Below are 121,896 nucleotides of genomic sequence, written 5' to 3'. Positions count from 1 at the left end.
GCGCACTGCTTACACCCTAAGCATCAGCGCTACCGTTTTGAACCATGTTCTGACATTTATCTGATTTAGATCACATACTGACATTTATTCATAAAACGAGAAAGAAAATCGCGTGAAACTAAAAAATACCCAGTAAGGAAGACAGCATCTGTGGAAGGGTCATTGTCCGGAAATGTTCACTTTTGTCTCTGTTTCCACAGACGCAAACCGACCTGCGGAATATTTCCAGCAGTTTTTTTTCCAATTAATTTTAATTTTATCTACTTGGAAGATTTCCGTGCAGCGTTGAGTTCAACATTACTGGACTCCTGAGTTCTATCCGAGCCTATCCACATCTCACTGCTATATCACACAGTGAAGTCCCTTCAGTAAGTGGCACCCCTTTAAAGCCACTCCATCCTTCTGAAAATTCTAAGCTCCATTACATTGCCATTCGAAATGTGACATTTACAAGTTATGCAAATATTCCCCATATGATGAAAACGATTGCTCATTTTATAAGTTTCTTTAAAATTTCTCTTTTTGAGGGGAAAATACTGTTGCATGCTTCGTAAATAATTGCATTTGTTGCACTACCAATTAACTTTTTCCTTTTATTTTACTGCTGAAGTTCATTGTTACAATCCAGATCAGCTTTTTGTTATTCCAATCATATTGCTTTGATGTGCTTCCAAGACGCATTAGTTTTGCAACATATTCTCTATGCTTCCCATGAATCCTGACATTTATCTTCACTATTTTCCATGTGTTTATCAATTGTTTACTCCAGTACAGCAGTAGCAACTCTCGCTACTGTTCCCAGAATAGTTATGCAGCTTTCTTTATATCTTCCTCTGCCTGCTCAGCTTAATCCTGCCTGAAATAACCGTAAAGCCATACAGCGTGGAAACAGACTCCTTGGTCCAACCTTGCCCACGTCAACCAACATGTCCCATCGACACTAATCACTCCTGCCTGCGTGTGGTCTATATCCTTCTAAACCTATCCTATCCTATCCAGGTGCCTGTCCAAATGTCTCTTAAATGTTGTGATAGCATCTGCCTCAACTACCTCCTCTGGTAGCTCGTTCCATTCACCCACCACTCTGTGTGAAAAAAGTTGCCCCTCCGTTTCCTATTAAATCTTTCCCATTCACCTTAAATCTATGTCCTCTAGTTCTTGATTTCCTTACTCTGGGTAAAAGTCTATGTACATTTATCCTATCTAATCCCCTCATGAACCCATACACCACTATGAGGTCCTTTGATTTCACAGATTGGTTTGGTTGAGCCCAGTAATATGGTAGTTTCCAATCCGTTCTAAAGCACATTGAAACAGATGCCGCCGTACATTTCTATGGCAACTGGCAGTGTGGTTGATGGAGAAATCTTGCCTGCTGTTGAAATATACTTGATTTGTGTTTGGGAGAACTGTGATGACCTTAAATGTTTTGATAATTTGCTTGTTTATCACATACATGGGTTTAATTCCCAAATGCAAACATAATTTTGTGACTTCATCGCAAAATGTTAATGGACTAAAAAAGAGTGATTGGCTTCTTCCAAGGGTCTTGTTGGCCCTGGTGGGGTTGGGCAGTTTCAAGGATATTTATGAAACCAAGGTAATGATGGTTTCCATCTTAAGCAGGTGACATAACCAAACAATTAGTATTAATGAAGATAGACACAAAATGCTGGAGTAACTCTGCGGGTCAAGCTGCATCTCTGGAGAAAATATATAGAGGACATTTTGTGTCGGGACCCTTCTGTTTAATATTAATACCATGGATCCTGCAGAAAGGCAGGAGAGAGGTTTAAGATTTGTGTTTGATGGCACCCTGGTGAGCCTTTTATTAATGTACAGAGAGTCAAACAGTAATAGAGTTGTACAGCACAGAAGCCAGCCCTTCAGCCCAGAGTCCTTGCCGACCATCAAACACTCATGCGCACTAACCGTACTCTAATTTCACTTTATTCTCCCCGCATTCCCATCAAATCTACTGCTCGCCTACACATTAGCAGTAATTTGCAGCGGCCAAGTAATTTTACAGTCCATGTGTCTTTGGGATGCGGGATATACCCAGAGCACCCAGGGGAAATCCACATGGTCTCAGGGAGAAAGTGCAAACCCCACACAGCTAAGCCAGAGGTCAGTTAGAACCTGGGCCGTTGCACTGTGAGGTAATGGCTCTACCACTGTGCTGCCCTTTCCTCACCTGTGGATGAGCTGGCTTCAATGGCTATGACGGCCGAACAATAGAAGAGTTTCTCTTGCAGAGAGATTGGCTACCCATGGGAACAATATGAATATGTCTGCCTTGCATGTGTAAAGCTAGTGCTAACGAGCTTTAGAATTACCATTGCGTAAAGTGAGTGCAATCTGGGTACAGTGGTGCACTTTATTCTTTACAGCACAAGTGGGCAGGTATAATTCTCCAGAAGACTGACAGTTCTTCACTCATTTGGGGCACAAAGGTTAGCCAGTTCATTTACAATCAGGCTGGGCTCCTTTTGAGAGTGTATATTTTTGGCACAGTCAAGCTTACAGCGTCTATTATGGCTCTTAATGTTATGGCCTTTGGCTCAGACCATTAATTAACAAAATCAGACAGAAGAGGTGATCTCTGGATCACACAGAGTGACTAGTTACATTGAACCATTTAATAACATTTAATAAGGGTTCCACAGTTGATGCCTCTTGCAGTATTGTCCAACCATCTCCAAGACTTCAATAGACACTCTTGCCCTGCTCTTCCAATTACTACTAAGTGGTACGTTGCAGATTTTCCATGCATCAGTGATGCCCTCTGTGGAAGATCATGTTAATTCTTTTAGGTTGACTGATTCAGTGAAGTCATTCTGGCACCCCTGGAGCTGTGAGATGTTGTTAGTTCCGATGTCCACCTACTACCACTGTCCTCAACTCCCACATTTGACCAGAGAGGCCTTCCCATCAGTCTCAATTTAGAGACACTTCAGCCCTTTGTTAACCAGCACCAACTTTCATGTTGAGTCAGAATAATTCAGTTCAGAAACTGGCCCTTCAGCCCAACTTATCCATGCTGACCAAGATGCCCATTTACGCATGTTCAATTTGATAGAGAAAACTGACCGATTTATATAGCACTTAAGCATTAATAATGAAGGCAGCACAGTGGCACAGCGGTAGTGTTGCTGCCTTACAGTGCTTGCAGCGCCGGAGATCCTGGTTCGATCCCGATTATGGGAGCTGCCTGTACGGAGTTTGTACGTTCTCCCCATGACCGCATGGGTTTTCTCTGAGATCTTCGGTTTCCTCCCACACTCCAAAGACGTACAGGTATGTAGGTAAACGGACTTGGTAAATGTAAAAAAAATGTCGCTAATGTGTGTAGGATAGTGTTAATATGCGGGGATCGCTGGAGGGCCGAAGGGTCTGTTTGTGCGCTGTATCTCGAAACTAAACTAAACTTCTCATGCCTCTTCAAAGTCAGACAAAATCAAACGGCCACATAAAGAGACTTTGGGTCAGGTGATCACATATTTGGTTTGAAGGTAGTTTTTAAGCATGGTTTAAAAGCGGAGGTAGGATGGAATCGGGCTACATCTTTGTGTTAAGTGTGGTGTTTGTGCCAGAGTGATTGTTAAGCACAGTAGGATTACAGTGCGTGCAGAACATTGTTCTGCAATAACATAGTGTGCAGGCACCAAAGACACGTTTTCAATTTGAATGTAGGTGAACCTGTTAACACAATCTCTTTTGATAACTGGCTTAATCAAAAGGCGAGAACATTGCCCAGGGCAAATATCACAACTGTTGAACCAACATATGGTCTGTTCAAAACTTGCAGCTACTTAAGAAAGCTATCCCTTTGCCAATTAAAGGTGAGAATTCTGGTTCTGAAAAATCAGTAGGCATTTTTAATTTTAAGAAACAGTTACAACATTCAGAATATTGCACAGGGTTAGCCCTCTGTAATGTTGAATAGACAATCCATGCCATTTTGGACTGAAAGTGAAGCTTCCTTGTGATGGTTTGGAGCCAACTATTCCATGCATGCAGTGAGTGTTTCAGCCGGAGTCATAATTGTACAGCACAGAAACAGGCTCTTTAGCCCACCATGTCTATGCTGACCATCATGCCTAACCATACTAATTCTATTTGTCTGCATTTAATCAAACTCTTCCATGCTCTGCTCATTCAAGTATCTGTTCAGATGCCTCTTAAATGTATTACTATTCCTGCATCCACAACCTCTGGCAGTTCATCCCAGACACCAACTTTGTGTGAAACCTTTACCCGTCAAATTCCTTCAGCCTCTGTCTTGCCTCAGATCACTCCCTGTTTATTGGCATGTTAGGATTAGTTACCTCTGCATTTATTGCTTTGCAATCGTGTGCAGTTTCATTTTAGAACTTTACGTGCTTGTTCCAAAAGAATCAAAAAGGTTCACTTATCCTATTTCATTTCCACAATGTGCGCCAGATGCAAAAGGCAAAAAAAAAATCAATATCCAGTGCAGATGAAAGTTCCACGGAGAGAACTGAGATATACTTTCTACAGCTTGAAGTGAAGAGAAGCTTACCTGCCACACTGTGTCCTGCCTCTTACATGTTCAGCTTTCTTCTCCCCCAACCCACTACAGTATGAAGAAGGGTCTCGACACGAAATGTAACCTATCCATGTTCTCCAGAGTTGCAACCAGATCTGCTGGGTTAGTCCAGCACTTTGAGTCCTTTAGAAGTTTAGTAAAGGTACTGTTGTAAGGGGTATTGTTAGAGCAAATAAAGAGATGTCTTTGTCCGGTGCCATCACACATTTAAACTAACTAGCAAATGTGGAGGTTGTGTTTTAGTGCAGCAATTCTGAAAGTATGGTGAAAGTGGATGGAATATCTGGAGTCATATCCTGTTAACAGGCCCTTCAGCCCAACTTGTCCATGCCATCTGTAGATTGGTTATTGCATGTGAACCAATCATAGTAGAAATAGCATCACTATCATCACCTTACTGTTGCTTTATACAAACACCCACTTCCTACACTAGGCAGTCTTGGAAGCGGTAACGATGAACTAACAACATGCTGTACCACTATACTATGTGTACAGATTAAAGATGACTTTGAACTCCAGACTGTGAAATTTGCATATCTACATGGTGTCGGAAAGCTTGTAGTAACCCACTGTGTCTGTATATTGGGTTTTATTTCTGTTTATCAGTTTTATTTGCATCACCATGGCTCAATCATGCAGAAAACCTGCGCAGCTTATCTTCGATTCTGACATCGGGGAACGATGGAGACTCTTTGAAATCGACTACGAACACTCTATCAACATTGTCCACCAAAATTAACCAGATGCTGTCAAGGCTTCCCTCCTACTTAACCTGGCGGGACCCAAAGCCATGATGAGAGTGCGGACCTTTGAATATGCACCAGCCGTTCACGATGCCAATGATCAGGTAGTTACACCTGCTGAGTCTATGCGTAACCCCACTGTTTTACTGCGTAAATTTCGTGAACTATGCGACCTACCCTCAAACCGTATTTTAGAAAGAACTAAATTCTTCGAGAGACACCAGCTTCCCGATGAGCCTGTAGAAAGATTTATTTGTGACTTGAAATATATGGCTCAGCGATGCCGCTTTCAGGTCATGACGAACAAATTAATCAGGGACAAGCTTGTTAGTGGTATGACCGATCTAAAGCTAAGGACTGAATTACTGCGGAATGCTGATTTAACCCTTGAACAAGCAATACATGCCTGTCGAATGTCTGAAATTGGTGCTCCACTAAGCAACCAGCTTGACACTCAGAAGAAGACCATAAACCTGACAGGTTTCAACAGACAACAAACGCCAACCGATAAAAGAAGATTTATGAATGAACCCCCTCAACTGACTAACCGGGGATTCGCCAATGAGCCCCCTCAGAGGTGCCCTAATTGTAACTACTTCCACAACAAGGGGCGATCGTCTTGTCCAGCGTACAGAAAGCCTTGCATTTACTGCAAAAAATAATAATAATTTTGCCGTCGTTTGCAGGTCCCGTGGAAACAGATCCTCTAGCTCAGCATCTAATCTGCACCTGTTGCAACAAACTCAAACAATTCCAGACTCACAGGACCAACTCGACTCTGCCCACGAGGTTGATCCAATTAGCACATATGAGGAGTCGACTGTGCATTCACTCATTCACACAGCTGGTAAGATTCTGGATCCTTCCATTTCTATGACAATTAATAACAAGCCTGTGAAGGCCAAACTCAACACCGGGGCCTGTGTGAATGTAATGTTTGTGCACGTCTACAACAAGATAAGAAATAATGAGGCCTTGACTAGAGACAGTTCCACCTTACATGCTCATGGGGGGGGGGAGGTTTTGTATCCGCTGGGAAGAACTACTTTCATATGTGTGCAAAAAACACCACAAGAAATCTAACTTTCTATATCTTAAAATCTGACTCTACTGGGCATCCATGTCAAGAGTCAAGAGTCAAGAGTCAATTTAATTGTCATTTGGACCCCTGGAGGTCCAAACAAAATGCCGTTTTTGCAACCACACAAAACAAAAAAAAAGAACCCCGACACAACATAATTACATTTAACATAAAAATCCCACCCATTTCTGTGATGGAAAGCCAAAAAAACTTTTCCCCCCCCCCCCCCCCCCCCCCCCCCCCCCCCCCGATGTCAGAGTCAAAGTCAAAGCCCCCGGATGGCGATTGTCCCGCGGCCATTAAAGCCACGCCGGGTGATGCGAGGTCGCGCACCGGGTCTTGGTGTTGGAGCCCCCGGTGTGCGCTCGCAGAGTCCGCGGCCATTCCAGCCGCGCGGGGCAGTGATGTAGGCCCCGCTCCAGGAGCTCTTCAACCCCGCAACTCGGACCGGACCGGATGGTGCCAAGACTTAGGGTTAGTCTCCTTTGACTGGTCCGTTCACAAGTTACAAATATCTGAGGACCCGAAAAAAGGATACCCTGATCTATTCGATGGCAAGCTGGGCAAGCTGCCTGTGATCTACAAGATAGCCATTGACCCCAACGTCGACCCAGTCATCCGTGCCCCCCCCACCATGTGCCACATGCCAAGAAAGACAGAATTGAGACTGAACTAAAAAACATGGTCTCCATGGGCGTACTAGCCGAAATCAGCGAGCCCACTGACCGGGTCTCCACCATGGTTGTCACCTTCAAGAAAGACAAAGACGAGCTCTGTGTGTGCATCAATCCAAAAGATTTGAACACTGCCATCAAGCGCCCACATTATCCGATGAGAACTGTCGAGGACTTCGCTGCACAGATCGGGCGCGCAACAGTATTTTCCGTCCTTGACGCAAAAAGCTTGTTTTGGCAGATACCACTAGATGACGAGTCATCAAACCTGACCACGTTTGCCACACAGTTCGGCAGATTTAAATTTCTCAGGATGCCATTCGGCATTAACTCGGCCAGTGAAGTCTTTCAAAGAAACATGGAACAGCTGTTTGAAGGACTCCCGTGTGCCATCATCGCAGATGATATCCTGGTATAGGGCAGAGACACAGCGGAGCATAACAACCTAAAGCGTATTATGGACCAGGCACGTGAGATCAACCTGAAATTCAACCCTAATAAATGCAAGTTCAGGGTTCCAGAGGTCACATATGTTGGACATGTTTTCACTCCTGACGGTCTTAAGCCCAACCCGAAAAAAACTGCTGCCATCACAGAAATGCCAGCCCCCACCGACGTGTTAAGCCTACAACACTTCCTGGGTATGGTGAACTATCTGGGAATTAACAAGCATTTGACTCTTTAAAGTCCAAGCTGGCCAGCGCTCCAACCTTGACATTCTTCGACCTGAGGCGTCCTGTCACGGTAACCTGCGATGCCTCACGATATGGGCTGGGCTCAGCCTGCCTACAAACGTCTGCCGATGGGACTGCCAATGGAGCTCAGGGCCTGGCAGACATTGACGCAGAGACAACAACCTGGCTGCTCAACACCCAGCTTGAGATCTAACTATTCCTTTGGTTTATGTTTCATTCGCAAGAAGAAGATTTTATTGCTTTAGTGAGGAAGGGTGGTTCACCGAGATACATTGACCCATTCGCCGGCTTCATGTGCTATGTGATGTTCGGGACAGTAGTGCAATTCTAAATTACATAAAGTCCCAGCCGAGTCTATATGATTACCTTAGCATTCACTACTCCAAAATCATTTGTGGCTGGAGTTTTGCAATGGGAGTGTTGGTGTGTAGAGATAATCCATTTTGGCCACATCAGATCCAAAACATTGGCAGAAAAGAGTAATGAAAACACAGCAACAAAGGATTATTGTTGTGGCACTTGTATAATTTGCCCACCAGTGCTGGAATTGTGCAATTACTTTACCTGCTGCAGGTTTGACATTAACTCATGTTTAGGTAGTGCAGTGATTAGGGCAGCGATTCATGAGATGCGCAGTGTCTTTGTCATGGATTCAGAACTGGCTTGCCATTAGAAAACAGAGCGCTTTGGTGGAAGAGTGTTTTTCTGGCAAGAGATCTGTCACCAGTGCAATTCCACAGAGATCTGTGCTGGGACCTCTGTTGTTTGTGATTTGGATGTAAATGTAGATGGATTGGTTAGTAAGTTTGCAAATGACATCGAAATTGGTGGAGTTGCAGACAATGAGGAAGGCTGTCAAATTATACAGTGGAATATAGATCAGCTACTGAAATATGCGGAGAACTGGCAAATGGAGTTTAATTTGATCAAGCGTGAGGTGCTGCACTTTGGAAAGTCAAATGTAAGGGGAAAGTATACAGTTAATGGCAAGGCTCTTAGCAAAATTGATGTATAGAGGTATTTAAGAGGGAACTGCAGATGCTGGAGAATCGAAGGTTACACAAAAAAGCTGGAGAAACTCAGCGGGTGCAGCAGCATCTATGGAGCGAAGGAAATAGGCAACGTTTCGGGCCGAAACCCTTCTTCAGACTGATCGGGGGCGGGGGTGGGTGGGGACAAGAAAGGGAAAAGGAGGAGTAGCCAGAAGGCTGGGGGATGGGAGGAGACAGCAGGGGGGCTGAGGAAGGGGAGGAGACAGCAAGGACTAACAAAATTGGGAGAATTCGATGTTCATGCCCCCGGGGGTGCAGACTCCCCAAACGGAATATGAGGTGCTGTTCCTCCAATTTCCAGTGCTGCTCGCTGTGGCCATGGAGGAGACCCAGGACAGAGAGGTCGGAGACGGAGTGGGAGGGGGAGTTGAAGTGCTGAGCCACAGGGAGGTCAGCTTGGTTATTGCGGACCGAGCGGAGGTGTTCGGCGAAACGATCGCCCAACCTCCGCTTGGTCTCACCGATATAGATCTGCTGACATCTAGAGCAGCGGACGCAATAGATGAGGTTGGAAGAGATGCAGGTAAACCTCTGTCGCACCTGGAACGATTGCTTGGGTCCTTGAACGGAGTCGAGGGGGGAGGTAAAGGGACAAGTGGTGCATCTCTTGCGGTTGCAAGGGAAAGTGCCCGGGGAGGGGGTGGACCGAGAGGGAAGGGAAGAATTGACAAGGGAGTTATGGAGGGAGCGGTCTTTGCGGAAGGCAGATATGGGGGGAGATGGGAAGATGTGGCGAGTAGTGGGGTCACGTTGGAGGTGGCGAAACTGACGGAGGATTACTTTTTGTATGTGAAGAGGTATAGAGGTATCTTGGCATCCAGGTCTCCAGAAGCTCCATGGAATGTTATGCTGCAGCCATACAGGAATTTGGTTAGGAGTATTGTGTGCAGTTCTGGTCACCCCATTATAGGAAGGATGTGAGGGTTCTGGTAAGGGTGCAGAAGAGGTTTGTGAGAATGCTAGCTGGATTACGGGGCATTAACTATAAGGAGAAGATGGACAAATCTGGATTGTTTTTTCTAAAGTGTAGGATGTTGAGGGGAGCGATTGAAATTATATAAAATAATGAGAGGCATAGATAGGGCAGACAGTCAGAATCTATTTCCCAGGGTGTAAGTAGCAAAGACTGAAGGGCATAGCTTTAAGGCAAGAGGGGCAATATTTAAAGGCAATGTGCAGTGAAAGTTTTTTTACACAGAGTGGTGGAATGGGCTATTAGGGGCGAAGGCAGATACGATAGTGGCATTTAAGAAGCTTTTAGATAGGCGCATGGATATGCAGGGAATGGAGGGATATGGATCACATGGAGGCAGATGTGACCTGACATCACATTTGGCACGCACAGTGTGGGCCAAAGGGCTGTTCCTAAGGTGTAGCGTTCTGTGTTTAAATGTTGGAAATACTCAGCAGGTCAGGTGGCATCTGTGGAGACATACTGACAAGGCTGTTGTATGTTTCCAGCTTTGTGTGTTATTATCTGACCTTGGTCAGCACTTGGATTAGATCTGCATTGGTGATGATCACAGCTGTGTGACACAGAGGAAACCAGCGATGTTTGAGGTCTAACAAACCTCTGTTAAATCTGCTGCAGTTCTTCTCAACTGACCCGGTCAAATCAGGAAGATCTCAATTCGCTGACTGCAAACTTAATTTGGTTTGTATCAATAGTAATGCTAAAATAATGTCAATGACCAAAAATATTCCATTATCTGGTTGAAATCGGAGAATTATAAAACAAATTTGCACATTTTAACAGAAAGGAATTGCAGATACTGTTAAGAATGATCTAATGACACATTTTGTAACCTGCCTCCATTCCCCTCTATCAGGTAATTAATTAATCCTTGTAAACACAACATGGTTTCATTCTTGAAGCCTTCAATGCTCTTTGGATTTCTGGCAAGTATGTCTTGTTGGACGTGTAAAACGTGGTCAGTTCAGAAGGAATATTTCATTTAGATCTCCTCTCATCTTGGATGCTTATGAACAGTTGCATTTGTTAAATCAGTAATATCCAAACCTCACCGTATCCTGCAAGGGCACAGTGGCCTGTCTTTCACTGCAGCAGAATAATCTGATGCCTGCTGTTTGTGTTCTACCATTCACCGTGCCTATCGCCAACAGGAGGAGACCAGGGCCCTACCAAATGGGTCAGATGTAGAACTCCTGCTCTGGGTCTTGGCAAGTGTTGGCCTGTTGGCTTTCGGGGCACCTTTTGTTCCCAGCAGGACAGTTTGCTACTGGAGACGACGACCGCTTTGCTCTGTGGCAGAGCCAAGAGGTGGTAATGGGGTCCCGGGGAGATGGAGAGCGCGGCTTTAGACGGGAGGGGGAGAACTCTTGGAAGTGAGGGAAGGAACCAGGACTCTGCACATAAAGGGAAGGGAGTGGGTGTCTTGCCGAGAATGAGGAGTTGAAGAGACCGGATGCCAGATTCCTGCTGCACTTCCGTGAGGAGGGAAGAGCAACCTTCAAGTCCTGGCTGAAGCTGTCCAGTGTGGAGACAGAGAGATCGGAGCAGGAGGTGGCTATCCCTGTGTCCACATCTGTCTCCGCCATGCCATCCACACCCTGCACGACGCCTCGGGCCGGGACTCTGGTCAGCCGACGGTGGTCACAGAGAGAGAGAGCCATCTCGCCCAGCGGCGATGAAGACAACGAGGAGGAAACTGATCCGGTGAAAGTCGGCAGGCAGAACAGGGACTTGCTGCGCTGGGCTGTCCGCGAGTACCCAGAGGAACTGCTGTCACGTCTCCTGGTGTCCCCTTCTTTACCACCCCAGAGATCTTCTTGAGAACTCCCACAGAAGCGACCAAGCGCCCTGGACTGGTGGGGCTTGTGGCTACTCAGCTGGTGTTGACCACATCGTTCCGGTGCACAGCCCAAACCACGAGGCATCACTGTACACAGGGGAGTGAAGGAGTTACTCCTCACTGCGGTGAACTGAGGAACTCCCCTCCTTCTCCACGGACCTCTGAACAAATCCTGCACCTGCACAGAAAACAAGAAACAGTGTACAAATACATGGAGATTTAAACTGTGACTAGGACACAAAGAGTCGCCTGGCTTGGGTGTCATCTTGGATCCTTTAAACAATAACATTTGAGATACAGTATTTTTTATTTGCATCCTGGGATAAAATGTTTTTCAAATTGAAGCTTGTTTTCTGGTGAAATTGGGCTGTCATAATTGATGTGTCCATTTTGCATGTCCCTGCTGTGGTCAAAAGGGACTATTCTTCTTTCTCCTTGTTTTCCAACAGCACAGGTGGGGTAATAATTTCTTACCATCTGTTTCAGATGAAATGCTAAACTGAGACACTATCAACCCTCTCTGATGCTAAGATCCAATAGCATCCTGACCAGTGTTTAAGCCACAATCAATCTAATAATTATTAAACCTCTAAACCTCTTGTTGGTTTGTTGATTTGTAGCGGGTCCTATTTCATGACAATTAATTTAAGTTGTTTGTGAATTTACTCCTCCACCCTTTGCCGTAATGGAGACATTTTTTTCCCTCCTCCACATTTTGTTTTGAAAATTAGAAAATTTGGTTATTAATTTCCCAGCTTTTTTTTAGTAAAAAACAACAAAAATTTTTAAAACCAAGCTGCTGCATGAGTCACAATGCCATCTCACAGATGTCCAATCACAATGGATTTCATTTACATATGATATGACATCACAATGGGACAGGGGTGTGAGATTGGAATGTTCACGTGGTCCCACTAAAATCAAACTGCTTGTTAATGCTTAGGTTGTTCGTTTGCAAACAGTTCCTGACACACATTGCTTGAAGATCAATTCCGAAGCCCTAGGCTCAATTCTCTTGAATTTCATCAATGTGAATTTCTCTGGCTTAGTCATCCAACTAAACAGAATTAATTTCTGAATGTCTGAAGAAGGGTCTCGACCCGAAACGTCACCCATTCCTTTTCTCCAGAGATGCTGTCTGACCCGCTGAGTTACTCCAGCCTTTTGTGTCTATCTTTGATTAACAGACTTTTGTTTTGGGCCTGAGCTAGGATCCATTTTTGCAATTATTTCCTTTCCACAATAGTACCATTTGACACCTAATGTTCAAGTTGGATCGTTAATTGAGATATGGATCCACCAGATTTGTGCATGTAATGGAGGCTGTGGGCGATAGAGAAAACGCTTCCCATGTTTAAAGCCGAGACATTGTGTGGATGGCTCTCAATGTTAAGTGTGCATTAATTGATGTATAAATCAGTTCTCTCACGGAGCCAAAGCCTTTAAAGCATATTACTTCACTTAGGGTTACCTAGCATTGCCTGGTATCTCCCGCTTATGTATGTGCCAGGGAGAAAGTGCTGTAAATCCATGTGAAATGAGTATTGACTGATACAACAAAGGCCATTTGTTTACCAGGCCTCTCAATCACTTTTTCAACAGTGAGCGACATCACAGAGACTTAGTGGCAACTTAAAGCAGATACGAAAAGACCATGTTCATACAGTGTTCGGTTGCTCGAGTATTTGGCTTTGCTTTTAAATATTGCTAACATTTAAAATACCATTCAACAACAATCACCTGCATTTACATAGGCCCTTCAATGTGGTAAAAATGCTGCATGGTGCTTTGTACAAATATTATCAACCTAGATTTGATATTGAGTCAATGTTTGGAGATATTCGGGCGTGATCACGAAAAGCTTGGCCAAAGGGCCGCACATGAAGTAGCGATTATATGGGGGGGGGGGGGAGGGAGAACGTGGAACAAAGAGGTAAGGGAACGTCAGTTCCTCGAACTTTGATGGTTGAAGGCGCACTAGCTCTGGTGAGCTAATTACATTTTCGGATGTGCAAAAATCTAGAAGCAGAGTGCAGGTATCTTGTTGGAAGCTGCAGGGGTGAGGCCTTGAGAAACATAAAAAATGAAACATATAAAAATCCTATTTGAAACGGGGCTCTGTGAAACCAAAGCCAATGTGGGTGAGATAAATGAGAATTGGTACACTGACAGCAAAGTATTGAATGGCCTCAAGTTTGCAGAGCAAGGGTAGCATATGGGAACGGCTGAGAAGTTGCAAATGGGTAAAGGACGAGGCGGTGGTGGGGACAGGGTACGTAATGGCGGTGGACGTAGGTGGCATGTCTATGTTTGGAAGCTTACCACAGAGTCCAATGTGACAGCAGAGTCATGAACTCTCTGATTCAACCACTGTGGTCAGGAGAAGATCAACGGCATGGAACAGAGCTTCAGTGAGACCAAAGATGACTGTTGCCCGAGCTAGCGACTGACCACAGGATTGCAGCAGGATCTTGATCAATTGGGCAGGTGGGCTGAGGAATGGTTGATGGAATTTAATACAGAGAAACGCGAGGTGTTGCATTTTGGGAACACTAACATGGGCAGGACCTACACAGTGGATGGTAGGGCTCTGGGGAGTGTTGTAGAGCAGAGGGATCTAGGAGTACAGGTACATACTTCATTGAAAGTGGCATCTCAGGTAAATAGAATGGTCAAAAAGTATTTTAGCACATTGGCCTTCACCAGTCAGAGCATTGAGATTCGAAATTGGGAAGTCGTGTTGCAGTTGTATAAGCCGTCGGTGAGGCCGCATTTAGAGTATTGTGTTTAGTATTCCACACTGAGCAGGTGTGAGGGTCAATGCAGAGACAGAGTGGGGGTGGGGGTGGGGGAGGCAGGAGTGACTCGGGGGGAGACATGCAAAGAGCCATAGATGGATTGAGGGAGAGCTTTGAGTGTAAATAAATACCTGTGTGGTGCTGTGAAAAATTCAATCATCTTTTGTGCATCAGTCTTATCCAACAAAATATAGACATTCTCATCATTACTTATATTGTGCACTGTGTCTAAATCAGATGACACAAAATGCACAGTTGGAAGGTCGGAGCTGAGAGCTTCTGAGCCTGAAGGCAATAAATCATTAAAAAATGTAACCATAGATGTTTATAGCCACCTTGTGGAGCAGAGAGATAGAGGCTGGAGGGAGGGGAGAGACATTTGTTGTGCCAAAACCCTGTGATACCCGTACCAGGCTCACAAGGGATTCCAGATTTCCATCCGGTGGGCTTTATTTGGGAACTAGGGAATATCAGTGGCCTGCCTGAGAAATGGGGATAATGTTTGTTGGTCTCAAGCTGGTCTTGACCCCTCTCTGGTCTAAATCAGTGACAACTGTAACATTTTGCTGAATCCGATCGGACGTATCGGGATGGGGGGGGGGGGAATATCTCATCACATGATCCCTGTCTACCCCTGTGCAGCTCACCTCTGCAGAGCAAATATTTTTCTAACCAATAAACAACATTTAAAAAAAATGATCCCAACTTCCCTCCCCCATCTTAGTTGACTGGGAGCAAATTCCAGATGGCATAATCTTTAGCTCCTGGAGATTCCAGGGCAATACCTGAGGTTTGCAGCTTAGGCAGGAATAGCTGACTCCTAACCACCAAGTGTGGTGTATGCATGACTCCAAGTTAAAAATACTTTCATAGACAATGAACTGTGCGAGGCACACAGACACAGCCAGTAGAGCTGCTGCCTTACTGCTCCAGCAACTCGGGTTCAATTCTGACCTCGGAGTCTGTGTGTGGAGTTTACGAGTTCTCCCAGTGACCAAATGGGTCTCCTCTGGATGCTCTGGCTTCCTCCCACATCGAGAAGGGCAAGCCTGTCTCTAGGTTACTCAGTCACTGTAAATTGCCACTAGCGAGTGGTAGAATCTGGAGAGAACTGATGAGAATTAAATAGGACTAGCATTGGATTAGTGTAAATGAGTGGTCGATGGTCGATGCTGTCCTGGAGAGACCGTTGAATCTCTTTACAAACTGTCTGACTCTTGATAACTGAACAGAAATTGTCTTGTAAATTTTAATGGTCTCCAGACTAACCATTTACCCACAAACCTTGAGTCACCTTGACGGTTCGGCCACAGGTGCAGCTATATATTGATTTTGAGGCCACAGGAGAAGGGTTTGATGACTCTGGGCCGGTTCTTGCTGGAGTTTAGAAGGATGAGGGGATCTCATTGAAATCTACCAAATAATGAGTCCTAGATAGCGTGGGTGTGGAGAGAATGTTTCCAGTTGTGGGAGAGTCTAGGACCAGAGGGCACAGCCTCAGAATAAAAGGACGCACCATTAGAATTTTTTTAGCCAGAAGGTGGTGAATCTATGGAATTAATTCCCACAGAAAGCAGTGGAGGTCAAGTCATTGGGTATTTTTAAAGCAGAGATTGATAGGTTCTTGATTAGTAAGTGTGTTCAAATGTTACAGGGAGAAGGCAGGAGAATGGGGTTGGGAGAAGAAAATAGATCAGCCATCTTCTTCTTGCGGATGGCGTGCACAGCCTAAAGTTGTAGGACAGCTTGTTCTATTTGATCTTATTTGATTGTGCAAGCCGGGTTGATTGCATTCGTTGAAACGGGGTGGACCTTGTGAAGATTGCAATCTTCCACCCCAGATCAGCCATGATCGAATGGCAGAGCAAACTCTATGGGCCGAATGGACTAATTCTGCTCCTATGGCTTATGAACTAATGAACACCCTAGATGGCCCACACAGTGACATTGACAGTCAGCTCTGGAGTTTGTAGGCACAGACCAGGAACTTCCCGCTCCTGTCTATGAAACCGATCCCAAGAGAAGGTGCACCCAGACTGAATATGTCAGTCGCCATTTTATCAGCAATGCATTTGGAAACGGGGATTTTAAACAATATATTGTATATGTCCTGCTCCTTGCACGCAGGGGGCAATGTTACCTGCAACAGGAGCTTGTTGCCATCGTAGTCTTCGGTTTGCCATCGTTTCTCACTGATGGGGCTACAGGGATTGGGCAGGAGAGGGACCAGGCAGCCCACCGCGTGAACTCTGAACTCTAGAGCGTTGGACGGGCATGGAGCTGGGAGCCGACCTGCTGGCAGCCGCTTCAAAGACAGCTGAATCTCCACCTCCATGCTGGAGTAGACGGTGAAGAAAACAAAGTCCGACCTGTACTTCGACGCCTCGCGTCTCAGGATCAGCTCGTACATCCCGACTGTGTCGGCGAAGTTGTCAAAGCTGCAGTAAAGGGTGAGGCGGATGATTTCTTTCCCGTAGTGAACCTGCCTGACGGCCCAGAGAATGGCGTGGTCAGCCAGGGTGAAGAAGTCCTGGTTCCTGGGCATGTAAGGGAGGATCCTGCCCTTGACCCTCTCGGTGTGATGGTACTGCCACGGCGGGTGGAGGAAACACTCGTGCAGCCGGGAGATCTGCTGCCCGCACTCTTCACGGACGAAGATGATCACAGCGAGCGCCGGCTGGTCCTCGTCAGCCACGCTTCCCACCGGCAGCGCGGAACCGCGCTCGGAGGCCACGAAGAGCCGCAAGCTGGGGTCAATCCAAGTCACCAGGCTGTCAACAGCTTTCTGCAAGGCTGGTGCACCGCCCGGGTTGGTGATGATGTGCATGGTGACCAAGAAGGGATTGGGCACATCTTCCAAACACAACTCACCTGCATGTGCAGAGAGGACAAGAGGGGGGAAGACATTTGGATCAATGTTAACATAGATTCATAGACTACACCACAAATCATTAGGCCAACCTTGTCTATGTCGGTTCTTCAAAGCAGCTCTCCTCCAAACTTCTATTTATCTGGTCGGCCTCAATAACCCCTCAAATATTTCCTCTGCCTAAACATTGTTCTGTTTGAAAAGTTATAATTCACTCCATCTTCACTACTTCACTCCATCTTCAGGAGGAAATCTGCAATTCACTGGATAAGCACTCTCTTCAGCTCCCCTGTTACTCAATTGCCTTCAATTGCTCACGTTAAGTTTATGTGCTCAAAACCATGGAAGAATCAGGTCAACAATTGTTCAACGGGCTAAACTGGGTAAATGTCCAGCCCAGACTCCAGGGATAAATGCTCTATTCTGAGCTCTGTCATGGCAGAAGATCACCAGGTAGAAGATCACCTCCTTGAAGTTGTGCAATATCTCGGCCAACTCATGCAAAAATCTGGATGCATTTGCAACAGGATTCATGGCTTCATTGAGTGATACGGCATGCAAATGGGTCTTTTGGCCCAACTCATCCATGCGTATCTACCTTAATCCCATTTGCCTGTGTTTGGCCAATATCCGTCTAAATCTTTCCTCTCCATGTAACAGTCTAAATGTATTTTAAACATTGTAATTAAACCCTCTATACCACTTCCTCTGGCAGCTCATTCCAATAATGCATCACCCTCTTGTGTGGGAAAACGTGCCTCTATGAATCTTCCCCCTCCCACTTTAAACCTATGCCCTTCGGTTTTAGATTCCTCTACCCCGCGAAAAGACAATCTCCCCCCCCCCCCCCCCCCCCCCCCCCCCCCCCCTATATATATGCCCCTCATAATTGTATAAATCTTTATAAGGTTGAGAGTCCGTGCAAATCGAGTGCACAGAGACCTTACATTAGTGTTCAAGAAGGAACTGCAGATGCTGGAAGATCGAAGGTACACAAAATTGCTGGAGAAACTCAGCGGGTGCAGCAGCATCTCTGGAGCGAAGGAAATAGGCGACGTTTCGGGCCGAAACCCTTCTTCAGACTGATGGCAGAAGGAGCAGATGATGCCCCCCTCTGCAGGTCAGATTGCCACACACAATCATCACTAACCCCAGTGGCATTTGGGGAGCTCCTGCAATGCCATATTCAGGGAAAATATTAGATCAAGGCTTCGTCTTTCATCCCACTTGTGTTTAAAGGTTCCTGGTGCATCAATAAAATATTGCAGCATACTGAGACCTTTCAGCTCATTGTCTATGTTATCTCTTAGTTATCCGATTAATCCTTGCTCTTTCCCAACAACTGCAATTTGTAATTTTACTTCCAAAATCTCTGTTGAAAACTACTGTTGTATCTTCACACCAGCCTTCCAAACAATGCATTCTATAATGTCACAGTACACTGGATGAAAATAAGGTTCGCATTGCCTTTGTGTATGCTAGGATTATTATATTTTTGTACAACACAAAAAGAGGCTATATTCACCTATGCTGGTTCTCAAACACCATTCCCCTCAATCCATTCTCCCACCTATTTTCCTCCAACCTATTCTTTCACACATGCACCCCTACCCCACAGTTCTCCGACAACACAATTATACACTGGACCCTAATCTAACAAGCAATTCAATTTTAGGATGTGGTAGGAAACCGGAGCACTTCAGGAAACCCACGCACTAGCAATGAGATGTACAAATTTCTCACACACTGCACCAGAGATCAGAATCGAACCTACAATGCCATTGTTCTGCCCTTTCGAAGAACCTTTACAAATCAACTCTAGATAAAACGTATTACAGGCTCACAGGCTGGAGATCCTTTGACCACAGTAGCTGCCTCACCTTCTCCAAGACAATAGAGTTAGGCAACAAATGGTATTTCCCAGCATTGCCCAAGACTCAATAAACAAACTGAAATCAGGTACAGTGCCTGAGATTGGGAAATAATGCTTTGAAAATCAACTTGCTCATTGCAGATTAAATGACTAGGGAAAACATTCTGAGCAGAGTACATTTTCCAGAAGGGATAATAGATAATTTGGCAGCACAGAGGTGCAACTGGCTGTGTGGACTTTGCACGTTCTCCCTTTGACCATGTTGGTTTCCTCTGGGTGCTCCAGTTTCTGATCCCCAAAATGTGTGGGTTTGTAGGTTCATTGGCCTCTGTAAATTGCCCAAGTGTGTGTAGAGTGGATGCAAAAGTGGTCTGTACATTAGATTCTGTAGGACTCTATGAATCTTTATTTCCATGATTATATATATATATATATATCTATGATTTGCATAAATAATGCAGTATGAGTAATTTATTCACCACACCGGCAGCGTGAGTTACATTGAGGAAGAAAGTTGCAGGCTGCAGGAAAACTTCAATAGACTGGATAGGTAGCCACAGAAATGGCAATTGTAGATTAACCTGAAGTGTGACATAATGCATTTGGGAAAACGAAATAATAACAATAAAGGGCAATGAAAGTATGAATGATATAGGATTGCATGCCCATAAATCCCTGAAGATAACAACAAAGTATATATGGAATCTAAGGCAGCATTTGTGATACTCGTCTTTATATTATTCTGGCACAATGGTAGTACAAGGAAGTTGTGCTAGAATTGTCATAGAGTTGTACAGTCCGAAACAGGCTCTTTGACCTATCATGTCCATGCCAACCTTTTTGTCCAATTCCATTTGTCTGCATTAGGACCATATCCTTCTATGCCTTTATACACGTCTTAAACGTAGTATAAAACACATTTTTCCAGATGTTTACTTTAATGTAGTATTACAGTCATACTGTGCAGACAAAGGACGAGTCCACACTGACCATCAAGCACCCATTTACACTAATCCCAATTTATTTTCCCCACTCTTCTGTCAACTTCTCCCAGATTCTACTTCCCACTTTCACATGAGCGGTAATTTATCATGACTGATTAAATACCAACTCATGTCTTTAAGATGTTGGAGAAAACTCACGTTGTCTCCTCAAAGAACACACCAAAGGCACTTGGACAGATACATGGATAGGAAAGGTTTAGAAGGATATGGGCAAAGCACAGGCAGGTAGGACTAGTGTAGTTGGGCGAAGGTCCTGTTTCCATGCTGTATCACACCATGACTCTTATGACAAACTACACGGACAGACCCAAGGTCAGGATTGAACGTGGTAATTGGAGGTGAGAGGTTGCAATGCATTTCGTTGTCTCTGTACTGTACACTGACAATGACAATAAATTGAATCATTTCATTTCATTTTTTTTTTCAGCTCTCTAGCTGTGATTTGTACACAAGTGCATTCCTGAACCTCACACTTAAAAGTCACAGACTTAAAAGAGCAAGGATTAATCGGAAAACTAAGAGATAACATAGACAATGAGCTGAAAGGTCTCAGTATGCTGCAATAATTTGTAGGCTATGTTGCAAACGCATGATCAGGTAAAGTGCAAGTCTTTTTATTCCCTTGAATTTAGATGATCATAGGATGATTTGATCCAATTTCCTCCCTTTCCTCCCCAAGATATGAATGGAATCTAATCAAGCAGCATAAGAATACTATTTCTGCAGCTTGAAAGATTTAGCTGCACAACCTTCCTTGACCATGTAAACTGGATATAATAACAATGCACGAGTCTCCAGTGCCATCATTATCAATTGTCCCATGTATCTGAAATATATGCATTTTTGTGACTGGGGTTTTGTTGGCGGGGCCTCTTTTAGAAAGACTCAGCGCATCCATCTCCACCAGCCCAATGATGGGAAAACAAACGACACACAGTTTAAAACTCAATGCACAATGCAACCGCTTGAAGACAAGGTGCCCCATACACGTCCATGAATAGCATCCTTTGTCTGAGGCGATGGCAGCAAGTGTAACCAACAACCAGGGATAGGGCCCAGAAAATACACTCAGTGACGTTTCCAGTAGGACCAAGCATTCAGACAACTCAGACACTCACAACCTGTGCTGTTTCAAATGGGCCTCTAACCAAATAAACAAATAAAAGCTTCGTCTTTTTCCTAATTGCACAGATAATAAGATTCATCTGAACACAATTCCCAGGACATCTGAGACACATTACAAACGCACCATCACCATCCTTTCCTTTTCCAGTCAATCCCACAGATTAAATTGTAAATCTCTAATAAACTCCAAAATCCTTTGGTGAGTAGCTCTGATTTAAGATTCATTGTCTACCCAGATAAAATTAATTGCCGACAGAAGCTGCTATTGGTGCAAATGATGAATTTACAGCTGGGCAAAGTGCTTAATAAGGATGTAAACAAATATTGTGCAGGCTTTCCACTAATGTGGGGAATCTGTTTAGTTTAGAGAAACAGCATGGAAACAGGCCCTTCGGCCCACCGAGTCCACATTGATCATCCATCACCTGTTCACACTACTTCAACATTATCCCCTTTTCACAAACACCCCCTACACGTTTGGGACAATTTCACTAGAGGCCAATTAACCTACAGACTCACATGACTTTGGGATTAACCATATAACCATATAACAATTACAGCACGGAAACAGGCCATCTCGGCCCTACAAGTCCGTGCCGAACAACTTTGTTTCCCTTAGTCCCACCTGCCTGCACTCATACCATAACCCTCCATTCCCTTCTCATCCATATGCCTATCCAATTTATTTTTAAATGATACCAATGAACCTGCCTCCACCACTTCCACTGGAAGCTCATTCCACACCGCTACCACTCTCTGAGTAAAGAAGTTCCCCCTCATATTACCCCTAAACTTCTGTCCCTTAATTCTGAAGTCATGTCCTCATGTTTGATTAGGGAGGGGAAAACCCACACGGTCATAGGGAGAACGTGCAAACTCCACATTGCCATGCAGGTAACTCAGGCAGGCTTCATGTTGGAGACTGGATAGACTCGGCTTGTACTCGCTAGAATTTAGAAGATTGAGGGGGGATCTTATAGAAACTTACAAAATTCTTAAGGGGTTGGACAGGCTAGATGCAGGAAGATTATTCCCGATGTTCGGGAAGCCCAGAACAAGGGGTCACAGTTTAAGGATAAGGGGGAAATCTTTTAGGACCGAGATGAGAAAATCATTTTTTACACAGAGAGCGGTGAATCTGTAGAATTCTCTGCCACAAAAGGTAGTTGAGGCCAGTTCATTGACTAGCAGGGCAATAGATAGTGCTTCTTTATCTGTTGGGTATTTACCAAACAGTTTTTCACTTCTTGCATCACCTGTTAAGTTTTTCTTCAAATTATTACTAAAATATCATCAGTGAATGATAATTCTATGATACACTGACTAATGTGTTTCACAGATCTGAGGCATTAACTGTTTCTCTCTCCACAGATGCTGCATAAAAAAGAGTGTTTCCAGAATTTTCAGTTCACATTTCAAATTTCTCACATTTGCAGCTTTTTTGATGTTTATTAACGACTGCAGGTATTAATGCTTTTAAAATGTGTAACACTGACAGGGCAGTTGTGATTGCCAGGCTGACACTTCAGCATGTCATAGAAACATGGAAACATAGAAAATAGGTGCAGGAGTAGGCCATTCAGCCCTTCGAGCCTGCACCGCCATTCAATATGATCATGGCTGATCATCCAACTCAGTATCCTGTACCTGCCTTCTCTCCTTACCCCCTGATACCTTTAGCCACAAGGGCCACATCTAACTCCCTCTTAAATATAGCCAATGAACTGGCCTCAACTACCTTCTGTGGCAGAGAATCCAAGGTAGTGCTGGCAAACTGCTTAGTTGAATTGCGTAAGAAGGAACTACAGGTGCTGGTTTAAACCGAAGATAGACACAAAAAGCTGGAGTAACTCAGCAGGACAGGCAGCATCTCTGGAGAGAAGGAATGGGTGACGTTTCGGGTCGAGACCCTTCTTCAGACTGGTTAGGGGTAAGGGAAACGAGAGATATAAACAGTGATGTGGACAGATAAAGAACAATGAATGAAAGATATGCAAAAGGATGGTTATGATAAAGGAAACAGGCCATTGTTCGCTGTTTGTAGGGTGAAAATTAGAAGCTTGTGCGACTTGGGGTGGATGTTAATGGTTTTAGTAGTTTGGATACTTAGTTGGAGCGTTGTGCTTTAGAGGATCCATACACTGCAGTCATTTCCCGCTTCTCACAAGAACATAAAAGCTCTCACTCTTGCACTTAGGGGGGCTGGAAGTTCTCCCAAGATGTCAAGGTGCTCGTCTTCCCAATCAACAGACAGAAACCATCTGCCATTCTCACCTTTCACTGTGGCATCTTGAAGTTTACCAGCAGTTTGTGGCATTTCCCCATGAACGCATTCCTAAACAATTCTACTGCCCAAAGATCTTTGGAATCTCTTGTAGGCTTGAAAGGTTTGAGATAACATGCTGGGAGCAAAACAAGAGGCAGTCTGCCTGAAGCTACATTGGACAACATCAAATTAAGGAGGTGGGGAGAGGGAGAGGGAAGAGAACATTTGCCACTGGCTACCATACGCAAGCCCTTCCCACTGGCTCTGCAATTGTTGCCCCAAAGAAAGGGGAACAAGGAATGCTTATGAGAGGGGGAGGGACATTAGAGGCACAAGATACATTTTTGGGAACTGTGTTTCCAGTAAGGTTTAAGCAGAAGTTGGAGCAGACAGTTACAAGCCATGAGAACCTATGGAACAGTTGCAGGAAGCATGATTTTAATTTTCCAAAACTCTCTTGTTTGAGGGAAGGTTCCATTATATTTGAAAATAGCGTGTTGAACCCTTTTGCACGAAGGGAGATGGAAAGAAAAACATTACAGACCATGCAACTTAACATATCACAGGGAAAATGTAAGAAGTTATTATTCAGGATGTTATATCAGGGCACTTAGAGAAACGTGGTACAACAAGTTACCAACAATACAGTGAGGCGGCCATCCTGCTTTCCTTCATTCTATCTCTTGAACTTCTGCTTGTGGGATCTTGCTGTGCGTAGATATGCCTGTACGTCACAGACTGACTACATTATAAAAGTACTTCAATAATCTTACTGCACTGTGGGATGCCCTGAAACTACATGAAATAAATGTATTTCTTATTCAATTGTCCTTGGTAACCTCATGGGGGTAGAAGGGCTAGTTATATTAGAAAGGTACAGAATAATGACAAATGATTCCATGACTACACTTCCACAGGTTAGATCATACAGCAAATGGTACATACTTGGAGGCACCATTTTTCAGTAAAATATGTATGGAAATAAATAGCTTTAGTGTAGCCTTTTCTTTTTACACTACAGTGCATGCAACAAGAGGAGGATAGACCTATCGTACGTATTCTTAGTACTCACTGCTTGTTGATGACTTGCAGCTGAAGTTTGATCTGAAATAGAAACAGCAATATTTTTAGTCAAGGCAGTCAGTCAACAGAAGACTGTACTGCTCAACACACATCATTGAAAGCTGCCTTTCTGATGGGTTGTTTAGATTATAGGATTAACATACAGGAGGACGGGAGTGAATAGAGTCATTCAAACCAGGCAGGTAAGGGATGTATCAAATTGTGAAAGAAAGCTGGGATAGTCACTTTAATACTCCACCCAATTGGTAACTGTGAATCAGACGGAGGTACAAAATCTGATTGAATGGTCTTTCTCTCAGTGTTGGCAATACCAAGAAGCTGAGTGATGACTTTATGAAGGGAAAACCAAAGGTCCATGAACCTGTCTTCATCAACGGGGTAGTGGTGGAGAGTCAACAGCTTAACGTTTTGGGGCATGCATACAGTATCTGTCCTGGGCGCAGTGCATTGACGTAATCACAAACAAAGCTCATCAACGTATCTACTTCCTTAGAAGATTAAGGAGATTTTGTATGTTGCCAAATACTCTGTCAAACTCTACAGGTGTACGGTAGAGAGCATACTGACTGGAGGCATCATGGCCTGATTCATAGATCAAATGAAAGAGGCTATAGAAAACTGTAGACATCACCCAGTTCATCATGGGTATCGACTTCCTCACTATCGAAGGGATGTACAGGAGGTTCTATTTCAAAAATGGGAGCTAATATCACCAAAGACACGCACCACCCTAGCCATGCTTTCACCTCACTGGTACAATTAGGCTCTTGAACACTACACAACATTAGCCACAATACCAAAGCAACTGTGATCTACTCTGGACTTTGTTGGTTGCACTATGTACTTCAGGTTTGCACTATTACAGTCTGGTGACCAGGTATTATTGATTATTATTTTATTGTTTTATTGATTAAGGTATACTTATTTCTTGAGTTATTGCATAATGGGCCTGTAAAGCTGCAGCAAGCAAGAATCTCATTGTTCCATTGCCGGTACATATGACAATTAAATTTGCTTGATTCTTGTACCTCTAGCCCAACGGAGCAACAAGAAGAGGCCATGTTGGTGGGGATCTTGATGAAAGATGCCGTCATCTTGAGGGAGTGACTTCTGCTGATACTTTCTATGTCATTTTATCAGTGAAGCTGCATTTTTCTTGCATTGTCACGCATTGGCTTATTCCACTTGAGTGATGTCCATCATAGGACCAGGTAATCCAAACGTCTGCTACCCATCCAAACCCAATCACCCCATTCTCCCTCCCTGGCGAGATCTGAACTGATCCATCCATCCGTCATTTCCATTATCCTGCCCATCCCCATTTCTGCAATTTCCTCCAACCTCTGCAATATAGGTGGCCCTCCGATTCTGGCCTCTCAAGGTCTGGGATAATTAGTAGGGAGGAACTGCAGATGCTGGTTTACACAGACACGAAAATCTGGAGTGAATCAGGCAGCATCTCTGGAGAAAAAGAATAGGTGACATTTTGGGTTAAGACCCTTCTTCAGACTGAGGGAAAAGGGAAACGAAAGATATAGAACAATTGAAAGATATGCAAAAAGCAACGATAATCAAGGGAATGGTCCATTGTTGGCTGTGGGAGAGGTGGTAACGACTTATACAGACACTGAAATTCAATAGACAATAGACAATGTGCAGGAGTAGGCCATTCGGCCCTTCGAACCAGCACCGCCTTTCAATGTGATCATGGCTGACAAATTCAACAGGGAAACAGTGAAACTAGTATGATGGTTAAGGTGGGGGAGGGACAGAGAGTGGGTGGATGGAATGTTTACTTGAATATAGAGAAATCAATTCTCATATCGCTGGGTTGTAAGCTGCCCAAGCAAAATATGTGCTGTTCCTCCAATTTATATTTGGCCTCACTCTGACAATGTAAGAGACCCAGCACAGAAAGGTCAGTATGGGAAAGGCAGTTAGAGTGTTTGGCAACTGGGAGATCGTGTAGGCCAAGGTGGACTGAGCAAAGGTGTTCAGCGAAACGATTGCCAAGTCTGCGCTTGGTCGCACCGATATATAGGCATCCACACCTGGATCAGTGGATACAGTACATGAGGTTGGAGGAGGTGCAAGTGAAATCTACTTCCCCTGATGGTTGGGATCCCTGGACGTGGTCGTGGGAGGAGGTACAGGGGCAGGTGTTGCATCTCCTGTGGTTGCAGGGGAAAGTATCTGGGGAGGGGGTGGTTTGGGTGGGAAGGGATGAGTGAGCCAGAGAGTTGTGGAGAGAACGGTCTCTGCGGAAAGCAGAAAGAGATGGAGATGGGAAGACGCGTCTAGTGATGGGATCCCGTTGAAGATGGCGAAAATGTCAGAGGTTTATGTGCTGTATGAGACGGCTGATGGGGTGAAAGGTGAGGACTATGGGATACTGTCAACTGCAGATGCTGGTTCAAACCGAAAATAGACACAAAAAGCTGGAGTAACTCAGCGGGACAAGCAGCATTTCTGGAGAGAAGGAATGGGTGACGTTTTGGTTTTGAAGAAGGGTCTTGACCCGAAACGTCACCCATTCCTTCTCTCCAGAGATGCTGCCTGTCCCACTGAGTTACTCCAGGTTTTTGTGTCCCTATTGTAACTGGGGGGAGGGGGAGCAAGAGCAGAGCTGTGGGGAAATGAGGAGACATGCGTGAGGGCCTCATCTATGATAGAAGAGGGGAACCCCTGTTCCCTAAAGAATGAGGACCTCGGCTGTCCTGGTATGGAACTCATCACTTGTATCATTGCCACAAGATGCCAAGGTGGTAAGTTCTGAAATTTCCTTCATATACTTCTTTTGTCTTGTTTAAGATGCTCTTTAAACCCCACCCTTTCTTTATGTTGGAGCAGCATCGAATTACCAGTTCAGGAACAAACGCAAAGGTCAGAGACATAAATTCAAATCTGACCAAGACAGCAGGTGAACTTAAACTTAGTAAAATTTGGGATGAGAATGCCAGAGACAGTCATGACTGTAGGAAACTAGATGACTTGTAAACCACCTCCGCTCTGACTTACATTCTCTCCTTAGGGACGGAAGCCTGTTTCAGGGGAGTTCAGCCTTGACAACTATGTGGTTGATGATCGACAGTGACTCTGATATGCTCTGGTGGGCCACTCAGTACGAGGCAGAATAAGGGTGAGGGGTGGACTGGCACTTATACCCATCTGCCAAAACTATATCAATAACAAAAGCAGTTTCTTCTCACCTGCCTAATAATTCCCATGTAAATGTATGTCAAATTATTGATCGTAATTTGGGTGTAACACCTTGTGACGTGTTCCTTTGTTCAAGACCTTATAAAGATATTTGCTCTGGTTATCATTTGAAGAATTTCTGGAGACCTTTGCAGGCTGCTGATTGCATTATACTTGGACAGTTGGTCTACTCATTCTCATATGAAATTTAACCCGCCGGTTCTTTGTGGGCATCCTGTTTCCCACATAACCATTGAAACTCAGTCTCAACCCATGACCTGTTCCACCCCACACCTGGCAGTGAGAGAAAATTTCTGTGAGATTGATAACAAAATCAGACAATAGTCCTATCAAGACCGCAGGTCTGTCACTAAAGACCTGATTAGTATTATGAATGGGGGAATCCCTCTCCAGGGGAACTTATACAGGGCAGATTCTCAAATAAATGATTATTTAAACACGTATCCGTTACCAGGATTGTCAACGTGGGTCTCACACAAGCAGGAACTTAATTCACGAAAGCATGTAACTTCGCATACATTAATGCGCCAGCACAAATCTACTCATTTGCACCAATGTTAACACTCAAAGAGCAATTCACCAGCCTGGGGACTGCCATACATTTCCTGGACACCCTGACATTCATTGGCAAACACAGACCGACCTACCGTCCGGGTTCTTCTGCCCAGTCCTTCTTGGTACCTCTCCTCTCCATCGCCCACTTGTCCCTTGCGAGCTCTCCGCTCGCCTCTCCTGCACTGATGGCAATACTCCTCGCCCTGGCTCCGCCTCTCCAGGGGCGTGGTGTAACCTGGCGGCTGTGGAACAGATTCATGACAACAGTGAGGTCCCAGTACTAGAGGACCCATTATACAAGGCGATAGCAGAGGAGATTTGAAACAAGTCGCCCCGTGGTGAAAACTACATCACTCATCGGAAATAACTAGGACCATTGCGACATTTTTGGGGGAGTTCCCCTTCCTCGTCCCACAACCAGGCCGGGAGTGGTGGGGGGTGGGTGGGGGGTAGAAGGGCTTTAGAAGAGGGGGATTGTGTAGGGAGAAACTGCAGATGCTGGTTTAAACCGAAGAGAGACACAAAAATCTGGAGTAACTCAGCACCTCTGGAGAGAAGGAATGGGTGACGTTTCGAGTCGAGACCCAAGGGTCCCGCTGAGTTACCCCAGCTTTTGTGTCTATCTGGAGGATGGGAGAATGGGGAAGGGGATTTGGGAGTTCTTCCTGAACCCGGACTGATGTCACTACCCTTGTGATATTACTGGGGTTGGACTAGGCTGCACGGGATCAACACGTTTCATTGCCCCCTTGCTGCCTGCCAGCAATGCGTTCGGCACAGTTCTAAAAGGGATTGATCGCCGGATGCCCAAACGTTGTTTTAGGATTGAAAATCCTCCTCTGAAGACGGATTCAACTCAACATCCGGATTACTGATTCATTCAGGTCACTACACGGACTGCAAGGCGCAAGTTTCTGTCAGCTCCAGCTGTGGCAAGAATTGGACCCGAAACGTCCCCCACCCATGCTGTCCGGGGATGCTCCCTGCCTGACCCGCTGATTTACTCTGGTGTCTTTATTTTGTAAACCAGTATCTGCAGTTCCTTGCGTCCGTATAAAAATGTACGTGGCATGATCAGTAAGATTTGTAGATCACCCGGAAATTGGTGGAGTTGGATTATAAAAACGCATACGTCAGGCTGTTCACCAACTACAGCTTGGTGTTCAATAGCTCATATGGATTCCAAACGTATTCCTAAACTCAGGGAACTGGGTGGCTGTGCATCTATTTGCACCCGGATCATCGACTTCCTCTTCAATAGAACACAGTCTGTACTCATTAAATGCCTACTATCATGTTCTGTGTGCTGAAAGCAAAGCAAGAATTTTATTGTCCTATCAGGGACACATGACAATAAACTCACTTGAACTTGAACTTAATTGGCAGCAAAACTTTTTTCTCCATAGCCATCAGCCCAGGAGCATCTCAAGGCTGTGTTCTTGCTCTGGTCACTCTACACCAATGACTGTGTGCAGCCAGACACATTTCCACCCCCATCTTTAAATTCGCTGACCGACACCATGGCTGTTGGACGAATTACGAGTAATGATGAATCAGAGTATAGGAGGGACATCAATCGTCTAGCGAGTTAAGGCAGAATCCCTGGAGAACATGGATAGGTGGCATAGACACAAAGTGCTGGAGTAACTCAGCGGGACAGGCAGAATCTCTGGAGAGAAGGAATGGATGATGTTTTGGGTCGAGACCCTTCTTCAGATTCGAGATCAATCGTCTGGTTGAATGGTGCCAGAACAACATTGCTCTCAATGTCAATAAAACCAAGGAACTGATTATTGATTTCAGAAGTGGAAGACCGAGTTTCCACTGGTGGGAGAGTCTAGGACCAGAGGTCATAGCCTCAAAATTATAGGACGTTCCTTTAGGAAGGAGATGAGGAGGAATTTCTTTAGTCAAAGGCTGGTGAATCTGTGAAATTCTTTGCCACAGAAGGCTGGGGAGGCCGTCAACGGTTATTTTTAAGGCAGAGATAGATTCTTCATTAGTATGGGTGTCAGGGATAATGGGGAGAGGACAGAAGAATGGGGTTAGGAGGGAGAGATAGATCAGCCATGATTGAATGGTGGAGTAGGATTGATGGGCTGAATGGCCAAATTCTGCTCCTATCACTTATGACCTTATGACTCCTGATTTTTGGGCACCTGATGTGGATGGTGGGGAGTGAGGGGAATCAGGAAGGTATCTCCTTGCTGGTCTGCTGGTGGGACTGGCCAAGGTAGCCATTTGCAGCACCAGGTGAGAGGTCGGCGAGGGGCCTGTGCAGGCTGATGGCCTGCCCTCCCCCCGAGGATGTGCCTGTGCCCGACTGCCTCTGGAGAGGAAGCACACAGGCACGCACCTTTGGGATTCAGGAGGCCTTCTGGACTGGGGTTGCTGTTGGGGTTGGAATGTATCCTGGAAAAGGATGAACATTTTTTTAATTGAAATGTCTGTAAATATGCAGATAAAGCTTTTATCACATGACTGTGCAGTTTAGCTGGTACATTTTAATGAGGGTCATGGCCCCACCAGCAAAGGGATCTGCTCCCCCACTGAAGGCAACCTTGACATACACCCTATGTGAGGCACCTGTTATGATGATCCAAATGTATACATGTGTGTCAAGTCAAGTCAACTTTATTATCATATGCACAAGTACAGTGAGGTACAGGTATATCTCCAGAAAAGGGTGTTTGCAAACAGTAACAGAAAGAGATCAGCTATTACTATTGGTTAGCTTTCTTTTTGTTGGGCCTGTGAGATTCCCGTCGAACAATCCTGACCTTCAGTGCATGTGTGCATGCATATGTGTATGTGTGTGTATGTGTGTGTGCGTGTGTGTGTTTGTCTGTATGTATGTGTGCTGTCGAACTGGAGAGTGCCGATTATTTCCTTCTGTGCGAAGATCTGACAAATGTCAGAGTGTTTCAGGTCTATGCCACCACCATACTAATGCTGTGTATGAATGGATAAGACAACAGACTTTACTGGGCATGGGTAATAACGTACAATCTAAGTACCGGTTCTGCTTTTCTTTTTACTTATTAATGACAAGTGAAGTTAAGAGGAGGTTCATTCCTTCATATAAATGTCCATTTTCATTCAACTGTTTTCCCCTGTTTGCAGGAAGGATTCGTTTTGCAAACAGGATTGGTGAGTTACAAAGTAGGAGTTTCAAGAGCTCAGGCGCAGTGGGAGAGTTAGAATGCTGGGGTTCCAACTTCCCCTCCCGGGAAAACAAATTAAGATGTTAATCTAATGCAGGAGGGAGTGCCGTTTGAGGATGAGAGACATTAAAACCAAGGCCCCTCCCTGCTCGTCCAGAGGGGAGGAGGTTAAAAGATCCCACACATTATGTCAAAAAAAGAAATGGATAGGAGATATGTGAGGGAGCAGGCATAGTGTCCTGAAAAATATTTATAATTTCAACAACATTTCTGAAGTTAGATTATCCTATCACTATCATTTTACTCTTTGGGCTGGTGTGTCATGGTAACACAAAATGGCTGCCTTGTTACAACATTAACTGCCCTTCAACATGTATCTAATTGGTTGCAAATGCTTTGGAGAACACAAAGTAATGACAAATAATTTATTTTCGTCAAATATGCTGGAGCCAGGAGGATATGAATGGGTGAATCCGTACATGTTGTACATCACTGAAGGACGTTGGTGCAGGACGTTGGTTAGAGTGACATGGCTGAGTATGATGTAAAGCATCATATCAAAGCTATGTGGCATGGAAACTGGTGGCAAATGGCAGAAAATTGATGGCATAGAAAGATGTCATTCGGCCCATCGTCAGACATTTGTCAGTCTTCTGGAATGCAGCAATTTAAATATAGCAAGCCTTCAAATAAACACGCAGTCTATCAGGTTTCAACACTTAACCTCCACCACAGAGTAACGTGAACTCCTGCACAGATCAGGGCATAGACAAAGACAGCTGCATTGCATCCATGATGTCACATTTTCTCAATTTTAACATGGTATCCCATTGTGTGTGAAGTGGAAGTTGCATTAAGTGAGGAAGTTTGCTGCATTCCGGTCAGCAAAAAGAATCAAAACGGCACAGCTCGTTGCCGTCTACACCCTGAAAATATCTTACATCATTTCTGTGACCTTCAAACAATGTAAATTTAGGAGACTTTATAGTTCCACTCTTATTTATCCTTGCTCAATCACCTTTTTGTTATTTGTTGTGTTTTGTTTTTACATTCTGTCCAATCTTCTGACCTGCCACCTGTTTTTACACTACAGCAATGTCGTGCTTAATGTGACCCTGCAGATCAAGATCAGGAGAACATCTGCAGGGGCTGCGTGCTGCTGTCTTGGTCACCTGGTGCAAGCCCTGCATCCCACCAGTGCTCTCTCAGAAATGAGTCCCCCCCTGGCTCAGTATGTAGCATCTACCTGGGACTGCTGAGTGGGTTGGGGCAAGGGCACTGACCTCTGCGATGTGGTGCTCAGGGCTGTAACCGTTCTCCATTTGTGAGGACCATCAGCTACTGCACCAGGTGTTGATAGATAACCCAGTCTCTCATTACTTCCTGATCAAGTGTTCCGACCCGAAACGTCACTTATCCCTTTTCTCCAGAGATGTTGCCTGAATTACTCCAGCATTTGTGTCTCTCTCATTACCACCTTTCCGATATCATGGAAACTGCTGCCTTCCCCTTTTCACATTACTCTCCCCAGATTGCACAACAACAACATCCCTAATGGACAGAGCATGCACAATGAGACACTGGACATTCTTTGCTGGATTTGATCCAGTACATCAGCGGCGATGGTCAGAGGCTAGCACCACTCTGTACACGTTATGTCGTAATGGAACACTCTAGCACTGGCCTTGTACTTGGTAACTCTTCCTGCATGCTAAGCAATTACCACTTTATATATGCTTTCTCTCTGCATTTGATGCTATCATGAATTCTTTAGCTAACCATGGAAGGTGTTTTCTCCACTTGCAATACTTGTTTTCATTGGAATGCCAGATTATAATTTTACTCCACTACTCCAGTGAATGTATTCCCATTAATCTAGGAAAGGAACCACCGCAGTGCACAGTATTAGAAACCATTCCATAATATAGCCATGACCCTTTGGCCGAACTTGACCACACCGACCAACACATCCCATCTACACTCGTTCCATCTGCCTGCGTTTTGCCCATATCCCTCTAAACCTGTTCTATCCATGTATCTGTCTAAATGTTTCTTAAATGTTGCGATAGTACCTGCCTAAACTACCTCCTCTAGCAGCACGTTCCATAAACCCACTATCCTTTGTGTGAAAAAGTTACCCCTCAGGTTCCTATTAAATCTTTCCCTCCTCACAAACCTATTTCCTCTGATTCTCGATACCCCTACTCTGGGCAAGAGACTCTGTGTATCCACCCAGATCTTTTCCTCTCATGATTTTGTATACCTCTATAAGATCACAACTCATCCTCCTGCACATCAAGGAATAGAGTCCTTTGTCTGCTCAATCCCTCCCTATAGCTCAGGCTCCCGAGTCTTGGCAACATCCTCATAAATGTACGATGGGAACCATTTCCATAACATAACTATCCACATGACCACAATTTTGAGTCTAGCATCATGACAAAAGCTTAAAGTATTATGATATGAGAACAAAATTACATCTATACCAAATGTAACTGGTTGAATATGTTGAAATATTATATGATTGAAACTCGTGTGAATCCAGCTTTGGCAATCTCCCTATTAATCAAACAGCTGGCTAATCTCCCTATTAATGGATAAGGCATTGGCTTCCTAAGCCAGGGATTGTGGGTTCATCCAATCTGGGGTGACAAAGAACTTTTCTTCTGGGCGATGTACTGTAGTTATTGCTGGAGCTTTGGTGTTGCAGTTCTTCCATGTTTCTATCATTCAACACCTCAGGTGAGAATCAATTCCCATTAGTCCAGGTTAGAAATTTATTCCATAGCTCCACTTTGGAATTTACACCGATTCTTCCAAGTTAGATCTTCTCTCTAATTCTCGAGATTTGACTTTCGCACTTTTGTTCTTGTATACAATTCCTTTCCATTCCAAGTTATTCTAAGTTAAAAATATATCCCCATTAAACAAGACCGTGGTGGCCTGCTCTTTCACACAGAGTAGAATCATTTTTATTACTGCTGTTGAAATGTACTTCTTTATTCCCAGATATAATCAAATCCTATTGTGCAAAATGAGAAGCTTTCCTTATTTTCTGTGTTTGAATACAAGGTACAGGATGGAGGTGCAGGCTAGCTCCGAGGAAACACATGTGGTGAGTCTGGGTTACCACATGGTCGTAGAGCCAGAGAACAGTAGGAATCACAGAGGCGGGGCCACCAACCTCAACCTTTGACCCTTACCTGTACTCTAGCCCCCCGTGGGCTCCGACCATTGACTGTGCTGATCCTTGCATCTTCCCCGCACACCTGCACTCCAACATTCCTCCTCCTATTGGACTCCTCCAGATGGCCATCTGCCCTCATTGGGCTTTTTTAAATCTCTAATGCTGGCGAGACATTAACCATCTTGACTTTTCTACTCCCCTTATCTACTCTAATCTCACATTTCCCCCATTTCTGCAGACTGGAATCTGTTTCAATTACTTAATTACTCCAGGATCCCTTTCTCTCCAAGTGAGATTCTTATTTTATCTCTTCTGGTGGTTGAAATCTGTCCCCATGAATCTAGCTAGAAATGTTTATTAAGGTTAAATTCACATTACTTCAGGTTAATTCGTATCTCAATGCACCAGTTGAGATATTACCCCATTAAGCCACAATAGAAAGTATCCTTATTACACATTCTATTACTTAAAGTTAGAACTATCACCATCATCCCAGTTTTGTTGCTAGCCCTATTATTAAACATTTACATCTGAGGTAAATTTTCCAAAGTTGAATCTGTACTCAGTGTAACTGTGTGGAATCTATCTGAAAAGTGTAAGGGTTTGGACATGCTAGAGGCACGAAACATGTTCCCGATGTTGGGGGAGTCCAGAACCAGGGGCCAGAGTTTAAGAATAAGGGGTAAGCTATTTAGAACTGAGACGAGGAAACACTTTTTCTCACAGAGAGTTATGAGTCTGTGGAATTCTCTGCCTCCGAGGGCGGTGGAGACAGGTTCTCTGGATACTTTCAAGAGAGAGCTAGATAGGGCTCTTAAAGATAGCGGAGTCAGGGGATATGGGGAGAAGGCAGGAACGGGGTACTGATTGGGGATGATCAGCCATGTTCACATTGAATGGCGGTACAGGCTCGAAGGGCCGAATGGCCTACTCCTGCACCTATTTTCTATGTTTCTATGTTTTTTAAATTTCCTGTGAATCCAGCTTCAGCTACCTTCCTATCCATCCTAACTAGCCACTGTTATGGGAAGCCCCAGTGGCCTAATGGATAAGGCCACATCTGGGGTGATGAAATATTTTCCAGTTGGGCTCATGTTGCTGGAATATGGAGATAAAAGGACGGCAGTTTTTCCAACCACTGAATCATCCCCTCAGTGTTGTAAATCTGCCATGTTTTTTCTCATTCAATACCTCTGCTGTGAATTTATTCTCATTTTCTGAGATAGAAGCTTCCCCCGTTGCTCTGTTAGAATTTATACCTTTTTTTCCTATATTAGATTTTCTCCCTATATCTCCGGGTTCAACTATATTCCCAGGGCCCTTGTAAACAATCACTTCCCAAATTAAACTTCAATTAGAAATGACACAAATTCACAAGTTGGAAACGAATCCCTGCTTTATCAGATTCAAATCCACTGAAAAATAGAATCCACTATTACCACATTATTCCAGGGTGAGACCTATCTACTCGTTACATTTGTTTTGAACTACCCCTAGTGCCCACTGATAGAACCTGCAGGATGGATTTTTATTCAACTTCTCCCGTTAGATCTCGCCACATTGCTCCAGGATAGAATCCATCCTTTTTTCTCCAGGTGAGATATAGAATCTTTTCCAGTGAGAATGTGTCCCTGTTGTTCCAATTTGGAAACTCTTTGCATTAATACAGGTTGTATTTGTATTAATACAGGTGAGTATTTTATTGCTTTGTTCCAGAGGATATATCTCCATTAATCTAGGATAGAAAATATTCCCATTATACATTGTAAGGTTAGAAACCATTAGGAACTCTCCCTACTACCTCAGTTCAGAGTCTTGCCTCATTACAGATGGTTAAAATCTCATATCATCACTCCCTCTTGAAAACATCCAGTGATTTGGCCCCCACTGCCTTCCGTGGCAGATAATTCCTCAGATTCACAACTCTCTGGGTGAAAACGTTTCTCCTCATCTCAGCCCTAAATGGCCTACCCATTATTCTTAAAATGTGATCCCTGGTTCTGGATTCCCCCAACATCGGGGACAATTTTCCTGCATCTAGACTGTCCAATCCTTTGAGAATTTTATATTTCTACTAGACCAAGTGCAGACCCATTGGGTCTCTCCCCCAACTCACCTATCCCTTATCCGTAGTCCCCACGGGAGGCCTGGTCCTCCAACTCAACCCGGTGTCAAAGGTTAGATTCGAGCACTCCTCAGCAAGGATCATAGCTCGTGAGCCTCCCCCAGTGCTGGAGTTGAAAAGAAAATCCTAATAGCATTTTCCCAATTGCAATACCAATTGACCCTCCCCCTCCTGTTCTGCCAGGAGCTATGATGGCAACATTGTTGCAAATGTGCACTTGCTGTGAGATGCCATTGAGCTGAAAAGTTCAGTGTTGCTGCCAGTGTTCCTGCCTTGCAACTTTTTATCGAAGTGTGTTGGAAGCTGTGAAAAATGATTTTAAATTCTAAGTATTTTTAAACATTTTCAGTAATGTCAAGCAACAAAGTCTGAAATTTTCAGATAAGTAGATTTTGGACTCCAGGGAAAAAAATCATCTACCGGAATATGTAAACAATTTATCGTTACCGCGTAGATCTTTTGTAAATATGTGATTTATAGGGCCACCTCCTTGAGTACTCTGGGATGCAGACCATTAGGCCCTGGGGATTTACCTGCCTTCAGTCCCAACGGTTAACCTAACACCATTTCCTCACCTATGTGGATTACCTTCAATTCCTCCCTCCCACGAGATCCTCGGTCCCCTACTATTTCTGGGAGATTGTTTGTGTCTTCCTTAGTAAAAACAGAACCAATGTACTCGTTTAACTGTTCTGCCATTTCCTTGTTTCCCATTATAAATTCACCTGTCTCTGACTGTAAGGGACATTTGGCTTCACATGAAGCACAGACAGCCTCTCCATCTAATTCCTCCTCCCTCCCCCCTCCGGATCTGTGCCTTCGGTGTGCGGTGGCACTGAAAAAATTGCTTGCGGTAAACTGGAGACATGGGCTGCTGTAAAACAACAGTCTTATTCTCATTCATTAACATGTTAATTGGTATCTTGTGACACTAACTGCAATTATGATGAGGTCCAGTGTCAGGCATTGCACATGGATCCACCGTAATCAACACGGCGGGCATGTACTAAATTACTTCCATAGCCAGAGGCAAACTTCTAGTTCCTAATGCTGCAGATCCCCGCAGAAAAGAGCGAAACACCAACGCCAACATTATGAGGCTGTTCCACATCCTTAAATGCAACATTTATCAAATAAGTGAAATCTACCCCCTTTAGTTCCCAAACTGTGCAGCTCGTAGCAGACAGCTTGACAAGCACTGTAACTTAATCTCTGCCCATTCATGATTTAACACTAGCCCAGCGACTTCGGAATGGTCCAAAACCTGGTGCAATGTATTAGCACGGAATTATTAAAAAAAAATTAAGTCTTAATGCTGGAAGGCTCTTTTCAGACATTCTTGGTGCCCGCTCCCCATCATTAAGGGGCACAGCGACTGCCTGACACTTCACTTTTCCAAATTGATCCTTACTGGGTAAATGACGGGCGACGTTGACACCGGCTTTTGTCTGCAGATGGACAGGGAGACACTTGAGCCCCGGCGCTCGTGTGACAGAGAGGGAGATACTATCGGATTGCTGCTCATGTTACCGCAGAGTCAACTGTCCCCAGACACCGTGTTTTCCAACTCTATGCCCCGGGAACGCTAACCAGTGGGGCAGACACTGCGCCCTCGCTGAGTGTCCTTTAGCACCTTGGAGAGCACCTCACGCTGCAGCGAAGAACATCAAGAAATTATGTTTGAACGGACTTGGGATAATGACCTAACCAGCAACCTTGGCAGGGCGCCGTGGGCTCTCCTTCCTGTCAGCCCCGTCTAAATGGTAAACTTGTGGTTAGTACATTTCACTGTGAAGATGCAGTTGTCTATCGCTCAATAACACGGAGCGCTTGGTGGCTCGCCGTTCACCATGCTGAGGAAATTGAACCTGAGGTTTCGGCCGGACGCCGAGGGTAAACTGGGTGAGTCCGGCGGTGACAGAGAGTGGCCGAGCGAGGGGTCCGGCATCAGGCTGGTTCGTAGCACCTCCCTCTACCTGATCGGGGAAAGTCACCAACACGTCGGAAGTTCTTTGAAGCGCAGCCAGAGCGCGGTGAGCGTCGACTCATCCATCTACAACATCAAGGCCGAGGACAGACTATGGATGTTCTCCAGGACTCAGGACTGCCTGCAGTATCTCCACGACCTGATCATCCTGCGCCAGCAGTACCGGCCTGCTAGCAACCACGGCAAGTCCAAGGACAGGCCCGACCAATCCTCTGCCCTGGTAGCGCCTCCTAAAACCAGCAAGAAGCCATCGCCTGGGAAACACGCCTCCAAAGTAGGTCTAACGGTTCTTTAACAGACCACGGCGGTTGCACTTCTAATTATCACCCTCCCCCCACTCTTTAAAGTTAGGAGCTTTGCAATTTGTTTACTATTATGAGACATAGCGGCCCGCTTCACTATTACATAACTCCATGGTTCTGTTTTGTCAGGTTTATGTATAAATGGACACATTATCCACGGGAAGGCAGGTAGAGAAATATTCCATGACATCAGGCAAAGAGGATCAAGGGAATGCTTGCCGGTGCACAACCGATCATTATTTCATTGTAACCTGACACCTTGCAATGACACACAAAAATACACAAAGTACTGGAGTAACCTCAGGGGCCAGGGGAACATGGATAGGTGACACTTCGGATCGGAACCCTTTATTCAGGCTCAATCTTCATAGTTGATTGATACCTTAGGCCAACTATGACTGGTTTAGCAAAACACAAAGTGCTGGAGTAGTTCAGCGGGTCAGGCGGCATCTGTGGGGGGAATGGATAAGCGTCATAGCGTTGGAAACAGGCCCCTCGGCCCAACGTGCCCACACCGGCCAACATGTCCCAGCTACACTAGTTCCACCTGCCCGCGTTTGGTCCATATCCCTCAAACTTGTCCTATCCATGTACCTGTCTAAATGTTTCTTAAAGTCCAAGTGATGACCTCCTCATCATCAAAAGGAGATGCTGTCTGAAAAAGGCAGCCAATATCATCATATATCCTAGCCACACTCGCATTTCATTCCTACCAGCGAGAAGAAGATATTGGAGTGAGTTCCAGGTTCAAGAAAAGCTTCTTCCCAACAACCATCATAGAAACAAACATAGAAAAATAGGAGCATGAGTTCAAAAAACAAAAAGGATGCAGGGCCAGCCTTAAGCCGATTGGACCGATTTCTCCCAATTGTGCCCCGCGCCTAAGTGGGGGCCCCGCCTTAATTTTCCATATTTAATACGGAAATACAAATTAGCTTTGTTAAATAATGATTACAAAAAACATTAACCATACGGATTTTTTTACAAAACGAACATGGATAACAACCGCTGCGTGGCCATCAGACACAAACGATTTGTTAACTACTACTGTTAGCACTGGTTAACAGCCAGTAGTTAACAAGTAGTTATACAATGTGTCATCAATGCATCGATCCACATTCCTCAGTAAATGTAATTGTGTTTTGAATAAGCATTAATTTTTTAAAATTTCTTTTATTAGAAGTACGGTAAGTTACAATAATACACAACACATATGTCTTAATACATTTTTTGTACCGCTTCATTTTTTGAGCTTTAAAAAAAAGATAGAAGTAAAGGAAGTAAGGAAAGTGCGCAAGAGTCGTGAAGGTGCAGGAGAGTGTTGAGAAAAGAAAGCCCCTTAGAAAAGTAGTTAGAGAAGGAAGTAAAGAAAGAAAGTAGACCCTAGAAAAGAAGGAAAAAGAAAGGAGAAACAATCGCTCTATTATAACATTAAACTCCGCAGAAAGGGGACGACCAACCAAGTCTGTTTTTGTTGGGGGGGGGGTTACCCCCCCTTTGCCAGATCCTGGTACCTTTTATTTATCTATTTATTTATTTATTTTTTAAACTACTATTGCACGTTATGCTTGTAATAGTTCCAAAAACGTAGACCACGTCTTTTGGAAGTGGTCTGGTTTGCCTGCTAAGAGGAATCTCATCTCTTCCAGATGTAGTGTTTCAAACATATTTGATATCCACATTTTTGTTGTTGGTGTAGGCGCATTTTTCCAGAATTTAAGTATGAGCTTTTTTCCCATTTATTAGCCTGTAATTGAGTAAATTCTTCTGAAACACGTTTAGTTCAGGGTTACCTGCCGATATTCCAAAAATGATCCATTCTGGTTTTGGTACCAGTTTTATTTTAATTAATTTAGTAAAGATGTCAAATATTTCATTCCAGAATTTTTGGATTTGGTACATAAAACAAAAGAATGCGCTATGGTAGCTTCTTGACACAGACATTTATCACAGATGGGTGAGACATTAGGGAAGAGTTTATTTATTTTAGTTTTTGAATAATATAGTCTATGTAATGTTTTGAATTGGATGAGAGTATGTCGTACGATGATCGAACATTTATGCACTGAACAAGCATTAATGACGCTGCGTTCCTTTGAATACAATTCACGCGGCGTCATTAATACTTAATCAAAACACATTTATATTTTCTGAGGAATGTAGATTGATGCATTAATGACACATTGAGAATTTCTTAAAACTTTTGAGGGCTTCTTCTCGGCGAGCTTCTTCAGGTTAGTCATTCAATTTACCTACCGACCCGCGTTGTGTCTCTCTGTCTTTCGCTCCCTCCCTCTCTCTCTCTCGCTTTTGTCTATCCTCAATTTCAGAGTTAAATAACATTTCTCATGGGGGGCATAGCGTCCCCCCCCCCCCCCCCCTTGTAGTGTACAATGCCAAAATTGAAAAGTTGAGGAAAAACAAGGTGTCCAGAGTTGTTTATTGGTTACAATCTGAGGAGTATGATGATGCTACTGTTTATGGTATGCCAATGTACCAGCTAGCAACTGATCTTCTACATAAAGACCTGTCTATTGCTAGAAATTGTAATTTATTTACCTATCTGTTATGGACTTACAGCATATAACACAATAATATTAAAGTTCTGATCTTGAGAATATCACATTTTTGAATTTTCAAGACAGTCTGGGTGTTTATTACTATTTCCCTCACAACGGACAATTTTGTAATTAGCTACAATTAGGTAATTAACTAATTATATGCTTTAATTTCAGGTCATCCAAGTAAGATGTTTTATATTTGTTTCAGAATGCTTCAATCTATTAGAACAGAAAATTTCATTCAGTTCTCTTAATTTTTAAGAAAGTTATGGGCTTTTGACTGTCGTCAATCACAGCTTTTATGTTAAGTCAATGGAAAAGCAATAGGGAACTAGATGCTAATTTCCGAGTATAAAAATGGCCATAACATTTTTTTAATAGAAGATATGAAAGTGAATTTGGTGTCAAATTAAACTTATGTTTATGCTGTATCTGATGGGATAAATTGCAGACTTGATTTTTAAAATCTCAAAATTTTGTAACATTGCTAGAAAATGTACCTGCATCTTGGAGGCCGAAGGTTAGGTTGTTAGCCAAGAAAGATAGATTTTGTTATCCCTCAGTACAGCAACATCAAGAACGATGCTGCCAAACTGATGGATAGCCAAGTCTATCCCTCATTGCTAGCAGCTGATGGGAAGCGGCTGTAAAGGGACAGTGCTGCTGGGGGGGAGAGAGAGTTCCTTTCACAGCGTGTCGGTAGTCTGGCCAGGGTTAAAGTTGCGGGGAGGGCAGGAGCGTTGAGAAGGAGGGGGTCGGATCATGCCAGCATCCAGCTCAAGAGCGGGTCAGCGGGCGATGGATAACAGGACAGCGGGCGGTGGAGCTTACTCCATATGTCAGTGCGAGTAACCTCAATTGATCGCTTGTTCGCGCTGACACAGGAGTAAGCTCCACAGCCCGCTGTGATGTTATCCATCACCCGCTGATCCACTCCACTCTATGATCTGTGCTCTTGGGCTGGTCCCCTGACTGTTCAGACGGAGAGCACTGCCAGAGGTGAGCGGGCCGGCAGAAGACGCTGAGATGGCAGTCGGTTCCGCTGTCCGGTGAAGGCGGCCGCTCGTAGCCACGCGAGCTGCTTCCTCCCCGGCCAAAATGCGGTGGCTCTGCGCCCGGAACGCGCGGCAGTGGTGAGTGAGTGGGTTACTGGCATGAACCTCGGCCCCCTCCTTCTCAACGCTCCTGCCCTCCCCGCAACTTTACCCCTGGCTAGACTCCCCACATGCTGTGAAAGGAACTCTCCCCCTCATTGGTCTCTTGAACAAGTATAGTCATTCAATAAGATGACAACTGATTCATGTTGTCCTGATGTGCTCCTTTTTTCCCACCATCTTTCCATCTGCCGTCACCCTCCACCCCCCACCCATTCAGTAATTCAGAATGAAGGAGATTTGGAAGCCTTGGGCAAATTGAATTGTTATTTTATTTATTTTTATTTTTTATTTTTATGGAAAAAAACAATCTGCGCATGCTCGGTTTAAGATTTTTTCAAAGACGACTGACTGTCATATTACTCATGACACGTGCCTGAATATGACTCATTTATAATTATACATTATATTTCTATGAAAATTGTTCCCAATTGGGCCCCGCGCCTCCTAAGGCTGGCCCTGGAAGGATGCATGGCACAGGTATAGGCAGCCGGGATCAAGTGCATCCCTGGAGGAGTTTTGTGAACCAAGGAGTAAATTGAAAAAAGAGAGAGAAGGGCAAAAAGGGGCCAGGAGATAGCTCTGGCGGGTAGCATTAAGGACAATCCAAAAATATTTTATAATTACGTAAGGAGGAAAAGGGTAACTAGAGAGAGAGTGGGACCTCTCAGGAATCAAAGCAGTCACCCCTGTGTGGAGGTCCTAGATGAGTATTTCTCCTCTGTATTTACTGAGGAGAAAGACTGTAGAATAGAGGAACTTGGGGCAGTCAATGGAAGTGTCATGAGAGCAATCGGTGTTACCGTAGAAGAAGTACGGAAGGTACTGTCATGTATGAAGGTAGACAAATCTCCAGGGCCTGATCAGATATATCCGATGACATTGCAGGAAACGAGAGAGGAAATTGCGGGAGCCCTGGTTGAAATTTACGAGTCGTCCTTAAATGCAGGAGAGGTGCCGGAAGACTGGAGGGTGGAAAATATTCTGCCTCTTTTCAAGAAGGGCTGCAGGGAAAATGCTGGGAACTATAGGCCGGTGAGCTTAACATCTGTAGTTAGAAAGTTACTAGAGAGTATTCTGAGCGATAGGTTACACAGGCATTTGGATGGGCAAGGGCTGATTAGGGATAGTCAGCATGATTTTGTACGTGGGAGGTTGTGTCTCACAAATCTGATTGATTTTTTTGAAGACGTGACCAAAAAGGTCAATGAGGGCAGAGTTGTAGACGTTGTATACATGGATTTTAGGAATTCGACAAGGTTCTGCATGGTAGGCTGCTCTGGAAGGTTAGATCGCATGGGATCAAAGGATAGCTGAATGGAGAGCAAATTGGCTCCATGGAAGGAAGCAGAGGGTGATGGTGGAAGGTTGCTTCTCAGAATGAAGGTCTGTGACTAGTGGTGTGCCTCATGGTTTGGTGCTGTGCCCGTTACTGTTTGTCATTTACATCAATCGTTTGGATAAGAATATACAGGGCAAGATTAGCAAATTTGCTGATGATACAAAAGTGAGTGGTTTTGCAGATGGTTGTGAAAGATTGCAGCAGGATCTGGATCGATTGGCCAGGTGGGCGGAGGAATGGTTGATGGAATTTAATACAGAGAAGCGTGAGGTGTTGCATTTTGGGATGTCGAACGAGGGCAGAACCTACACAGTAAATGGTAGGCCTCTGGGAGTGTTGTAGAGCAGAGGGATCTAGGAGTACATGGGCATGGTTCCTTGAAGGTTGAATCGCAGGTAGATAAGGTGGTCAAAAAGGCTTTTGGCACTTTGGCCTTCATCAGTCAGAGTATTGCGTATAGAAGTTGGGAGGTCATGTTGCAGTTGTATAAGACATTGGTGTGACCGGATCTAGAATATTGTGTTCAGTTCTGGGCACCATGTTATAGGAAAGATATTGTCAAGCTTGAAAGGGTTCAGAAAAAATTTGCCATAGAGGCAGTACAGAGAAGGTTCACCAGACTGATTCCTGGGATGTCAGGACTGAAGAAAGATTGGATAGACTCGGTTTGTACTCGCTAGAATTTAGAAGATTGAGGGGGGATCTTATAGAAACTTACAAAATTCTTAAGGGGTTGGACAGGCTAGATGCAGGAAGATTGTTCCCGATGTTGGGGAAGTCCAGAACAAGGGGTCAAAGTTTAAGGATAAGGGGGAAATCTTTTAGGACCGAGATGAGGAAAACATTTTTCACACAGAGACTGGTGAATCTCTGGAATTCTCTGCCTCAGAAGGTAGTTGAGGCCAGTTCATTGGCTATATTTAAGAGGGAGTTGGATGTGGCCCTTGTGGCTAAAGGGATCAGGGGGTATATAGAGAAGGCAGGTACAGGATACTGAGTTGGATGATCAGCCATGATCATATTGAATGGCGGTGCAGGTTTGAAGGGCCGAATGGCCTACTCCTGCACGTATTTTTCTATGTTTCTGTTGCCAGGACTAGAGGGTGTGAGCTATTGGGAGAGGTTGAGTATGCTGGGTCTCTATTCCATGGAGTGCAGGAGGATGAGGAGGAATCTTTTAGAGGTATACAAAATCATGAGAGGAATAGGTCAGGTTGATGCACAGAGTCTCTTGCCCAGAGTAGGGGAATCGAGGACCAGAGGACATAGGTGTAAAATGACTTACTGCACACACAAGTCTTTTACTGTAACTATTTATTTAGGTAACTGTTTATCACTATGCTGTAGCTGTCCGTGGTCATCACTGGAGCTAGAGAGCGAGCTAGAGGTGGGGACACTACAATTATACTGGAGACAATGGGGAGTGGTTAGTAATACGGGAGGTCACTATGGTTAAAGGAACATGCACTGATCTACATCCTTCCTCTTGGAAACAAAAGCGTGGCAGGTACTATACAGAGTGACCACGGCTCATACGCTACGAACACCAACCGCACCGGCAACAGTACAATACTATGCGAGTTCCCCGTAGCGGACAGGCGGCCTGACCAGCCGGCCAGAGCGGGTGCGTAAACCGCCCTCCTCCTCATCGTCGGGAACAGAAGGGACGGCAGCCGGGGGATGGGCAGGGGAGGCGGGCGGAGGAGAATGCGGGGCTGCGGGTGGAGAAACAGGCTTGGCAGGGGAGGGAGGTTTTGCGGGCGATGCTGGCTTGACAGGCGAGGCAGGGGAACGGGCGGACAGTTGTGAGGGTAGGGTGCGTGGCATGCGAGGTGTAGACGGGGCGTGAGGGGCAACGGGAGGTCGAGAAGAGATGGGGGGGTGAGAAGGAACCGCGGGAGGCGGAGCGGGCTCATTCACAAGGAGTAAGTGCTGGCGGGAGCGACGGTAGATAGCCCCCTCGTAGTCGACGAAGTAGGAGCGCGGAGAACCGGCGTCGCCGACTACGACGGCCAGGCGGTAGTGGCCAGTGGGGGATTGCATCCGGACAACCTGCCCCGGGAGCAGACGTGGAAGGGGCCGGGCGGACTTGTCGAAGGAGCGCTTCTGGGTGTCCTGTTTTTTGGCAATGCGCTCAGTGACAGTGGCAGGATTTTGTACGGAGGGCTTGAGGGACTGCTGGGAGACCGGCAGGGGAGGTCTGGTGGTGCGAGACATAAGGCGCTGGGCAGGGGAACCGAGCGCAGGGTCGCGGGAAATGTTGCGGAGGTTGAGCAGGGCAAGGTGGAAATCGGCACGGAACAGGCGGCAGTGTTCAAGCAGCTCCTTGGCGCTACGTACGGCCCGCTCAGCAAGTCCGTTGCTTTGAGGAAACTCGGGGCTGCTGGTGATGTGGTGAAAGTTCCAACGGGCAGCAAAGGTCTTGAACTCGTCGCTGGAGAATTGGCTGCCGTTGTCGGACCGGAGGGTCACCGGGGAGCCGAAGGTGGAGAAGTGGCGGCGAAGTTTCCCGATGACGGCGGCAGAGGTGATGGAGGTCAGCTGGTCGACCTCGAACCAGCTGGAATAGGAGTCCACGAAGACCAGGAAGTGCTTTCCGCGCCACTCAAAGAGGTCGGTGGCAACGGCCATCCATGGGAGCTCTGGAGCCGGCGGCTGCAGGAGAGGCTGGCGCTGCTGATGGGGGTGCAGGGTGTTGCAGGCAGCGCAGGCGGAGACCCTGTCACGGATGTCCTGAGCCATGCCAGGCCAGTAGAATTGGCTTTGGGCATGGGATAGAGTAGCTTCCACCCCAGGGTGGCCGCTGTGAGCAGTCTGGAAATAATGATCCCGGAGTGCGGCAGGCACCACGACTTTGTGACCCTTTACCACCACGCCGGCGTGAAGCACCAGTTCGTCGCGAACGAGGAAATATGGTGCAGCGCCAGCAGGCAGTTTGGAGCAACGGTCAGGCCAACCACGGCGGATAACGTCCGCAAGTTGTTGCAGGGCAGGATCATCAGCAGTGTGTTGCACCAGGGACTGCATTTGCTGTGAAGGAACAATGTTGACGTTTAGTACCAGAAGGTCGGAGGATTCGTACGGGTGGCGGACAACGGAAGGCAGCGGAGCACGAGAAAGAGTGTCAGCTACAAACATGTCTTTGCCCTTACGGTAGACGATCTGGAACGTGAAACGTTGGAGCTGCAGCATCATGCGCTGCAACCGGGAAGAAGCAACATGGATAGGTTTATTCAGGATTGTCACCAACGGCTGGTGGTCACTCTCGATGGTGAAAGAGTTGCCGAGGATGTAGTCTTCAAACTTGGAGCAAGCGAAGACCACGGCAAGCAGCTCTTTTTCAATCTGGGCATAGCGCTGCTCGGCAGGGGTCATGGTGCGAGAAGCGTAGGAGACGGGCAGCTGAAGGCCGTCATAAAGCTGCAGACAAGCGGCACCGAGACCAAACTTGGAGGCATCGCAAGTGAGGATAATGGGTCGGTGCAGGTCGAAAAATTTCAAAGTCGGGGTAGCGGCAAGCTTCAACTTCAGAGTCACGAAAGCCGACTGGTGGTGCGGGAGCCAGACCCACGCGGAGTCCTTTTTGATTAGTTCCCGCAGGGGGGCACTCAGTTCACTGAGGTCGGGTATGAACTTACCCAGGTAATTGACCATGCCCAGGAAGCGCTGCAGGCCAGGGACGTCGGTAGGAGCGGGCATGTCAGTGGCCGCTGACGTTTTCTGGGGGTCGGGCTTGAGACCCCCTGACGTGAAGACATGGCCAACGTAAGTGACTTCTGGGACCCGGAATCGGCATTTCTTCGGGTTCAGCTTGAGGTTTATCACCCGCGCCCTGTCCAGGACTTTGCGGAGGTTCAGGTCGTGCTCAGCGACGTCCCTCCCGTACACCAGAATGTCATCCACGATGATGGCGCACGGTAAGCCGGCAAACAGCTGTTCCATGGTGCGCTGGAAAACCTCGCTGGCAGAGTTGATTCCAAACGGCATGCGGAGGAAACGGAACCGGCCGAAGGGAGTGCTGAAAGTGGTGAGGAATGAGGAGCGTTCGTCCAGAGGGATTTGCCAGAAGGAGCTCTTGGCGTCTAGGACTGAAAAGACAGTAGCAGGGCCGACCTGTGCAGCAACGTCCTCTACCGTCCGCATGGGGTAGTGGGGGCGCTTGATGGCAAGGTTGAGGTCCTTGGGGTTAATGCAGATCCGGATCTCGCTTTTGTCCTTCTTGGCTGCGACGACCATGGTGGAGACCCACCTGGTGGGAGCGCTCACCTCCTTGAGGATGCCCATGGTCACCATATCGCGCAGAGTAGACTCCACGCGGCCCTTCATGGCAAAGGAGACGCGGTGTGCCGGCCGAATCACCGGGTCGATGCTCGGGTCGACAACAATCTTATAGTCGCAGGGCAGTTTGCCCAGAACGTCATCAAAGCGGTCGGGGTATTCAATAAGTGGGTCCATGGGAGCCTGCACTAGGTGAATGCTGTGGTGGAATGAGACTAGCCCCAAGTCCTGACACGCACGGGCGCCCAGCAGGGTGACGTTGTCAGAGTCCAGCAGGTGGAAAGTGAGGGGCCGAGAGGTCTCTAGAACTGTGCAGATAAGAGTTGCCTTACCCACGGGAACCAGGACGCCCCCCCCCGTAGGCATGGAGGCAGGTGTCGCCAGGAAGAACTTTCTCACCAGATCTGATCTGCTTGAAAAGGCTTATTGACATAACATTGGCGAAAGCGCCAGTATCGACCTTGGCTGAAAAGGAATGGCCGTTCACAGTAACATGCACAGAGGGATCCGTAATCAGAGCAGGTGTACCCAAGAGTGAAAAAATAGTTGGATCTTCACGAGAGGGGAGTGCATCAGAGTCTTGGAGCTCCTCCAGCTCGTACTGAGGAAGCAGAGCGCTATCAGGGAGTGCAATGTTATTTAGTTCGGCGAGGTTGTTTAGACTCCTTCTTGGAGCAGGGACTGGCTTCCCACGGGAACGGCAGGCGGCAGAAAAGTGGCCGAGTTTGCCACAGGAAAGACAGGTCTTGCCCTGTGCGGGGCAAATGTTTGAGGGATGAGCCGTAAAAAAACAGTTAGGGCAGCGTCGCGGGACAGTGGAGGTGGCGACCTTCATGGGGAGAGCCGCGGGGTTGCGTCGCGTAGTCAGGCGACCGGCTTGACCGGTGAAGTTAATGTCCTGGGGAGCCTGTCTGGACACGGAACCAACGGCTTCGGACATGCGTGCAGCATACATAGCATCCCACTTCTGACACCATGTAAAATGTCTTACTGCACACACAAGTCTTTTACTGTAACTATTTATTTAGGTAACTCTTTATCACTATGCTGTAGCTGTCCGTGGTCATCACTGGAGCTAGAGAGCGAGCTAGAGGTGGGGACACTACAATTATACTGGAGACAATGGGGAGTGGTTAGTAATACGGGAGGTCACTATGGTTAAAGGAACATGCACTGATCTACAATAGGTTCAAGGGAAGAAGATTTAATAGGATTTAATAGGAATCCTAGGGGTAACTTATTCACACAAATGGTGGTTGGTATATGGAACACCTGCCAGGGGAGGTGAGGCGAGGACCATCCCATCATTTGAGAAATAGTTAGACATACTTTCAAGAGAGTTAGACAGAGCTCTTAAAGATACCAGTGTCAAGGGATATGGGGAGAAGGCAGGAACGGGGTACTGATTGTGGATGATCAGCCATGATCACAGTGAATGGCGGTGCTGGCTCGAAGGGCCGAATGGCCTACTACTGCACCTATTGTCTATTGAATCAGCACCGCCATTCAATATGATCATGGCTGATCATCTAAAATCAGTACCCCGCTCCTGCTTTTTCCCCATATCCCTTGATTCCTGTAGCCCTAAGAGCTAAATCTAACTCTCTCTTGAAAATATCCAATGAATTGGCCTCCACTGTCTTCTGTGGCTGAGTTCCACATATTCACAACTTTCTTGGTAAAAAGTTTTTCCTCATCTCAGTCCTAAATGGCCTACCTCTTAGTCTTAAACTGTGACCCCTGATTCTGGACTCCCCCAACATTGGGAACATTTTTCCTGCATCTAGCCTGTCCAATCCCTTATGAATTTTATGTTTCTATAAGATCCCCTCTCATCCTTCTAAATTCCAGTGAATACAAGCCCAGTCGACTCATTATTTGATATGCCAGTCCCGCCATCCGGGAATTAACCTGGGGAACCTACGCTGCACTCCCTCAATAGCAATAATGTCCTTCCTCAAATTAGGAGACCAAAATTGCACACAATACTTCAGATGCGGTCTCATAGGACCCTGTACAACTGCAATAGGACCTCCTTGCTCCTGAACTCAAATCCTCTCGCAATGAAGGACAACGTTCTTTCTTCACTGCCTGCTGTACTTGCATGCTTACTTTCAGTGACATGCTCTTGAACACTACAAAACACTAACCTCAACGATGAACTATGGACAGTCTTTGGTCGTAGTAAGGCTTTGGATTTTGTGCACCAGATTGGCTTATTAATTTATTGAAATGTTGTTCATTATAATTTATCCATGTGTATTATGTTTACAGGCCTGTTATGCTGCTGCAATCAAGAATTTAATTGTTCTGTTGTATATATGACAATTAAATACCCTTGTCTCTTTTTGACTATGTTATGACAGAGACTACAAATCTAAAGTGTTTCATTAGCTAAAGAATGTTCTTGAGGTTTAGATATTTGGCATTTTTATGCAAATCATTCTTCCTTTGTTCTCCCCAAATTTAATGTTAGCAAGCAAATCAAAATAATCATTGTATAGAGATTGTATTCATCCTTTAGTACACTAACGCTAGCCTCCAGTGGAGTTTGCACATCCTCTCTGTGATTACATGGGTTTCCTTTGTCCATTCCATTCTCTTCCCACATACTATGGATGTGCAAATGATGTGGCCATTGTAAAAATCCCCTGGTGAGTGGTAGGATCTGGAGGGCTGAGTAAGAATTTGGGGAGAATAAACAGTGGGATTAAGAGCAATGGATGCTTCATAGACATTACAGACTTAATGGGCTGAAGGGCCTGTATCCATGCAGCTGTATGGCTCCATGTTCTAGTACGAAATGTTGGGTTGCATTTCTTGTCTGCAGCTCGAATTTTGTTGATAAAGGAGAAATATGTTAAATCTTTACCAATATAACACTGCTTTTTTTATTCAACAGAAGACAAAGGATGAATCCAATCCTGCACCGGCACCAACAGAGGCTGAAACACTGGCATACTTTGATTCAGTCATTGCAGCTTTTGATCAGGGAAACAAAAGCAGGACTCATACAGCAGAGGCTATGCATCTTGATGTGGACTTTGTTAGTAAGTTTGTCTTAGTAGAAATCAAAGCTTATCTTTTTAGTCTGCTAGTTGAATATCGAAGTGCTGTAGATTTGCAGTTACCAAGGAGTCTCAGTGTCATACAATAAGCTAAAACATTTATATATAAATCTTGAAATTAAACTGCAACCCCTTCTTCTTCTTATCGAGTCCACACACAGGATTAGAAGTTGTTCACCCAGAGCTGAACTTCTCGGCATCTGTATACAATGGTGTCTGTCTGGTGCTTCTTGTGCATAGTGGTGGAAAGATTGGTAAAAACAGGGCCGCGACGTGAACACTCTTTCCTTGACCCCACTGCAACCCCTTACATTGTGGTACAACGATAACACAGAAAATATTGATCCAAAAAAATCATTACTATTGTATACAGTACTTGACTATAAAGCTACCATATAATAGAACAAAACTGAGTGAACTACACTCATGTGTGGACCTGAGATTTTTTTAATATATCAAATTCTTGGACTGTCTTTTATGCAACAGGGGACTTGCAAACTCACAATGGTTTCTGTGGGTGAGTGACAAATTGGGTAGTCAGCAACAAGAAGGACCTTGACTCTGGTCTCATGTGAAAGGTGGACCTTTGTTGGGTGAGGGTTTGGAACGATAAAAAAAAGGGCTGTGAGTTGAGCTGTGGTACAGGTTGGTGAGCTGCCTTGTGCATTAGACAATTGTTAGCTGGATCTCACTTCCCAGGGCCACCATTTGATTGAAGGATGTCCGATGGATACCATTGTGGTCTATGTGTCCCTGTTTATCTCTTGGTGTGGAAAAGGTCCACTGAAAATCGTGGGAGGCCATACTGGTGACAATGTAACATTATGACATGATCTCAGCCCCATAAAATATAGTGAGGAATAATTTGTAAAATCTTAGGGAAGAAACAATTGACAAACAAGACCAATTCTTAACGAGTTGGTCTCCATTTATTGATTTTTTGGATTCATGTGGTGCAACTGTATCGTAAATATTAAAAGTTTCAGGTATGGGTGAAAGATGATCAAGAATATAAAAAAAGCATCTCCTTGTGGCTAGTGGATAATCTCCCTCCTGCTTCACTTTCCTACTTATTTATTTTCTTTACTAGCTCTTTTTCTCTCTCCCCCCCACACACACACACTAGACTTTCCATTATTCTTTACTATCTCTTTCTTTCTTATCTCTCTCTAAAAAAAAAAAATAATAACAAATTAAAAAAAAAAAAAAAACTTGTAATGTTGGTAACCTGTAAAAAGGTATTGTACTTACTTCTAATAAATTTTAAAAAAAAGAAGAAAAAGAAACAATTGCATCCATATTGATCCCTCATAAACTTGCAATCTTCCAAAGGGATATGCAAACAAAGAGGTATTTGTGAAGTGTACTCATTGCTGTCAATTGGGAAATAGTTACCACATCGATTGATTTAAGTACAGGTGCACAACCTTTTATCCGACAGCCTTGGGACCAGACACTTTTCGTAATTTGGAATTTGTCGGTCTTCGGAATGGAATTTTTTTAGCGTAGATTTGAATGGCTGGCTCAGTGGTAGAGTGCTCGGCTCATATCCGCAAGGTCGCGAGTTTGCGCCTTGATCCCGGCAGTTCCTCGGTCGCGAGTTTGAGTCTTCAGTGTAGTTTTTTTCTTGCAGAATAAATGTCTGTATGAAATGCAGTGTGTTGAATGAATTCCTGAATTTGTAAATGTGACCGCAGCATTGAATCACCTCCCGCACTCATGTCACCCTAGCGGGGCTACATGCCCTTAGGCGGCCTAAGGCGACATTTTCACACTCTTATATCCGTGTGCAGCAGAGGCGCCAAACGTGAGCTTTGGTGTGCAGACGACATCCTGGAAAAAATGTCTGGTTTCTTCCAGGTAGGCGATATACCCTCCCGCGCAATATACCCTCCACTTCTCTTTTTAGGTGATTTAGTTCCCCTTTCTTCCAGGACCGACCCGAGGTTCCGCTGTCACCTCTGCGGGCCACCCTCGGTGAACGCTCACTCAACTTTGTCTTGGGATTCCTACTCTCCCACGCAATGTACCCTCACCTTCTCTTTTATGAATGGGGATTTAGTTCCCCTTTCGTCGAGGACCGACCGGAGGTTCCGCTGTCACCTCTGCGGGCCGCCCTCGGTGAACGTCCTGTCTCCCTGTCCCTGGGATAGCAGGGGGCGATCAAACAGCACAATACCCCCCTCCCCCCCCCCCCCACCCCCAACTCCAGAGGAATCCGCTCCCCGATGGGCCGCTACGGCGACAAGTGGCAGTTCGCCCACAGCCCGAGAACAAGACGCACCTTGCGCACCATCAGTTTCTGCCCCTCTGGAGTTGGAGCGGGGCTGGACTGGAGTTGCTGATCTGGGATCTCCGTGCTTGCAGTGGGCCTGGGGGTCGGTGTCCCGATGAGGGGGCACAGCTCGGGCTGTGGGCGAACTGCCACTTGTCGCCGTAGCGGCCCATCGGGGAGCGGCTCCTGGTGGTCCCGATGTCTCCCGCTAGTTTGCAGTTTTCCTCTGGAGTTGGAACGGGGCTGGGCTGCTGCTGGCTGTGGGTCTCTGGGATCTCCGTGCTTGCAGTGGGCCTGGGGGTCGGTGTCCTGTTGGTCCTGACGTCTCCGGTGACTGGCATTGCCGACGTGAAGACAGTGCAAAGCCCCCACGCCGGTGCAATGGGCGGGGAGCTGGAGAGGGGAGGGAAGGGGTCACACACATGGCCGGGAAGCAGAGGGGTGTAGGTGGGGTGAAACTGAAGGGAGCGACAATCTGCAGCTCCCTGCCCGCTGAGTTAAAAAAGTTCCCACGCAAGACTCACGATACACTGTGTATCGTGAGTCTACCGTGGGAACTTTTTTAACTCAGCGGGCAGACAGCAGCATATTGTCAATTATTAACCCTCCCGCGCAATATACCCTCACCTTCTCTTTTATGAATGGGGATTTAGTTCCCCTTTCTTCGAGGACCGACCGGAGGTTCCTCTGTCACCTCTGCGGGCCGCCCTCGGTGAACGTTTTCAAGGACCTTTTTTCAAGGACTGAAAAAATGTCGCTATTCGGAGGTTTTCGTTATTTGGATCTTCGGATAAAAGGTTGTGCACCTGTATAAATAGGAAAAATAAAAGTCCAGCATGTAGAAGCAATTAACTTCTGGAATCGGAGTTATATCTGATGAGTATCTGATGCTATGAGAATGCAGGGTGACTTGGACAGGTTGGGTGAGTGGGCAGATGCATGGCAGATACAGTTTAATGTGGATAAATGTGAAGATATCCACTTTGGTAGCAAAAACAGGAAGGCAGGTTATTATCTAAATGGTGTCAAGTTGGGAAAAGGGGAAGTACAACGAGATCTGGGGGCCATTGCTTATCAGTCAATGAAAGTAAGCATGCAGGTACAGCAGGCAATGAAGAAAGCGAAAGGCATGTTGGCCTTCATAACAAGAGGTGTTGAGTATAGGAGCAAAGAGGTCATTCTGCAGTTGTACACGGCTCTAGTGAGACCACACCTGGAGTATTGTGTGCAGTTTTGGTCCCCTAATTTGAGGAAGGACATTCATGCTATTGAGGGAGTGCAGCGTAGGTTTACAAGTTTAATTCCCGGGATGGCGGGACTGTCATATGCTGAACGAATGGAGCGGCTGGACTTGTATACCCTGGAATTTAGAAGGATGAGAGGGATTCTTATTGAAACATATAAGATTATTAAGGGTTTGGACATGCTAGAGGCAGGAAACATGTTCCCGATGTTGGGGGAGTCCAGAACCAGGGGCCACAGTTTAAGAATAAGGGGTAAGCCATTTAGAACGGAGATGAAGAAACGCTTTTTGACACAGACAGTTGTGAGTCTGTGGAATTCTCTGCCTCAGGATGGAGGCCGGTTCTCTGGATACTTTCAAGAGAGAGCTAGATCAGACTCTTAAAGATAATGGAGTCAGGGGACATGGGGAGAAGGCAGGAAAGGAGTACTGATTGGGGATGATTAGCCATGATCAAATTGAATGGCGGTACTGGCTCGAAGGGCCAAATGGCCTACTCCTGCACCTATTGTCTATCGAGTGTTTTAGGAGAATTTAGGGAGTTAGGAAGAGAGTTAAGGAGAAGGATTGCAAAAGTAAAAATCTCAGGATTACTGCCTGTGTCACGCGACAGTGAGAGTAGGAATGGAGTGAGGTGGAGGATAAATACGTGGCTGAGTGACTGGTGCAGAGGGCAGGGATTCAAGTTTCTGGATCATTGGGACCTCTTTTGGGGAAGGTGTGACCTGTACAAAAAGGACGGGTTGCACTTGAACCCGAGGGGGACCAATATCCTGGAGGGGAGATTTGCAAAGGCTCTGGGGAGACTTTAAACTAGAACGGTTGGGGGGAGGGACACAAATAGAGAAAGCTAGTAGACAGTGTGTGAGGCAGGAGGCAGAGAAGGGAAGCACTCAGATCCAACATGTAGGGGAGAAAGAAGAAAAAGGTAATAAACAGAGAATAAGAGGTGGTGGGTTTCTTAAATGTGTATATTTTAATGCTAGGAGCATTGTAAGAAAGGTGGATGAGCTTAGAGCCTGGATTGACACCTGGAAGTATGATGTTGTGGCGATTAGTGAAACATGGTTGCAGGAGGGCTGTGATTGGAAACTAAATATTCCAGGATTTCGTTGTTTCAGGTGTGATCGAATTGGAGGGGCAAGAGGTGGAGGTGTTGCATTGCTTGTCAGGGAAGATATTACAGCAGTGCTTTGGCAGGATAGATTAGAGGGCTCGTCTAGGGAGGCTATTTGGGTGGAACTGAGAAATGGGAAAGGTGTAGCAACACTTATAGGGGTGTATTATAGACCGACTGATGGGGAATGAGAATTGGAAGAGCAAATATGTAAGGAGATAGCAGATATTAGTAGTAAGTTCAAGGTAGTGATTGTGGGAGTTTTCAATTTTCCACACATAGACTGGGAAACACATTCTGTAAAAGGGCTGGTTTGTAAAATGTGTGCAGGATAGTTTTTTGCAGCAATAAGAGGTACCTACCAGCGAAGGGGCAGTGCTGGACTTCCTGTTAGGAAATGATACAGGTCAGGTGGCGGAGGTATGTGTTGGGGAGCACTTCTGGTCCAGTGACCACAATACCATTAGTTTCAATATAATTATGGAGAAGGTCAGAACTGGACCAAGTGTTGAGATTTTTGATTGGAGAAAGGCTAACTTTGAGGGTATGCGAAAGGATTTAAAAGGAGTAAATTGGGACATTTTGTTTTATGGGAAGGATGTAGTAGAGAAATGGAGGACATTTAAAGGTGAAATTTTAAGAGCACAGAATCTTTATGTCCCTGTTCGGTTGAAAGGAAAGAGTAATAATTGGAAAGAGCCATGGTTTTCAAGGGAAATTGGACGGTTCGGAAAAAGAGAGAGATCTACAATAATTATAGGCAGCATGGAGTAAATGAGGTGCTTGAGGAGTATAAAGAATGTAAAAAGAATTTAAAGAAAGAAATTAGAAAAGCTAAAAGAAGATATGAGGTTGCTTTGACAAGTAAGGTGAAAGTAAATCCAAAGGGTTTCTACAGTTATGTTAATAGCAAAAGGATAACGAGGGATAAAATTGGTCCATTAGAGAGTCAGAGTGGACAGCTATCTGCAGAGCCAAAAGAGATGGGGGAGATATTGAACAATTTCTTTTCTTCGGTATTCACCAAGGAGAAGGATATTGAATTATGTGAGGTATGGGAAACAAGTAGAGTAGCTATGGAAACTATGAGGATCAAAGAAGAGGAAGTACTGACACTTATGAAAAATATAAAAGTGGATAAGTCTCCAGGTCCTGACAGGATATTCCCTGGAACATTGAGGGAAGTTAGTGTAGAAATAACAGGGGCTATGACAGAAATATTTCAAATGTCATTAGAAACGGGAATGGTGCCAGAGGATTGGCGCATGCTGTTCCATTGTTTAAAAAGGGTTCTAAGAGTAAACCTAGCAATTATAGATCTGTTAGTTTGACGTCAATGTCTACAGAGAGATTTAGGCCATTTGGAAGAGTGGGCTGAAAGATGGCAGATGGAGTTTAATGCTGATAAGTGTGAGGTGCTACATTCTTGGCAGGACAAATCAAAATAGGACGTACATGGTAAATGGTAGCGAATTGAGGAATGTAGTTGAACAGAGGGATCTAGGAATAACTGTGCATAGTTCCCTGAAGGTACTCACATGGAGATAGGGTGGTAAAGAAAGCTTTTGGTGTGCTGGCCTTTATAAATCAGAGCATTGAGTATAGAAGTTGGGATGTAATGTTAAAATTGTACAAGGCATTGGTGAGGCCAATTCTGGAGTATGGTGTACAATGTTGGTGGCCAAATTATAGGAAAGACGTCAAGAAAATAGAGAGAGTACAGAGGAGATTTACTAGAATGTTGCCTGGGTTTCAGCACTTAAGTTACAGAGAAAGGCTGAACAAGATATGTCTTTATTCTTTGGAGCGCAGAAGGTTAAGGGGGGACTTGATAGAGGTCTTTAAAATTATGAGAGGGATAGACAGAGTTGACGTGGATAAGCTTGTTCCATTGAGAGTAGGGAAGATTCAAACAAGGGGACATGATTTGAGAATTAAGGGACAAAAGTTTAGGGGTAACTGGCCTGTTTCCATGCTGTAATTGTTATATGGTTGAAGTTGGCAGTAAATTGGAAATTTCAAAATTGAGATCGATCAACAATGTGTTATAAAATATGCATCCAAGAGCAAAATGGAACTGTGAAACAAATCTACTGTGATCTAATTAAGCAGTGGAGCAGATTCGAAGATGTGAAAGGCCCATTCCAGGATGACTGTTCATTTGTACAGCTGACAATTATAGTGTTGCCTCATCATTTAAAACTGCATGCAATCATGACTTCACATAAATCATTGCTGCCCTTATTTGATGATTGATGTCCCTATGTATCATCATTGTATGATTACTCTCCTGCTGAGTGACGTGTGCCATGTTACTATGTTAAAAAAGTTACTATGTTATAAATGCAGGTTCCAGAACTTAATGTAGGAGTCAATTGCTTATGTGCTAATTACAATGCTACATATTTCTCTTTCTATATTTATATCTAGTTGCCAGCAGCACAAGTGAGCACAGTTTGCATTCCAACTGGATCCTTAAATCGCCAAGAAGGTACTCTATTGACTTGGCACATTTGACAAAGGTGGAGGATTTCTCTCGAAGATACAGTGATGGGATGCGAATGAGCTTCAAGAGATTAGAGCGACACCCTATGTACCTCCCCAAGCTGGTCGAGAGCCCAATTCACACAATGAGGTTCAAGCCAAAAGCACCCAGTGAAGATGACGAATTGTAGTCAACTACATCGCAACAGCTTTGAAATCTGCACACACCTGACCAGCTTGTATTAAGTCAATCAAATTCTTTGTTTAACATTGCAACCTCCCTATTAATGCACTTATGGGGACTGCTGGCGAGGCAAACGATTATCACCCATTCCTACTGGCTGTTACAAAGGTATTGATGAATCCATCGTTGAGGTCAACTGGGGAAGCTGCTCCCTCGATGTTGGGTGTCAGGCATCTCAGAAGTTAGAGCTTGCCATGGTGAAGGAACGGTTGTATACTTGCAAATCAACTAGCAGGGTAATTTATTCTCATGCGCTGCTCCCAATGAACTTCTTGGCGGTGGAGATGATAGAGCTGCCATGTGCGGTTGAATAAACCTTGTTGAATTGCTACAGTACATTTCGTAGATGATATGCAAAGAAAGCAAACAGCACTGGTAGTGCATGAAGCAAATGCTCAAGGCGATTAGCAAACAACTTAACAGCCACTGACTTCTGGCAGAAGCTTTGTTAATATTACATGACCATGATTTGTTTTTGTATTTGTCCTGTACTTGTAATCTTAACCACTTATTACCAAGAATGACAAATGTATCATTGTGCTTTAGCTAGGGATACAAGACAGGTTCACATCTGATGGTCACAGCAGCTGATTCCTTTTGTTTCCACTGGCCATTGGTGTCTTTTACTGTCCACCATGTTCATATTCTAACAGCGAGTGGGAAGCTAATGTCACACAGGAAGGTGCACTGGACATGTGCAGTCGTGGACTGGAGTCACCACAAGAGCATGGATGGTCAGAAAAAGTACAAAATAAAAACACCAGGCACACACCCGACTAAGTGGGTCTGAGATTTTTAAAGGTTCATCTTCCAACGGGCCAGATGTTGATTGGGGCAAGTAGGTTGGAGATATATTTGCAATGTACAATTTGCAGATATTCTCCCCATGGCATTGAGTTCAGTACTGTAAGTACAAATTAAATATTTGCCATTAACACTGCAAAACAATGTTTTATGGTTGTGACCCTAACATATCATCTTGAATGATATCTTCAAGATACGGGTTGTACCTTCAAGGTAGCAGCAGATTTAGGAAAGAAACAGTGTTTGTGAATGGACTGGGGACTTATCTCCCCTGCCCACGGAGGCAATTTAGGTGTTCTGAGGTCAGCTGTGGTCTCTCTTGTGTAAGTAAGAACTGCAGATGCTGATTTAAATCGAAGGTAGACACAAAAATGAGACCCTTCTTCAGACTGAAGAATGGTCTCAGACTGAAGAAGGGTCTCGACCCGAAACGTCATCCATTCCTTCTCTCCAGAGATGCTGCCTGTCCCGCTGAGTTACTCCAGCATTTTGTTTCTACCATTGAACCATGGATGGGATGAGTATAGGTTTAATGTAAATGGCTGGTTGATGGTTGGCATGGACTCAAAAGGTCAAAAGGCCTGATTCCATGTTATATCTCCATGCCAATAGCCAAGTGTTGAGGAACATTTGGGGCAGGTGATGAGACCATTTCCGAAGGACTTGAGGAGAGAAATGTTGAGAGCCTTGGGGAGAGAATGTGAAAATCTGGCTCTTGGCTGCTGAAAATCAGGAACCATAGAATATGTTTGACACAGGTGGATGTCACTGTTCCTCAAGTAAATAAAAAAAAATTAAATATATAACCCCATTATTTTGGGGTTTGTTTGGTATATTTTTATATGTAATCATCTTTTGGATAAAATGTTAATCCAAAATGTTCTAAAACATCTTTCAAAGGCAAGTAATGTTGGCATCTGGTCAATATTTGTAAGAGAAGGTATTCAGGAGTGAAACAGTTAATTTGATTATGTTATGTGGAAATGTGTATTGGCTGTATTACAATTGGGACCCAATTGCAGTAAAGGCTTCGGAATATCCCTGGGATTCGGGAGGGTGCGATATAAATCCACGTCTTTTTCTCCAAGGTGGAAGTGCTTAAAGTTTTCTAATCTTACTCCTTCATTCTTTCACTCCTTATACTCATTAGTTTCATCTCTGCAAATTCTGAAAATGGATCAAATTTTGCAAAATGTTTCTAGTGTTCATCATGATGCCTCTACTTGGAATAATGTTAGACTTCAAAAACAGATGTATTCTGGTTGAATGGAAAGTTGGCACGTTAAAAATCTGAAGTAGCAACTCTGCTCTTCTCAAATGCTTCCAATCATGTTTCCAAATGAGCGGGAGCAAGGTTGCAGAGTGGTTCAGTTCTGTTATTATGGGAATTGTGTAAGTGCTCGAGATTTCCAACCCCAATCTTGTATTTTAAGAAAGAAAAATGATCTGCATCATTGTCACACATGATAGACAATGTTCTTTTCAGATATGGGAGATCCTGCATAATATGGGACCATTGTTTTCATAGATTCTTAGCAGATTTGCAGACCTCCCTGCCCCTTGGCTGTAGAAATGACATGACTCATGAATGCCAGAGCTCCATTTGTTATGTCCTTTGCTCAGTATCCCCACCAGAATCCTTTCAAATACTTCACTTGAAGGAACCTTGAATCTTTTATTCTCACTTAAAACCAGGTCATTTCATGCAACCTGGTCATATTGAAACCTTAAAATCCAACACTTCCAAGTTACTTGAAAGCTGTATGGTCCATTAAGCCCCTGTCCCACTTAGGAAACCCGAACCGAAACCTTTGGAGACTTTGCGCCCCACCCAAGGTTCCCAGAGGTTTTTGTCAGTCTCCCTACCTGCTTCCACTACCTGCAACCTCCGGCAACCACCTGCAACCTCCGGGATTAGGGGCATTAGGATGATCCAAGGACCACCTGGATGCAAGTTCCTTCTTTACAAATATTTCTGTCCTTCTTATATTTCTGCCTCTTAAACACAAAGAGCAGCAGCTGAAAGATATTGGAGATAAACTGGACGTTCTCACTGCGATGCCAGAGGCAACTCTCCCCAGATCATGTGCAGGCAGACAAGAGTTAACCTTGTCATCATGTTCAGCACATGCTTTTTGTTCCTGTGCTACGCCATATGTCTATGTTCCTTCGTCATTTTGTTTTTTTCTAAAACAAGCATTGCTCTGGGAATGGAAACTGCCCTGCAATTCCACAGTTTTACCACATGTTGTCAGCACATCTATCAATAAGAATACTGTACTCTGTAAAGTGTGCAAAAGCAAAACATATACTTCAAATATGTTTTTTGTCACTATGGGATCTTTAGTTGTTTGTAATAAAACAGTGAAATACATGCCAATACCATGCACAAATCTCTTTCAACAGAAAACATAAAACAGGGCAGCACAAGAAAACACCTTTCAGCTCACAATATCTGTGCCGAAAATTATGCCAACGCCAACTCTTATCTGCCTGTACATAATCCATATCCCTCTATTTGCTGCACATCCATATGCCTATCTATAAGTATCATAAATGCCACAATCGTATGTACATCAATCACCACCCCTGGCAGAGAGAAAGTACACGGAAATATCCCGTTCCCACTCGGCAGATGATGCTGCAGCCCTCATGTGGAAACCAGAAGATCCTGTTTTCCTGCTCGTTGTAGGTATGAGGCGTCCGTGGATTGGTGGTTGAGGCATTCAAGTGGATTGGCGGTTGAGGCATAGTGGCATTCAAGAGACTTTTGGATAGGCATGTGGATATGCAGGGAATGGAGGGAAATGGGTTATGTGCAGGTAGATTAGAGATGGTCTTGGCATCATGTTCAGCACATATTGTGGGCCGAACAGCCTGTTCTTGTGCTATACGCTGTTTTATGTTCTAGCCCCTCTTTAAATATAAACACTATGTTATACTGTATATCTGCCTGCTTGTGGCATTGCATCCTTTTCTAATTAACTGTTAAATAAGTTAGCAACACTTGCTATTCTTTAAAAATGCATAGATGCAATCCATCTGCCTCATGGGGGCTGATCCTCTTTCAGTTGATTAATGAAATCCCTTCTTCTGTTTGGAATCCCTTCATTTCATTGTTATCGCAACAGATAGTGGCATATATTTCTGGTTAATAATAAAGCAAATACATTATTTGATATTTTTGATCTCTCCAAATGGTATTGGCCTGTGATGATCTTTGATGATCCTATTCCCATCCCAACCTTTTGATAATTTAGTTCCATAATCCCCCTTTGCTATCCTAAATTGGCATTGCTTTGAAACACTTTGAATTCTCTCTTACAAATCCTTCATCCAACATTTATATACTTAATATTTGCCTTTTTCCTTATTTTCATCACTCCCTTATGTCTTTGTTCATCCATGAAATCTCACTAGTTTTTAGCAGGATACATTTTCCTACAATTGTGCCTCGTTATGCTGTTGTCCATTCCTACTCTCAGCCACTCCAACCTTTTCAGCTTTACCTCATACATATGTTCTTTGAACTGATGGTGCTAGTTAAAGTTATGGGATCCAAGTCTATAACTCTTTGACAGTAGAAAGAGTGGTAAGAGGCGTATGGCCTTCATTGGTCAGAACATTGAGTATAAGAACAAACCTTATGAAACTGTCTGATGCAGCTTTATATGACTTTAATTGGGTGTCATTTGGAGTATTGTGAGAAGTTCTGGCTGCCCCTTTACAGGAAGGACATGGAGGCGTGTAGAGGAGGTTTACCGGAATGATGTCTGGATTAAGGGATATTAGCTACAAGGAGAGTTGTGCAGACTTGGGTTGTTTTCTCTGGAATGCAGGAGATTGATAGAAGTACCTGTATATAAACTTGTGAGCGATATAGATAGGGTAGACAGCCGGAACTTTTTTCCCAGGATGGAAAATGTTAAGGTCAGAGGTGCAAAGTTTAAAGGAGATGTATGGAGCAAGTTTTTTTGCACAGGGTGGTGAGCACCTGGAGGATGCTGCTGGGGTGGTGGTAGAGGCATATATGATAGTAGCATTTAAAACACTTTTGGATAGGCATATGGACACGCAGGGAATGGAGGAATGTGGATTATATGCAGGTAGATAAGATTTGTTCTTTCCATCTTTTTCTGCACAGATATAATGCACCAAAGGACCTGTTCCTGTGCTGTACTGTACTGTTCTATGTTCTTTGAGAGTTAAACTCCAAAATAACAGGGTTATGATCTAATTAGCCATGTAATGCAACTTTTCAAATGTTCATTCTGTTTTCAACATTATTCTGCTAACACCATACAAATCCAGTGCACGTCATGACGTGTCTTAAAAAAATATGAGCAATAGGGAATTGAGTTCTTGTTCAAAAACCAAGTGTTCAGATTTTAGGGGAATCGAGGACCAGATGACATAAGTTCAAAGTGAAGGGGAAAAGATTTAATAGGAATCTGAGGGGTAACTTTTTCACACAAAGGGCGGTGGGTGTATGGAACAAGTTGCCAGAGGAGGTAGTTGAGGCTGGGACTATCTCATTGTTTAAGAAGCAGTTAGACAGGTACATGGATAGGACAGGTTTGGAGGGATATGGACCAGGCGCAGGCAGGTGGGACTAGTGTAGCTGGGACATGTTGGCCAGTGTGGGCAAGTTGAGCCGAAGGGCCTGTTTCCACATTGTATCATTCTATAACACGATGAGATGTAGGAGCAGGCGAACAAGAATAATTGGATAATTCTTTCAGTGAAATAAAGTGCAAGAAACACTCAGCTGGTCATGCAATGTTTATGGAAAAACTGTTAATCTTCAGTTTGAAGACCTTTTGTCAGGCAGACTCCTTAATGTGATCAGCAATTCTTTTCATTGGGTTGGCAGTTACACTGGGATGAGCACGTGATGTGTCTTATATATGGATCTCTTCTATAAAGAGTCTAAGTGTGGTTTCACTTGCTGACGATGAGCAATAATGAATGACTATTTTGTGGGTGCTATGAAAACTCAAGAGAGATCCAAATTGGTGCCCATTGTGTGCTCAATTGTTGGCACTGAATATAAACCTCCAGAATTTACTATTCCTTAAGAGTTGTGGATGTTGACTTAGATTATATTTAAAAACTAGCATGGACAATGTACTTAATGCCTATCATAGATTTTTGAGCAAAATGGCTTTAATTCTACATTTCTACCTGCTTTCCTTTCAGACAATGTATTCCAGATCAGAACATGTTAGTGCATGAAGGCATTTCTCACGATCCCCCTTGAATAAGCAGTTTTTATTAAATGAATGCATAAAAAATGATTTACAAAAGATATATTCTCTAAAGATTATTTATGAAATGATCCTAGACAGAGGGCATGCAACCAACATTTCCAGTCCCATTTACTGTTTTAAAATCATCATTAATATACATGATTTCAAACATTTATTCAATTTCTTATACAAAGGTATATAAAATAAGCACTCTGCCATCATCACCAAAGAAACACATTTCTGACCTTATGATGCAGGAAGTTTAATGATGAAATAGTTGAAGATGGTTAAGCCTAGGATGCTGCCCTGAGAACTCCTGCGGTATTATTCTGTAGCTGAGATGATTGCACTTTAAAGATCACAGCTAACTTTCCTTCTGCTAGATGTGAGTCAAACCAGATGAGATTCCTGATTTCCACTGACTTCAATGTTACTAATGGTCGTGATGCCGCATTTGTCCAAATGCTGTTTTGACATTAAGGATAGTTACTTATTATGCTGAGAATCCAACTCTTTTGCCGGATGCGGTGAGGCTGAAGTGAGATTTGTGAGTAATCCTGGAAAAATCCAATCAATTAATTTCTGTGTCGGATATTTACTGCATATAGTAAGACATACTTGATAGTGCTGTTAAAGGCACCTTCCATCACTTCCATCTACTGCAAATGATTTTGAGTAGATTGATTATGCAGTCTAAGGCCAGAACAGATTAGCCCTTTCGATAAGAAAACAGTCCTGAGTAATTTTCCACATTGTTGGTGGTTGTTGTGATTGTACGAGCAAACCTTGTCTGATGGTATGGCTAGTTGTGGAACACATGCATTCACCACTACAGCTAAAGAGCTGTTCTGTCCTGTAGACTTTCTAATTTTAGTGTTTCCACAGGGAGTGAATTAAATCAGTAGGTTCCTTTGAAGGTGAGGATCTCACGAACAACCACAACACTTCTGGTCGATATGGGCTTCAAGCATTTCAGAATTGTCTTTTCACATACTGGTCTGCTATTTTGAGCATTGGAGCTGCCTTCCTTCATAATTTGTATAATCGTTTCACGACGAGTAGTCTGCAATATTGCTGAGTTCTGTCTGTGGCAAGTTGTTTCTGCTAGAATATGCAGTTCTGTGCTCATCAGCAAGTTAGGGTTTCAAATACAGTTTTATCTTGTGTTGTTCCAACACAATCTTCTACAGTCCTCATTGAACCAAGGTTGATTTCCAGATTTGATTGCGTTGGAGTGGAGGACAAAATAAAATACAATATGTCCGATTGTTGTGGAATACAGTTTTGATGTTGCTGCTAAGTGTCTCATGGATATCCGGTTTTAAACTGTCTATTTATTTTGTCTAACCCATTTAACATTGTGGAATGACCGCAAAGCATTATGAACACTATCTTCAATGCAAAGGCGAGTTTCATTTCAACAAGGACTGTGCAGTAATCACTTCCGCCAATACCATCAATGGCAGATGCATCTACAACAGTACAACAGTTGGTGAGGGGAGAGACAATTTGTTCTCAGTAGCAGTCACAAACACCAGAGGTCAGTCTTGACGCAGCCCCGCTGAGGGAGTTGAAGGAGGTCAGCACATTGCAATTAGGTTTCCTTGTACAAAGCTGCTCACTGTAGGTGATGCCATGAATCTTCATGGGATCCAGAGTTGCTCTGAGGATACCCAGGGACAAACCTTCCAGGCTGATTCCTCTTCTGTTACCAGTTCTACTGGTTTGCCCAGTTCTTGGATATCTTAGGTTGTCAATAGAGCAGTCTGGGGTTTTGGTTCACAATTATGATGTTATGAGTGTGGGTATGAGTATCTGGGGAGCTTTCCCAATATTTGCATGGCAACAGATGTGGGAGAGATTGACTTTGTGAACTTAACAGAGAAAAGGAAATGCACAGAGCAGATAGATCTACCAAGATTGGGAGATATTTGAAGTAAATCATTAAAGCGACAATCAAAGTTAATACCCTCATTCATTTTGTCAATTATAGACTTTTTGGAAAACGTAATTGATATTGACTGGGCGATTTATGCTCTGTATTTGGAGATAGACTGGGAGTCCCATATATTCTTTCATAATTGGGGATTTACAATGCTCTTTGAATTTGAATTAGTGTTTGGAAATAAAACTTGTTCTGTATTACCAGAGATAGTAATTTCCATACTGCTGATTGCAACCAACTAAGATACCAATCAAAAGATCAGAAAAATAAGCATAAAAAGCATTGCAACTGGAACCCAGCAGCTGGCAGCCAAGGATCATAGTGATGAAGAAAAAAGGAAATGTAAAAATAAATCTGATGGCAGTTTAAGTTTGTGAGACCAAACTCTGCACGATCACTCACTGAATTGCATTAAAAGCGACACTTCAGATCACCTTTGCACACTGGTTTTCTTTCGAGTGCGTCGCTGGATTGCCACCTGGAGAATGATAGGTAACAAATTGGGCAGAAATCACCAGATGATCTTTCATTTATTTCTATACAACTAGTCGGATAAATCATTTTGCCGTGCAATTTCTATAGCAACCTTAAAAGTATTATGAGAATAATCCATATCAATAATGTATTTAACATTGGAAATTGTCCTATGGTGCTTGAGACGAATGCAATCAAAGAAAGATTGATTCACAGTCGCCATAATGAGACATCATTAGCTGGTGAAAGATGTTATTTTTAAGGAAGATCTCAGAAAAGGACAGAGAATGGCAGAGGTTTAGACATCTTTAACAGCTAAACTCATGCTTGAGTAACAATTATGGGTAATATTTTGTGCATTATGCAGTTTGGATATATACTAAAGTTTGTGTTAGTGTTTAGTTTAAGTTTGCAACAGTGTTAACGAAAATGCTTCCAATTAGGTTTGCAGTAGCATTTGGATTACAATTTGAGTTTGTGAGCAGCAGAGCAATTGGCTCCCCTGTCTATTTCTCATTACCTGAGTTTCTTAATTTGTTGGAAGTTGCAATATTCATTTTAGTTTGTTTTTTGGTTTCCATTTCATTATCCATCCGACTGGGGTGATATTGGGTGATTTGAGCCAAATACCTGGTACCCAAGCAGGATCGTACTTAAAATGACAATGAGAACAAGAATCCTAGAGTAATTGCAATGCATGGTGGAGAATTACTGTACTATTGTGGATATATTGATATGTTAGGTTTAAGGCCTGAGTTAGGGATTATCAGTGATAAGGGCTTTGCTGATTTTGTCATTAGGGTTCAAAATTGATTATAGTTGCAGTTTTAGAATCAGAGTTAGCAGGAATTAGTTGTACAATATACAAGGTACATTTATTTGTCACATGTGCCAGTTGGCACAGTGAAATGTGATCACCATTCAGCCATACAATAAAATAAAGAACACAACACACGATAAAGTTTAACATAAAACATCCCCACACAGCAGAATCAAAAGTTTCCCACTGTGTGAGAAGGCACCAAAATCAGTCATCTTCCTCTGATGTTCACCCATGGTCGGGGCCTCCGGTGCCCTCCGCAGTCGCTGCTACGGGCAGCCCGCTGCTCAGGCCCAACGTCGGAATGGGAGTCCAACCTCAGCGGCTTGGACCTCCGAATCGGCCGCTTCCCATCGGAATCCGCAGAACCCGACGTACTCAGGCCACACCGGACGGAGATTCACGCTGGCGGCTCTCGGCAAAGGGCCTCAGGACTCCGCGATGTCGGTCAGCGCCGCCCATGCTGGGAGCTCCGCGTACCACAGCCCCGCGATATTGGAGCAACGGGCCCAATGCTCCGGAGCCTCAAACGGTGATCCAGGTAGGTATCACCCGCTCCGTGGTGAATCCAGCGCCGCGCTGCCGCCAAAGCGCCGCTGCCGCCGAAACTCTGGTCCGGTCCCCGGTCTCCGGTAGGAAAGGCCGCTCCGATCCAGTGGTAGGCCACGAGGGGGGGGGGGGGGGGGGGGGGGGGTTCGAGGACGCGACTCGGAGAAATAGTCGCATCCTCGCCAGACAGCGACTGGGAAACGTTTTCCCCCTTACCCTACCCCCCTCCCCCACATAGAAAACGAAAGAATCCCCGAAACAAAACTGTTTAGACAAACTAAAATTAAAAAAAGATGGGGAAAAAACGGACAGACTGTAGGTGTTGGGATTTATGCTTTAGAGTTAGGCCTGACGTTGAGATCAAGGATGACCTCATGGGTGATGGGAGAATTACATTGTGTGTGTTTCCTTGAGATTTTTCAGCGTACAGGTGTGAATTTGTTCTGTTTTTGGAGTTTGAGGTTGTATTACAATAATGTTAAGAGAAAGTTTTGGAGTCAGGCTTAAGGCACAGGGTTAATGTTTGGATGAAGATTTGAGCAAGGGACCATTAGGATTTCAGTTTGGGGATAGATTTAGATTTAGATTTAGGTGTTTAGATTTTTATTTTTCAAGCCTACTTGGCCTTTTTTTCAAGATCAGGGCTAATCTTCCACCCATTCTCCATTTTCATGCACTAACCCCACCTTACTTAATTCAGAAACCAACACTTTCTGTTTGAATGAATTCCAAAGATTCACCATACTCTGTGGATAAATGTCACCTCATATCTATTCCTTATTCTAAGTCTGTGTACCTTGGTTCTAGACTTCTCATCCAAGGGACACTCCTTGCATCCAGCCTTTCAATAGTAATATACAGTAGTAATAGACAGTAGATTCAAGTCTCACTCAAGACAAGGTTAAAATTCCACCTAATGCACAGGTGCTGCATTGCTAGAGGCACCATCTCTCTGTTAGACATCTGTCCACAAATCAAAAACAATCACACATTATTTGAAGAATAATTTTTTCCCCCTGGTATGCAGGCTAATATTTTTTCTTCAACCAATATAACTAACCAAAATAACCTTGTTATTAGATTGCATCCAGTGGATAGGAGTGGGAAAGAAATGTCCACGACACCTCCATTTTTTTTTTAAAAACAGTAATGACTGCTCTGGAAACTACGGACTCAAAAGTTGAAGCTGGATATGCACATACTGATAATGTAGCACGGGCAATGTTGGCTGAAGAGGTCAGACCCGACTCATATAACAATTCTCTCAGACACATTTAAGAAAAAAAATGTTTAATATTCAAATCAACAGCACGCTTCTGGACATACAACTTAGCTGAAAGGAAAACAAAATAAGATTTAACTGCAGTACTGTTGAAACAGAAAAAAAAAATGCATCAGAACATCTGACAAACAAGTGTTCATTTTATATTATAAAAAAACAGAAATGATCCAAAAGTTATGGACTCTTGCTTGTTCCTTTGGTCTTTGATGCAAAAAAGGCAGATATATTTTTCATTCCACTTTTGTCAACCTTTGACAGGGATTTCTGTGCAGCTGTCATCTTGGTGGGCTACGAGGAAAAAAAAACAATGGTTAATATTTATTTTAGGAAAATTGCCATAATGGATTAAGATGGACTAACAGCAATTGTTTTGTGTTTAATTAACATTATCAATTGATTAATTAATCGATTGAACGTTTATACTGAATTAAATTGTTCTGAATAATGCAATTCTTGGAAATACCTGTTATCAAATTCTTATTATGCATAAAATGCATATGCAGCAATTTTCATTAGCTGTAAATGAAAGAAGATGCGTTCTAATTTCATGCCTTATTCACTCCACCTAGTTCTAATTTTATTATGCCTTTAAGTACTTGGCTTCTTGCATTCAGCATGTTTTCACCGAGGAGAAGGACATGGAGGACAGTGAGACCAGTGTAGAGGACACAGACTTGCAAGGGCAGTTTGAGATTAAGGAGGTGGTGGTGTTGGCACTCTTGAAGAGCCTTAAGATGGATAAATCCCCAGGACCCGATGGGATTTATCCCTGGTTATTGAGAGGCAAGTGAGGAGATTGCGGGAGCCTTGGAGGTCTTTGAGTTTTTCCTGGCTACCGGCGAGATCCCAGCGAAATGGGGATTAGCTAATATTGTTCCTTTATTTAGGAAGGGAAGGAATGAGAATCCAGAGAATTATAGGCCAGTAATTCCTCACATCTGTGGTGGGGAAGCTATTGGAGAGAATTCTTCGGGATAGGATTTACTCCCATTAGAAAAGGAATGGGTGAATTGGGGACGGTCAGCATGGTTTTTTACATGGTCAAGTTTTTTCAGTGGGTAACGAAGGCTTGTTAGCCTGACATCGGTGGTGGGGAAGATGCTGGAGTCAATTATAAAAGGTGAAATAGCGGCACATTTGGAGAGCAGTAACAGGATCGGTTCGAGTCAGCATGAATTTACGAAGGGGAAATTACGCTTGACTAATATTCTGGATTTTTTGGAGGATGTAACGAGGAAAATGGTCAAGGGAGAGCCAGTGGATGTAGTGTGCCTGGACTTTCAGAAAACCTTTGATTAGGTCCCACAGAGGAGATTAGTGGTCAAAATTGGAGTACATGGTATTGGGGGTAGGGTACTGACATGGATAGAAAATTAGTTGGCAGAGTAGGGATTAACGGGTCCCGATTTCAGAATGGCAGGCAGTGACTAGTGGGATGCTGCAAGGCTCGACGTTGGGACCACAGCTATTTACAATATACATTAATGATTTAGATGAAGGGATTAAAAGTGGCATTAGCAAATTTGCAGATGACACAAAGCTGGATGGCAGTGTGAACTGTGAAGAGGATGCTGTCAGGATGCAGGGTAATGGAAAGGTTAGGTGAGTGTGCAGATGCATGGCAAATGCAGTTCAATATGAATAAATGTGAGGTTATCCACTTTGGTGGAAAGAACAGGAAGGCAGATTTTTATCTGAATGGTGTCAAGTTAGGAAAAGGGGAAGTTCAACGAGATCTGGGTGTCCTTGTACATCAGTCACTGAAAGTAAGCATGCAGGTACAGCAGGCAGCGAAGAAAGCTAATGGCATGTTGGCCTTCATAACAATAGGAGTTGAGTACAGGAGGAAAGAGGACCTTCTGCTGTTGTACAGGGCCCTGGTGAGACCACACCTGGAGTATTGTGTGCAGTTTTCATCTCCAAATTTGAGGAAGTACATTCTTGCTATTGAGGGAGTGCAGCGTAGATTCACGAGGTTAATTCCCAGGATGGCGGGTCTGCCATATGTTGAAAGAATGGAGCGAGTGGGCTTGTATACACTGGAATTTAGAAGGATGAGAGGATATCTTATTGAAACATACAAGATTAAGGGAATGGACACGCTAGAGCTAGGAAACATGTTCCCGATGTTGGGGGAGTCCAGAACCAGGGGCCACAGTTTAAGAATAAGGGGTAAGCCATTTAGAACTGAGATGAAGAAAAACTTTTTCACCCAGAAAGTTGTGAAGCTGTGGAATTCTCTGCCTCAGAATGCAGTGGAGGCCGATTCTCTGGATGCTTTCAAGAGAGTTAGATAGAGCTCTTAAAAATAGCGGAGTCAAGGGATATGGGGAGGGCAGGAACGGGGTACTGAATGTGGATGATCTGCCATAATCATAGTGAATAGGGGTGTGGGCTCGAAGGGCCGAATGGCCTATTCCTGCACCTATTGTCTATTGATTGATGAAGGTAGGGCAGTGGATGTTGCCTACAAGGATTTTAGCAAGGGTTCTATTCAGGAGGCTAATCCAGAAGATTAAGATGCATGGGATTAACAGTGACTTGATTGTATGGATTCAGAACCATCTTACTAAGACAGAGAGGGCTGTGATGGAAGGACACTATTCAGGCTGGAGTTTAATAACCAGTGGAGTTCCGCAGGGAACTGTGCTGGGACCTTTACTGTTTGTGATGTAAATGACCTGGATGTAAACATTGACCGGCAGGTTAGTAACTTTGCAGAAGACACCAAGGTTGGTGGGGTTGCTGACTGTCAAGGTATACAATGAGATATAGATTAGATACAGAGATGGATGGGGAAATGACACATAGAGTTTAATCCATGCAAGTGTGAGGTGTTGCACTTTGGGAGGTCAAATGCAAGGGGAAAAAAATAGCAAGGCCCTTAAAAGCTTTGGTGTACAGAGGGATCTTGGGATCCAAGTCTATAACTTCCTGAAAGTAGAGTGGTAAAAAAGGCATATGGTATACTTGTTTTCATAGGTCGGAGCATTGAATATAAGAATCAGGAAGTCATGATGCAGCTTTATAGGACTTTGGTTAGTCAGCATTTTGGGGATTTGCATGCAATTCCTGTTGTTCCTTTACAGGAGGAATGCAGTGACTTTGGAAAGAATGGATGGAGGTTTATCATAATGATGCCCTAGATTAGAGGTTAATAGCTACAAATTGGTTGGACAGACCAGGATAATTTTCTCTGGATCAGACGTTGCAGAGAGACCTGATAGAAGTATCATAAAATTATGAGAGGCATACATAGGATAGTTTCAGAACTTTTATCCCCGGATAGAAAAATCAAATACTAAAAGGTACAGCTTTAAGGTGAGGGAAGCAAAGTTTAAAGGAGATGTGCAGGGCAAGGTTTTTTTACTAAACACAGGGTGGTGAGTGTCTGGAATGCACTGATGGGGGCAGCAGTTGAGGCAGATATAATAATCGTGGCAATCAAGAGACTTTTGGTTAGGTAGGGAATGGAGGGATATGGATTATGTGCAGGTAGATAAGAGATGGTCTTAGCATCATGTTCAGCATGGACATTGCAGGCCAAAGGGACGTTCTATATTTCCAGAAGAAATGGTTTCTCTAGGTCCCATCGAATCTGTTATTTTAAACACTTTAATTAGATCAACACTCAATCCAATAATCAATTGTAACGCAAAGTTAGTTTCTGTAATTGGTCACAATTTAACTGATTTAATTTTGGTGCAATTGTCTGTACTCATTCCAAGCATATGTTTACTCGAGTTGCGGCTACAAGAAACAATTGCAATGTATTACTTTACCACCATCAACCACAGCCATGACCTGCTTAGAAAAAACCCAGGGTACTCCAAATAAATCTTAATCCTGTCAAACATTGTATCTACCTAACTTGATAGAATTATATGAAATAACAGAAAAGGTTTTGGGGGAAATTGGACGTAATCTGATGTATGCTTCCAAAGTGTATATAATAAAGTTCCACATAATAAACTTGCCATCAAGACAGAAGCGCTTGGAATAAATGGGATAGTAGCAACATGAAATGTGGTGTATTAACATAAAACAGGTGTTTGGAATCCCCTGCCTGACAAGATAGTGGAAGCGGACTTGGTAGTAAACTGGATTAGTTAGAGATCTGTAGAGAAAGGACAAAGCAGTGGTCCTATTTGGGCAAACTTGTGAAAGGTTCTTAATTGGTAATGATCACGTGATTACTCAAACCCTTTTCCAGTTAAAGTGGGGTTCCCGAGGGGGATGGTAATTAGATAATTGCTCTTTTATATATTAATAACATGGGCTTGAATGTACAGCACACAATTTCCAACCGCTAAATGTAGTGATTTTTGCCTTAGATGCTCTAAAACTATTTTAAGAACAGGAGTTTATAAAACTGCTGTATGAATTTTCTTGAAGTTTCAGAAGATTCGAGGGGATTCAATGTTGAAATTGATCACAATCCACAAGTCTCCTTGACTCTGATGCACTCAAGCCAATTGCACGCCGATTGAGATCAGCTAGCTCAGCAGGGATTTGGAAAGGACCGTTGGGATCCTCTCTCTTCAAGAGAGTTAGATTTAGCTTTTTGGGCTAAGGGAATCAAGGGATATAGGGGAAAAGCCGGAACGGGGCACTGATTTTGGATGACCATATTGAATGGCAGTGCTGGCTCGAAGGGTCTACGCCTGCACCTATTTTCTATGCTTCTATGTTTCTATCCTTCTAACTGTGCAACTCAGTGTTTAACATCAACTTCTGAAAGACAATAACAGCAGTGGGAGTTAAGTGTGAAAGCTTACCTTTTTCTCTTTTGAATCAGAGTTGAACTTGGTGTAATCTTCTTCCGCCTCTACTTCTTTACCAGACAATTTCCTTTTCTGTAATGGCAGTTTTGTTGAATAAAGTTGTAGCATTGGCAGATTGTATTGTAAATTGCCGGTATTGGAAAAAAAAAGATCTACTATACATAGTGCATTGTTCTCAATCAACAGCTGATTTGAGAACATTTAAGCATGCAACCTGTCATGCACATGCTTATGCAAATGGTTTCACTGGACATTCTTATACACAGAACCTGCAATAAATCATCACAATGCACATCTTTTCAGGCTTATGTCCTCCAAGCAACTTGTGGTGTAATAGAAGAACAAGGGGCAAAACAAGCCTTCAGCTTGCATTTTACATTTGAAGTAATTCTTCATTCCTTAATAATCAGTACAAAAATTAGTATTTCATCCCACGTTCACCAAGCATTAAAGCAACATTTACAGCAGAATCTATTGAAAGGAAAGTTAAAAATCTGCAGTCGTTAAAAATCTGAAACTGAAAAAATAGGAATGCTAGAAATATGCAAGAGATCATTGGTTGGGAATTCACCTTTATGATGGATAATCAAATTGAAACATTAAAAGGGTTATCTGTCAGTTCATGCTGTCTGGCCTTTTGAGTAGTTTAGTGTTTTCCAGTTATTTCAGTATTCAGGGCCCCCCATGTTACTGTGAGTGAATACAAATATTTAAATGAACAATTTCTGATAACGTTTTCCATTTCATCATTTGTGAAAAGGTAGGTACAGTGGAGAACCCTTTATATACATTTACTACTAAAGTGAGCAATGGGAAAGTTTTAATAATAGAACATACCACCTTATACCTCTGCTCTGTTGATCTGGTATCATTTCAAATATGAGGCAGATTCAGCAAAGGGTTATCAAGGGTTTATTAGCTCAGAAGTTGCAGCTGTAGCCCGAAAATAATGTGCGCAGCGTGCGTTTATAATGTTTGCTGCTATCAGCCGAAGCATCCTGAATGTTAGATAATACTTGTAATATACCAGATATAACAAGTGCCTTACAAGTAAAATCAGACATCAGATGAGTCTATGTAGGCTGTTGATAGAATCCATCGAACTTTGCTTTCATCAATGCTGCTTAGTCCCATCATTCAGAATAGGAAAGATGGGACATAGATCTTCACTGTGGAAGTTTGTATATTGTCTTGGGATTCAGTGATTAATACATTCTCTTCTGGTATGTGTAATGTTGGCAACATATCCAGTTGCTATTCTTTGCTTCCCAGAACATGTTATGATTCGACCACTTAGTAAAACCTGGAAACTGTCAGTTTGGCATGTTCTAAACCCTGTAGGACCTAAGTAGCCCTTTTGGATTTGGACACAATCCAACTGATCCATGGCAACTTGCCTAGTACCAGTTCACAAATGAGCAGAGTTTAATGAATTCAACTGCATGATTTATACCAGTAGGTATAAGAGGATGCAAGAACATTTTTTACAGCTCATACAAAAATGGATTGTGCATGGGAACCATATACAAATTAAATTATTGCATGGTTTGGTGATGTTAGCTGAGGGAAAGTTAGCTGGAACGCTACATCAATACAGATTGACTCCTTGAAATAAAGTGAAAATAATTCAGAATAGAAAGAACACATGTTCCATCAGAACCAATTGCTTGATTATTCCTCTGGTAGTGACAAAAGATTGTTAAAAGAAGTGCAAGTGGATGGAACAGTACTTTATTATTGCACTAACTTAACCAAAAACTAAGAATTCCATTTACTGGCATTTGGTCCATAGCCTTCTGTACCTGGAACTTCAGATGCTTAACCAGATGCTTCTGAAATGTTCCATCCAGAAGACAACTACTTCTTTAATGCAACACCCTTTCAGTAGTGGTCCTCCAAATTAAATCCTTCCACCTCAGAGTGATTACACTCCATCAATACAGAAACAGCCAAGATCAAATGCCAACATTTTGGAGTGGGAATAAATTCTCAAAGTGAAAAAGTGAAGGATTTTCAATTATTCCAGGTAGAATCTCAAATGTACCCTAATTACTGAGCACTTGCATTCTCTTTATAGAAATGGCTTTGCCACTAAGTTTAAGCGATTGCAGCATTTATCTTTGAAACAGAAAACAATTGATTCACTACATTCAAAGCAGTTATAAATTTTCATGCTACAACGTTTACTGAATATTTATAACAGCACAACACTAAATGATCAATACCGACACAAACCTTTGATGGTGGCTCACTTGATGCTGTGTTGGCTGAAATAACTGGTAACCTAAAATTAAAAATGCGGATAAGACATCTGAATAATATTATTGAACAATACTTCTCAAATACTACATTGATGCATCGACTTGGGTTCAGTCTGGAATGTTGGTTGAAGCAAGAATCTTATGAATCACTGATGAGAACTAGGCTATGGCAGTTCATAGAATAATTCTTTTTTCCATTGACAGCTGAGGTGCAAGATCTCAATTCTAACCCTAAATTATAGATTATTGGGGTATGCAACACATTCTAAAGTTATCCATGAATATCTGATAAATGTGCCACTGCTCCCATGTTGGAGTAAGGGCCAGAAAGGCCTTAATCCTACTCTTGCCAAGTAGTTTAAAACTCTGGCAGACCAAAAGCTACCCATGGAACAATCAAGTCCCACCAGTTTTGATAAACTCCTTTTATAATATGTTCAGGCCTTTTGTCAGATCCCCGTGGGACTAGTGACAATTCTCAAACAAGACCATATGGAGGAATGTTGGGTCAATTCCTGGGGATGTTCCCATTGACTACCTGTATGACTAGAGGATGGGAAGTTAAATAGGGGTGCAGATCCTCCAAAATTCTGTAGGTGGTAGATGTAAAACATCACCAAGATCAGATTCCTATTCAGAAGGAAGGTGGGAGGGGTGCAAGAAGCATTAAGCCTGCCCTGCACCACTTAAGAGTCCAATAAGCGCCACCATATATGTCGTGTTAATGGCTCAAAAATGGCAATTTAAATTCTGATATGAATGCAGATTAGGGCAGCCAAGTAAGCCAAGTTTGGAACTGGCAATTTGATAAGCTAGAGTAAACTCCCTTCTTTGCACCTCAGATTTTCAAGGTCTCAAACTTTAGCATTGTGAAGGAATATTTCAAATACATTCACAAAACCCAAATTCCTTACTTCTGAAGTGTTATTTCATACTGGATGGTGTTGTCTTCACATTATCCCTTCCTTCGCATTTACACCTATATACCCTAGTCCTGCGTGGCCTAATTCACACATTTAAGTTCCTATCACTACCAAAGTATTGAAACTATTTAAAAAAATAACACCAACAACTTTCTTGGACGTGATCCATAGATTATAAACACTTACTTCTTGACCTATCTGCCATTCTCCTCCAAATCTGTTCCTTCATTATCCAGCTGAAGCAACATACACTAGTTTCATATTTATTTATCCACCTGTAACCAGAGAATTATCTATGTAGGAATCTTCATCCTCTCTTTATTATCTTACAACATGACCATTCCAATGCTCTCCTGGCTACATAAATATGAAGGATTTCAAAACATTGCAACCTGCATGCTGACCTAGGTTAGCCTATAATTTTAGATCTTGTTTTCAAAGCCATCCTTGGCAAGACCCTCCCCTCATTCCAACTTCCTTAGGGTCTGTACCTCTTACAGATTATTCCACGGTTCTTTAACTCTGGTCTTCGCAAGACTGACAGCTGTGCTTTCAGTTGGAGAACCTTAAACCTCCTGAACCTCTGCACCTCTCGACCTCAATCTGCTTAAAACCTAAATTGTTAGTTGATCAAATTCTTGATCTTATACAATTGCATATTAAGCTTACTGACAATTTTTGCTTCTTGAAGGAGAAATTTGTCACAAATAGGAGGTACATTTGAAAAAATCTTATTCAGTTTAGTCTTTGAGTAGTAGTCTGTGCAGTATTTTGAATTGGATTAAAATGTGTCTTAACATTAATCGAACAATTGTGTATATATAAGAGATATGTTTCCCATCTGTCTTTGGAAATTTTTAGGCCTAATTCTTCTTCCCATTCTCTTCTAATTGCGTCTGACGACGGAATTTCTATATTTAGAAGGATATTATACAAGTATGGTGTTAGATTGTTTGACGCATATAACGTTTCTATAATCAATTCTTTATATTCAGATACTCACTCCAAGAATTTGAAGAGTTCCTCACTTAAACCCATGGGAATATATTCTGACAGCAAACCATGAGCGTATCGTAGGAAATCCTCTGAAAAAAATCCAATATTGTCACAGAAAATAAATATCACAATATCACAAAAAATATCACAAAAAATATCACAAATATCCCAACAATGGATATTTGAGAGCCCATAGGTGGTTTGCAATAACTTAACTTAAGCAATAAGTTAAAAATAAGCCTGAGAATGATTATGTTAAAATATATTTCAGTATTTTCTCACAGATGTCTTTTCACTTCACCCTTTCCCATCAGAATCTGAAGGCATATCATTCTAACAGCACTTTAAACAGATCTGCTTTTTAAATATTCGGTAACCAAGTCACATGGCTGGTTCAGATTATACCAGCAGAAACCTTTAAATGCCTTTTGTATTTTCTCACAATTCCTGCTTCCAATTAAATTATAAAAATTGGACACTTTAAACTTTATTTCAGCTCACAGAAGAGAATGGAAGACAACATCGGCTCTTCTTCAACCCCCATAATCGAGATGTCCCAAACAAGTAGCAATCACGTGATGTAACAAGCTAACTGCAGCTACATCATGGGCATCTAATGGACAGAATGAAGAATTGTTCATGTCCGGTCTATCAAAAAAAAATGGTAGGAGCCAATCTGGCCAATTATTGAACTAGTAGCCTACTTTCAAGTATCAGAAAAAGTAATGGAAGGCATGAACAGAGATGCTATTAAAAGGCATATTTACAACCAACAACTTGCTCACTAACAGCGACTTGATTCCAGACCTCATTAATATCTTTATCATTTTGTGGATCAGCTTCTGTGGGTTCAGCTTCTGAGCATGCAGAAGAAGGGCCTCGACCAGAAACTTCACCTATTCCTTTTCTCCTGAGATGCTGTCTGACCCGCTGAGTTACTCCAGCTTTTGGTGTCTATCTTCTGTTGTCTGTGTACAGCAGTTCAGTGATTAAGATTGAAGTATGAGCCCCTTATGAAACCAAGGACATTCATGACTTGGAGTGCAGTGGTGTGGCCCAAACTGATCACTATGGACTATGGACACATTGCTTAACTGAAAAGAAATGGCTCATATAGTGCAGTGTTTCAAAATATTTGACACTCAGCCCAGATGAATGGAATAGAGCCCACACTCAGAACAAAGAGAGTGCTACCCTTACGCCAAGCTAATTCCAATCCTAGAACTAGTAATGAAGGATCAATCCCAACCTCAGGTGGAGTTCACATGTTCTCACCATGGATGCATGGGTTTTCATCAGGGTTGTTCAGTTTCCTTCCAGATACCAAAGGATAGGCTGGTGAGTTAATTGGTTACTGTAAATTACCCATAGTGTACATGGGTGGTGGGAGAATCAAAGGGAGTTTAATCAGCATAAGAGAATACACTAGAAGAACGTAGGGCAATGGGACTGAAAGACTGGGCTGAATGATTTCCTATATTGTGATAATTTGAAATGCAGTCCAAATGAAATCAGTGACTGGGCATGTACTCATTTAGATTAGTAGAAAATGTCTTGCACTCCATGCAACTAATGTATATCAAATTGTCTCTTTCATTTGCCAAAATTGTGAATTTGGTGTATGTTTATCAGACAACGCAATGTAGTGGCTAATATTTCACAGAACATTTGAAGAGGGTACATAGACTTCAGAGAGACTTATGTGAATTTTATTGATCTCCAGCCAGACTTGCCCTGCTTTCCTTACAAAATGTGATAGGATGCTGCTGGCCATTTGTCCTTTTGGAGCTTCTCATTCTTGGTTGGTCTTGCTTGTAAACAAGTTAGCTGAGATAACGACGTCAGAAGCTGCTCTATTTACAATAATGCTGATATCATCATGGCCAAGTTTAGACATGCAACATTTTAGCAGATAATTAAATACCATTACCAAACAACTAAATCTCCACAAACACCACCAGTCCACCTTTTGGCTGACCAATTTATCAGCAAACACATAAAAAGATGAATGTTCACAAAAATACAAATAGTAAGATCACATGTCCAATTACGTATTCACTGATCAGAAAAATATATAGCGAGATCTGGATTCCAATTTCATCAATGCACTTTTTCATTGCTCAATCGAACCAAAGAAAATAACCTGCAAAGTAAATGCCTAACTAGATTGTAAGAGTGTGGACAAACCTTCTGTTGCTTCTGCAACTTGTTTACTCCTAACCAACACACTGGACTGAACACCTCCGCCGACAGAAACACCAGCACACTTTAGCGCCTTTACAGTCTGTTCAGCCTATTTAAAACAAGAAACACAACGGATGAAAAAAAAATTACTGATCTACAAAATATTGTGCAAGTTAGTACCAAGTCTAAAGGATTGAAAAGGTTTAAACAAACTCCGCATACACAATGACCCAAATGGTATATTTTTGCCCTTATGTAACAATATGCACAATCACAGCTGTTCATAAAGTGCTTTAAAAACAATGAACTATTTAAAGATTGTTATCATTTGGATGATGCTACTGTTTAAGGTAGTGCCTCGGGTCAATGAAGTCTTGGTCTTTTCCAGTTCTGGAGGACTGTAAGTTCTTAATGCTTGACTTATTATAACATTGCAAATCAGCGACCATATATTTTTGACGGAATAAGGTCTTAGAAGAAAAGGAAACCAAGACAATGCGACGTGGAAGAATGTGTTAAATTAAGCAGTCCTGACATAGTCACCTGCAGCACAGCTCACAGAATACTCTTCGACAAGTCTGAAGTTGAGGTCCCAATCTAGAAACATGAGCACTAAAAAGAACACTGACCTGAAATGTTAACATTGTTGCTCTCACCACAGACACTGCCCAACCTACTGAGCGTCCATTCGTTTTTATTTCAGATTTTCAGAATCTGTGGCTTTTTGCTTTTCAAACACCAAACATGAGCTGACACACAAGTGCAGCACTGAGGAAATACCACAGTAAATTGACGTCTTGACAGATATTTTAGTTAAGTTCTAAATGCTATTTGAAAAGTAGGGAGGGACATTGTTCCCGAAATCTTGACTAATATTTATCTCCCAATCAAATAACAAAAACTGATCATCTGGGTACTATCGTATTTCTATTTGCTATACGATGCTATACACAAATCGGTTGCCATGTTTTTTGCATTACTAGTTCACTAGTTTACTAGATTACTAGTATCTACACTTCGTTCATCATTAGATGCAAACAGTTTGGAACTTCCTGAGACACTCTATAAAATGTGAGACCGTGTCCTTCACCTGTTCACAAGTGTCCAAAAAGAGTAATTAGATGGCCAAATAATACTGGCAGCCAGGAGAAATACCCAGCTCTTTTTCAGAACATAGGATTGGGAACTTTCATGATCACCCAAGGGGGATGATGGGAATTTGACTAATTTGAAAGATGGAGCCGCCACAGTGCAGCATTTCCTTACAACAGCACAAATTAGTGTTTTTTCTAGAACTGTGGTTGATCTTTTAAGTACTTCTTGGCAAACTGTAACCTGGCCATCCTATTTTTGCAGCTAACCAGTGGTTTGCACCTTGCAGTGTAGCCTCTGCATTTCTGTTCATGAAGTCTTCTGCAGACAGAGTGTTTGGGGATTTTTCTTTATTATAGAGAATTCTTCTGTCATCAGCTGTGGAGGTCTTCCTTGGCCTGCCAATCCCTTTGCAATTAGTAAGCTCACCAGTGCTCTTTCTTCTTAATGATGTTCCAAACAATTGATTTTGGTAAGCCTAAGGTTTGGCTGTTGTCTCTAACAGTTTTATTCTTGTTTCTCAGTCCCATAATGGCTTATTTGACTTTCATTGGCACAACATTGGTCCTCATGTTGATAAACAGCAATAAACTTTTCCAAAGATGATGGAAAAACTGGTGGAAAGACTAGGTGCTGAGAGTTCTCTTATACCTGCATTCGGGAGGCATTTAAACTGTGAAGCCATGTGTCCCAAACATTATGGTGCCCTGAAATGGGGGGGGGCTATGTATAAACACAGCTGCAATTTCTACATGGTGAAACCAAAATGAATAAAATCTGACAGTGTGCATTTTAGCCACATGTGATTTTTTTTTCAATTCCAAATCTCAAATTGTGGAGTACAGAGACAAATAAATAAATGAGGGGTCTTTGTCGCAAACATTATGGAGGACACTGCAACAAAAAAACAGGAGCTCAGAGCCAAATATGTTAATTGAAACAAACCCCAACACAAGCAAGAAAATACCAAATTCATTCCTCAGTTTTGTTCAATTCAATCTCTATTCATTGGTGTAAATTAAAGAAGACAAGAAACAATCCTGTGCAGTTTTTCATTTGTGATCAACAGCAAGTTCTGAGAGGGGCACGGAGCTGAGGGAGAATTGGGAGCACTATTGGGTGCTAACATTAAAACAGAACTTTGCAAACAAGTAAATTCCTTCTCTCCAGAGATGCTGCCTGTCTCGCTGAGTTACCAGCATTTTGTGTCTACCTTCAATTTAAACCAGCATCTGCAGTTCTTTCTTACACAAACTAAATTCCTAATGTCACTGATTTTCTGGGTTGCCTGTGATTTCTGCAAGTGCTAACAAAGAATCCTCACTGTCGGTCATATACTCAGAATCACCACCAAAGTTCTTGGCCTAGACTTCACTTTTGACAGTGGATGAGTGGGGATACAATCCGCTAGGAAGTCTATACCTTTTATGAAATATAAAATAAAATTAAATAAATCACCTTCTTTTTTAGCCACACAAGGGTTTTCTCTCTGTTATACTTATAAAACTTTCGATCACCCATTTCTAAAGGAAAAAAAGACAAAACAAGGCTGTAAAATTATATCCCATGTCAGGGATAACAGAAAGAAACAAATATACAAAAGTATGTTAACAAAAGAAAATCATTCTAACTGGGAGTGTTGCTTCAGTGCTGTTTCTTCATTTAATTTAGGACATAACATTGCCACGTATCTGGTTGCCCCCAGAACACTTAATATTTTTGCCACAAGGAGTGACTAGCCTTCAATACGTAGTTCCTCCAAATAGTTTTCTATTCTCTGATAGATTCTCTGCCTCTTCCTATGTACCAGAGGCGTTAACAGGCTGTTGGGCTGTCCTAGTTTCTCCATGAAGATTGGTTCCTCGTGAAATTTGTGCTGAGAGTCTCTGCACAGCATAATCCCACACTAACAACGTGATCAAGTTTAGACAATCTGACAAAATAATCGAGATGGGGAGATTTACTAGTGAGATCTCCTGTATCCTCCTCAAAGGACAGATAAGGCTGCATTTGCTGTTACACTGTAAAACATATCCTCTGACAGAACAACGTCCTCCCAGTATTGACTAGTGTCACTTTAGGTTACGTACTCCGGTCCCTAGTGAGAGGGTTGATTCTGCAGCTTCTGACACAGCAGCAAGAGTGCTTCTGCTCATTCAGAGATGATACCAGACAACAGTTCCCATCACAGCATCAAATTGAGTATACCCGTCTCTCCAATAAAGCATCACAATAAACCACAATGACCAGGCATGAAACCACAAACAGAGCCTAACCCAGTCAAGCTTCAAGAGGTTGCAATATCTTGACAATGTTGACAAGGCGATGGATTTTTAACTTAAAGTCACAATTTTTTAACCTTTCAAAATCGGGAAATAGATATAATCATAGGAAATTTTCGCAAAATGCATCATTGGAATGAGGAAAGAGCAACAAAGGTAACTGAAATTCTTACAGTGCAGTTAAAGGAGAGGGGTTTAGGAAGTTATAGTTCTTGGTTTCCAGTGTACTACCTTTTTCATCAGTGATACAGTGAAGTGATTGCAAAGTCCTCGAACATTTCAGTACATTGGCACATTCGGGAAAATCTTCATCCTTTATTACCTGATCAGCTGGCTCAAATTTTCCTTGCTGGGGAAAAAGGACATTTAAAAAAAAATAGATAAAGAAGCAATGGTGGAGAATAAAACTGGTAAGCAATTCAACAATTTTAACAAGAAACTAATAGTTGTGGGCTGTGAATTTCTTTAATTGTGGAACAGAGTATGCATTCCACAAACAATTGCTTAAATTGCCGACACTGGAGTTCCATCATCCGGCAAGAGGGCCCGAACATCGGGCCGCCGTTGCGGCGACCTCAATAGGCCCCGACCATGGGTAAACATAGAGGCAGATGACTGAACTCTTATTGCCTTCCCTCACAGTGGGAAACGTTGATTCTGCTGTGTGGGGATGTTCATGTTAAATTCTATCGTGTGTTGTGTTCTTTTTATTTGTATGGCAACCCAAATCTTGCTGTACCAATTGGTACAGTGACAATAAATATAAACTTGAAACTTGAACTTGCAATTAAACATTTCAATGTCAACTTATTTGGATCCTACCAAAGTTTGGCATCTTCCCTGCTTTTGACATTCCGGGCTGAATAGTTCAGTTAGCTAAACTCACTAATTCAAGCTGAAAGGCCTCATCTCTGTAAGTTAACACATTCTCCCTTGGATCTACCAGTAGCCAATTTGATCATCCGCATGTCTGAGTTATTCTTGTTACAGTAGATTTTCTGGTGCTTTTAGACAAGCATAATCCACCATCATAATCAAGGACCAGTCTCACCTTGGTCACATGGTCTCCCCATATCGCTTAATTCCGTTAGCCCTAAGAGCTATATCTAACTCTCTCTTGAAAATATCCAGTGAATTGGCCTCCACTGCATTACGTGGCAGTGAATTCCACAGATTCGCAACTCTCTGGGTGAAAATGTTTTTCCTCATCTCAGTCCTAAATGGCCTAAATTCTTAAACTGTGTACCCTGAGTCTGGAACAAATAACAACAAAAACTTTTCAGTGTACCTTGGTACACGAGACAATAAAAAACTAAACCGAGTGCATCTGGCAAAAATTCCAAATGAACTAATACATCTGGAGAAGCCTCTCCATACCGGGTTTTTTTTAAATAACCCTAGTGTTGATAGTATCTCTTTACTAATAAGATGGTTATCAGAGAGAACTACAGTATATAAAACCGGAGTCAACCTGATTGTAAGGAATTTATGCAATAGTAAAGCCAACTAATTTATAATGAAAGGCCGAGTGGACATGGAAAGGATGTTTCCAGTAATGGGAGTCTAGAACAGGGGTTCCCAACCTTTTTTGTCCTGTTTACCCCTGGCAACTTTAATAGCACATAACAATGTTATTTCACTTATTTATGAACAACTAATGATGAACAGATATCGGTATACCAGAAGAAAACACAGTCAGTCAATAAGAAAAAATATGTACAAATCCAGAATCAACAAATTTACCCCCTGGGTAGGCTAAATTTACCCCAGGCTGGGAACCCTTGGTCTAGAACTCGAGAGTCTAAAGGGCACATCCTCAGAATAAAAGGACGTATTTTTAAAATAGAGATGAGGAGGAATTTCTTTAGCCAGAGGGTGGTGAATCTATGAAATTCTTTGCCACTGACGCGTATTTTTAAAGCAAAGATTGATAGGTTCCTGATTAGTTAGGGCATCTAAAGTTATGGGGGGGAAGGCAGAATAGGGTTGAAATTAAAAAATAGATCAGCTGTGATCAAATGGGGGAGTTGGACTCGATGAGCTGAATACCCTAACACTGCTCCTATGGCTTATGATCTTAATTTACTTATTTTCCACATTTCATAATCAAATGTCAGCAAAGCAGTTATCCAGTAAAGGAAACCAACTTACCTTTTCACTGGCATTAATAAGGTATGGTAGTACCAGAAACAGTGGATCCAGGGGCGTAACAAACATCAGCCTTCCATCTTGAAAGAAAGAATCGGAATTAAGACAACTTTATTCATCATTGGTTATCATGCAATTACTCACATCCAGATGCATTTGTAAATTAACATACCAGAACTTGTTGAAACACGCAAGTTTACACAGCATGGCTGCTTTGAGATCAAGAATTGTGGAAAGCAACAAACAACTGAGCCCCTTTACATCACCCACTCTATATGCAAGAAATAACACTGCAATTTGCAACCCCTTGTTGTTTTGGAAATAGTTGGAAACTCTAGCTTACACTCCAGAAAAACTAGTATTAATTCAGAATTGTAGTAAGCAGCTCTATTACTGCCAGAGATCTTGGCTTATGGTTGAAATATAGATGCCAGTAATCCATCTACCATTTATCCAATTGCTGCATGTGTTATATGTGCTAAAACAAAATCTAGGAATGTTTGCATCACTGCCATTTATTGCTCTACCAGACCTGCCTTACACAAAGAATACCGCGATGAATCATTGTAGAAGGTAAAGGATGGTGTAGTATTGGAATCACATACAAGATAAGGGCAGCAAATATAATTCAGGAAAAACCATGAGTGAAGCAGATAGTGGTTTAAAATAAATCCAAAAATTTAGCAGGATTTTTGTACATTATTCTGTGCAAATTTATAATAAACACAAAACCAAATTAATATCTGCAAAGCACTTTGGAACCAAGGGCTAGGAAAGGGGCATTTTTTCTAATCCTTATGATGTGCGTGCTTTTATACAAAATGTTCAAAAATATCCTGCAAGTTACAATGCCCGAACATTTCTTGAAACCCGGCTCAAAGTTCTGTATGGGCATTTTGTTTAAGGAAACAAATGTTGGCTGCAATAATAGGAAACATGAAGTAAATGACTGGATGGTAAGGCACTTAACTTGGCTTCAAAGATACTAAGTCTTCTGTGCACCAACTAAATCGGAAAGACGGCTTATTCTTAATATTGCACAGCAAATATCTAAATCAGTCCAACTATTCTTACAAATATATTGTGCACTGTAACCAGAATAACAAATGGTGTCCTAGTAAAAATACTCACCACGCTGAACAGACTGACCGATAAACCAAGAATGATGGTCTTCGTCAAAAGCCTTCACTTCAAAAACTTGTTTGCAATCACTACTAAAAAGGTACAAGGCACCATTTGCTGAATAAGATAGAGAAAACGTAAGTACATTCAAAATTTTGTTCAATCGATATGTTCAACAGAAGAAATTGGAAGGCTCAAATCCAATATAATTCTTTTCGCAAACAGATCAACAGACAAAGACGACACCAAAATTAAAAACTGAAAATGATGGAAGCACAAAGTCTGACAGCATCAGTAGAGGCAGAAACAGAAGTAATATTTGAAGTCAATGAACAGAATTAAGATAATCATCAAAAGAATCTGACGGAGCCAAGAAGAGGTTTTAGGTAAAGCAGAGAATTAGAAATTTGTTATATACTTGCAGCTGAAGGCAAGGATAGCAGAGGTCAGATTGCAAGGGATTATTTGTCAGGGGGTGGATGTAAAGAGAATGGTGGGGTAGAAATCTGATTGTTTAACTAGTGGCAGTGGGCTTCTTCACGGCTCTGTGTGCAGTATAGAAATTTATGTACCATACTCGGCAAACTCTGTACACTGTTGTTGTTACTAATGGCCTTGAGCTTTCAAGCTTGGCATATAAGAACCATTTCAACACAATGTTTCTGTTCCAACTAGAAAATGACTTTTAAAAACTTGAGAAATCCTGATGCAGTCATTGCTCTTTCCAAGATTTTGTGGTATCAAAAATAAATGCCAACTTGCTGCATTAATTTATCACATGTTATTCATTAAGTCAGCAAAGTTGGCAGTACCCAAATGTATCCTATTAAAACTAGCCTTTCAATACTAACATAAAATGAGAGCCAGGGCATTCAGTGACATTTGGAATATTTATGTGGTAAATCTATGGAATTAACTCCCATGGAAAAAAAAGGTTCATCTTGTGATCCACATTCAAATATTGAGGGGTAATCAGAGCTGCCAAGTTTTGTCAGAGCATTTAAGTATTCTAGTACCTGAAAATCAGTATTTTGATGAGAAAAATCAGTATTTTTATATGTTGCCATTATGCTGGAATAATTAATTTTTTTTGTGTGCAATCATACCCATGTAAGAGTACAAGAATGCATAACTTGTTTGCATTTTGTAATACAGTTTATTGTGTATTATATGTAATAGCTGCTTTCTTGCATCTCTCTCACTGTGTTGGCAGCAGCCATCGTCTGCTTCAGTAAGGGAAGCTCGTCAGTGATTGGTCGCAACGCCCCTCGGAAAGTGCGTCTGATTGGCCGCCGAGTGAAAGCGCAATATGTGATTGGACGCAATGCCCTTGGAGACAGCAGCTGATTGGGCGGGAGGAGACAGATTTGTTGATTGGACGGGAATTTTAAGGGAAGCTGGTCGGTGATTGGACGCAACCCCCTTAGAGACAGCGGTTGATTGGCCGCCAAATAATCGGACACAAAAAATTGACAAATAGGAAAACAAAAAAAATGAATTAAGTTTACAACAAATACTTCTATTTAAGGCATAAAAGACAAACATGAAAATTGGTCAAAGCACGGTTAGCAAGGGAAGTTATAGACACTATTAGTTTGTACAGGAAAAAATCCCGAGGTAAAAGATTAGCTGCAAGCTCATTAAATTGTGGAACAGGCACAGGAGACAAAATGGTCTTCTGCTTCTAATTTTCCACGATCCTATATTTGAATGTCAGAACTGGCTCTACTTTTAAATTTTACTTTTATACTTCAGCAAACTGTACAGAATAGTTTATCCACCTATAGTGACCAAAAGGAAAAGTATCTGACAGATCTTTCTGGATTGATTTCATTGATGGCAGATGTCAAATGTAACTAAACCATACCATAAGAAACTGGCATGGCAGCCAGTTTGCCTCTGACCATCAGTGGACTGATCTCCCAGGCTGCTGAGAGAAGGAAGGACAAACCCAGCAAGATATTTGAATAGGGAAAGATTTTTAAATTTAGGCATTGTTTAATTATAAGCTGGTAAGCAAATACAGGTGATTATTGAATCATTATGGAACAGACGTGGAGCCCAATCCCCAATTTATTCCAGTCTGTGCCAGCACCCTGAGCCCTTCCAATAATGAATGGGCCTTATGCATCAAAGGACATTGTTCTAAACCACATCAGGTTTATAAAAGGCAGAAGGTGGGTGGGCAGCCAGGAAGTGCACTGGAATCGTGACATAAAATGACATTTGACTGTGATGAGAATCATTTTGATATTAAGGCAGAGCTTAGAAACTTTGTTAAAGGGATTCAAATAAGTTGTTCTTGGAAGGATTGGCGGAATTTGGGAGGTGCAGTAGGTTAAGAGAAAAGGGAGCCTGGGGAATATATGGCTATTTGCTACAATAAGAGTTAGAAGTTTTTGTGGAAAGATATGCTGACACCAGATTTTTAGAAGTGGCACAGTGGACCAACGTCAGCTAGCTTGAGAGGAAGGAGTGTTGTACCTTCAGCAGTGGGAATATCAAGGGAGCAAGGTGAGCAGAGAACACAGGGAGAAGAAACAAGAGAGACCCATTATGCGAATCATCACTAATTGACATGTATCGATCATTAAAGTAAATGGAGCTCCAAAGATTTGCTCGTTTTTCTGAACAAAATTGTTAGACATAGTTTCAATGACACGGGAGAGAATCCAGTTGACAAAGAATTATGCTCTACTGTCCAATCTGTACCCTCTAAAAAAGAGTCTCTTGTGGTCAGGCAAACCTTTTATGATGCGAGACCAATCAAATAGACATTCAGCTTTTAGTAAGTACTGAAGACATTCTTGTTCTACAAATTTCAGTTCCGTTTTTACACCGAAATTTATTGTGTTATTTATACTTAAATGGAGGTCAGATAATAGCAGATAGTTCAGATGTCACAAAAGAATAGAATTATGGGAAATTTGCAGCACAAGAAACTTCAATAAAAGAGCTATCCAACTTTAATTCCAGCATTCATGGTCCATGGTCTAGCAGGTGATGGATCTTCAAGTATACATCCTGGCCCTTTCTGAATGTGGTGAGGGTTACTGCCTCCACTATCGGATCTGCCTCCACGATTACCAACCCTAGCATCACGTTCCAAGCACCCACTCCTCCTTGTTAAAAAACGCAGTCCACACTTTTAAACATTTCCCCTCTGACCTTAAAGGTATGCCCTCTAGACTTTAACATTCCCAAGGTGACAGAGTTTAACGAGTACAACCAAACAATAATACTATTATTAGCAAACATAGTGCAGTTTATATAACCATTCATCACCCACTGATACTTACCCGTTTTAGGATTGCGAAGTCTTGTAAAAACAGGACCAGAATTAATCTTCTCTGGTGTATCAACAACAGACTCTGAGGTAAATCAAAAAGATTATTTTAAAACACAGAGAGACAACAGACAATAGACAATATTGCATAAAAAATGCAGGAGGCACACAGGATATGTGGAAAGAAAAACAAATTTACATTTCACATTGAAGATCCTTCAATCTGAAACATTAACTCAATTTATTTTTCCCCAGCGTTTTCAGTTATTTTTGATTGTATTATAAAACAGAAAAGCTAAAGGAACAAAGGCAAATATTAACAAGCTGGATCGGGAAACATGATGTCGTGCTCACTTATAAGACAACAGACCACTTATATGCTAAATTGGTCCTCATGTTCCAAATGCCTTTTCTGCACGCCAAAAATTTCAACCTGCTTCCTTGCCTTGCAGAAGGTTGCAATGTTATTGTGCACTAATACAAAGGGGCTTGGTATGTACATCAATAGAAAGGAACCAAAAATGTGAGGCCTGTCTGCTTCACAGTGGTTTGTCACAAAATTAGCATTTACACAACTATTTACACAAGCATAACTATTTGCATTAATAAAACATTTCAAAGTGCCATAGATGAAAGAGTTATTAAATAAAATATGATGCAAAGCTGCACTAAGGATATTCCGAGAGGAAACCAGAGGGGAACAGAAGAAAAAGAGGGGCAGAGAAACAGAATGGAGGACAAATGCATAGAATAAGTCCAGGCATATATTAAACAAAACAAATGGGATAGTATATTAATTTACAATAATTTTAGCTGGAGTGTGCAGTAAAGCTGGAGCAATGTGCATAGTTTAGTTATTACTCTGCGGAAAAATCCATTTGTTCGGTTGTGAGGAAAGGCTGGATAGTCTGGCTCCCTTTTTTTGGAGTAGAGGTGATAACTGTTCATTTCGAACATGTTCACTTTATTTAATTTGAAATTGTTTAGGTTTCAAGCACAATCAACCACTCAGACAAGGCCTTCTGCAGCAATGTCAAATGCACAAGTGGTAATTCATGAAGATATAATCTCAAATCCACTTTCCATGTTGCAGCACCCCAGTGATAATGTAAATATCACAATTCTTCAGGCATGTTTCCCCACAATCTTTCTAAGCAAGGAAACACTGTAGAACAAAGGGGAGGTTTTAACTTTTAGCATATCAGGTCATAATTAACAAAACCCAAGAGATCCCAAATATGCCCACTACTTTCAATACTTTGTATCAAGAATAAATTAAAATAAATAACCATTCATTCCAAGTCTGATCCCAAATCTCTCAAGGACTGAATTCTATGATGTGTCGTAGTTGAAGCCATCTGTACATATGGGACTGAAGAAGCTCCTTTTGGTTTCCCTCATTTTAGTTGCAGTATTCAATCCATTAGATTTCATGGTTAAACAATCATTCAACAGGTTACATCTCTGCATCCAGTTACTGATTAAATATTGCTCCTCAGTTGTTCATACCCAGCTTCTTCCGTTCATATTTCGGTACCACCATACATTTCAAGCTTTTGTGTGCCAGTCAGTTTAACCTCAATGGCTGGAAAGGTTTGAAAAATATAGATTTGGGACAGGAATAATAATAATCTGTGGAAAAATTAAGACAACTAGCATGGCTTTGATAAGAGCAAGTCGTGTTAAACAAATTTGATTAAACTTTTGATGAGATAGAGTTGAGATATATTGGCATTAGATGCAGACCAAGAGAGATTCACTCGTCTAATTCCCGGAATGAGGAGGCAATCCTATCATAAGCAGCAAACCTGGAGTATTGCGTACAGTTTTGGTCTCCTAATCTGAGGAAAGACATTCTTGCCATAGAGGGAGTACAGAGAAGGTTCACCAGACTGATTCCTGGGATGTCAGGACTTTTATATGAAGAAAGACTGGATAGACTCGGCTTGTACTAGCTAGAATTTAAAAGATTGAGGGGGGATCTTATAGAAACTTACAAAATTCTTAAGGGGTTGGACAGGCTAGATGCAGGAAGATTGTTCCCGATGTTGGGAAAGTCCAGAACAAGGGGTCACAGCTTAAGGATAAGGGGAAGTATTTTACATAGAAACATAGAAATTAGGTGCAGGAGTAGGCCATTCGGCCCTTCGAGCCTGCACCGCCATTCAATATGATCATGGCTGATCATCCAACTCAGTATCCCATACCTGCCTTCTCTCCATACCCCCTGATCCCCTTAGCCACAAGGGCCACATCTAACTCCCTCTTAAATATAGCCAATGAACTGGCCTCAACTACCCTCTGCGGCAGAGTTCCAGAGATTCACCACTCTCTGTGTGAAAAAAGTTCTTCTCATCTCGGTTTTAAAGGATTTCCCCCTTATCCTTAAGCTGTGACCCCTTGTCCGGACTTCCCTAACATCGGGAACAATCTTCCTGCATCTAGCCTGTCCAACCCCTTAAGAATTTTGTAAGTTTCTATAAGATCCCCTCTCAATCTCCTAAATTCTAGAGAGTATAAACCAAGTCTATCCAGTCTTTCTTCATAAGACAGTCCTGACATCCCAGGAATCAGTCTGGTGAACCGTCTCTGCACTCCCTCTATGGCAATAATGTCCTTCCTCAGATTTGGAGACCAAAACTGTACGCAATACTCCAGGTGTGGTCTCACCAAGACCCTGTACAACTGCAGTAGAACCTCCCTGCTCCTGTACTCAAATCCTTTTGCAATGAAAGCTAACATACCATTCGCTTTCTTTACTGCCTGCTGCACCTGCATGCCTACCTTCAATGACTGGTGTACCATGACACCCAGGTCTCGCTGCATCTCCCCCTTTCCCAATCGGCCAGCATTTAGATAATAGTCTGCTTTCCCGTTTTTGCCACCAAAATGGATAACCTCACATTTATCCACATTATACTGCATCTGCCAAACATTTGCCCACTCACCCAGGACCGAGATGAGAAAAACATTTTTCACACAGAGTGGTGAATCTGTGGAATTCTCTGCCACAGAAGGTAGTTGAGGCCAGTTCATTGGCTATATTTAAGAGGGAGTTAGATGTGGCCCTTGTTGCTAAAGAGATCAAGGGGTATGGAGAGAAGGCTGGTACAGGCTACTGAGTTGGATGATCAGCCATGATCATATTGAATGGCGGTGCAGGTCGAAGGGCTGAATGGCCTACTCCTGAACCTATTTTCTATGTTTCTATAATCTTTGTGGTTTAGCAGAACGAGGGGTGATGCAAGTTCTTTTGACAGTATGACAGTGTAGATGGCAGTATATTTTCACTCAAGGGCAAATTTCAAAGAAGGGATCAGTTACAAGATTAGAGAGCAGTTATTAAAAACTAAGATGCAGAGGATTATGTTGTAGAGGTTAATGAATCTCTGGAATACTCAAGAATTGTAGTGATCTGATCACTAGGTGAAGTTGACAAAAGTTTGAAAGATCAGAGAAATGGGAACTAAGGGAACTGTAACAGAAGAAATTAAGCCTGGAGCAGATCAACTATGATTATATTGAATAACCGGGGGGGGGGGGGGGGGGAGCAATGTGGCCAACTCCTGCTATTATGTTCTCATAATGTTTTCATTACTGTTTATGTAACATATAACTGTGAATAATGGAACGGATAAGTGGGGCTGATGGTACCGGGCAGAGAGTGAACATGGAAAGAAAAATGGGAAAGGGGGGGGTCAGACTTGGAATTATTTTAATTTATTCTTGATACACAGCATTGAGAGTTGTGGGCATATTTGGGATCTCTTGGGTTAGTTAAATCTGATTAAATATGCTAAAACAAAATCTCCCATGTTCTAGTGCTTCCTTTTTTAGAAAGGTTGTTGGGAAATGTGCCTGAAGAATTGTGCTTTTTACATTGTTCTGTAATGGTGCATTGCAGCACAAAATACTCACAACATGACTTAATAACTCTGATACTCAATGTCCCTATAAATGATTGCAAACATGTCTTCTTTACCACTATTTCTACTCATGTTGCTGCTTTCAGGGACTTGGAGCCCAAGATTACAAACATACTTTCCATTACATTCGACCTACCAAATCACAACACTTCACAAGTGCTTGGCGTCAATTTCATATGCTAAAACAAAATCTCCCATGTTCTAGTGCTTCCTTTTTTAGAAAGCCCATTTCTGTTGCTAATCTATATCCCCAAATATACTTTGAAGAACTGCCTCAGTCTCCAATTTTGGTGTCTGCAAACTCACTAACCAATCCATCAATATCCAACTAATAAAATCATAGATCCCAGCGTAAAAAAGGTGCCAAGAGTGACCCGCAGGTCATGCAGCACTTCTGGAGTACGTGGGCAGGGGACGTTTCGAGTCGGGACCCCTTAAACGCTGGGCATTGGAGAATAATGGCTATGGGAGTGCGGTTCCTTTGGTCAGGGTGGGACACCGCCACTGTTAAGGGCGGCACGGTGGCGCAGCGATCGAGTTGCTGCCTTACAGCGCCAGATACCCGGGTTCGATCCTGACTATGGGTCCTGGTCAGTAGTGTTTGTAGTTCTCCCCTGACTGAAGGCCAAGGCTCTCGACCCTGAAACGTCATCTTTTCTCCAGAGATGATGTCTGACCCGCTGAGTTACTCCAGCCTTTTGTATCTATCTCCGTGACCTGCGTGGGGTTTCTCCGATGCCGCGGTTTCCACCCACACTCCGAAGACGTGGGTTAATTAGTTTCCGTAGACATTGTACATTGTCCCTGGTTGTGTGTGTAGAGTGGCGTTAGTGTGCGGGGATCGCTGGTCGGTGCGGACTCGGTGAGCCGAAGGGCCTGTTTCCGCGCTGTATCTCTGAACTAAACTAAACCGAACTCTCCGCCTCCCGGGCGCGGACAAGACGAGCAACGACTTTCGGCTTCACGGCGCATGCCCCGCGTTGACGGAACAGGGCTACAGCCTCGAGAGGCGAGCGAGAGTAAGAGCGAGAGCGTGCGTGCGGGCGGGCGCTGCCCGTGCACCGGGAGGGCGGCTCGTGGATCTGCTGCCACCCGCGCGCGCCCCTCACCTGGAGCGAGCAGCACCCACTGGGTGGAGGGCGACCCCCGCGCGCGGCTCTTCTTGCCGGGCATCTTGCGGCGTGGCGTCAGCAGGAGGGTCACTGGCGCAGCGACTCGTCACCGTGGGGGCGGGGGGAGCACAGCCAATTAATGCATGAGTAACCAAAGATCCTATATCCGCTATAGGATCTTTGAGAGTAACCACTATCCGTATCCGACCAAGCAAGGCCCGTGTGGTGGGGAACAGTCGTGCTCCGCTTTTTTACTGTGAGAGTAAAGTGCCATCCCCATCACCTTGTCTTTGTGGTGCGCTCCTCCGTGAAGGGCTGTCCCCGCGAGCGCCCAGTGCGGAGTCGCTGCAACCAGAGGACGGAGCTCACTGGCGGATGTGTAGGAAGGAACTGCAGATGCTGGTTCACACTGATAGATACAAAAAGTTGGAGTAACTCAGTAGGTCAGACAGCATCTCTGGAGAAAATGAATGTGACGTTTCGTGTCGAGAGCCTTCTTCAGACTCATTCTCAGATGCACTTGTACAAATCGTGCTTGAAGCAGCATCGCATCCATGTAGACACGCAAAACGTAAATTGTATATAGGGTGATTTCATGAAAGGTCACTGGAGCGTAGATCCTGAGCCACGTGACCGCAAATTTTAACTGCAGGACACTCGTCACTTCCGATACATGTTAGTGAATGGGAAAACACGCACTTTCACACCCGTTAAAAACATCGAAAACGGCCAGTTTTTGAGCTGCAATTTACTGTGCCAGTCGGGGTGACCGTGAGGCACAGCTACCTAAATTTACAGTCCAAAAGAAAGATAGAAACTAAGGTAAATTCAAGAGGGAGCTGAAGGTGCAAAAACAGCGGAAGAGCTTAGCGGACATTTGTCGTGGAGATTTAAAGACCCAATATATCGGGAATTATCGCGTTTGCTCGCTGCATTTCATCAAAAGTAAGGCATTATTGACTTTTTTATCTTTATTCATTGGTTATATGAAAAGTTTTAAAAGTGAAAAATCCGTCAGTAAAATTGCAAAATCGCCCATGGTTCTCAGGTGGGTTTTAACATGCAAAATGAAAACGCTTCTGAAGCTACATTTACCATTTAAATAATCGTAAACTATCAATGCTTTTTGAAATAAAGCATCTCAAGCATCTATAGCTGCGACCAAATCTGCTTTAATACTCTCTTCTTGTTGCACGTGCATGGCGTTCTTGTGCACATTGTCTATCCTGCTCACAGTGGGTGCCCAATCAGGATTGTTGACATCATTCTATGCTGCAGGCTTGTCTGTTATTAGATGATAAATAAATAAGTAGTTTGGGTGATTGTGTAGGCTTTAAACAAGAAACATTGAGAAATATATTTTGGCAAATGATGAAATGTCCTGATTTTGTCCAACTAACAGCTGACAATTATCCCATTCCTTAGCTTGCATCTGAGTAAAATTTATTTCAAAACGCATTGATAGTTTACGATTATTTAAATGGTAAATGTAGCTTCAGAAGCGTTTTCATTTTGCATGTTAAAACCCACCTGAACCATGGGTGATTTTGCAATTTTACTGACGGATTTTTCACTTTTAAAACTTTTCATATAACAAAATGAATAAAGATAAAAAAGTCAATAATGCCTTACTTTTAATGAAATGCAGCGAGCAAACGCGATAATTCCCGATATTTTCGATCTTTATATCTCCACGGCAAATGTCCGCTGATCACTTCCGCTGTTTTTGCACCTTCAGCTCCCTCTTGAATTTACCTTAGTTTCTATCTTTCTTTTGGACTGTAAATTTAGGTAGCTGTGCCTCACGGTCACCCCGACTGGCACAGTAAATTGCAGCTCAAAAACTGGCCGTTTTCGATGTTTTTAACGGGTGTGAAAGTGCGTGTTTTCCCATTCACTAACATGTATCGGAAGTGACGAGTGTCCTGCAGTTAAAATTTGCGGTCACGTGGCTCAGGATCTACGCTCCAGTGACCTTTCCTGAAATCACCCTATAACATTACACGTAAAAATTTGCAAGAAGTTATAAATAAAACAACAAAAGGACAGAATTTTGCCAGCTCCAACTTGTTCCCATCACACCTTCCTCTCCCTAGACAGACACAAAAAGCTTGAGTAAGTCAGAGGGTCAGGCAGCAGCTCTGGAGAAAAGGAATAGGTGACATTTCGGGACATCATAATGTCATAAGTGATAGTAGAATTAGGCCATTCGGCCCATCAAGTCTATCCGCCATTCAAGTATGGCTGATCTATTTCTCCCTCTCAATAGGTATGTTACAAAACCTACCTGAATCGTCATTGGGAATCTGCCCACAGCCATGTCCGCGATTTTGGCGCTGTTTGGAGGGGGCGGGTTTAAAACGCGATTTTTACTAGGCTGTACTAATCGCAGATGTTCAGCCTAGTAAATCATTAACGAAAAATCGCTGCAAGACCCGGTCGCAAAAGGTATTATTAGTTTTATAGGCCTCGATAATATAGTTATAATAGTTTTAAAATTACTGTCTCATTCCGCAACCTCTCGCAGCCCCAGGGTTTTATAAAGCAAACAATTAAAGGTATGTACCTTATTTTTACATTAAATGGGGCATATATATAACCCTGTATATCAAGTTATCTATAGCGAGTAGTTCATTTTGGGCTTTTTATATCCCGCAGTATTTTTCTCGGCATTTGAGGGCACTAATCCAGCGCGATGTCAACGTTCTAAACCAGCGCGTTCACATGAACCCACTAGAAAGCCGATTTAAATGGGCATTTATTTACAGCAATTGAACACTAAATTCCTTCCATTTTGCCTATAAATTAATGTAAATTAGATATAAAAATCATGTTATATTGTGAATTATTTGTGAATAATCTTTGGACACTTAGGCTATTTAAAAATGTTAATCTTTCCTTAAGAAATGGGCTTTTGACTATCCAAGATCACAGCTTTTTTGTAATGTCCATTGAAAATCAATAGGGAACAAGATGCTAATTTCCGAGTATGAAAATGGCCATAACTTTTTTAATACTTGAGATATGAAAGTGAATTTGGTGTCAAATTAAACTTATTGTTATGCTTTATCTGATGGGATAAATTGCAGACTTGATTTTTAAAATCTCAAAATTTTGTAACATTGCTACTCTCAACCCCATTCTCCTGCTCTCCCCATAAGCTCTGACACCTGTACTAATCAAGAGGTGTCAAGGCCTTTCTTCAGACTATCCCTACCCCTTTCCACGGGAATCACTCTCTTTGACTCACTGGTTTACATATATCTCCCACTTATCTATTCTCGTATCAAAGCACTTCCCTTTTCGACCGTGGATGTATGAGACCTGTCCCTACACCTCAAATCAGGACTTCCAGGTAAGACAGATATTCACATGTGCCTCCACCAATTTGTTTGTTGTGTTCAGTGCTCTTTTTCTACCTTCTCTGCAATGGTGAGACCAAGCACAGACTAGGTATTAGAACATAACACAAAGTGCTGGAGTAATTCAGCAAGTCAGTCGGCATGTCCAGAGAACATGGATAGATGATGTTTTGATTATGACCCTTCAGACTGAAGAAGTATAATAGAGTAAATAAATCAAAGTAAAATAAAAATGAAATAAATCAAAGCACATTTAGAAATGAAAATCCATGCCTTGGTGGGGGGGAGGGGGAATGAGGACCAAATATCCTTGTTCCAAATGTGCATTGATACCGTTTCCCAACACTTCGCAACATTGGTGACTACCTCTTGCACCAGTCCAAAATGTTGATTTCATCACCTTTACCACTAACTTCCACCCTACCCTCTTATTCACTTGGACTATCTCTGATTTATCGATCTCTCTGACTCCATCATAGGGGACAGACTATTGACTGAAGTCTATTGAAGTCTATTACAAACCCACTTCTCCCATAGCCCACCGTTGACTCTGGCGACTGTGCAATCCTGCTCCTTCTCAACCTCAGTGCAGCATTTGATACTGTCGACCACACCATCCTAATTGACCGTCTCCGGTACGGGGTTGGTATCGATGGCACTGCCCTGTGCTGGTTCATCTCATACCTCTAAGGTAAGAGTTTCTCTACTAACATAGGCAACTCTTTCTCCTCCCCTGCTAGCCTCTGCTGTGGGGTTCCACAAGGTTCCATCCTTGGCCCCATTCTCTTCTCCCTGTATATGCAGCCCAAGTCATTCAAAGGCGCAGCATTTCATTCCATTGCTACGCAGACGATACACAACTCTATCTCTCCCTGAAGCCCAAAAACCAATCAAATCTGCTTAACCTTATCCGCTGCCTTGAGGATATAAAGTGTTGGATGGCCCAGAACGTCCTCCAACTAAACGAGAGTAAAGGGCCTGTCCCACGAGCATGCGACTCCATGCGGCAAGCGCGACCTAAAGCCCGCAGCTGCCTGGATGCCGTATGCACGGAGGTCGAGTGAGTGACGTGAAGTTCGAGCGAAGTCCGATGGGCGTACGGCGTCGAGGCGGCTGCGGGCCGCCAAGCCGTTGCCGCGCGGAATTTATGAACCCGGTCAGTTTTTCGGAGCCCCGCGCGATGTCGGGACCAGCTCCGCACAACTCCATACTGCTCCGGCGATCGAAGTGGGACCGGCCCTGCGAGGCCGTACCGCTCAAGCGACCAAGTTAGGTCGCGCTTGCCACCTGCATGCGCATGCTGGTGGGACCGGCCCTTTAGGTCGCGCTTCTCTGCCCCTCGGACTCAATCAAAATGATAGCAGGCAGCCTTGGAAGCCTTACCCCACTACTCAAACCTCATGTCAAAAACCTTGGTGTGATATTTGACTCAGCATTGAAATTTGACAAAAATCAATGCCGTGGTAAAAGCTAGCTTCTTTCAGCTTCGGACGATAGCTAAAATAAACAATTCCTCCAGTTTGATGACCTCGAAAAGATCATCCACACATTTATCTCCTCCCGCCTAGATTACTGCATCTCCCTCTACACTGGCATCAGCCAATCTTCCCTGTCCCGCCTGCAACTGGTCCAAAACGCCGCAACGAGACTCCTGACGGGCACTCGAAAAAGGGACCACATCACCCCGATCCTGGCCTCTCCATTGGCTCCCTGTGCGGTTCCGAATAAATTTCAAGATCCTCCTTTTCTCTACAAAGCTTTTAATGGGCTTGCCACCACCTGCATCAAAAGTCTACTTACCCACCACACCACCTCCAGGTCCCTCAGATCGGCCGACTTGGGGTTACTGAACATCCTGCGGTCTGGGCATAAGCTCAGGGGCGACCGCGCCTTTGCGGTTGCAGCTCCTAGACTGTGGAACAGCGTTCCTCTTCTCATCAGAACTGCCCCCTCCATCGACTCCTTTAAGCCACAAAAACTCATATGTCAGGCTGTTATTCATCGATTACAGCTCGGCATTTAACACAATCATCCCCTCCAAGCTGGATACCAAACTCGCAGAACTGGGTCTCTGCGCATCCCTCTGCAATTGGATCATCGACTTCCTCATTCACAGATCACAGACTGTTTGTATTGGTGGAAATGTGTCAGCCTCGATAACAATCAGCACGGGAGCATCTCAAGGCTGCGTGCTTAGCCCCCTGCTGTACTCACTCTATACTCATGACTGCGTAGCCGGTCACAGTGCGAACTCCATCATCAAGTTCGCTGACGACACCACTGTTGTGGGACGTATCACTGATGGGGATGAGTCAGAGTATAGAAGAGAGATCGAGCAACTGTCCATATGGTGCCAGCACAATAACCTGGCCCTCAAAACCAGCAAAACCAAAGAACTGATTGTGGACTTTGGAAGGAGTAGGATGGGGTTTATATCAATGGGTCGATGGTTGAAAGGGTCAAGAGCTTCAAATTCATGGGCATGCACATCTCTGAAGATCTTTCCTGGTCCGAGAACACTAATGCAATTACCAAGAAAGCTCATCATTGCCTCTACTTCCTGAGAAGATTACGGAGAGTCGGTTTGTCAAGGAGGACTCTCTCTAACGTCTACAGGTGCACAGTAGAGAGCATGCTGACCGGTTGCATCGTGGTTTGGTTTGGCAACCTGAGCGCCCTGGAGAGGAAAAAACTACAAAAAGTAGTAATCACTGCCCAGTCCATCATCAGCTCTGACCTTCCTTCCATCGAGGGGATTTACCGCAGTCGCTGCCTCAAAAAGGATGGCAGTATCATCAAGGACCCACACCATCCTGGCCCCACACTCATCTCCCTGCTACCTTCAGGTAGAAGGTACAGGAGCCTGAAGACTGCAACAACCAGGTTTAGGAATAGCTACTTCCCCACAGCCATCAGGCTATTAAACCTGGCTCGGACAAAACTTTGGTTATTAATAACCAATTATCTGTTATTTGCACTTTATCATTTTATTTATTCATGTGTGTATATATTTATATAATGGTATATGGACACATTGATCTGTTTTGTAGTAAATGCCTACTATGTTCTGTGTGTGAAGCAAAACAAGAATTTCATTGTCCTATCAGGGACACATGACAATAAACTTACTTGAACTTGAACAATGAATGCTTTACACAGATCACTTGAAAACTCAGTTTTGCGACTGGAGCCACCAGTAAATGTTGTGAGAAGCTTGCGTATTTCCTACCTTCAGTTTCTCTGCCGCCGACTTGTGTTTAGCTGTCTCTACATGCTGGGAGACAAAATATTTCTTCTCATGATTCACTGTTTTCTCACATGCTTTGCAAAACAACACACAGTTATCTGTAGAGAATATATCACTCCCGTACACTCTCACCAAATCGTTCAGTGTTTTACAAGGCGTTGACTTGATTTTAGGCATTGCTTGCAGGGATAGATTCTACAGGAGCGGGGATACAGACCTCTACAGACAAGCCAAGTACAAGCTGAAAATAGGACTCAGAGCTGCCAAGGAGTACTCTGAGAAGTTGAGGAGCAAGTTCTCAGCAAATGACTCTTCTTCAGTGTGGACCGGCTTGCAAGAAATCATAAGTTACAAGCGGAAAACCCCCGCTCCTTGGACAATCATCAGCTGACCAACGACCTGAACGAGTTCTACTGCAGTTTCGATAAACAGAAACTTAACCCTGGTATCCCCACACCCCCTCCCAACCAACACTTCACTTCACATCTACTCACAGCCTGACTCCAGTTTGAAAAGACTGGACCCTTCCCCACCTACTCCTCCCCAATCACCACTTCACACCTACTTAAAACATGACTCCAGTCTGCAAAAACTGGACCCTTTCCCACACACACCTCTCCAGTCACCACTTAACACCCACTTACAGCCGGGTTTCGCCCTGGTGGTGTAAATTTTTTTGTAAGTTACGTTAACACGGCTAAAAAGGCTGATTTTGGCACTCAATCGTGAAAAAGGCATTATCTTCCTGAATCAAAAAATGCATGAAAATGCATTAATGGCATTTATGGCAAAATCCTGGGTCTACATATGAACGATCGGAACAAAACTTGGTGCATTTGCAGCACAGGACAACAGTAAGTAAGGTGACGCTATTGCGTACCATTTTTGTGCAAATGTAAAAACAACGCAAACCGGAAGAGCACAAGATGACAGTTTTAGACCAAGGGCAGACCCGTTGGGTCTGCTCCCCCAACGCAGTCGTTCCCCACCCGTAGCCCCCACGGGAGACGTGGTCCTCCAACTCAAGCGGCTCAGGAATGAGCAGTGCGGCTGGTTTTAAATGGCGTCTTTGAGGCGAGATGCGGGCGCCAGCAGCCGTTATGGTCGCTGGCCAGCAGGAGGCGACAAAATGAGTGAGTTGGGGGGGAGAAGGATTTAATGAAAAATGTGGACATAAACATAACGAAATCTAATGAGGAGTGGATAGTTGGAATGAAAAGTGAAATGTCTACCCAAATGGCTGCTTCTATGGGTGAGAAGCCAGTTTATTTTTGAAATATTGGGGGGGGTGGGGGGGAGAAGGATTTGATTAAAAACGTGTACTTAAACACGACGAAATGTAATGAGGAGCGGATACTTAGAAAGAAAAGTGAAATCTCTACCGAAATGGAAAAGATCTCGGTGATTGTGCGTCTGGATTCGGCGTGGCAAGGAATCAAAGGAAGAAATGCAGCCGGCAGCCGTACATGTAAATGGATCCATTCCGATTGGACATCTGCGAGCATCGGCCATTCCGATTGGACATCTGCGAGCATTGGGCATTGTGACATCACACGATGGAACGAATCAAAAGGTAGAAAGGCATCCGGACGGCAGCCGGTGGATAGATAGATAGATAGATAGATAGATAGATAGATAGATAGATAGATAGATAGATAGATAGATAGATAGATAGATAGATAGATAGATAGATAGATAGATAGATAGAGAGATAGATAGATAGATCCACAGTGTATGTTTAACAGGAAGTTGGGATAAACAAGTTATTTTTACATTGCCAATCAGTAACTAGTGGGATGCCACAGGAATTGGTGCTGGGCATCAACTATTTATAATCCACATTGACAACGAATAAAAAAACAAATTATTATTTAAAATAGAATGAGGCTACAATGTATCGTGATACAACAGGATTTTGGGGTCCTGGGAACAGCATGTAATTAGGCATGTAATTAGGTAAGATAATGGAATGTTGATCTTTATTGTAAGGCATTTGGTGTATTGATGCAACCTTACAGGATATTGGTGGAACAATTGGAGGACAGTGGCACAGTTAGATCCAAAGATCTTATAGCTATAAGATCTTCGGTTAGATCTGCTGCCTCACGTTTCCAACAACTGGGTTCAGTTCAGGGGACATCCATGTTAATGCTCTTCAAAAGCTTCTCCTTAATCTCAAATTGCCCTTGCATATTAGTATTTTTAAAAATCTCACCAAAGCCATTTTGTGCCCCCTTTAGGCCAATCAAATCACCTGTTTGACTTCTTTCTACTTTGCTTTATATTGCTCAAAGGCCCTGTCTAATTTCATCTATTTTTAAAGTAAACTCCCTTGCTACTGATGTGGCTCCTTGGGGTGATATTCCTTTCCATTAATGGAAAGGAATGTGGAGTGGAAAAGGTTCGCAGAGGGTGGGTTAGCAAAGAGTCTGGAGAAACATGGAAGGGTCCTTGACACATTCCAGCACCAACAGCTCCATAGCAGATGTCTCTCTGATTTACGGGCTTTGGCTTTTCCCGAGGGACATACATGGAGATGGGCAGAAAGTGCTGCTGGAAGATCTGGTCTCCTACTAGCAAGATTGCCATCGGGGAATTTTAAGAAGGAACTGCAGATGCTGGAAAATCAAAGGTAGACAAAAGTGCTGGAGAAACTCAGCGGGTGCAACAGCATCTATAGAGCAAAGGAAATAGGCAACGTTTCGGGGCCGAAACCCTTCTTCAGACTGTTGCCGACTGGCCCGTTCTAGACTGCATGAGGATGTGCTGTGGAAAAAACTAGCTCAGTGAAGGCTCGGTTGGAGAATCACAGTCTGGGGTCCTTCTGCTGCTGGACCTTGAGAGGTCCCCTCATTAATGGAAAGGAATATCACCCCAAGGGGCCACATCAGTAGCAAGGGAGTTTAGAAACATAGAAAATAGGTGCAGGAGTAGGCCATTCGGCCCTTCGAGCCTGCACCGCCATTCAATATGATCATGGCTGATCATCCAACTCAGTATCCTGTACCTGCCTTCTCTCCATACCCCCTGATCCCTTTAGCCACAAGGGCCACATCTAACTCCCTCTTAAATATAGCCAATGAACTGGCCTCAACCCCTCGTTCTGGATTTCCCCAACATCCGGACCAATCTTCCTGCATCTAGCCTGTCCAACCCATTAAGAATTTTGTACGTTTCTATTTAATCCCCCCTCAATTTTCTAAATTCTAGCGAGTACAAGCCGAGTCTATCCAGTCTTTCTTCATATGAAAGTCCTGACATCCCAGGAATCAGGTGTGGTCTCACCAAGACCCTGTACAACTGCAGTAGAACTTCCCTGCTCCTATACTCAAATCATTTTACTATGAATGCTAACATACCATTTGCTTTCTTCACTGCCTGCTGCACCTGCATGCCTACTTTCAATGACTGGTGTACCATGACACCCAGGTCTCGTTGCATCTCTCCCTTTCCTAATCGGCCACCATTCAGATAAGTCTACTTTCCTGTTTTTGCCACCAAAGTGGATAACCTCACATTTATCCACATTATACTGCATCTGCCATGCATTTGCACACTCACCCAGCCTATCCAAGTCACCGTGCAGCCTCCTAGCATCCTCCTCACAGCTAACACTGCCCCCCAGCTTCGTGTCATCCGCAAACTTGGAGATGTTGCATTCAATTCCCTCGTCCAAATCATTAATATATATTGTAAATAGCTGGGGTCCCAGCACTGAGCCTTGCGGTACCCCACTAGTCACTGCCTGCCATTGTGAAAAGGACCCGTTTACTCCTATTCTTTGCTTTCTGTCTGCCAGCCAGTTCTCTATCCACATCAATACTGAACCCCCAATACCATGTGCTTTAAGTTTGTATACTAATCTCTTATGTGGGACCTTGTCGAAAGCCTTCTTAAAGTCCAGATATAACACATCCACTGGTTCTCCCTCATCCACTCTACTAGTTACATCCTCGAAAAATTCTATAAGATTTGTCAGACATGATTTACCTTTCATAAATCCATGCTGACTTTGTCCAATGATTTCACCAAAATCCAAATGTGCTGCTATCCCATCTTTAATAACTGATTCTAGCAGTTTCCCCACTACCGATGTTAGACTAACTGGTCTGTAATTCCCCGTTTTCTCTCTCCCTCCTTTTTAAAAAGTGGGGTTACATTAGCTACCCTCCAATCCTCAGGAACTACTCCAGAATCTAAAGAGTTTTGAAAAATTATCACTAATGCATCGACTATTTTTGGGGCTACCTTAAGTACTCTGGGATGCAGCCTATCTGGCCCTGGGGATTTATTGGCCTTTAATCCATTCAATTTACCTAACACCACTTCCCGGCTAACCTGGATTTCACTCAGTTCCTCCATCTCATTTGACCCCTGCTATTTCCGGCAGATTATTTATGTCTTCCTTAGTGAAGACAGAACCAAAGTAATTATTCAATTGGTCTGCCATGTCCTTGTTCCCCATGATCGATTCACCTGTTTCTGACTGCAAGGGACCTACATTTGTTTTAACTAATCTTTTTCTCTTCACATATCTATAAAAACCTTTGCCAGTTTTCTTTCATCATTTAAAGAGAGATGCGAACACAACTGAGTATGGCGCAATTGAACGTACAGCTAGTTACATGAGAACATATGAAGAGTTTTGTACAGTTTTTGTTTTTAATATGTAGAATTGTATTCTGAATAAAGTTTATTTTCGAAACAAAATAACTATATTCGGGCTATTTATTTGTTTGCAAGGAATATAATCGGACACACCCTAATTGGGTACCAAAGAGCACGAGAGCAAGAGAGGCGGAGCCAACATATGGTAAATTGGCCCACCCAGCGAAGTCCTTCCATTGAGGGCCAGCGGTGGGGATCCGGAGGATGCAGAGACCCAGCTCTCTGCAAACGTGCGTTGTGCACCAGCAGTCGGCTCTGGCCATGCTGCGCCAGTACCTCGTGGATCAGCGGCACCTTGGTGTTGACCAGGCGGCCAGCGGCCAAGCATCGTCGGCTCCGCCAGGGAGTGCGAGTTTACCCGCGTATATCTCCCAGCAATCAACACCCTCCTCGGCTACATCCAGCAGACGAAGAACAATCTTGCAGGTAGCCAGAGAGAGTAAATTGAACCGTTTGATAGGGTTAACGTCGGGGTTAATAAACCTGGAGCAAAGTTCCGTACATCAGATACAAGACGAACACTTCCAAGTGGAGTCTAAGGTAACATGATTAATACATTGCGACTTCTGGGAACTTCTTTGAAACCAGTCTGATAATGTTAAATTGAATGAAATTGCATTGACCGCTGTGCTTTAAATATATCCAGCATTGAATCTAAACTCGAAAGTAAACTTGTGAACGAACCGTAATCGTTGCTTAGTTTTGCTGTGAGCGGGTTCCCAGCAATCGGTAACGTTGCAAATTTCAAATCGTTTCTGTTTGCTTTTTATTCCCAGCTCAGCGTAGATCTCCGAAATACCTGTGGTCGCATGGCAACCAGGGAAGATTGCATGCGCTTTTTAGATGGAGATTTGAAAGCGGTCGAGGAGTGTCTGCGAAGCCTTACTAATCAGTTGTTGCTTTCATTGTCCGGCGACAATTCAGGATCACAGCTGGAAGCTACTGACCTGCTGAAAAGACTCATTCAAAAATACCTGAATATCTGACGCCATGAGTTCAGGAGCAAGTTATGTCTACGTGCAACAAAATACCCCTGTGCACGGTATGGAAGAAGGGTTTCGGTTTCTCCCAGGTTCCTGGCTAATGCTTGGCCCAGATCACCAGAAACAAATTACATGTCTCCTTTGGTTAACCAAGGGGTTAATTCCTTAGAACCTATCTCCCTGTCTTACCTTAAAAAACACTAAATGGGAGGTAACTTTCAATTATTTCCCTACAGAAAAAAAATCCAACTTATTCACTTGCTGTCTGTCATTGGTCATGTCTGCGTGGCTGCTTTGTCAGTGGCTGCTCACTGCCTTCCCAGTTGGGAGTTGCTGTAATATGAGTGATGAGATCTCCACAGAGTGGGCCACATGCTGCTTGATGTTGCTGCACTAATGATTTGAAAGCGGTTGAGTTGTTATCATTGTCCCCAAATTCACTGCCTGGTTGATGGTATGGCCTGCCATGAATTTATTTGTCCAATCATGAGTGAAATGTGCTCCCTGGCCTTCGATGTAGCAAGTAGAATCTTTGTTAAGCAGAGCATCAGATTGAAGAATTGTTTAAGAAAGAACTGCAGATGCTGGAAAAATTGACGGTAGACAAAAATGCTGGAGAAACTCAGCGGGTGAGGCAGCATCTATGGCGAGAAGGAATAGGTGACGCTTCAGGTCGAGACTAAAGAAGGGTCTCGACCTGAAACATTGCCTATTCCTTCTGTCCATAGATGTTGCTGCACCTGCTTCATTTCTCCAGTATTTTTGTCTACATCCGATTGAAGAAAATCCTTTGTCATAAAAAAAATTATGGTTTGCTAACTGGAGACCTGCATCAATTGCTGTTTGAGAGATTGGTGTGCAGGACGAAGTTGGTGTCATTCATATAATAGTTATTGCAGTCAAGCAAACAAAAAGACCAGAGAGATACAATCTAAATGAGGTTGCTATTTATTGATTGTGTAAGTATTGACTAAATGATGTGTGGAATGTTGAGATGTAAGCTAGCCTTAAGGCAGAGACGGACAGGTCACTTGATCAATATGGCCTGCTTTACATGTGTCATTCTGGTGCATCCTTCACTCTGGTATTTCTTATTCCTCTAAGTATAATCGTACTCTGTCAATTTGGCCAACAAAGATCTTGATACCAAGAGGATGGAGCAAACTGGCCCACTGCAACATCCTTGCACTAAAGCAAGTTTCCCCCATAAAGCGGAAATAGTAGCAAATGAAGAGACCAACTAGGCTCCAAGCTCATGTGGCATTGACTCTTGCCATTCTATGCCTGTACTTCCAAGATCAGTGACAACTTTGTGAACCTGCTAATCATTGCCAATTGGCTTAATGGGTTTTCTTATCTTTGGCTGTTGGTGGCTGTATGTTCATTTGCAAAGACTCTTAGCTCTCCCAAAATCTCTCTTAATGGTCATCTACATCGTTAGGTCAGTTTTAGGTCGTAAGTAGTAAAGGTGACTTGATGTTAAATTTTTGTTAATAACTTTCCTGTAAATCGCTGCAAAGGTTTTACAACTCTAACTGGAAATAATTATTGATCGCAGACCTGATAGCATAAAAAAAGTCAATCCTCTTTACAGAATGCTGGTGCTGAAATTAGCCAGGTTTGATGGCACAGAAGGAATTCATTCACATTTTTAAAAAAGAAAGCTGCTGTGACTTCCTCGATATTTGTATTCGATCGATGCATTGAGTTGCCTAAAAGTTTGAATCCAAAGTGCTAATCTCATGCATATGTTTTTAAGGGTTTTTTTTGTTGCAGAAATGTGTTTAATTAAAAAGTCTGAAGATTGTGTATAATCTTCACAAAATTCCTGTCAAATCATCCAATTGGTTGAAAGACTTCTTCATAAGCTACCATCAACACGTCTCCGATACCATCGCAATAAGTAAAACTGCGCTTTGATTTCTACAGGGGAAATCTCAGGAATGTACTGACAATAAAACAGATAATACTGGAACTATCCAACAAGTCAAACAGCAGTGGAGGAAAATGGAAAAAATGTCAGCAGGATATTAACCTTTCATAAGAATTCGGGGTCACTGCCCTGAAAAGTTTTTGTTTCTTTTTCCATAGATGCTGATGAACATTTCCAGCCATTTAGTTTTTATTTCACGTTTACTACGTGTTTTTTCATTTCTTATGTTTAATATGTTTTTGCTATGCAAAAGTACATTTTGTAGTTGTAGCAATGCAAACAAAGGAATTTGAAATAAATTGTCTATCTTCTCTGAATTCAAATCTTGTTTACTTATTGTTTACATAATTTGTGCAACATGCATATTACATCTCAAAACGATGAGAACCAGCTATTTGCATCTTGAGACTTCTGACGGTCAGGACCATAGATAGAACAAAGCATAGTACAAGTGAGGAAGGATCTTTATATAGTAAATCTAGAACTAGGAAACTTGTGTGTAGAAGATATTGTCACTATTTGCGGCGGGGGGGGGGTTAAGAACAGGAAGGTTGGGGATGTTACTATTGATGTACTTTGTGTAGATTTATTTTCTCTCACTTTGCTAAAATACTGACTTCCTAATATCAGAATATAATGTGAACAAGGGGATGTCGGGAGGCCACAAGCCAGTTTTCATCTGCCGTATTGGTGATGAATTGACTTAGCAGCTCAAATTTCTGTCCTGGGCCCAGCACGTTAATGCAATCACAAAGAAGACCAGAATCTCTACTTTCTTAAAAATATGAAGAGATGCAATATGTCATAAAATACTGTTACAGAGTTTTACAGGTGCACTGGTAAAAGCTGACTGGATGCATCATGGCCTCGTATGGCAAATTCCAAAGCACAGGAACACAAAATGGAAGCACCAATCATCAAGGATCCCCACCATCCAGGACATGCCCTTTTCTCACTGCCAGCATCGAGCAGTAGATAAGAAGATTGAAGTTACAGATTACCAGAAATTCTATGACCTAGGACTGAAGACGGTCTTGACCCGAAACGTCACCCATTCTTTCTCTCCAGAGACGCAGCTTGCCCGTTGAGTTACTCCAGCAGTGTGTCTACTTTCCTATGGCCATCAAGTTCTTGAACAGATTAGCACATTCCTAATCCTATCTCACTCACTACAACCACCTCTTGCCTTACTGTGAACTTGTTTTTTAATTGTGTTTGCATTACTGTTTTATGTACCAACCTTTTTTTGTTTTACTATATTGTAGAATTTATATACAATTGGCTATGATACTGCTGCAAGCAAGACTTTCATTGTCCCTGTACCTCACTATTCCTGTGTATATAACAAAGTTTGCTTATTATTGAAAACAATAATGAATACCTTTTTCATAGCCTGTACATTTAACAAATGTACAGGAAAACTGTTTAATGTTGGAGTCTCCAGCCCTCTTGAAATAATGAAGATTCCTGAAATATTTTCCATCCACCTGTATCCACCCACATGGGAAGACGGATGCTGTTAATAAGCAATTGATAAATTGTTATTGAACGTTCAGCAGCATTCAACTTAAAGCAATCTTTTTCCACTTTTTCTGTACGAAAAAGACCTCTTATTGAGGAGACGTAGGAACTGGAGATTAGGCAATTGGAACCTTGGCTGAGATGGGGGTCAGAAGACCAAGAACCAGGGAAGACAAAGATCAGAGACTTGGAATGAGGGAAGAAGAAAATGATAATTATGGCTCGGGGTGAATGCCAAAGTGTTGAATGTAGGGATTACTCAATGAGTTTGATCAACCTGTAAGAACAAGGTAAGTGAGAGTAGCACTGAGAGTGAAACGGAGTGATCTTGCATGGGGGTGAATGGTGAAGGCTCATTTCAACTGATGGGTGAATGGAGAATTGACAAGTAAAGCCAGTATTATCACTGATAGAATGTGATGTATTCCTTCAAGCTACAACTAATTGTTGTGGGTAGTGGAGTTAACTGGGGGCTAATTTTTGCTCTTGTGGGTTTTTTGACTGCAGGTTGACCATTTCACCCGATAAGATCTGGTTTTCAATAAGATAACATCCATAACATTTATGCAAATAATATTAAAGATGCAACGTGATCATTGATACATTCCTTGGATTATAATTTGCTGATTTTATAAATGAGTGTGGTTCTCACCTGATCCCACTAGCGCACCACTATTCATTCTGGGGACTTGTCTTCCTTCCAGCCAATGCAATATTCACCCCCTCTTTTCTGCCTGACTGCAGCCTGCTTGTGCCAAGGGTCTTCCCTTTGGAAACATTCCCTTCAATCTAGGTTTCAGGCAGACCAAAGAATGTATTTCACTGAGTTGATAGTCTTCCAGCAGCACTTGATATTCTAAATGTATCCCTGGAACAGCCCATAAATCAAAGAGTCCTCTGAAACAGACCTGTTCAGAAAGAACAGTGACTAGAATCCTTACATCCTTCTCCAAATCCTCTTCACAAATCCACACTTTGCAAAGAGGTGGACAACCATCTCCTCTCCGTAGTACCTGACCAGCGAGCATCATGTATTGGTAATAACACTCCGAAGGTAAAGGAAGGATCTTACTGGGAAGGTCCCACTCACTGCCAGCCAGTCTTAGTGCTTGTTGTTGAGTCATGGCAATGTGGCATTTCACCAGACAAACTGGGCAGTCTGCTCGGAGAACCACCTCGCATGATCCATCAAGACCTTGCCCTGCAGGATGGACTTGTGGTCAAAGGTGTTTTCTGGAGGAACTTTTCCACGAAGGATAGGTGGTGTGGCAATGTTCAGCCGACTGGCACATTGTATAGCATTGGTGTCAGGTCCATCCTTTGCGATAGTGGGGCAGATAGAGAGCCTCATGAGGTAATGCCATTGATGTCCCCGTGCTTTGGCTCTATGCAGTTCTTGATGAAGCCACACAAGAAGGTCACCATCAAGATGAGCATGATGTTTGTGCACTTGCTCCTTTTATCTGTGGATTGTTGCATCGTGACCTATCGGACCCATGTCCATCAGGAAATATTGCCAACTGGCTCGTTCCAGATTGCAGGAATCTGAATCGCATTGAAGGGGCACACTGAAGCCCATGAAACAAAGGGGAGGAGGACCAAATTCTAGAGTCCTTCTACTGCAATGGAGCACAGTCCGATGACACTTCACATACCAAGCATGGGATATTATGCCAGGAGGCTATATGTGTGGCCAGATAGGTTTTTAGATAGGTGCGGTTAATGAATGGCTCTATTGCATCCCGGCCTTGCTTGGCACCTTAATATTTTTTAAATGTCCTTTTTGGAGCACTATCCAAGCTGATGAATTCAAGAGATAGTCCTGACACAGTGTCTTCTTCCTCTACTTCCTGACCAATTCTTTCTCTTGCTTCTATGATTCCATCTGCCTGTCGGTAATGAGCTTGTAAAGACAATTCAATCAGGGCTGTGGCACCTTAAGACGTAGTCCTCGGGATACCTCGCTCACCAGGAAAAGAAGCTTCATGCATCAGTCTCAGCCATGCACTTCACTGAGAAATCTTGGAGGGTCACTGAACATTAAACTGCCAGAAGTTCATTTTCAGTCTGCAATGCTTTGCCCTGAACAATCTTCCACTGATATGACGTGGTTTCACCAGTTAATTTTCCAGAAATGCATTGGAGGAATATATTCAGATCATTTTGTAAAGTTTGTAAAATAAGTTTAATTTTTTTTAAAAGCATGTGTGTGCAAATCTCTTTGTCAACAAATATATTATTTTAATGTAGTTTTAAAGCAGTGCTGTGATTTTGAATATTTGTGACCAGAAATAGCTAAGAGCCAGAAGGGCAGGGTGGCTTTGATTCTCTCTTCATGGATGTTGCACAATTTGCTGAGTATTCCTGTATTTTCATTTTTGTTCCAGAATTTCAACACCTGCAGTTTTTTGCTTTTCATTCCTTGACCAGTTCTGATGTAACAGTTTTTCTCTTCTAACTAGTTTGAGTGAATAGTTAGGCTTTCAAAACATTCACCTTTTTATTTCAGATTTACAGAACATTTTTTCCCTCCACATCCACCCACTTTAATTACACCATCTCCAAAGAGATTACCATTACTACCATTAACAAGCCTTCAGCACATTTCTGTGTAAATGTTAATTTGATCTACGTGGTATGCATTTGGTCTGCACCTTATAATGGACAATCTCTATATTCTCTCCATCTCACCCCCTCTGTATCTTGAATAGTACAAATTTTCTGAATTTTGCTAGTCTGAAGAAAGATCATCAACCTGAAACATTAAACTGCACAGGTTTCTTTCCATAGATACTGCACAAACAGCTGCCATTTCCATTATTTCTTGCTTTTATCTCATGAAAATGATCTGCAAATATGTACAATAAATACAGTTTAACATCTGTTGTGGTGTTTTCATTGATGAAAATCCCTTGGATTCATAAGAGACTGCAGATGCTACAATCTGGAACAAATTGTAAACTGTAGGAAGACTCGGCAGAATTCCTTTTTTACAAATGGTCCCTGACCTGCTGTGACCTAACAGTTTAATTGTGTTCCAGGCTCTACCCTTTGCCTTATAAAGTATTATTTACCATATATGTTCATTACAAATATTGTGACACACCCATTGCTTAAACCCTTGCTAAGTACACCATATGGCAGCCGTCTGGTGGTTTTCTGGAATATATTTGAGCAGATTTTTTTTCTTTCAGATAACAGTGTGAACAGGTACATGCTGATAATCCTCTTTGAACCCATGCTTTGCTATAATAAGGTAGACAAAAATGCTGGAGAAACTCAGCGGGTGAGGCAGCATCTATGGAGCGAAGGAAATGGGCAAAGCTTTGGGCTGAAACCATTCTTCAGACTGATGTGAAGGGGGGGGGGGAAGAAGGAAGAGGTGGAGCCAGTGGGATGAGGGAGAGCTGAGAAGGGGAGGAGAAAGTAAGGACTACCTGAAATTAGAGAAGTCAATGTTCGTACCGCAGGGGTGCAGGCTGCCCAAGCGAAATATGAGGTGCTGCTCCTCCAATTTACGGTGGTCCTCACTCTGGCCATGGAGGAGGTCGAGGACAGAAAGGTCGGATTCGGAATGGGAGGGGGAGTTGAAGTTCTGAGCCACTGGGAGATCAGGTTGGTTATTGCGAACCGAGCGGAGGTGTTCGACGAAGCGATCGCCAAGCCTACACTTGGTCTCACCGATGTAGAGCAGCTGACATCTAGAGCAGCAGATGCAATAGATGAGGTTGGAAGAGGTGCAGGTGAACCTCTGCCGCACCTGGAACGACTGCTTGGGTCCTTGAATGGAGTCGAGCGAGGAGGTAAAGCGACAAGTGCAGCGTTTTTTGTGGTTGCAAAGAAAAGTGCCCGGAGAAGGGGTGGTTCGGGTGGGAAGGATTTAGATGAAGAGAGGCCCTAGGCTATTCCACGTGAGGCCCCTACCGATCCCCTATGTAAGGCTCCTCCTCCCAATCAGCCTATGAAGCCTATAGGTAAATCCAGCCCTGCCAAGGCCCCCCTAGATCTCGAGGCCCTAAGCTTAAACTTGTGAAGCTTATGCGTAATCCGGCCATGACCACAATCTCTTGACATCAATTCAGTCTTTCGACAACGATTTGGAGTAATTCCTAAAATTTCCACTAGATGGAGCAAGCTACTTGCTCTTCATCTGCATAATTCAGCATTTAGTGAAATTATTTACATAAAAAACATCACTGTATAGCTTGGACGGACAACCTGTTGCGTTATTTGCTTGTTTAATTGCAACTATGAGTGAATTCTTTTATTAAGGCAGGCAGTAATGGACAATGTCATTTTCCAGAACAGGAAATGTGTATAAAATGCAAACACCATATAGCGCTATACTGTCCAGAAATAGCCCCATTTCATCCATGCCTACCAAGATGCCTAGCAACGCACCTCCTGTTTGTTTACACTTGGCCCATATCCATGTACCTGTCCAAGTGTCTTTTAAATATTGTAATGGTAGCCACTTCTATCACTTCCTCTGGCAACTCATTCCACGTACTCACCACCCTCTGAGAGTAAAAGTAATCCCTCAAATTCCCTTCGAATTTGTTTTCCCTCGCCTTGAACGGCCATACCATGGGGGGGGGGGGAGGGAATAGGGAGGGAAGAGGATAGGGAAGGGGGAGGGAGGAGGGAAGGGAACTATGACCATCCTTATTCACATTGTTTAGTTGGAAACACAGGAACCAAGCAACATGGGACAACCTCCCCTAGCTAACAGGGCTCCCATGTATTTCACCCATCCCCCTCCTGCTACTTTCCTCCCCATGGTTACAGTTGGCTCGACCATGATCCTATTAAATGGTAGAGCAGGTCAAAGGGACGGAATGGCCAACTTATGCTTTATTGGTGACATGTCATGTTTGTGTATTTCTTGGGACTAGGGTAATTGTCCAACAACCAACACAGCCCTCTTCCTCTGTGTGAGGTGTCACCCCAACCAGTTTTCAAGAGAGTTAGATTTAGCTCTTGGTGTTATGGGAATCAAGGGATATGGGGGGGGAAAAGCCGGAACGGAGTACTGATTTTGGATGATCAGCTGTGATCATATTGAATGGTGGTGCTTACTCGATGGGCCGAACGGCCTACTTCTGCACCTATTTTCAATGTTTCTATTGAAATGGTTTCCCCCTAATGCCCAGTAACGTTAATTTGACTTGGGTTCCTTATGATATTACATTCCATTAAATGCTACCTTGATGTCAGAGGCAGACACTCTCACCTCACCTTATTCAGCTGTTTCATCCATGTTTGGAAAGGATTGGAGCCAAGCATACCTAGTGAAATCCAAGTCGGCGAACAGGCTATTGGTGAGTAAATGGCATTGGATCCCTCTTCTGCACCCATCCCTCTCCAGCAAGCATCGATAGTGGGATTCCAGCACACATCACTCCCAACATTTACTAATACTCTTTGAAGAGTTTCTTTGGAGAGAGCAAAACAGAGCTAACATTTCAGGTCAAAGATCGTTCTCTTAATGCTGGTTCACCTGCTGAATGTTTCCACCATTTTCTATTTCAGATTTCCAGCGTCTGCAGTTTTTTGGTTTTCACGAAACTAGCTCTTATTATTCAAATATCCGCCTCTAATATACCAGCAAATCCCACAAAGAGGTTTCTGAAACCATTCTGGATCCCAGCCAACAATCCACTGATGTCTCTGGGCATGAGCTCTCACAGTTTACCAGAAGTAATACTTCTCCATACCTGATCAAAGAGGGATTAAACGTGGCGTCTGGCACCAGTGTCCAAAGAAGGAGGCAAGTGGCAGGTTCCGCAAGATCAAAGGCAATTCTCTCTGAATCAGATGAAGTGCATTTGCAATTCAGTCACAGAACAAAGGAGCCCACCACAATCACAGCTGGCAGAAGCCATTTTATTTTTGAAATTCAGTTCCAATATGGCTTTTCAAAACCACATAAAACACAAACCAAAGCTGCACATCTGTTGTGTTAACTTCAACATACGATATATTTATCCCATAATTATAGGTTGAATAAGATATTCCATTTGCCGTTTAACATTTTTATTGTTAGAGGGAGTCATCCTATACTTTTTACATGCTATTTTTGACTACCTAGATCTGCTTTTAAACACCGCTGATGTAGTAAATTCTAAGAGGCATAAATCAATTTGAAAACCTGTTGGTGCGATTCTAAATTGAAAGTCAAACATGTGATAATACTTCTGCTAATCATGAAGCTCAAATTTCTCTCTGAATACAAGCCCAATTGTTGGACTCCTACATTGGAAATCTGTATCTGGAATGATTCTGTAGTTACCTGTTTCTAGTGTTGTGCATATGCTGAAATCCACAGGAGGCAGCATGTGTCTGTGGTTCTGGGAGGGAGCAATCATATCAAGCATTGCCCCTTCTTTCTCAAGCCCCACTGCGTAAGGCGATTGATACAATCTGCTAAAGACTAGGAAATGATTGGTATGTTTGATCTAGTCTAGAAAACATCATCTCAAGACCCTCTACCTGCCCCTGCACTCCTGCAGCGAATGGTTCACAGATTTATCTTGAAAAGCCTTGATTCCCCATGCCAATTTGAAAACAGATTATTTGACATTCCATTGGATAACTTGATTATCAGCCAGAAGATAGACTCCAAGTACTGGAGTAACTCAACGGGTCTGGCAGCATCTCTGGAGAAAAAGGATGGGTGACGTTTCGGGTAGAAACCCTACTTCAGACAGATGACCATCAGCCAAACTGCCGTGTACACCATCTCCAATATTTTCATAAATGAACATTCAAAGGAAATGGACCCAAAGCACCTATTGTTGATAAATGTCCATGTCTTCTTGCGTATGTTCGTGCACAGCCTAAAGTTGTAGGACAACTTGTTCTATTTAGAAATTAGGTGCAGGAGTAGGCCATTCGGCCCTTCGAGCCTGCACCGCTCGAATTTGATCTTATTTGATTGTGCACACCAAGTTGATTGCATTCGTCAAAACAGGGTGGACCACGTGAAGGTTGCAATCTCGCACCCTAATATCCATATAATGTCCCTTTTGACAGAAAATTACCACCAATTCCTGATGTTGAAATTTTAATTCAACAAATCTGGTCATTTGTAATAAACTGTGAAAGCTTCAACACCAGCATAAAAACTTTAATTCATTGGTGTTCTAATGCCTAACTTGATGATTTTCACCTGAAGCAATGCTGACCTCTAATCCTCAGGAATGGTCTCTAAAGCACATAAGTGAAATGTACCACCTACACATGAGGGTAATAGGAACACTAAGAAATGCAGATTTTGCAGCACCACTCAAGACCTGAGAGCAAAGGACCACTGCAGCCTATGTACGGTGTCTCATAAACGTCACCAGTCTCCACACATTTCTTCTGAGAAAATATGTCGATTTACATGCAAACATACAGAGAAATAGGTCACACTGTATGACCTACTTCACCATTTAATAAGATCATGGCTGATGTGATAGTAATTTCTATACTCCTGTCTTCTCCCCTAACCTTTCAATCCTTGCTTCTCTACTATCTGTCTACCTTTGGCTTAAAAATATTGAAAGACTCTGCTTCCACTGGCCTTTAAGGAAGAGTTTTAAAAAGACCTGACGATCGTCTAAGAAAAGTCTTTACCTTATCTCGATCTAAAATGGCAATGTCTAATTTCTACACAGTAGCTGTGGTTCTCCATTCTCCCACTAGAGGAAACATCCTCTCATCTGATCTGAGGAAAGACATTCTTGCCGTAGAGGGAGTACAGAGAAGGTTCACCAGACTGATTCCTGGGATGTCAGGACTTTCATATGAAGAAAGACTGGATAGACTCGGCTTGTACTCGCTAGAATTTAGAAGATTGAGGGGGGATCTTATAGAAACTTACAAAATTCTTAAGGGGTTGGACAGGCTAGATGCAGGAAGATTGTTCCTGATGTTGCAGAAGTCCAGAACAAGGGGTCACAGTTTAAGGATAAGGGGGAAATCTTTTAGGATCGAGATGAGGAAAACATTTTCCACACAGAGAGTGGTGAATCTGTGGAATTCTCTGCCACAGAAGGTAGTTGAGGCCAGTTCATTGGCTATATTTAAGAGGGAGTTAGATGTTGCCCTTGTGGCTAAAGGGATCAGGGGGTATGGAGAGAAGGCAGGTACAGGTACTGAGTTGGATGATCAGCCATGATCATATTGAATGGTGGTGCAGGCTCAAAGGGCCGAATGGCCTACTCCTGCACCTATTTTCTATGTTTCTATCATCCGCCTTGTCAAGATGCTTATTTGCAATGGGCTGCACAGTGGCACAGCAGTAGAGTTGTTGTATTACAGCCACAGAGACCCAGGTTCGATCCTGACTATGGGTGCTGTCTGTACAGAGGTTGTACGTTCTCCCTGTGACCATGTGGGTTTTCTCTGGGTGCTCCAGTGTCCTCCCACATTCCAAAGATGTACAGATTTGTAGGTTAATTGGCTTCTGTAAATTTTCCCTAGTGTGTAGGATGCGAAGCTGGGATAACATAGAACTAGTAACTGACGGTCAGCATGGTGGGCCGAAGGGCCTGTATTCATGCTGTATCTCTCAACTAAACTAAGCAAAACTAAACTAAACACTGAATTGTGAACATCATATAACATTCAAAAAGAATGGCTTTATGTTTGACCCTCAAAGATGGAAGAGATAAGAAGGTTTCACCTCAAAGAGATTTTTCAAAGTCCATGAGCCCTTTTGTCAGACCCAGAAATCCCACAGGACCAAACCAAAATACTGCAGATGCTGAACATATATATAGAAATTGCTGTAAATAATCTACAGATCAGGCACCATGGAGAGGGAAACACCATGATTACCTCAGGTCAATGATTTTTCATCAACATTGAGAGTAATTTGTGTGTCCTGTGACCACATCATAATTCTTGTCACATAGACCATGATATATTGTATAATTTAACCTTTAATACATTATCGCACATTACATTAATCCAAGATTTACTGGCAGCCTTCGTCAATTCTATTATAAAATATGTATTCCTAAACAGGGGTTTCTGTGTCCTGATGCAAGCACGATGTAAGGTGAATACGGCAGATACCATGACAATCAACAGTGGGCTGACTGGTCTTCAACAGCCCTTCTTGTCAGTTTTGCATTCTCACAAATGCTCAGTAGCTATAAATGGTCAATCAATGGATCAATGATGTTTTTGCCACGTATGCAACTGCACAGTGAAATCCTTTTTGCATGTATTACTCTTGCAGGCCCTGCCATTTGAACCATTGAATATCAGCAAAGACTCGTATTACTGTAGCTACATTCCCTTCTCACGACTATCAGGAAGAAGCCTGTGAACAATTACCTCGAGGTTCAAGAACAGCTTCTTCAAATCAACCATGGGGTGGGAGATTGCAACCTTCACGTGGTCCGCCCTGTTTCGACACATGCAATCAACCCGGAGTGCACAGTCAAATAGGATCAAATAGAACAAGTTGTCCGACGACTTTAGGCTGTGCACGCCATACGCAAGAAGAAGAAGAAATCAACCATCAGGTTCTCCCCCCTTCCCAGGCATAAAGGCTGAAGGTGGCCCAGCAAGGAGAGGGATGACAGTTTGCAGGAAGTTCGGGATCATGGCGACGGCTGCAACTTGTCTTCATGGCCAACTGCAGCTGGAATTTTTAAAATTGTGCCAAAGCTTGGTGACTCTTGCATATGGGCTCAGTGGGTTGTTTCTATGCATTTTCTACTGAATCAGGGATTGTACTTATGGATGGCAATAATCCTACTGATATGTATGCACTGTACCTTGGTAATTAAGTGCCATTGAACCAGCCATAACCACAATCCTCTCTCAGCACTGAACTGCTATGGACTTTGCACTTCAGTACTTCATCATTCACTATCATTGTTTGGTCCACCTAAAATAACTGATATTGTATGTTTATTTATTGTATTATTGCAACTACCGATTTCTCTTACTTTTCCCATCTTGACAAATATAATTCACTTGATGTTAACTAG

At 43.1% G+C, this 121,896-nt stretch overlaps 3 protein-coding genes across 3 annotated transcripts; 1 reads left to right on the top strand and 2 right to left on the bottom strand.

Moving 5' to 3' along the window:
* Nucleotides 1-9,620: 9,620 nt before the first annotated feature.
* LOC129702483 (protein FAM124A-like) lies at nt 9,621-38,421 on the bottom strand. Its single transcript, XM_055644209.1, has 5 exons — nt 38,308-38,421; nt 28,547-28,662; nt 24,636-24,667; nt 16,567-17,297; nt 9,621-11,806 (listed from the first exon to the last, which is right to left on the bottom strand). Exons 1-5 carry the CDS (start codon nt 38,419-38,421, stop codon nt 10,967-10,969), a joined length of 1,833 nt encoding a protein of 610 aa, XP_055500184.1. The 3' UTR covers nt 9,621-10,966.
* LOC129702482 (uncharacterized protein C13orf42) lies at nt 38,389-60,706 on the top strand. Its single transcript, XM_055644208.1, has 3 exons — nt 38,389-39,169; nt 51,423-51,570; nt 58,618-60,706. Exons 1-3 carry the CDS (start codon nt 38,747-38,749, stop codon nt 58,896-58,898), a joined length of 852 nt encoding a protein of 283 aa, XP_055500183.1. The 5' UTR covers nt 38,389-38,746; the 3' UTR covers nt 58,899-60,706.
* A 9,359-nt stretch (nt 60,707-70,065) lies between these two features.
* Nucleotides 70,066-96,325, bottom strand: rnaseh2b (ribonuclease H2, subunit B). Its single transcript, XM_055644874.1, has 11 exons — nt 96,188-96,325; nt 91,166-91,237; nt 87,876-87,983; nt 86,748-86,824; nt 84,828-84,945; nt 83,773-83,837; nt 81,226-81,331; nt 79,046-79,127; nt 77,094-77,142; nt 74,853-74,930; nt 70,066-70,362 (listed from the first exon to the last, which is right to left on the bottom strand). The coding sequence occupies exons 1-11, from the start codon at nt 96,249-96,251 to the stop codon at nt 70,249-70,251; spliced, it is 933 nt and encodes a 310-aa protein (XP_055500849.1). The 5' UTR covers nt 96,252-96,325; the 3' UTR covers nt 70,066-70,248.
* Nucleotides 96,326-121,896: the final 25,571 nt, after the last annotated feature.

This window comes from Leucoraja erinacea, chromosome 13 (genome assembly GCF_028641065.1).
Source record: "Leucoraja erinacea ecotype New England chromosome 13, Leri_hhj_1, whole genome shotgun sequence".
Taxonomy (NCBI): domain Eukaryota; kingdom Metazoa; phylum Chordata; class Chondrichthyes; order Rajiformes; family Rajidae; genus Leucoraja; species Leucoraja erinaceus.
The sequence above is the reverse complement of the archived record's forward strand: the minus strand, read 5'-3'. Positions and strand labels throughout refer to the sequence as shown.

Bases quoted from the DNA above. Each gene is read 5' to 3' on its own strand.
- rnaseh2b (XM_055644874.1), bottom strand. From the start codon at position 96,251: ATGCCCGGCAAGAAGAGCCGCGCGCGGGGGTCGCCCTCCACCCAGTGG. The intron at 86,825-87,875 runs GTGAGTATTTTT...CTTTCTTTCAAG, and splicing joins CGGTCAGTCTGTTCAGCGTG to ATGGAAGGCTGATGTTTGTT. The intron at 79,128-81,225 runs GTTTGTCCACAC...GATTTTTTTCAG, and splicing joins AGTTGCAGAAGCAACAGAAG to AGGATTTCCTACGATACGCT.
- LOC129702483 (XM_055644209.1), bottom strand. From the start codon at position 38,421: ATGAGCAGCAATCCGATAGTATCTCCCTCTCTGTCACACGAGCGCCGG. The intron at 17,298-24,635 runs GTGAGTACTAAG...CTGCACATGCAG, and splicing joins CTGCAAGTCATCAACAAGCA to GTGAGTTGTGTTTGGAAGAT. The intron at 11,807-16,566 runs GTAACATTGCCC...TTTTCTGTGCAG, and splicing joins GCAACAAGCTCCTGTTGCAG to GTGCAGGATTTGTTCAGAGG.
- LOC129702482 (XM_055644208.1), top strand. From the start codon at position 38,747: ATGCTGAGGAAATTGAACCTGAGGTTTCGGCCGGACGCCGAGGGTAAA. The intron at 39,170-51,422 runs GTTCTTTAACAG...TTTATTCAACAG, and splicing joins CCTCCAAAGTAGGTCTAACG to AAGACAAAGGATGAATCCAA. The intron at 51,571-58,617 runs GTAAGTTTGTCT...TGTGCTAATTAC, and splicing joins TCTTGATGTGGACTTTGTTA to AATGCTACATATTTCTCTTT.